Genomic DNA, 121,896 nt, shown 5'->3' with positions numbered 1-121,896 from the left:
ATGTTGCAATATTGCTTATTTCTTCACTCATTTGCAGAAAGTAGGGGCAGTACACTTAAAGGTACAACTTTCTCCCCCTAAAGGGTGCATATTAGTATCTTAGAGTAGTAATATGTACCCTTAAGGAACTACTATGAACCTTTTATGGGTAAATAAGGTCATTTTTTTCTGGCAGCGTTCTGTTCATCCTTGATTAGATGCATTGTAATACTTTAAGACATCATAAAAATGACAACAACTTCTAAAACTGACTAAGAGTCAGTGTACAAGCTGTTCTAAAATACTACCTAGGGTAATTTAGATTCATCAATGTATAATATTTTTTACGTTTTACTATTTTCAATAGTGTCACATTTATATTTTAGGAATATGTATATTTAAAACAACTCCAAAGCATATGTGAGAAGTTTTTTTTTTAATAAGAAGAGAACATAACAAACATTAAGAACATACCATGAAACGATCAACCAAATAAAGCAATATATATATATATATATATATATTAAGACACTTATCTTCTAAGCCCAATGGACAAAAAGCTGGGTTTAAATAAAACTAAACAGTACAAGAACATCAATTCTGACCTGCTTTCTTACAAGACTTGCAAGAAATTTGTTTATGAATGACATGATGGCTTGAGACAAAGTTTTTATTATTAAAACTGCTTTAAGACCTCTGAGGGAGATTTTAAAATGACAAGATCTTACAAAAATACATCATGGCAATTTCGTTAGGGTCTGTATAATTTTCTGATAAAAAGGTAGTTACAAAAGCATTTTTGTAACAAAACAATCCCACCCCTCCCCAACAGTGAAGAACAGAGAGGTCACTAGTGCAAAGTATTGTATGGAAATGGCCCTTAGTGCATTGTCTGCTGATCTAAGTAAGAGCCGAAGCTGAGCATTGGCACACTGGAATAACAGTGAAAGGTCTTTGACATCTTTTTCATGAATCTTACTCTAAAAAGGGAAGTCTGAAAAACAAATAAGCTGGATTTACCACAGTTTAATCCATCTTTGTCAAACTTTTATCTCTTTATATATATATATATATATACTTAACACAAAATTCTTCAGAATATACAAAACGACTTCATGGCCAAGTGTAAAAAAAAGTAATTCTTCAGCTTCTCTGAGGGACAAGCATAATGATACACACTCTCCTTACATGTGCACTGTATGTTAGTGCACTTCAAATGAACATGCGTTATGCCGTAACACAAAACAGGAGAGTTTCCCTGTAACACAGTAACACCTGCTCACAGCAGTAACCTGAACTCAATCATGCTCATGTCCTCTTATTGTCACATTGTTTACGTAACTTCACAACACAAAATCGCACAAGATATATTAAATTCTTCCCTTCATAAATAAATGCCTAACTCCTGCTTCCCCAAAACAGTATATACACATGGCATCATTTGTATACATCTTCTGTGTTACATCCAAAAACCAAAAACGTTTAGTTCCTGAATATATGTTAATTAAATTAGTTTCTGTAAAATAGCATTGGAACCCGTCCCTTGGTTCTGGTAAAAGCATTTTTCTCAGCATCACTCTTAAAAATAAAGGTTCTTATTGGCATCTAGGGTTCCAAAAAAGAACCTTCAACATCCATGGAACCCTTTCATTGCACAAAAGGTTCTTTAGTAGAAAAAGGGTTCTTTTAACATGTTCTTCACACTAAGAAAAAATGGTTCTTTTAAAAACTGTTCATTGAAAGGTTCTTTGGGGAACAAAAATGTTTCTTATATGCAGTGTTACTTTTAAAAGTAATGCATTACAATGTTGCGTTACTCCCTAAAAAAGTAACTAATTGCATTACTTAGTTACCTTTTATGGAAAGTAATGCGTTACATCACTAGTTACTTGAAAAAAGTAATCTGATTACGTACATAACTCAAGTTACTTGTAATGCGTTACTCCCAACACTGCTTATATGAAATCACCCCCTTTATTTTTAAGAGTGCAGGAAACATATTGATGGCAAAGCAAGCTCTGAGTTGAAGATGTCCTGCCATTAAGAGTCTGTAGAGTTCAAATGGCTGGTAAGCACATTAGGATGCATTGAGGACAGACCTGCTGTAGAGGGTCTGGTAATACGCACCAGAGTCAATGGCGGATGGACCAGCAGTGTCATAGATCTGTTTGGCGGCCATGGGAGAAGATGTGGTGTAGCTGTTGTAAGCCATCACCTGGTCCTGGTACGACTTGAGGTCCATCTTCTGCTCGTTGGACATGAGATTGGTGATGGAGAACGGATGGTTGAAATTGTAGTGTGGGTCCATGGACTTCAGAGGGTCGTTCTGCGGGTCCAGATGCTGCATTGGACTGGCCAACAGGTGAGGGCTGCCGCCCATGCCCTGAGAGTGCAGGTGCGAGCCAGACAGGGGCATGGAGGAGGACACCGAAGATGGGATCGGCACTGGCGAGCTGTGTGAAAGGTTGGGCGCTTGAGAGGGGCAGTCCAGCTGCACCAGGCTCCTCTGCTGCTCCTCCGAGGCTGATCCGGCATGGGAGCTGTCGGAATGGGCAGAGTCGGCACCTTCGGAGCCGGTGGCGGGACTGTGCTCCTCCTGCATGCCCTCACCGCTGTGGCCGCCTTTGGCGGCACCGCCACCCTCCTGGGACTTGGTCGAGCTCTTTTTACCGTTTTTTTCCTCGATCTTGAAGCGCTTCTGGCGACGCAGGTAGCAGCCGTTCTCGAACATGTTCCCAGAATTGGGATGCAATGCCCAGTAGGAGCCCTTGCCGGGCTTGTCGGGCGAACGTGCCACTTTGACGAAGCAGTCGTTGAAGGACAGAGAGTGGCGGATGGAGTTCTGCCAGCGCTGCTGGTTCTCGCGGTAGTATGGGAACAGATCCATGATCCACTGGTAGATTTCGTTGAGGGTTAGCATCTTGCTGTTGGACTGCTGGATCGCCATCGTGATGAGGGATATGTAGGAGTATGGTGGCTTGGCGTGGGTCAGAGAGCGACGGTAGGGCTTCGGCATCTCCTTAGTCCGGTTAAGAGAGGTAGGAGAGGGATAGCTGATCTGGGACATGGGCTGACCCATGCTTTGGTAATGCGAGAGGGGACCCAGCGAGGAGGCTGAAGAGCCCAGCTGGGTCAGAGAACTGGGGTTCAGAGAGGAGGGGGACAGGCTCATGTGGTTAGGGCCTCCACCCATGCCGCTCAATGGGCTGCTGTTGAGAGCTGTGCTGGGATAGCCCATATTCATGCTGGATGTGGAACAGGCTGAGTTCAGATTTATGTAGCTGTTCAAGCTGCTCACTGAGTTCATGGCGCTCGGAGAGGAATACATCTAAAAGAAAATAAAACAGGACATTAATGTTTCACCTTCAATATGTTATCAAGAGTTTAGTAACTATGAAACAAAATCTAACAGTTTATAAACACACACAACATTAGATTATAACAGCATTTCACCTAAGGCTTCTATATTATAAAGTTAATGCTAAACTACAATACAACCTAACTTTGTTATATTCTAAGTTTCTGTTATTACACGATTTGTATAGAATTAAGTGTAATTTAAGTGTTTTATAATGAACTCTTTTAATTTCGTTTTAAAATATAAAACGAAATTTCAGTTAAAATAGCACTATTGTGATGTTTTAACCGTCGGTGTTAAAATAGCAATCTTAGAATGAGTCTCAAAATTAGAAATAAACACAAAGAAATACTAAATAAACAAATAAATAATAATAATAATTAGGCTACAATTTTGGCGCAGTGTTTGCGGTCGCAATATTTTAGGCAGCAATAACACAAGTTTGAATGGAAATGCGCACATATAGAATGGAGAATGCTGCTTTATGAATAAACAATTCTCTATTTTATAAAATTCACAGATAACGTTTTCTGGCCTATTGGCATGTAAAACGAGTGCACGAGAATGTAACGTAAAATTAAAATCGAAATCTAACCGAAAACTAAATGTCGACTCTTAAAAATATAATTTATTCCATTAATAAAATAATAGTAACGTGCAAAAATGACATCTCTATAGATGATATTTTATTATCCTATTTAATGTTACATGTTATTTCGAATTCTATCTATCTATCTATCTATCTATCTATCTATCATCATATTCTTGTATTAAAAATATATATTTGATTAACTATCAATCGAATATTGAAGACTTTCCAAAACTTACCTCGCTTGCCTCACTGTAGAAAGCATTCCATTCCGGAATTTCATGTGATTCCATCTTCACGGAGCTCAACATCCCCAAATAAAGTTGTAACTCGTAAGAAAGTGACCGGAGACTAACCGTGTATTAAAATACCCTTGTGTTTTTTTTTTTTTTTCCTCAGCGGTTTTGTAAAAAAAAAAAAAAAAAAAAAAAAAAACCCCAACAACAACAAAACCGTCCCACAAGACGACACACTTTGTAATTCCACGTAATATTACAGCATGAACCGTAATAAAAAAGTTAGGCTCTTCTGTTGTCTTCAGTCCCGTGGATCAATCAGTTGGTTTCTCATGATTGGGTAACTTAGTTCTCTCAGTTCTTGTGTGTGGAAGGACCCGTAAACATTTTCAAGTAATCCCGAGAAGTCCAAAGTGAAGCTGTCGTGGAGACTGTGTCAGGTCTCTGTGGTGAGTACTGTAGAAAAAGCCTCACCTCAGGCTTTAAACACGCGCAGGTGAGGGACCGCCCAAAACAGGCCCCGGGATTCAGGAAGACGTCCCTAAAGGTCTCTCTTGCCCCCTGCTGTTCTGTATATTGGCCAGCCGACGCGTCCATCTCAATTGTCATCCCAGACAACTTCAGGCCTAGAATGAAAATGAATAGAAATGTAGAAGATTTGGGGCAACTTACAGAAGGTTGGGCTTATAGATAGATAGATAGATACTGGTGTTTTATGTTCTTTGGCTTTTTTCTTGAGTGAGGTTTTTGACATGCGAATAGACTTGCTTTTGATTTGTCAATCATTTGATTCCGTCATCAGTGATGTGTTCAGGGTGGTATAAGCTCATCAGGGCTTAAACTCATCACGGCGGGGCTCCACATCAGTAATCTGAGGTGCCAGTTTTAAAAGTTGTTAAATCCCCTCGGCTATCACTTTCACGACGGTCACAGTAAGAGAAGGACGGTGATTAATTCTCGAAATTTAAAAAAGATGATCTCATGCCGTCTTTTCTCAAACCTGAGGAGGACATATGCGATTGTTTATTGAAGAACTACAAGAGAATCAAAATACGTTGATTTGATGGTTAAAGGCGCAGTATGAGATTCGAAAATATGCAAATAGCTTATAGGTATGCGACAAAACCGCCTTTTCGTTTTAATTACAAATTTATCGTAGTTTTTTGTTCATTTTTCATCCTATAGCTAGCCTATTATTTTGTTTTTAATTAGCCTATATTTTATTAGGCCTATCATTACTTTATTTCAAGCAAATCGCTTTTATTTGCGAGTTTAGCCTTCATTTTCCTGGTCAAAAGCAGATTCGAATTTTGAAGTCTTTCCACAAATTTTCAGTGAGAACATCTGTGAACTTTTCCTGGCTTGAAATGACCCGTGAAGATGCGACTGTAGTAGCTATGTGAATACACATCTGTTGTTAGGCGCAGACAGGAACATCACAATGTCAATGCATTTCCTAATGGCTAATGAATGGAGATGTAATTGATCAATTGGCGGGGGGTCGACAGGATTAGGAGAGACCTGACCCCCAAAATGCAATTTATGAGATGTTCCCATGAAACAACAACCGTTGTATATCTACAAACATGTCAATCTAAAATAGATAGAGAATTATTCACTCTCCAGTTGCTCTTAATTTTATGATAGCTTGTATCAAATCAGATGGGATTTTTCCACTGAGAAATTTCAGCGAATGTTCCTATGTGTGTGTGCACATGATCAAGAATAAAAGACAAAAACTGTCTTAAGAATTGCAGACTTGTCTATGTAGTGTTCGGCACGCTTTTCTTCCTCTGTAATCCCCGCGCGCGGTGTCTTGAGATGGTGTATTGGCGAACACACATCTGAACATCCTCCTGCTGGCTCAGCGCTTCTCATGCCAATGCAGCGGCGCATCGTTCATTAACACCTCTATAATTGGATAACAATAGTCTTAATGGGTGACGCTAATGGAGGAAGCAGAATATTAGAAACGTGTCTTAAGGCTTTTGAGGAGTCGAACAGCAGTGAGTCATTAATGATAGTCTAACAGATTGAAAATACGAAGAATTCACATGGAAGACTTCAGATAATAAGCAGACTTCAGGCAGGAAGTTTTCACCCTAAAACTATTAAAATAAATACAAAGAGTTTGAAGAACAATAGCAATATCTGTATTTGTCGTAATATAGGCTATTACTGTAGTTATATGTAATATATTAAAAATGTACTTGAGTAGCCTACACTTAAGTGGCTTTTTATTTCATTAATGTTATACATTAGCCTATCTGCAAGCACACTTTATAGGCTACTTCTAAGATTTGACTGCACATTCAATACAATTAAGCGCAATTGGGGGTCTTTTATGTGACTAGAAGACTGATTTTAAGTCATTTTTTCCCCTTGAACATCAACGAATCACATGTTCCATAAGTCTATTTTTATGTACTTATCAGAAATATACTTAAAATTACAAGTACTTGACAGAAAAGTCTGTGTATTTGGCCTATACTTGTACTTAATCTTTTGATCGAGATATACTTAAAAGTATTCTAAGTATTATTGATTGAGTAGCCTATTAAATACTTTCTTTTACTGTCTGATGAGCTTACATTGTTTGAAAATATTGATTTATGAAGAGAACAGATATGCTCTGAATTCTGAGTATGTGAATTTTTGTGAAGTCACTGGTAGTAAACTATAATGATGTCAAGTTCACTTAAAGAAAACTTACATGTATACTTGCAGTATAAAACTACTAAACTAATAGTTTAATGAGAGTATACTTCATAAACTATAAAAGTATTTAATAGTAAACTATCGGTATACCTATAAGTTCACTTACAGTGCAAATAAAAAGTTGTGTACTTAAAGTTCACTGCTTAATGTATAGGCTATTAAAGTTATATGTAATTTATTGAAAGTGTACTTGAGTAGCCTACACTTAAGTGGCCTTTTTTTAGTATTAGTATTATTAATATTATATTAGCCTATCTGCAAGCACACTTTATAGGCTACTTCTAAGATTTGACTGCACATTCAATACAATTAAGCACAATTAAAGGGGGCTCTTTTATGTGACTAAATGTAAAAGACTGATTTTAAGTAAACATTAGGTTTTTTCCCCTGAAAATCAACGAATCACGTGTTCCATGTCTGACCACCCTCACAAAAAATAAGTTTATTCAAGTGTGCTATAGCTTTAAGTTTATTTGTATGTACATCTCATAAATATACTTAAAATTAAGTACACAATAAAAAATGTTGGGTTGAAAATAGACAAACCCAGCGGTTGGGTTAAATGTTTGGCCACTGGGCAGTTTTATTTAACTCAACTATTGTTAAAAAATGACTATATGGCTGGCTTAAAATGAACCCAAAATATGTTGGATATTAAAAATCAGACACATAATTACTGTCAGGCAACAATAAAAGGTGAACATTTGTTAATAAGCAATTTAATATATGTTTATTGTTAAATTATTATTTGTTAAACTGATTAATAAATGTTCATTTATTAAACATTAATAAATGTTAATTTTGGGTTCATTTTAAGCAAGTAATACAGTAATTTTTAAACAATATTAGAGTTAAGTGAAACTACCCAGCATGTTGGGCAAACATTTAACCCCACTGTTGGGTTAAAACAACCCAGTTGTTGGGTTTGTCCATTTTCAACTCAACTTAGGTTGTTTTTAACCCAGCATTTTTTAGAGTGTACAACTTGAGAGTATATTTAGCCTTTTGATCGAAATACTTAAAAGTATTCTAAGTATTACTCTTTTGATTAAGCCTATTAAATACTTTCTTTTACATACTGTCTTATGAACTTACATTGTTTATATTACAAATATATTTTATAAACAAATATTGATTTATAAAGAAAACAGATATGCTCCTAATTCTGAGTGTGAATTTTTGTCCACTAAACTATAACGATGTTAAGTTCACTTAAAGAAAACTTACATGTATACTTGCAGGATAAAACTACTAAACTAGTAGTTTAATAAGAGTATATGTCAAAGTGTACTTTCATAAACTATAAAAGTATTTAACTAGCAGTATACCTATAAGTTCACTTGTAGTAGTTACAGTGCAAACGAAAAACTGTACTCAAAAAAATGTGTAGCCTACTCAAAGTTTACTACTGTTACACTTTATGTAGGCTACTTAAAAGTATACTTTTATACACTAAAAAATGGGCCAATTTAGTCACAAGTAGTACTGAAATAGTATACTTACTACATAAAGTTTACTTTAAAATATACAGTACTTGAACTTTAAGCATATAGGCCTACTTAATAAAACGATATACTTATTTTTTTTATAAGGTCAATGGTTTGGCCAATCATTTTGCTGAGTCTGCATATTCTATTCTATTCTATTCTATTCTATAGAAAAGTATATATGTAAAATTACACAAAGTTCTTTTGAGGTTTTACACGCTGCAAAATGCATGAAAAAGTTAGAAAGGTTATTGTTTTAAAAGTAAATCCTTTGCCCCTATATTGTGTTGTTGGAATTTTTGGTTTATACAGACTTTACAAATACTGTCCAGTCCCATGAGGTGTAATGGCATTCATGTCACTAAATACTGTTTGTTTTACATTTCATTTCACTGCTTATCAACTAAATCAAGTGTTTACTAAACAACCCGATACAGTTCTCGTTCTGTTTCAATATGTTGTAGAATATTTCCATCTGCTGGACAAAGTTTAGCATTACAGCAAATGACAAAACCGATGAGAGGAACCCACCAGACTTTCACTGTTCATTTAAAATCATTGAGATACTATTATAGTTTTAATTTTTGCTTTATTTTATTGTTTTTATTTTTATTAGGCTTTTTTTTTTAAATGTCTATTTTTACTCTTTAATTTTAGTTAACGTTTATTTTATTTCAAGTGACAAAAATGTTTTAATGATTTTAGTTGTAGTAAACACTAACCCTGCCTTCAAGCAAATTGACAATTACCTAGATATTGCAGTGGGTCAGAGATCTGACAACATTCAAAGTGACCTGGATTAACTGCTAACTAACTGTAAAACATCATGTATGTTCGAAAATACTGTAAACAGATCTAAACGGTGACATTTGAAATCATGTCCTTTCCCACACACAAACAGCAGATAAGCAGAGACTACAAGAAAGCAAACATGTTCTAACCTTGAACGCTTTATATGAATCTCCAGTAGGTATAAAAACAAGCCAGCGAGGTTTACACATAATCACACTTTCATAATGACTAATTCAAAGTCCAGCGCAGTTCCACCTTTTATTGGGTCATACCGTTTCCACATCGGACTTGTGTAGTTTTCCAAGTTAACTAGGCTGTAAAAATGTTTAGCCAGATAACCTAAAACTAATTCAAGTGTTATTCAAGTCAAAAAAGAAATGATTTATTACTGGAAAACCTGACTACACTGTGGAAGTCATTTGAAGGGTTAAATAGGCACATCATTAAAAATGAACAAAGTCTCCGAGTTTGTGAAAAGTCAATCTTTTAATTTAAATACAATTTAAGCTGTAACATAAAAGCCGATTAAACAGAGGTCTTACAGAACAGTACTTTGTGCATTTATATATTTAGTCATATATTTTTCAATGTCATAAAACAAGACTGAAGACATGTCAAAACATTATGGAGAACCCAAGCTACAAGGGCCCAAATATGTTTGGGGCCACCGTTTATTGGACTACCTGTCTAATATAAGCTGGTTCTTTCAAATCTTTTATCATTACATTAAAACAATTATCATAAAGTATGACTTTAACATGTAAAAACGGAAAGAAAAAACATATACTTGTAAAAAAACAGAGTGGCTCTGTTGTCGTAATATTAAACTAGTCATCGCCTCCAAGGATTTTAAAAGCCAATGGGTTACAATAGAAAATATAGCGATCTGCTTACTCGTAATAAAAATCTATTGTGTGTCTACCCATAAGTTCCCAATGTAAAACATTCCCCATATCTGTCCTCGTTGTCTGATGAAAGCCACGAAACCATTTTACCACAAAAATATATGTTATAGCATCATATGATACGACAATATTCAGCTTGTCTATCTTTGGTTTTCTATTCATTCAAAGACTTAGTGGTACATAAAGCAACATAGTATCAAATCTAGAGATTGCACATCTATAACCATTGAAAGGGATAACAATCTACACGGAGTAAAAAACATAAAGATATCTATTATACATGCTGTATCAAGAAGCAATCTGAAGGAAGGGCTTTTAGCACTTAGTAATATTCCTGGACTAGTTTTATGCAGCATAGACAACAGCAAAAACAAAAGTGGGCCTGAAGTCGGTGCAGTTCTGTGATTGTGAAGGAAGCCGCCTTTGCGAACAAGCTTCCCGCTGTACAATCTGCATCTGTCTGGTGGTTTGTAGCACATTCTGGGAAATCACTGCTCACCCCACTGGGTCTTTGAAATGCGTTTCTTGTCATAGTAAATACCACATGGTATACGTGAACCTGGTTTCACTTTGCAGGACTGAAAGCTCTTAAGAATCGACAGGGGCCAACAAATTTATGAGTCTGAAATAAGTGCTGGAGGGTTTAATACATGGGCATCTCTGAAGAGAAAAATGGCTGTGTTCTCCTTCGTCTTGGCTGAAAGAGAGACGGTGAAGGGAAGGAAAATGAGGGGGGGAAAGACAGTGAAGGGCAAGAGGGGGCCTGGTTAGATGGAGGAAGAGGATCTGCCCACCAGCAGTCGTCTCTTCAGTGCCGTGGGTCACACGATCACAGCGGCCATCTTTAGGGCTCAGGATCGCAGCTCCCTCAGAGTGAGGTGTAGTTCTGTTAGGGAGGCATTAAAATACATGTTAACATATATTATAAATAATATACACACACTCAAAAGTTTGGGGTTGGTACAATGTAATGTTTTTGAAATCAAAGCTGCATTTATTTGATCAAAAATACAGTAAAAAAAACAGTAATATTGTGAATTTTTATTACAATTTAAAATAACTCTTTTCTGCTGGAAAATATTGTAAAATGCAATTTATTCCTGAATCATTACTCCAGTCTTTGGTGTCACATGATCCTTCAGAAATCATTCTAGTATGCTGATTTACTGCTCAAGAAAATGTTATTATCATCATCAATGTTGAAAACAGTTGTGCTGCTTAATACACTGCAAAAAATGCTTTTATTTAGCATTTTTGTCTCGTTTCCAGTCCAAATATCTAAAAATGATGATTAAGATATTTTTTCTTGTTTTCTGGAAAAAAAAAAAAATCAAAATGAAGCGAGTTTTTGCTTAAAACAAGCAAAATTATCTGCCAATGGGGTAAGAAAAATAATCTTGTTTCTGTTTGAATTCTTGTTTCTGTCCCAAACAGAAACAAGCTTATTTTTCTTACCCCACTGGCAGATAATTGTCCTTGTTTTCAGCAAAAACTCCCTTCATTTTGATTTTTTTCCCCCAGAAAACAAGAAAAAAAAAAAAAAATGTCATTTTACTTATCTAGTAAAGCATCTGGATTTAAGAATATTTAGATATTTGGACTGGAAACAAGACAAAAATACGAAGTAAGAAAAGCATTTTTTGCAGTGTATTTTTGTGAAAACCATTTTTCAGGATTCTCTGCTGAATAGAAAGTTCAAAAGAACGACATTTATTTGAAACAAATCTTTTGTAACATTATAAATGTTTTTACTGTCACATTTGATCAATTTAATGCATCCTTTCTGAATTATGCATGTTTTCTAACCTGCTGCTGGCCGTTAGGGGTCTCTTTCCTTCTTCACCTTCACATCACCTGCCAGGATTGTAGAGATCTCGCCTTGCATGAAGGCCCACGGCACGTTGGAGCCCACGAGGGGGCACTTCTCCCCGCTGGGGCAGTACACTTCACTTCCTGAGCCCTGTCTGCGGATGAAGTCTCGGGTGCAAGGGAAGCAGAACTTGTGCCCGGGCACAGATGGACACTGGACGAAGTGTGTGTCCTCTAGGCGCTCGTGACAGATGGTGCAGCAGAGAGGGGCGCCGCCGCCTGCGGCTCCTCCTGAGCCTTCGGCTCCCATAACGGCACCCTGGTCAGAGAGGGGCACGGTGACGGTCGTGGTCGGCCCTCCCGAGCTACTGCCAGCCGATGGTTCTCCGTTGCGTGACGCCAGCCGCCGCTGACCGCCGGGCGAAGGACTGGTGCTGTTCTGACGGCCTGCGTTCGCCGAGTGGCTTCCGCTGCCGCCGGGAGCATCTTTAGGGGTGGCAGTGCCGACGTTGTCAGCCACGCTCATGAGCGCAGTGATGGGCGAAGGGTCACTACTGTGGGCCTCCGGTGGCTGTCCTGCGCTGGCTAGCGAGGTGGCGGGCATATGGCCGGGAATGCCAGGGTACACACCGAGGGACCAGTGCTGGCGCATTTCCTCTGAGGTCATCCTCTCGGTGCCTTCCGGCTCGGGCGAGGCTTTGCGTCTGCGTACTCTGGGCTGCGTGGGACGGCCGATGTGGCAGAGCGCGGTGGGCAACATGGAGCAGCTGGCATCCAGGTACGGCTGTGGGAGGGCATCCGGGGCCGGTGCGTCTTTGAACGCCCGCACTGCATCGCTGAGAAGCTCTGACAGGAGACGCCAGTCGCCGGTGCCATGCCTCTTCTCATACTCCACGTATTTGTAGCCGGAGTTGATGACCTTGCCAGTGTCTTTCTGAGAGTCGTGGAACATCTGTTTGACTAGCGCTAACACGCTGGAGAACACGTTACCAGACCCGCACGGGTACTCGACGAACACCTTCAGCTCAAACTCAACCATCAGCTTGACGTCAAAGGCGAACACCCTCCCCACCAGGCCGTGGTCCTTCTTAAAGCGGACATTGAACGGGGTGCAGCCAGAAAGGGTGTGCAGGGCCTCGCGCATGTGTTTGGGCCGTCCCGCCCAATCATCCGCGCGGTTCCTTACACTTTCGGAGAGCTCGGTGAGTGCTTCAGCATTCCTCTGCTTCTCCTTGAGCTCCTTTTCAAACTCAGGGCTCATGAAAGAAGCCACACCCACATTCATCCCCATGCCCAGGGCCTGTCTTTTACTGATCTCGTTCAACATGGGAGCAGAAATGGTCAAGGGGGCACCTCCGGCTCGGGCATTCAGACCAGGCATGGCGGTCAGCAGACCATGAGGGGCTCCGACAAGCCCCTGCGCCATTAAATTGGGTGGCACAGCCCCCACCAAAGTCCTCCTGGCAGTAGGACTCTGCCTACTCACCTCAGGCGGACCTCCATCTTCCAGTCTAGGCAGCCCGTTGGGCAGCCTGCTGGACCCATACTCTCCCCTTCCCCGTTCATATCGCTCGGAGGGCGGTCTGCCGGCCTCCATAGGACCCTCCTTACCAGCGGGACCGTGTTTACCGCCAGGCTGCGGACCCGGAGATCTGCCGTCCTGCATCACGTGTGTTCGCTTGAGCTGCCGCGCCGTGTCGATGAGCAACTCTATTCTGTCCGCGCCCTCGTAGTTCACACAGCCTCTGCACACGGCCTCGCTGAAGTCCCAAATCATGGCCCAAGGCATCTTTGGCAGGTCGCAAAGGTAGCACCATTGCCGCCTGGAAGATGCCTGCGAGGAAGAGGACATATTTGATAGGCCCTCGCGATCTTGCGTTCTCAAATCCACCCTGAATCTCTTTCACAGTCAGCCTCCGAGCGTTTGCGATCGACTATTTCCTCGTTACGGACGACTATATACAACTCCGTCGGATTTTGTGTCATTCAGAATCGAGGTGTTTGATGTTTCTGCCAAGTCGTCTGGGCCGCAGAGTTTCTCCTGGAAGACGTTCCGAAAGTTACGCAACTCTGAGCCGTTGGATTGTGGGAAGTGTAGTTTTGTACAGCTGAACGCGCTCTTCACTCGTAGTGCTTTTGCCCAAAGAAAGTCCTTTATTTTTTATAAATAAAGTCCTCAGATATTAATGGAAGAGAGGCATCAGTCATCACATCATCTTTTTGTTGTAAGGCTCACAATATATATGTAAAATAACTTATTTAATTATATTTATTGCGGAAAATAATTTGTATGTATTTAATGTATCATTATTGTCTTGCCTTTTATTTATTTAGAATATATTTTATATAATTTATTTTATTAGATTTATCTCGAACTATAATGACATATATTGCATCGTTGTTGTTGTTTTTCTTTTGGTTATAAAAAGATTATTGTAATGACAATTGCTTAGTCAAATAAAACGTAACCACTCCAGCAATATTGATAAATGTGAATAACTGCTATATGTTCAGGCAAAAATGTTATTCGACTGCAATTCCCAGTTTACAAATAGTTAACGTCACGTCCGCTATTCCTAACGACGTGTTTCAAAAACTTCCGGTGTTATATTACAGAAATGACGTTCCATGTTACTGTAGTAAGCGCTCGTCTTTTGTTTACGGGTTTAACTGTTTGATTCTGTTTAAGATGATATACTCTTGATACTTATTTCTAAAGCATAATGTTACCATGTTTGAATTTTTTTTTTACTTGAAAATCGTCTAAGCAAGCTTATTTTATTAAAATGTTAGCATTTGGTTAATATTTGCTTAGAACAAATAGTAATCACTTCTTTTTAATTTATAAACAGGAAATGACAGGACAGAACAGTCTATGCAAATATACTGGTTGAATAAATACAGTAGTCAACATTTGAAGTGGATCAAAAACGTTCATCAAAGTTGTCCTAAGAACTAAGTTGTCCTAAAAAGAAGGTTTTAGGACAACTTTGATGAATGGTTTTGATCCACTTCAAATGTTGACTACTATAGTTATACATATTATACAATACACAACCACTTACAGTATAGTTTTAGTTTAGGCTAATAACAACATTAAAAAAGACAAAAAAGCAATGGGCTTGTGATTTTTTTCCCTTTTTTTTTTGTAAACTCATTGTGTTGAATGTTCCATCATATTTTATGATGGTGACTGTGGATGAAGATCCTGTTTTCCACTTCTGTCTGATTCGGATTGCTGCTCCAGAATGGCAGGAGGAGGCTGGTCTGTGTTTGTTTCTGCTGCAGACCTGCGGTAATGCTTACAAACTGTGTACAACCCTTGTGTGAGGAAGAGCACAGAGATGGTGCTGTAGTAACCTCCATATACAAGAAACTGTAAAAGAAGGGCCAAAATACAGGTTAATACAAACATTCATGGCTATTCTTTTACTCTCATGAAAATCTTTTTAACCCTATAAAGCTCACTGTTTTCATATTTTATACATTCATTTCTGAGCCACTCCACCGAATGGGTGCCATTTCTGTCCCCAGGACATTTTATGTATAAATATGCATGAAAAATTAACTCTAAAATACATTTTATTATTAAGCAAAGTGTCCTGAACATTAATCTAACTGCAAATTTAAAATATATAATTTAAAACATTAAAAACTACTGAGAATACTAAAAAAATAGTATTTGTTACATGTCCCCGTTATATAAACCTAAACTTTATCATGAAATATAATCATTAAAATCTTTCAGAAATCTTATTTTTGCATTGTTGTGTTACTCCATATACCATCTATGCTAAACAAAAAAATTTCATAAGAAATCCATAATATGTTATATAAAATATACATTTTAGTCGTGTCCCCAGGTTTTCACTCAGTCCTGTTACCCTCACACATTGCCCCCTCTAAAAAACTTGGAACATTCCACAAGACACATTTTCAACAGGAAGTTGCATCATCTGGATCTTATGCAGGCCATGAGAAGACCAAAAGTAAGTCCTCTCATTTTAATTTCTGTATATTTGATGAAATTATGAATGAGAGGGTCAATCTCAATGTACTGTCCTGTTACCTAAATTATTTCTTAGATGTTATTTGTTTATTTTAAAAATATTAACTTTAGGTAAGTCACTAGAAGTTGCTCAGTGTCCTCATGCTATTAGCATGTACGCCTTGTGGCCATATGTCATGTGTTTGATAATTTTTTGCTTAAAAACTCAATCCTGTTACTTTCAGTCCTGTTACTCATATGAAAAATAACAGGAGTGAGTAGAGTCCTCTGCTTTGTTGATTTAATAGTGTGAATATTTTGTTGATATAAATACTGTTCACCTGTATCATGAGTTTTACAGTTGAAATTACTTAAATTGTAGATTTTTAGGATTAGTTTTAGGATGTGAATACCATACTTGCAGGGAGCCAGTCCACCACGAAGTGACTTAATCTTTTTGTCTTTTTCTTTCTTATCTTTTGTAGAAGATGGAGAGAACCCATACTATGCAGTTGCCTGAAACACCCACCCATGGCATGATGCAAGGGAAGGAGTGAAACACACCCGCAACCCTCTCTTTTCCCCCCTTTTTTGTCTTTCCTTCCCTCCCTCTCCCCCTCTCTCTTACCCCTCTCTCTTCACCCCTCCCCCCTTTCTCTTCCACCCTTTCTCTTCCACCCTTTCTCTTCCACCCTTTCTCTTCCCCCCTCTCTCCTTTCTTTCTCTTTCCACCTCCTTCGCTGTGAAGTACTACTAGCACACAGCACATCCCTTCAACACAGAAATCTCACTCACACACATGCACACACATATGGACACTCATTCCTGTTATCCAATGTTTATTCCTGTTACTAAATTTATTTTTCTAAAAAAAAAAAAAAAAAAAGTTAAACCACTGTTTTTATCAGTTTTGTTTGATCCATCATTTACACAATTGTTAAATAAATTAAACTATTAAAAAAATTATAAACTTGTGGCTTCTGTCTTCTTTAATGAAGAAATGTTTTGCATTTTGTATTAAAATACACCTTGCCTTAATATAAAGTGATTTTTTTATTTTTGTCACAAATATCAATTATTTGAACAAATAAGCAGCCATTTCTTTAAAATAAACACTTTCTTTAGGTGAATACAAAGGAATTAACTGACATGATTTTTAAATGGCACATGAGTTTTGGTAACAGGACTGAGAAAACATGCATCCATCTTCTGCTTTGAAACCTTGTAAAAAATTAAATAAAGTTGCCTGAGATTGACCAATAAACATTTTGAGTAGTTAAATATGTGTAGTATTAGATTCAGTGTTGAAAAAAGATAAAAAATAAAGTTTAATTTTGAAGAGTTACAACATGCAAATGTCACCCATTCGGTGGAATGGCCCATCTACGGCCTCTAAATGATCAACATGATCAAAACTTTGCTGAAAAACCTGTTGTACACAATCTACTACATGCCTTCTGTCATCTGAATGATAGTTTATCCTTTTTAGCAATAAGAGGACTTTTAGTATAATTGTAAAACTGTCCACCTGTCTTTTTGCTCTGAAATCTTTACTGATTTTCATTTGTTCATCTCTCTGTCATCATTAAATTGCACTGCATTATATATTTTACTCCAACAATAAAAACTACAGAGCTTTGATCATAAAACTAAGCATTTAAAATATCTTCTTACTAAGACTGTGAGATATAGTGTGACAACTGATATTTACATGTGTTATGGTTAATTGACATCTTCTTGAGTAGACAAAGCTACATTCTCACTATCGGTCATAAAAGTCTGATGTATCAAATATGATACAAAACATAAAACATATGCTAACTTTTTGATTTTCTTTTATATTTTGTCTACATGTTCAATAAACTGTTCATTTTCCAAAAAAAGAAAAAAAATCTTGTCTATTATTTTGTATGTTAGGCTTTACAGGCTTTCACTCTGTTCCATGTAGTGAGCACTTACCTGTGTTGTAATTTTCAGTCCCAAGGCTGAATTGTCCACCACAACAGCAGTAAGTATAGTTTGAAGTGTAAGGGCAACAAAAGTGTTAATGCCAAAAGTTAGAGCATAACATTCCATAGAGAGGTTAACTGCGATCTGAAACCTTCCAGCAAAAGGAAAAAAAAGAAGGACAAACAAGTTAGTCAAGGAGAAAACTCACTGCTAAAAAAACAAACTTAAGTGTTGCTGCCTTAAATTTTTTAAGTACAATCATCTTGGCCGTATAAGTAATTTCGACTTATAACAAATTATATTAAACTGACTGTCACCATCCTACTGGCGGGACACTTAGTGCTCTTTTTTATTATTCCCCTCTCACATATTTTAGTAATCATCATAAATAAGGTATCATTTGAAAGCTTAAAGAAACACTCATTTTCCAGAAGAAAATGAGGCTCATTTTCCAACTCCCCTAGAGTTAAACAGCTGAGTTTTACCGTTTTCGAATCCATTCAGTCCGGGTCTGGCGGTACCACTTTTAGCATAGCTTAGCATAGTTCATTGAATCTGATTAGACCGTTAGCATCTCGCTCAAAAATGACCAAAGACTTTCGATATTTTTCCTATTTAAAACTTGACTCTTCTGTAGTTACATCGTGTACTAAGACCGACGGAAAACGAAAAGTTGCGATTTTCTAGGCCGATATGGCAAGGAACTATATTGTCATTCCGGCGTAATAATCAAGGAAATTTGCTGCCGTACCATGGGTGCAGCAGGTGCAATGATATTACGCAGCGCCTAGTCCCCAGCTAACTCTCCAACTACACAAACTTAGACTATTTTCAGTACTGCGTAATATCAATATCGAAACTCTTTGGTCATTTTTGAGCGAGATGCTAACGGTCTAATCAGATTCAATGATCTATGCTAAGCTATGCTAAAAGTGGTACCGCCAGACCCGGAGATCGGCTGAATGGATTCGAAAATGGTAAAACTCAACTGTTTAACTCTAGGGGAGTTGGAAAATGAGCCTATTTTCAAAAATAGTGCAGTGTTCCTTTAAAAACTCTATTTTATCCTATGAAAACCATTTTGAAATTGGATATTGTGTTACCATGGAAACTACTTTAAGTCCTTTTGGCGTGCTCCTCCCCCTAGTGGGCGTTTCATGTTTCATATTACAAAATGTATTTGAACTATTTTATAATCAAACATTTTTCTAATCTTGATAAAACACATCATTGGAAAGGTCTGAAACTGGTTCCATATTTGGTGACTGTTTTGTGATAGAAGTGATATTGTGACAGGAATGTATTAATTTGTTACATGAGAACACATAAAAAAAAAAGGAATGTGGGTGTCACCTGGTGGCAGTTTTTGATATTATGCCTAAACAAAATTTAATAGGAACTTCAATTTATGTGATATCAACTTCAAATTTGGAACACAACTTGGTTTGATATATGGCTTTGATTTTATATCAATTTTAACATAAAAATTATGTTGTAAAATATTTCACTTCAGCAATAATCTGCCAAGGTTCTTCTTTAAAAAGAGACTGTATTCCTGTATTCCCGAGGTCTGTATTCCAAAGAATTCATGAATTACAACCATTTAAATTTGGATAGTGCATTTTCATGTCTATGCTCAAAAAGGGAAGAGAGAGTTAAGGGGTTAAAAATGAGTTAAATCTTGTATAACTAATAAAAAATGTTGAAAATGGCTTAACTGGTTTGCTGAGTTAAAGTAATGTAAAAAACACATTGTGTGTGTGTGTGTGTGTGTATATATATATATATATATATATATATAAAATTAAAACTGTAATTACATTTATTATAGTATTATTATTATTATAGTATTATATTATAAATATTATACATAATATATTATATAATTATATAACTTATATATACATTCATAAATTAATCTTATGCTTTCTGCACATTGTATAATGGATAACTTACATTGTGATTGTGATGAGGAACATGTACGAAGCTTTGAAGATAGCGTAGCCTCCGTAACACAGCCAGATATTGTTAGTGAGGCCCATGAGAAAGACACACCCTGCACCTACGGCAGAGAAAACACCCAGAGAGAGCTCGCCCCACACCCCCCACTGGACTCTGATATAACTCACAGAGAACGCTGCAGCTGCACCTGAAAGCAACAATCACAACATCACTCACAATAAGAGAATCTGTGAACAAAGACGAGGCACAATGGAAGGCAACAAATAAATCGGAGAAACGCATTTAGACTCATCTTTATTCTGTGTGGTACTCAGTACTCATTTATGTTGCCTTTGTTGGAATGTTCTTGTCAAGACATCAAAACTGGGAGACAGTCTTTTCTGCTGCAATTAAAGTGACTACTAACCAAACCCCTACTGCTGTAATTGCTTAAATTATCTTCCCCACACATACTGGGCTGTTGAATTCCTATGCAGTCTGCATAACAATTAAGTGTAAGAAGACTTCTGCTCGACGCATATGATGATTTGATGTATAATTTACGGATAAAGCAGGATTGGTTCGGTTTGCCCATCGTTCTCCAGTTGGAGGTTTACACATATGCGGGAACTGCAGGAGGTTCGTGAGTTGATAAAAAGCTAATATTTAATCAAATGAAAAAATAAAATAAATAAATGTTGCTGCAGAATTAATTGAAATAAAGCTAAAATCACAATAGCTTAGTGCGATTATCGAATCAAAGGGTATTATTAAAAGGTAGGTTAGGTAGGTAACATATACAAAACATGTTTCAAAGCTAGCTTGCTATTGCTAGCCTCTCTGAAATTGCCTACCCTACCTTTAATTAAATAAGCAGTCTGTCGTGCTGAGTGTTTCAGAGTGAAGAGCAGCAATGTGTTTCACGTGTGCACTTTACAGTGTTTTTAGTGTTTACACTAGCCTCCTAGGTCATGAATCATCGTGTACATGAATTCGGGCACTGGTAAGGACAGTGAGGACCCTGGCTCATTACACATTAGGACAACAATGACGACTCTATTTCCAGTGACATGACAACGTCCTCATTGTACAACATCACTACTGGTATTTATGAACAACAGCTGATATCTTTCCGACATTATTTTTTAATGTTATTTGAAGTACATTATGATAAACACTTTGCTTTTTACGTATTTGTGCAACATTTCAGCCATAAATAAATTATAAATGTCAGCTAGATTATGTTCATTACCTGTCTAGCGATAAATGTTTATACTTAAATATAATGAAATAATGGTTTGTATTTTAAAAAACATCTATTGCGTGTCATTATGTGTAGTAAATTGGCTCAAATTTCTGTTAAGGTAACATAGTGAGCATCGATGCTCCCTGGTTTTCATGGTGCATTGTGGGACTACTTAGGGAGCGAATGTTTCAGAGCACTGGTAGGATTTTGCGATTGACACGGCCCTTAAAATGGCTGACTCTCTGATAGTACTACTGAACTAGGGAGCTGATTATGATGCACCCTTTATTTACACATTCGCACAATTTCCAAATTTTTGTAATTAGAAGTTTACGGCATTTCATCAGTATTCTGCCAAAACAAAAATTTGAAGAATCGAACGTTTAAAAGCAGAGAATTTAAAACATAAATATTAGTATTGTAATTTGCAGCGTATAAAGTAGAATAATTATTTGGTACTTAATTATCAAATATTCAGGAATGTAATTTACAACAGTAATTATCATTTTTATAATTAGAATTAAAACAATATAATAATAATAATCATCATCATCCATATAGGTGCAGCTCTATATAAATTAAATGTGTACTAAAAAAGGCAGCAAGATATTTGATCTATTTTACATCTTATATGATGATTAACCAACATCAGAGAACCATGACAATGCAAATTTTTCATAAATAATTGAAATATTAATCTTGGGGGGGTACTTCTTGTAAATAATTTACATCTAAATGTTTGGGAACCTCTGGGTTAGGCATAGTCTGATATCATTAAAGATAATGGCTTTATTACACTTTTGATAGTGTTCTGGTGAATAAAGTCTTTGAGTTTAATGTCTAATCAGATGCGCTCACTAAAATATTCCACAAAATGCCTCACCTACAAGTGTGCAGATGGCCTCCACTCCACCATTATACACAGAGGACGTACTGGAGGGCTCAATGTGGTCCCACATCAGCTGGACGTAGTTGAAGACCTGTCCATATCCAGCTGTAGCCAGAGCCCACCAGAGGGACCACTGCAGCAGAGTTTTGGAGGAGTAGGATTCTTTGAGACTCTTCCACATTTGTTTTCCGGAAGTTTTAATGTTTCCCCAAGCACAGCATATTCCTGTATCCTCCTTTGCTAGATCCATTCCTTCTCCGGATGAGTCTGCAACCTCGTTCAGTGTCTGCGTAGACACCTCCACCTTCTTTTTAAAAAACATTCCTTGTTGAGGCATTGGCAGGACCAAAGAAACACAGAAAGCCACTGCCATTAGACCCAGAGTAATAGTGTTTACATGGAAGTAGCTTGTGCCAGCTAATGATATTAACAGCTGCCCTAATGTGGCTCCAAATGTATAGCCAGTCAGCATGGCACTGCGAACGTACCCCGTGGCTCGCTGGTAGCGTTCAGGAGGTATGACGCTGTAGATATATGAAAAATAGGCCACTTCGGTGGAGGTGACCATTGCAAAGTTGAACTGTAGGTAGGTCAGAGCGGTCAAGCTGTTAGCAAAGCACAGAATTATATAATTTGTGACAAGAAAAAGGCCTTGAACTACAATTAAAGGTTTGTATCTAAGCAAATCTGTCAGGAGGAAGACTGGGCAGAGCACGGTCAGATATGAGTATGTCCAGATGGGAAACAGGTAGTTTGTTACCTGGATGAAAGGAAAGAAGATTGTTTTTTGGTCATTTGAATATGAGACTGTAGGAAATGTTAAAGGCACAATATAGAAGATTTTAGGATTAAAATATCCAAACACCACTAGAACAGTGTTATATATTTTGTTGACTTGTGTACTTACATTATCCTAAATGTTTCCAAGAATGTTTAAATCCAGAGAAATAAGCAATTGACCCTTCGCCGGGAGTTTGACTGACAAGCGATCTAACCAATCATAATGCCGAATCTGCCATTTTGTCCGACAAAGCAGTCAGGAGTTAGAAGATTAACCTCGGTGGACTTGAACTTGAAAAATGGTGTGTATTTACGTCTTTCCGAGTTTTAAACAACATTCCTTCTCATGTTCATTCATGTTTATTTGATGCTATAAATTAACTAATAGGAAGAGATGATCGGTTCACGAGCCGCTTGAGCTAAGGCACTACAGCAATCTGTCATGACACATTAAAGAGCCACAAAATGGTTTTTATTGTTCGAATTTCTTAAAAAAAATTACACAATTTGAAAGCTGTGACTTTGTTTAATATCATAAGTAACCTGCTCTGTCTTGTCTGTTGACGTGTTGTCAGTGTCCTCTTTGCTCTGCGATGTATTTTATACTGCGTGTGGCATGACAGCGCCATGACTTGTCGGACAAAACAACAGTAAGGGGGGCGGGTCTTTGCGAAGGGTCAATTTTAACCAGGACACGGACCATGTCCGTACGTTGCCTATCAATGACATACCCATGTTACACTCGATTTTCAGTTTTATTTTGTAGAAACCATGTTAACACCAAAGACGCTTTAATATTTTATGTTTATGTGTTAATATGATATACTGTATTAGACAACACCTCCCATGATTCCGCGAAATCAAGGCATCATCGAGCTACATCTTTGTTTTGAATAAGCGACCTCTAGTGGCGAAAATTACACAGTGTGCCTTTAAAGTAAATGATTTTAAATCAGTGCAGCTAATTAAAGAGGTAAATTGCGTAACAGACATTTTTAAGATAAGACTGACAAAGCATGTGTAGCATGGGTGCGACATCGTCATTAGTAATCAATGGAGATTGTTAATGCAGTTAGCCAATATTATAAACAGTTTAAGTTTAATTTTGAGCTGCTGATGTTTTAAAATAGATGATTATTGTGATTATTGTTACCTGTTACCTATTATTGTGATTATATGTTACCTGGTTTGGGTAAGGAAATCTGTTTTTAAGAGCTTCTATACATCAACCTAACAAAATCCAGTCAAGACAGCCATCTTTTATCATTTCTATTGTAATGGGAGTGTAAAAAATCCATATTGTCCTGGCAGAAAATTATTAGTACCTTTTCCGTTAAGTTCAGGGACATTTTCTTCAACCCTAAAACACAACACAATGCAATGCGTAATTCGAAACGTGGGTGAAACGCCTGTGAAAAATCAATGTAGAAACTTCCTTCATATTAATACAGTACATTGGGCCCTATTTTACGGACTATTGTTGTTATATGTCCTTCAATCTCTAAGCCAACATGCAAATGTAAAAAAGCAATCCTCACCACTTCCTCTGAGATGTTTTTGGGTCCCACTAAATAAGGTGTAAGGAAAGGCTCTGCAGGTCTGCAGTTGGCAAAGAAACCATAAAGAGAGAGTAAAACAGTGGGTAAGACCCAGTCTGACCTCTTCATTTTCTTCCAGAAATTCATTCTTATCTGCCTGTCTATGTTTTCCACTACCACAAGATTATGTCTCTCCTTTTAGGTCCAGGAACTGTTGGTTTGGTATATCTATTGGCGTTTTTGTTGTGCAGTGTAAAGTAAGCCAAGTCCAGTCCCTGATTCCCAGAAAAAGATCCTGTGCAAGGTTGGTAACAACATATTTATGATGGAGACTTTGATCTGTGTGCATGTACGCCCTAATTGTTGGTACATATGTGTATGTGTTGACAAAAGCTTTGATGACTTCGATTTAACCATAAAATGAATGATTAATCATTATCATTTAACTATAATATTCAGTTCAATTCAACACGTTTATTTGTATAGTTAATTAATAACTATTGATTCTTACAACGGAATGAATCAATACTGAATTTACTAAAGCTGGACAATGACAACATTTTCTTTAAGAGCTGCTGTGAAGCCAAAATTATTTACCAGTTATCATTGTAAAGCTGCTTTGACACAATCTGCATTGTAAAAAGCGCTATATAAATCAAGGTGACTTGACTTGTGCTTTTTACAATATAGGCCTACACTCCAAAAAATGCTGGGTTGTTTCAACGCATGCTTGGGCCAAATATGGACAAACCCAACCGTTTTAAAGCAGAAAATGCATGTTTCAAATAAATAATAATAAAATAAACAGCAGGTAGCTGTATGACCAGGGTTTAGTAGCTTGGGAAGATTCAGGAAAATTCACAGATTAGGCATTTGAGTAATCTTCAGCAGTGTGTCAATGATTATGTGGGCTAATATTTTCAGTATCATAAATGAGTTGGATTTTTTTCCCCCAACCCGATATCATGAGAAAACATAACAATTTTACGCGACATCGTATAAACCCGTACGATTTTTAGACCGTGCGCATGCGCAGCACATGTGTCTAGTCACCTTAGTAACGGTTTGTTGACACAGTATTCAGTGGCGCGATGAGACTGAAACGGCTACACATACGATACTACCCACCAGGTAATATACATGTTTAAAGTTTTATATTGCATAATATTCCCGTCATACAGTTTTATAGAGTACCTGCTTCAATTTGACGCTGGAAACGGTTTGATTGAAAACACGTTTGATTCGCATTTTAAAAAAATAAAGCTTGTTTTGTGCTGTGCAGGAATATTCCTGGACTATGAGAAAGGTGGGGAGCTAAGGACGAAATCTATAGATCTGTTAAACTTGACTCCAGAGTAAGTATGATTATATCAACTACATAAGTTAACATTCTAAGGCGAATAAAACAATAAAAGTTGTTGGCTTATCTGTTAATATTATTTAATTGACCTGAGCTAGCATGAAGTAACAATGAACAGTTGTATTTTTTATTATTGTTTACTAATGCTAACAAAGAACGAAGATGAATAAATACTGTAACAAATTAACATTAACTAGTGAGACCTTATTGTAAAGTGTTACCAGTATAACTGACAAACTATTTATCTGATAAACATCTGTTTTCCTCCTGTAGGACTGATGTGAATGAGTTGCTGTCAGACATTAGAGCAGCTGAACCTCTCATCACCTCATCCTGTGTTGAGCAGGTCAAAGTGTTAATCGGAAAACTACAGGAGAAAATCGGCCAAAAGGATGAACGCAAGTTCTACCTTTTCAGGGTACTAATAAATACTGACCAGACATGCACAAACATATATGGGCCATGCATATTTTATCTACTTTAGATATTATGATTCCAGGCCTGGCTCCAGCTCTGAGATGCAGTGTGGGCGAGTGATATTCCTGTTGGGCCGGAGGCGTTCAGTTAAAGGGTTAGTTCACCCAAAAATGAAATTTCTGTCATTCATTACTCACCCTCATGTCGTTCCACACCCGTAAGACCTTCGTTCATCTTCGGAACACAAATTAAGATATTTTTTGATTAAATCCAAGAGGTTTTTTTTATCCTCAATAGATAGCAACGAAATTACCACATTCAAGGTCCAGAAAAGTAGTAAAGACATCGTTAAAATAGTCAACATGACTACAGTGGTTCAAACTTAATGTTATGAAGCGACAAGAATTGCGACAAGCTCAGTATTGGTCGACGCCTGATCACGTGAGCAGCACGATGCACGCGTGTGATGCTGATGCAGGAGCCGGCCAATAATGAGCCAGCATTTGGACGTAAACACGGAAGTGCTGCAACGAAAACAGCGTAGGAGAATGACAGGGGAGAGATGAATTTGTTGAATAAATTCATTATTTTTGTTTTGTTTTTGCACACAAAAAGTATTCTCGTCGCTTCATGACATTAAGGTTGAACCATGCAGTCACATGGACTATTTTAACTATGTTTTTACTACTTTTCTGGACCTTAAATGTGGTAATTTTATTGCTTTCTATTGAGGATAAAAAATCTCCCGGATTTCATCAAAAATATCTTAATTTGTGTTCCGAAGATGAACAAAGTGTCTTGCGGGTTTGGAACGACATGAGGGAGAGTAATTAATGACAGAAATTTCATTTTTTGGGTGAACTAACCCTTTAACTAGATGCATTTTTGCTAAATTTTTAATACTATTTTATTTTTTCCTCATAACAGATTTTGTAACAATTTTGTCATTTTTGATTTTATAACAAATGGGACAGGTTTAGAAAGGGACTATTAGTACCATCGCTATTACTATTTTTAGAAGCACAAATTACTTGTTTTATTCCTACTCATTTTAGAAAATTTGGTGATTCATTTTTCTTTAATGCTTCAAAAGTAATCTCACATTTAAACTATTACCATTATAAATTTATGGAAAATTATGTTTTTTCATATTAGTTGGGGATTAAAATAGTTCAAAGAACAAATGAAAACTATTTTTTTCCCAGAATGTAATTAAAAATGGAACAAACTCAGTATTATAATTTTAGATCATTTTTTATTAAATTCATTCCAATAATTGAACCAGTTATTTAGCGTTATCCAGCTTGTTATCTGATAGTATGAAAAAATTATCAGAATGAAATTAACAGGTTGTTAACAGTTTTCCAGCTTGTTATTTGATTTTGTGAAAGGAATATCACACCAGTTTTATAATAGGTTGTTATTTGGTGTTGGGCCTTTGTTGATTTTGTCCCATACCACCTCATACCACCATACTTATATATACTAGTAAATAGCCAAATTAAATGCATTTGAATGATTTTCTGAAGACAGCTGCTCTGATTAAGACATCTTATATCGATATTACCCACAAGGTGGCAGCAGAGGGAAAACTGCTGTTTTTGTACATCAAAGGCATAGTAATTATGTATGGAAATTACACAGTCAAGCTTATATATCTGAAATGAATTAATGTGGTTAAGTGCTTCCCCCCCGAGCATTCGTCTTCTCTGTTTTCGTCTACAGGCACTTCAGGCTCACATCTTGCCCCTGACGAATGTAGCCTTCAATAAATCAGGATCGAGGTGAGTTTATCAGCTGAGCTCACATGCCTGCTCCCCCTCCCTCCCTCTAATTCTGCCTCCCTCCTTTACTTTCCGTCTGTTTGCAGTTTTATAACCGGAAGCTATGACAGGACTTGTAAAATATGGGACACCGCATCCGGAGAGGAGCTGCACACTTTGGAGGGTCACAGGAACGTTGTGTACGCCATCGCCTTCAACAACCCTTATGGGTAACAGCACCGTTCCTGCACATTTGATCACTTATCATTCAGGCTTACTCTTAATCTCTTTTTTTCCTGTGGAGTAGAGAAAAGCCCTCTCTGTCTCTCTCTGCAGGGTTAGGGCACTGCAGGGTAACTGGTGTTGTTTTTACAATGGGACCATTTGTCACTTTGAGTAATAACAGGAGCCCTTGTCCTTTTTTCTCTCTCCCTCTCTGCCCTCTTTCTCACTCGCTGTCTCTTGTTTTCTCTCTCAGAGACAAAGTTGCCACAGGCTCCTTTGACAAGACCTGCAAATTGTGGAGTGCTGAAACGGGAAAGTGTTTCTACACGTTTAGAGGGCACACAGCAGAAATCGTACGTCTGCATTCTCACTTCCCACTGCTTAAAACACTGTTTCCTCCCTGCATTCACACTAGTCTCAGCAGTTTGAAGAACAGTTCAGCCAAAAATTATAATTCTGTCATCATTTACTCACCCTCATGTTTTTCCAAATCTGTATGACTTTCTTTCTTCCAGAGATATTTCGCAGAATGTCCTGGCATGAGATACATGTGATGTCATTGACATCAAACCTGGCACGACGTGTCTTGATATATTTCAGTGTTTGTGAAATGAGATTTAAACCATTTAATTGTCAGTCTGTTCCTCCAACAAAGGCTTTGGAAGAATGGTGAATGTGATTTCACCAAGTACTTCTTTGTTGATCCTGGAACAACATCCAATCAACCAATCAGATTTGAGGGACAAGTTTTCAGTTTGTCAAGTTTAGGCTTAAAACCAGGGTTAGGTGCTTCTACATCTGTGTTATTCACCTATCATTTCCCTCTGATTTTAGGGATAAGTTATGGGTAGGGTTAGGTTTAGGGGTAGAGATAGGGTTAAGACAAAATTTTCTGACAGGAATGTTGTTCCAGCATCAACAAAATATGTTAATCCAGGAAGATGTTGCTTGGCAAAATCATGGTGACCTTGGAAGAATATAGGAATATTGCGTATGAGTCATATCGGCTATTTTTATGATGCTTTTGTTTGTTTTTTTGCTGAATGTTGGTAACCAAGCAGGTTCCCATTGACTTCCATTGTATTTTTTTGTTCATACAGTGGAAGCCAAAGGGAACAAAAACTGTTTGGTGACCAACATTCTTCAAAAAATTCCACAGAAGTAAGAAAGTCATAGAGGTTTGGAATGACATGAGAGTAAATGTCTGATCACAGAATTTTCATTTTTGTGTCTGGGATTGATTTTTTACAAGAAAAGCTGTCCCTTAGAAGCAATAATGCATGCTTGAACTAACATGTTTTTTTAAGAACAGACGAAATAAAAGTCATTGATGCATGTGACTGATTCGCTGTTTGTTTGGATGTTCATTGATTTTTGGCTGGTATTTATAATTTCTTTAAAGTATTTTTTAGACAGGACATCTAACAACAACTTTAGGGGGCCTGAACTGGGTTCCAAAAGACAACAGTGTAAATGGAAAGTTATGAGACTAAAGTGGACCAAAATGAGATCCAATCCACTTTCAAGGTCAAGGATGGTGTGAATGCAAAGAGCATGTTTATTATATGTATATATATATATATATTATTATTTTTAACTGAACAAATTGAAATGGCTGGTGAAATTGGGCAAGGCCATTCAACCCATTAGACAACATATCTGACCACCTAGGGTGGGCACCAATTTAAAGGGGTGGTTGATTATGATTTCACTTTTTTAACTTTAGTTAGTGTGTAATGTTGCTGTTTGAACATAAACAACATCTGCAAAGTTACGACGCTCAGAGTTCAATGCAAAGGGAGATTTTTTTTTTTTTTTTTTTTACAGAAATTGCTTTTTAAGGACTACAACAAACATTTTTTTCCCGAGTTGGTGACATCACACACCCCAAATTTACATAAACCCTGCCCCCGGGAACAGGCCAACAAAGGGGGTGAGGCCATGCTGGGCTGCTTTAGAGAAGAGGAAGAGCTGTTGTAGTAGAGTGTTGTTGCCATGATATCATTTTACACCGGACTGCTTCACAAACGAGGGTCAATTCAACGTTGGATTTGCACAAAAGATTAACATGACGGCACATGCTAGTCGATGAGTTGAATCAACTCCACAGCAACTACATAAATTTATCCACTAACCATTCAGAAATGTCCAGTTTCATTCTGAAAGTTGTAACTTCTTCCTGAGTCTCTCCATCAGTGTCTGACTCCGGTTTGAACAATGTAAGGCTGAACACCGTTACTGACAATCCTCATTTTGGCTGCGTGAGATTCTCCAGCTTTGTTGTTGTTGAGCTGTTAAAGCTCTGCCCTCTTCTGGAAAGCGGCTGGGAGCAGCAGATCATTTACATTTAAAGGGACACACGGCGTGTTTTTGCTCACACCCAAATAGGGGCAAATTTGACAAGCTATAATAAATGATCTGTGGGGTATTTTGAGCTGAAACTTCACAGACACATTCTGGGGACACCAGAGACTTATATTACATCTTGTAAAAGGGGCATTATAGGACCCCTTTAAGTATGTTGAACAAACTGTGTCACCTGGGATGCCAAACATGGCAGAACCCTGTTTATGTATATTGTGCTTTTGGAATTTATTAAACACCATTTGTTCGATAAAATGTCTCTAAATTTCTGCGTGTGTCTACTATTAGGTGTGCCTGGCCTTTAACCCTCAGAGTACCCTGGTTGCTACAGGGCAGCATGGACACCACGGCTAAATTATGGGATGTTGAGAGCGGGGAAGAAGTGTCCACATTGGCAGTACGTATTATCCTCTGGTTTTTCTGTTTTATTGTTCATCTTACAAGTTGCCGCCTATCCTCCTTCATCATTTCCCCCTCATCTGCTCTTCTCCTAAGGGATTTTTAATTATTTCTCTGTTAATTCGCAGTGATCTGCAGCGATCAGTGAAAACTCACCCATGCATATGTTTATTAATGAATTTGTCATCAAATCTTTCATTATGGGCATTTATGGGATAATTCAAGCATTCCACATTGTTTAGCTGAACGTGCACATGAATGCAAACAGATGCGTCAGGTGACGCGGTCTGAACCAAATATGTGTAGAAACGTGTGGACGGAGGGAGAGGGATGAGACGGAGCATTTGGAGGTCTTTTCCTCTCCGCAGCACATGGCAGAGCAGTGTGACTGAGTGCTGTGTGTGTGTGTGCTGCGTAATTACCCCTCTTAACTCTCCAATTATTTCTCTATGAATCTAAATTATGAATAGCTCCATGAGTTCTTACCGATGAATTGGGGAAATTAATATGATATTTCTTTGCTGAAGTGAAAAAGGCTGCCTTTCTATTCCTCTCTCCACTCACAGCATTTCTCTATTCAACACTTTCTCAGGGTCACTTCGCTGAGATCATCTCTCTCTCCTTCAACACAACGGGCGATCGGTTGGTCACGGGATCGTTTGACCACACTGCCATTCTGTGGGATGTTCCGTCTGGCAGGTCAGTGTGTACACCACAGTTAATGTTTAATGCTTTAACTTCCTTTCAGACAGCCTAATGGCATTTTTTATTTTGTCTGTCTCTCCCAGGAAAGTTCATGTTCTCACAGGTCACCGTGGAGAGATCAGCTGTGTTCAGTTCAACTGGGACTGTTCCCTCATCGCCACGGCCTCTCTGGATAAAACTTGCAAGGTTTCTGTTTCTCTTCACTCTGTTATTCTCATTCTGTCTCGTAAAAGAGCCTCTTAAATCATGTAGGTCCATTTTTCCCTTATCAACATGACGGTCAAAAAGCAGCTTGAAAGCAAGATGCTAAATCAAATGAATTTGGTTGTTATTAGCTGATATTTTTATAAAACACAACAATTCTGGAACAAGACAAATGGCCTTTTTGAGTTTTGAGTTCTGTTTACATGGTACACGACCATAACTTTTATTACAAAAGATAAAGGAAAATTCGATTTTTCATGATGTGACCCCTTTAATTTTTTTTTTCTTACATGTTGCATTCACTTTCATCTGTCTGAGTAACTTTCTCCCTCTGATTGTCTATTCCTAGAAGTGTGAGAGCTCTTAATTATTTAGCACAGTTGGATGTTTCTGAAAAACAAAGTCATCCTCATTTATACAATGTTTTACAGGTTTTTAAAAGTGTCAGTTTATTTGGTCTGTAGTTAAAGGGGCCCCTTTTCAAAGTCTTGATTTTGTTTTTGGGCTCTACTAGAATAGGTTTTCATGCTTGAATGTTCAAAAAACACATTATTTTTCACATATTTTAGATTACTGCAGCACCTCTCTTCCCAGTCTGTCAGTAACGCTCTGTTTCTGACTCTATGGCGAAATGTGTTCTGATTGGTCGGCTGGATTAATGTGTTGTGATTGGTCAACCGCTTTGAGCGTTTGGGAAATGTCCCACCCCTTTCCATAACTGCGAGTTTCAACACACTACTAGCACAACTCAACCAAGCCCCGCCCCTTTATTTGCATATGCCTTGGGTGGGAATTATTTAAACGAGGAATATTGTGACGTGTTCGTTCTTTAAAGAAAACTCAAGACTACAATTGAGGTGTTTCAGGGAATTCAGAAACATTGCGCACTGATATAGAGAATAACTCCCACTGGAGTGGACTTTTCCCTGCTTAAACAGCAACATTACACAATAAAAAACGTTGAAACTGTAACAAAGCATAATAGGACCCCTTATAAGAATGGGAAAATTCCATTGACAGGAACTATGGGTGGGACACACTGCACCCTTCACAGTACTCACACTTAATGAGTGAGCAGGGCAAAGCGATGCCCGCTCTCTAATGGAATTCACCCAAACGAATATACAGTGTGTTTGTGAGGCTATTTTGGTCATCATGTGGTTTGTGTGTGTTATATAACAGGTTCTGTGTGTGTTTGTGTGTGCAGGTGTGGGACGCAGACAACGGTCAGTGTTTGGCTACTCTCTTAGGTCATAATGATGAGGTGTTGGATGTGTGTTTTAACTACACTGGTCAATTGATCGCTACAGCCTCTGCTGATGGTGAGACACCTCCATCTCCACACTTCACAACCTGACTCAGTCTCACAAAACCTGTCTAGAATATGTGAAATATATCTATATCTATCTATATGTGTGTGTGTGTGTGACTCTAAAATGAAAATAAATGAAAAATTACAGTAATGAGAACTACTTTTTTCTGGGAATGTGTGTACAAAACATCTTAATGGGCCCTTAACAGGTCTTTATACAAAATATATGGGGATTATGGGGTAAGATGTGTCAGTGAGTAAACTGTGGCACCCTTAATCTAGCAGCATAATTTGTGATGTGATTTTATATATATACACACATACACACACACACTCACATATATATATATATATTATACATATGTACACAAAAGCTGTGTCAGTGGCTCAACTTATAAATAATATTACAAAAATATTGTTTCACTATATTCAAATGTTCTGAAAAATTAAACCTTTTTTTCTGGGGGTTTATGAAAAAAGTTAATATGTGCTGTAAAAAGACTTTTTCATTTTTGTTCTTAGGGTAATTTAAAATGTAAATCATTCACGTATTACCATATAATTCCACTTACCACTTACATGACACTGTTTTCTCATTTCAGGTGACAGCAGACATACTGAAATATAATTAGTATTCATTGAGTATTCATTTTACACTTCTCTTTACCTAGAGGATAACTTAAAGTTAAAACTGAAGTAGCGACAGATCTTTTCTTCCTTATTGGGATTATTGAAAAACATCCGCTTTTGTGACCTGGGCATGTTTTCATGACATTTACTCAAAACTGCTCTGGTGTTTGTGTGCAGGTACATCAAGAGTGTTCAGCGCAGAAACGTTCCAGTGTTTATGTCAATTAGAGGGCCATAAAGGAGAGATATCAAAGGTAAGAAATCACATGATCTCCATCCTCACCCTGTCACTCGAGCTTCGGACTCAATAATCCTCTCTGCTTCTCTCATATCTCTTTATTCAGTCTCTTTCTCCATCTGCTAAGGCACTCATTTCCTTCCATTTTTGTCATTTCCTGTTTAGGTCCCTTCCTGTTTATATCCACCTGTTCTGCCCTCTTGCTTTCATCCCAGCATCCTGCCTGTTGTTCGTCATCTTCACAACAATCAGCATATTCATACGGCCGCTTTCTTTCTTATTGCTCTCTTCATCTGCCTGCTCTTCTTTTCTTAGGCCTATCCTTAAACGATCTTGCCATAATATCCTCGCTCCATTCTTTTCCATCCCCCTCCCGATTGTCGTCGTCATCATCATCGCCAGAATATTTCCATTTCCTGTGTAAAGGTGATAACTCAAGTACGCACATACATACTCAGTTCTTCAGTGCTATAATAAAACGCCTGTCATATCAACACGGGTCAAATTGAGTTCAGCTGTCTTTCTCTCCGACTGACACGTTCTTCCTCCTGTTTTTCTCCTGCATGTTGAAATAGGATGTTCTCACATGCAAAACAAAAAGTAATTGTTTCATGATGAAATATGATTAAGAGCCGTCCTGAAGCATTATCATAACAAAAGGCAGAAATATAATTTGCTTCTTATTTTTTCCCTCGCTCTAGGTGTGTTTTAATCCGCAGGGGAGCCGTGTTTTGACGGCAAGCGTGGATAAGACGGCTCGTGTGTGGTGCGTGAACACGGGAGTGTGTTTGCAGGTGCTGGAGGGACATTCTGATGAGATCTTCTCCTGCGCTTTCAACTATGAGGGAGACACCGTCATTACAGGCAATTACACGCACCTGCGTAACACTCACTCACACACACAAAAGTAATCATACGTCAGTAATTTCAAGCCTTGTTGTCAATCTTTCTGCAGGCAGTAAAGACAACACCTGCAGGATCTGGCACTGAGAGAGCGGCTGAACTCTGGATGTTACAGTATTCCTACACCTCTCTGGATTAAGATATCGTGTGTCATCTTGTCACACTTCTGTAGTATTTCTATTCACAAAGAACATGTGGGATGTGTAGAGGATATTTTTGCTGACATTTTCCCCCTCTTAAAGAATATTCTGGGTTAAATACAAGTTAAACTTATTTGTGGTGTGTGTGTATATATATATATATATATATATGGCTCTAAAATAAAAGATAAAAGCTGTGTCAGTGGCTCAACTTGCAGGAATACTATTACAAATGCTGTTAATATTATAAATAATATTACAAAAATATTGTTTCACTATATTCAAATATTCTGACAAATTAAACCGTTTTTTGTCTGTGAAAAAAAGTTAATATGTGCTGTAAAAAGACTTTTTTTTTCATTTCTGTTGTTAGGTTAATTTAAAATGTAAATCATTCATGTATTACCATATAATTCCACTTACCACTTACATTTTCCCCCTCTTAAAGAATATTCTGGGTTAAATACAAGTTAAACTTATTTGTGGTGTATATATATATATATATATATATATATAGTGGCCACAAACAAACAACTCATTCCCTCGTTTTATTCATTTGTTCCCTCGTTTTAGTTAAATTGTGACCACGAATTAAGAATTTGTTCCCTCGTTTTACAAAATCGTGGCCATGTTGTAGTAATGCGTTCTCGTTTAATCAAAACGAAGGAAAAAATTAGTACAACATGGTTACAATTTACTAAAAGGAAGGAACAAATTCGTAATTCATGGGAGTGAATTCTTATTCGTGGCCATGATACATACACTGTAAAAAATTATTGTTGGTTTAACTTAACCCTTGTGTGTCAAAAAAAAAAAAGTTACACATGTCAATAGTGGACAAAAATGTCCATCTCAAAAAACTGTCATAAAAATTTGAAGCTTGGGAGCACAGACTTAAATTTGGTCTCATTTTAAAGAAGACCCTTGGTAGATTATTGTTGAAGTAAAAAAAAGTTTAAAAAGTGAACCAAAAAAAAAGTTATAGTGGTTCAAGTTTATGAAAATGATTTATGAACATTATTTTATATAAAATATATATTTTATGAAATATGTTTAACTCTAAAACTGCTGGAAAATCAAAGCCATAAATCTAAAGAAGTTGTGTTCCAAATTTGTGGTTGACATCTCAAAAAATTAGCATTCAGTAAGATTTTGTTTGGGCGCAGTACCAAATTTTCCCCATTAGATGCCAGCAAAGCTCTACTGGTGCACACAGTGGTTAAATTTGTGATATGCAGTAGAGTTTTTCTCTCTCAAATATTACATGCGCACACACAATTTTTTTTATTACACACACAAACCACACTCTGACATCCATACCAACACACCCACACCTATAGCTGCATAATTTATCCAATTAGCTCTAAAAAAGCAGAAAACAGGAATAAAGCGAGTATTTGCTTTATAGGCCAAACCTGAGTAAATGGCACCATCTGGTAAAAAAAAAGTAAAAATTTAATTTTGAAGCCTTGCAAACAAAATTAAACAGAACACCTTTTAACAAAGATTGCAACATTTTATAGTTAAATGGCCCTGGGATTAAAAATTGCCATTTTAATTTTGTGTACCTAGTGTAAAATAGATTTATTAAAGGAAATGGGGGTGAAATAGTAAAATTCCAATAAAATACACACCTGAGCCAAAAAAAAAAAAAAAAAAAAAAAAACTAAATTGAAAAAGACAAAGGTCTTTTAAGGTCCATAAGGTCACACAAGGGTTAAAAAAGTAAGTTACCTGGTTGCCTTAAAACTTTGAGTTCACTGAAATTAAAAATTTGAGTTAATACAATGAAGGAGATTGGTTTAATAAATAGAAACTCAAAATATTATATTATCTGAACCACATTAATTATCTAAGTTGATTTGACAAAAGAAAAATTTGTGATAACAAATCATGAAAATAATATTTTTACAGTGTAGGCCTATTTGTTTGTCCACATGTCCTGTGCAGGGCTCCATAGTATGCTGTCAAAAATAATTTGACTCATACCTGTTTGTTAAACAAACAAAAAAACATGCTCAGAGAAATGCACTTATAATGGAAGTCTGTGGAAACTCTTTTGCTCTATAGATTTTCAATGTAAGTGCATACTTGTCAACTTAATATTAAGTTAGTTATTCAATATTAAGACTTAGGCCCTACTATAGTAAATGTAAATTATTTTCTGGTGTATTTAACCTGGAATATCTTCTCTTTAGCATGCAAGTCTATTTTTGAGTTAACAACTTGCTGAAAGTGTATGTATAGACTTTATTCACATACGTGTGGCTGTTTTCAAATAAAGACTGTTGACGTCAAAGTCACTGTACGCAAATTTTATTTTGAAAAGATAAATACATTCAGGTATACCGTGACAGACTGGATACAGTTGTGTGCCTTCAACGCTGATATTAAAACACATTACTATTATGTTACTATGCGGAGAAAACCATAATGCCACCAGATTTCACATTTACACGTCAACTTTTACGTGACAAAACTGTACTTGTACTTTAAATATACTCTTTTATGTTCATACTTTTATATTCAAACGTTTACAGTAGTCTGCTGAGACTTTTGGTGCTGTAATCCTGTCTGTCCGCGTGTCTTTGCAATCGTAAAACCGAAAACTTATATTTCCATTTGCAGCCCAAAGGTACAATAGCTCACAATCTAGACTATTTACATCTAGCCAAAATAAAATCTCTTAAATAACACAAATACTAAACATAGAATTCAGTCTCAGAGGTACAATAAAATGACTGAACGTGTTCGCCAATGTAAACTTAAAACAACAAGTGTGGTTGGAATGGGATCTCACTATATTTCACTTTAAATACAACCATTAAAATATCTTTAAATCCCTACCCCAGAGCTCGCACGTCCATTATTCTTGATAAAAAGTCACGTTGTGCATTTGAAACGGTTTGTTGTACAGTAAAAATCCGCAAGCTACAAAACGTCAAGGCTGATCGGTTGGTTTAAACCATGTTCCTCTACGTTGGCCGGTAACTGGTGGATCTAAGTTTGCGTACGCGTAAAGACAGGAACATGCTTAATTTAAAGGGAAAATTCGTCAAATCACAATCTATGCGATATGCGAATGTGCATCTATAGCACATGTTTATGGACAAGGCATTTTTTCCTACAGTTTATCCCATAATTCCTGTTACCTAGCAAGGACATATACAAGTGTGACAGTGATGGAGGTATCGGAATAAAAGTTTGTAGTTTGTGTTGGTTGTAAGCTGTGAATCTTAATGAAGATATCAAATGTGGGATGTGCTGGTGATTAGAGATGGCACGTTCGGTACTAAGGAAGCCTCATGCTAAGGATTGTGGGATTGAGAGCCATGAATGCGTGTGGGCATCTTTGTAAACCTTGCTAACTTTTGATAAACAGAGTTTCACAGCTGAGCTCTAGAAAAACGTGCTGATGTACAGTCATGCCGGTGGTTGTGGATTGGTCTGTTGGATCTATGAGGCTTATGTTTACAGTTGAGAAAGTTGTGGTTGTGATGATGGGATGTTTGTTGGTGTTTTCACACTGGCTCCAGACTATATACGTGCTAGCACAGGACGGATATGTGGCGTCTCCAGCTCCGGGTCTGTAGATGGGTGGCGCTCTAGCGCTTGGTCTTCAGTATCCAGTCAAACAGGCTGGGCACTGGCCGTCCTCTCTGCTCCAGGTCCTGGTGGAGCTGACAGAACTGAGCCACAGCGCTGAACAAGTCACCAACACGCCAAGCCTTCTGACCTGCCAACTGCACCACTCTGTGGAACTGAGAAACAAACACACGCTGTTCAGTTCTTCATGCAGACGACTGCTGAGCCATGATCGTTCTTATCAACGGTCGGTGCAGTTAGGGGCCGTTCACATAGAACGCATTTTTGCATTCCACTGCACTGCTTTTCCGTTGGTTTTCTATGTAAACCCGCTAGATGGATGTGTTTGACTGTTGCGCTCATGATCTTTAAGAATGTGCATGAATCAGTATTCTAAAAATGTGGCAATCAAGTTAAAAGAAGTTCAACTTTTAAGAAATGCATCTCTACACTGGAATCTCGTTTCTGCCATGAAATAAAACATAAAAAAGGCAATTGTGACTTTTTATCTCACAATTCTGACTTTTTTCGTAGAATTGCAAGATATAAACTCACAATTGTGAGTTATAAAGTCAGAATTGCGTCATATAAAGTCTGAATTACGTGATAAACTTGCAATTGCATGTTATAATGTGCAATTATGAGTTTATAATCGTGCAATTCTGACTTTATAAGGCGCAATTGCGAGTTTAAATCTCACAATTCTGAGAAAAAAGCCAGAATTGTGACAAAGTCAGAATTGCATAATAAAAACTTGCAAAATATCTTGCAATTCTGACTTTACATCTCACAATTTTGACTTTATAACTCACAATTCTGACTTTATAACTCACAATTCTGACTTTATAACTCGCAATTCTCACTTTAAATCACACAATTCTGGCTTTTTTCTCAGAATTGTGAGATTTAAACTCATAATTGCACATTATAACATGCAATTGTGAGTTTATCACGCAATTCTGACTTTATAACTCACAATTCTGACTTTATATCTCACAATTTTGACTTTATATCTCACAATTCTGACTTTATAACTTGTAATTCTGACTTTATAACTCACAATTCTGACTTTATAAGTCGCAATTCTGACTATATCACGCAATTCTGACTTTACAACTCGCAATTCTGACTTTATATCACACAATTCTGACTTTATATCTCACAATTCTGACTTTATAAGTCGCAATTCTGACTTTATAACTCAATTCTGACTTTATATCACACAATTCTGACTTTATATCTCACAATTCTGACTTATAACTCAATTCTGACTTATACCTTCTGACTTTATAACTCAATTCTGACTTTATATCACACAATTCTGACTTTATATCACACAATTCTGACTTTATATCTCACAATTCTGACTTTATAAGTCGCAATTCTGACTTTATAACTCAATTCTGACTTTATATCACACAATTCTGACTTTATATCACACAATTCTGACTTTATAACTCACAATTCTGACTTTATATCTCACAATTCTGACTTTATAAGTCGCAATTCTGACTTTATAACTCAATTCTGACTTTATATCACACAATTCTGACTTTATAACTCACAATTCTGACTTTATGATGCAATTCTGACTTTATGACGCAATTCTGACTTTATACCTCAAAATTTTGACTTTATAATTCGCAATTGCAAGTTTAAATCTTGCAATTCTGAAAAAAAAAAAGTCTGAATTATGAGATAATTATTATCGCAATTATTGCCTTTTTTTAAAAGTTGCCTTTTTTATTTTTTATTTAGTGGCGGAAACAAGCTTTCATATTTTAACATTTACACATCACTATTCAACATACATCTAAACGTAACATACATTACACAATTGCCAAAGCTTAGCAGAACAAATGAAAAAAAAAGAAAGAAAAAAAAAAAAAAGGGGTTGGGAATGTAAATGTAAATATTTTATGTAGCTTCTGAAGGGAAGTGCTAAATGAAAACATGATCTTTAAAGAAAAAAGAAAAATCCAATCATCGTCCTGTTCAAAAGTTTACAAAGCATTCACCTAAGGCGTTTATGTAAAACAGCTTATTCAGGACATTACTAAAATAAAAAATAACATGCAATCTTTAGGATCCCTCTAATCATCCCTCTTAAAATGATTAACATCTTACACATTTGGCAAGGGATATACTGTATATATGTGTTTGACTGTTGCGCTCATGATCTTTAAGAATGTGCATGAATCAGTATTCTAAAAATGTGGCAATCAAGTTAAAAGAAGTTCAACTTTTAAGAGGGAAAAAATACTGTATAAACTTATGAGCAATATATATATATATATATATATATATATGTATATGTGTGTGTGTGTGTATGTATATATATATATATATATTATATATATGATATTGAAAAAAATCCAGTAATCACAAAAGTGGAGAAGTGTGAAGGCCTGTTTGCTAAGTGATTCATGAAATCTATGCAAAAACAAATGGTTTCAGCAATTATTTTATCCCATTTATCATTCCTAAAAATCTGTTAAAAACATTGGTTGCTACATAAGGATGACAATGGTTTATTTTATTCAATTCTTATATATATGGGCTAGTATGAATGATAAAAATAGCACCAACTCCACTGTCTTCTACCCTTTCAAAATACACATTTGAGGTATGACTGTGTAATTTTTGTTGTCGAACAAAATGTGAAAGTCTCCTCAGGTGATGTTAACCACGGACCTTATTTTACTCACAAATCGAAAACTGCTATTCTAAAAACCCATTAGAAATTCCTGAGGGAATCCATGCTAATTCTTTTTCAGGTTTGAGGACTAGAGTCTGAACAGCTCTATACCCCTGGAGCCTCGCTGAAGGGCACAATGATGATGGTTTGTGCCTCGTTCCTCTGCAGAGCTCAAATCAAATGTCAGTGCACTACACTGCCTCCATACACACTTCATCCTGTATTCCCTAAAAATAGTATATGAAACAGTATGTAATGTGCAGTGTTAAAATGCTTTGAAATTGTAATATGCAACACCGTAGTCACATAAACTGATTGGATTCAAGTTGTGTTTTCATTAGTACTATGAGAATAATAACTCGTCAGTATACTAGCTGGCAGGATCTGAGAAAGTTTTATTTATTTTTCTGTCTATACTGTGGTATAATGCAGATATGCAGAAATCTGTGAGTTCTGCAAGCGCAAATTCCATCCAATTTGGTAGTTATTCCAACAAACCGTTGCGCACGACCTCCGTTTGCCCTCACCTTTGCCCTCACCTTAGCGAGATTGTGCTCCGGGTTCTTTCTGAAGTAGAGAGCCGGCACGCCGAGCTCAGACGCAGCAATCCACTGGAGCGCTGCTCTTAGTTCTCCATCCACACACTCTGGTTCCAGGTCAAAGTTCAGCACCAGAAGCTCCCTTTGACAGCTGCTGCCGGCTGTGGACAAACCCGATGTGACTTCTGCCAGACAAAATGACACCAGTTACTTTGAGACACTTCTGTGCACGTTCTTCTGGATGAGACTTCTATAGATCTAATATGTTGCAAGCAGAATCTGAAGGACAGGTGTAGAACTGAGTAGCTCTAACAAACATACTTGTTTTAACTACAGGTGCATTTCTGAAGGAAGAAGCAGCAGTGCAATCCTCTCCGCTACAATGTTACCGTATTATGGGTCATTGCCAAGGCATTGCTATGCTGTTGCTAAGGTGTTCTGAGTGGTTGTTAGGTGGTATGATAAAAAGTCACATGGTCTGTTAAAGTCACAATGAAATCAAAATGGACAATTCTTATTACTTTAATCAGAATAACTTCCCCTCCCTCTTGCAGCGACATCTCTTCTCTTCTCTGATGACGTATTTACAGGCGCGAGGGCGGGGCAACCTGTCACTCACATGAGATCGACCAATAGCAAACCACAACCATCCAGTGATCCAATCAATTCCCCATGGACAAAATCAAGCCCCGCCCTACATTTTTTCTTGTTCCAGAAGTCGTTTCACTTGAACAGATGTCACAATAGGGAATAAAAGACCATCACAACTTCCGTTTCATGTCAACTTTAAAATGCAGGTTGCTAACAAGTTGCTACATAACTACAGTTGTATTTATTTTATTTTATTATTTTGTAGTATACATTGTCTAATATGAGTACTTAAAAACAGTACCAACTTTATTGGCCTCAAAAGTTTCAAAATTCATGTTTGGGTATGACTGTGTCATTTATGTTGTAAGTATATATATATATTTTTTTGCCTGTTTTGTACAGAGCCCCTAAAGGGACCTTTGCAAAAATAAAAAATATACAGTTTCGCGTGCGCACAAGAAACTTATGGCGTGCGTACGCGAAACTGTATATTTTTTATTTTTGCAAAGGTACAATTACAATTTCCGGTTTGTGTATACTAAAACCCATTTCATTTGTGCATCACTGCCTATGAAGAAAGCAAGAGTATGCATGCACATGAACTAATAAAGATCTATTTGCTCAAAATTTTGAAGAAAATGCGAGTATGGATGAATTAATAAAGATCTATGCTCAAAATTATGAAGAAAATGTGAGCATGGATGAATTAATAAAGATCTATTTGCTCAAAGTTATTAAGAAAATTTGAGTATGGATGGATTAATACAGATCTACTTGCTCAACATTATACAGAAAAAGAGAGTATGGGCGCGCATGAATTAATAAAGATCTATTTGCTCAAAATTATGCAGAAAATGCGAGCATGGATGTGTATGAATTAATAACGATCTATTTGCTGAAATGTGTCTTTCGTAGGGCAGTTTATATCACAGCCTTATGTCCGCTTTAAAGAATTCTCTGTGACGGCCGGGAAACCGTGACAAGAATGGGCTGATGGCTGTGTGCATTGTTCTTTTTGCCAAGTAATGGCAAAAAGTAATCCAAGAAATCGCGCTGGGAAATGGGCTCAGTGCATTGTCATAATGCCACGTTTAATGGTTCATGAAAAAACATTGGTACAGTAAAAATGATAAAACTTTGTATTTCGTTAGGGCAGTAGGCCATATGTATATTGTCCCATATAAAAATACTGAAAATGTAAAACGTAGGCCTACTAAAATTTCGTATTTCACAAGATCAAACGCCCCTTTATTAAACCCCTTTGTCGGTTTTAACGCATCCTTACAGGTGGCAGACAAATGCTTATTTTCTTCATTCAGTTCTAATAGCGCTTATTGCGAGCAGAGCCATTGACATAAAGGACTTTAGATATAAAGGAAGGCACATGTTTAAAAAAAATTAAAACGAATAATTAGGTGGATTCATCCTAGACGAACTAAGAAAGACAGTCTAAGAAAGACAGATTTTGAGCAAATACAGCTTTATTAGTTCATGTGCATCCATACTCTCATTTTCTTCATAATTTTCATGATCTTTATTAGTTCATGTGCATCCATACTCTCGCTTTCTTCATAGGCAGTGACGCACAAATGAAATAGGTTATAGTATACACAAAACAGAAATTGTAACGCGTGCGCACGCGATACGTTCGCACGTGAAACTCTGTCAATTTTTTATTTTTGCAAAGGTCCCTTTGGGGGCTCCGTTCTTTTGTCATCTATTATTAGTCTTTTTTATTTGTCTGTTCATTCACCAGGTAAAAAGGTCTTTTGAAAGACATGCATTGATAATCGTTCATCTTGTTCATGATATTATGCACTGCTGCAATTTATACAGAAACACTTTCCCCAGCAAGATTTGTCGTTAAAACTGAATTACATATTTTTATTTTATAATTTTTTTTCATTTGTTTCAAATATTTTCAAGAGTTTTAAAAGCTATGGCCAGTTCTAACATTAAAGCCCACCAATAATCAGCCTGACAACCTCGAGTGATAAAATCAGATGGTTTTAATGATAATCCAGAGTTATGATCCTCTCCGTGCAGATTAAACAGAGTGCTTTTTTTTCTTCTAACCCTGAAGAAAGTAATTGCAAGGGGTGTAAAGATACATCGATATGGATCAATGCATCAATCAAATGACTAATTATATGATGTGTCAATGCAACAAATCGGTTTTGATGGTTTTAAAAAGATGTCAAATTGTCACTGAGCTGTCATCAAATATTTGATAAGATTTAACTTTATTTTCTGAAATTTTTTTATAATTACTTTTCTGTGTAAATGTAACTACTGGAGTACCCTAATTGTGCTGTGTATTTCCTAACGGAGACACTATATTTGCACATTTCAGAGAGAACAGAAGACTGAAAGACTTTCTTGACTGTTGTTTCATTGCACGAGCCGGTGAGCTGTCGTCAGATGACTGATGATCTCGTGTGCGACTTCAGGATTCGCAATTTTCATAAAGTTTAATTAAATGCTCGTTACATTTTAGTTGCATTTGTGAGTTCTGGTTGTGTAAAATAGTCACATAATATCATAATACTGATATGTTTTGAGGTATCAGCAAACCAGATCATATCTTGAAACATCCAGTTTACACAATTGGCAGGTTTGGTTTGATTAAAACAAACTCTGGTGTGATTGCTCTGTTAGAGCGGTTCATTTGAGTAAGTGTGAACGCTGCCATCTGAACCCTGGTGCGCACCAAACAAGCGGACCGAGACCTACATTTTCAGGATGTCTCGGTCCGCTTCTCCGGTGCGTTTCAACTGAACGAATGAATGCAACACCAACCAAAGACATCTAAACTAACCAAAAAGGACAGAATGCTCAAGAATACCTGTTTCTTTTCATCATTATGTTGCCCATTACAGTTTAGTACAGGCGTCAGAAACGCCATCTCCTTGCAGCAGATCTTCATCTGCGTGCAAAGAAGGAAATCCTACCACTGTTTTGACTGCTTTACACATTTTTTAAGCTCTTCACAAGTTCTCAGCTGGTAACAACAAGCACATTTAGCACAGCATACAGCAGTGTTTTGAATGTTTGGTAAGTTCCGTCGCAAAATATACATGATAAAAGCTGTTTTTTGTTTTGTTTTGTTTTGTATCTTTAGGTTTGGTGTTAAAATGAAGTGTGAACGCTAAGCGAACCAGGACTAAATGTATCATTTTGATCCAGACCAAAAGAACCAAGTGTGAACACACCCTTAAATTCACATTATAAAGTCAAAAGCCAACATTTATGGGCGCACAACCCAATGTGAGTCGAGACCCTTACTTTAAGAGCGACTGTTCTACAGGAATGAGGATCAGTGTGAATGATAAAGAGCTCATGGGAAATAAAGAGAGAGGGCTTAAATATGCAGACAGCCTACCGCCTCACTGCTAAACCCTATTGTTCTACAGGAAAGATGGGCTAAACTCTTCTCCCTCCCACTATTTTAGTTATATTCAAAAGTAAAAATTTTTCCGTTTTTAGCTTATTTCTTAAAGAGCAATTCAAGCTGTTCTTTCTTTGCCTCAGTAATATTCATTTCATCATGACACCTCTATCCTCCTCCTCAGTGCTCCAAAAACGTAAAGATTTGTTCCAAAATTAATCTGTCCTCTGTTTTCTTGCTCTATCACACATCTTCCCATTTTAACACCCTCTCCTCATCGCTCCTTCCCTCTCCCAGCAGGATGATGCGTTGCCTGTCAGCTCTTGTGTCTGTGTGCCTGAACGTCTCTTTTGTTCTTCTGCATGTGAATGAGTCATTTGTGAGGTGTGAGTTTGTGTTGGCAATACAAAAGTCTTTTCAGCTTTCTCGCTCTCTCACTCACTCATTCAAGAGCGTCTGTCCATCTGCCAAAGACTAGAAGCACACTGAGCGATGAGGGGCAGAGGGCAAGAAATACTGCTGCAGAAAGACTGTATGCTAATTCAGGACATGTACTGTAGATGTTACTCAGATAGAAGAAGTCAAAGATTAAAGGCCAATGAAAAGAAAAGCAGAAAGAAAAATACATAAAGGTCATGAGTAGAATCGTAGCAACCACAATAGGGCTGTACAGTGCCAATTTTTTTTTTTTTATAGTTTTGAAATTATAATAAGTAGAGACTATTTTAAGGCATTTGTATTTGTGCCGTTTGATTTATGGAGCTTGGAAAATCTAACTAAGAACATGTACGATGAGTCTAATGCTTTGCTATAATCAAATCCTGAGCGTTTAAATATGGAGGAACAAACTTGCAAAAATAAAAATAAATAAATAAATAATAGAAAAATAAATGAAGGAATAAATGACTTGATAAAACAAATATAATTCATTTTTAATAAAAATTTTATCCTGAATTTATTTTTTACTTTTTCCCCCTTGATTTATAATTTTCTGTATTCATTTTTTAATTTATTTTTATTCTTTTTATCTATTATTTATTTATTCTATAATTTATTTTTAATTTAAATATTTAATTTAAATATGATATTTAATTATGAGTTAATTTATTTTTATATTTATTTATTCACACATGTATTTATTTATTTTTCCGTGTGCAACGTAAATTGGGGAGGCGGTCCTTGCGCAGCTCTAGTGCTTCATTGGTTGAGAGCTCAAATAGAAGTGTCAGATCTTACTAAGCGATAGAGATCTAAGTTTGCTACAGGATGTGATCAGCTAAAGAGTTGAAAGTTATTTTGGCTGATGGGAGAAACAAATCTTTTCAAAACTTCGAATCAATTGAACCAGTTGCTTCGCAAAATGATTCACTGTTTCAAAGAGTTCGAAACACCACATGCTGGTGACCCCTGCTGGCCAGAATCAATTGAATCAACTGCTGGCCAGAGCTGCGTTTCCCAAAATCATCGTAATAATCATTTATAATAGTCCTTTACAGACTGTACGAACATGATCCTCATGTCACACTGTGGGATCTCAGCTGTCATTTATGTCAGACTGTACGACAGTCAAGACACGTTAAAAACGGACGCGCGCATGAAAACTTGTCCGGAGTTTTGCATCATCAACCCACACGCGTTCGGTGACAGTGAGCTGCATTACACGTGGGACTGAAATGGTGGCGAACAAAGACATCTCTGTTAATTTTGATCACGGCTTGTCTTGAAAAACGAAGACAATTTGACGTTCGTCGTAGGAGAAGTCACACTGGAGGATTGTGCACCAAATCTTCTGACACTGAATTTGAAAAATTTGATAGCAACGGTCATTAACTGGCTATCTGTGAACATGTCACATTAGCAATCAAAGACGACAGATTTTAGGCTAGGATTATAGGAATCTTTTAGGATTTGCAAAATTTGTCTCAGATGACCAAATCGTGGCCAAAATCACACAGTGTGAACCAGCCTTAAGTTGATCGTAGAGACCATTGGTGGCAATTGTTCTACTATCAACTTATGATGCTTTGGGAAACACAGCCCAGAACAATGTAAATGCAACAAAAACTTGCATAAAACATGCATAAAAAATGCTTTTGCAAACCCATTGCAAATGTTTTATTTATAATCTATCAGCTGCAATTAACTACTCATCTAAAGCCCAAAGTATACTTCAGCCGTCCGTGTCCGTGCAACATCTCCATGATGTAATTTTCGTCATCAGGAAGGTCCGCAGACGTCCGCACACCCCGTCCGCATGCACCCCAATATTTGAGACCGCACGGAAGATCCGTGTACAACAGCGCATGTGCGAGTGACTTGAGCGCTTGAAAAAACAAAATCCACTGGATAGTGCACACTCGCCAAATGCGTCTTTCCGTGCTCACAGCCAAAGGAGCATACTTTGAAAGGCTCACGTGCTCAACTGTGTGCGAGATGGAGCGAAACACGGAAAATAAATGAAGTATACCTGGGTCTTAATTCCATTAAATATCAAGTATCTGTATATTGTTCTTTTTTCCAGGGCTTGTTTTGTTTGTTCTATGGATGGCTCAGCTAAACTGGCCAATAAGAAACTATTAACTACTAATATTTCCTTTTAATTTATACAAATGTCTCATTAAAATGTCTACAAATGTATAAAACTAATCCGAGATCAGACGAGTGTTTAATTGTTCGCCACTGGAATTTCGAAACATTTCAAAACAGTTATGACATAACGAAGCCTTGTTTAATGAAATCATGTGACTTTGGCAGTTTGATTCACAACGATGATTTGAAACAAAAGATTTATAAAGGTTTCAAAGCTTCACGAAGCAGTTTCGAAAGTGCCCATCACTACTCATTTGCATTATGTCAAATTATTTTGCAGTGACTACGGTTTTCCAGAAACACTCACACTGGCCCCTCAGAGATTTGAGCTAAAAATTATTTTAAAAAATCACATTCAATAACTTCCAAAATCAAGTTATAGAGACCATCCTGTCTTACATTTGCATGAAGAACAACTAAAGTTGAAAAAGTATCTCATCTAGTGCACCAAGTGAGCCTCTTGTGCCCCTCAAAAATGTCCAATTTCTTCATTCACAGAGAAATAACATGAAGTTCACTCTCGAGAAGAATATGTATGATTTATGTAAACGATCAGACTGCCAGACAACGGCTTAGTTCAGACTGAATACATTAGCGCAGAAGTGTGAAGAGCAGTGATAGCATGATTTCCTTTTAATTCCAAACAGAGCTGTGAAGTTTCAGTGATGTATCTTTAACTCTTTCCCCACCATTGATGGAATTTTCCAAGTGTGTCCTGACTGCGTCCTGCAGTACTACAAGCCACGCCCCTATCTCAAGTTACGCCCCCTACAATGAAACAGCCATTCCAGAGCCCCTCCCCTTCTGGAATCGCTGATGTCGTCACTAGTACTGCTCTTCTTCTACTTCACTTTCCTCGCTTTTTAAGCTTCACTATTGCCACCTAGTGATAAAGCATACAGATCGTATAACATAGATCACCAGACGCTGTAGTCATCCAGGGGTGAGTTTCCCGTACCACAGCGTAACTCGCTGCTTCACTACCATAGCACGATGCATCGTTGAGCAAATCAACTAGCTAGTTACGACTGTTTCCCGAAACCATATTGTCGTAAACCTGTTGTTCAACCACGTTGGTGGTCATTTAACTTCGTTAAATGAATCTGTTTGAGATCGAATTAATGCTAGATTTTTTGCTATAACTTACAGATATGGCATCTGAGGACTACTTCTCATTTTCTCAGTTATTTTGCTTTATTTCCAGATTCAATCATCGGCTCATTCTTACGTACTGGAGCACATCCGCACATGCGCACTCTTCAAAAATGGTGCTTAAAATTTCTTTACAAACTAAAAATATGTAAATGACATTTGTATGTATTTAAAATAAAAGATATACATTGTACTTAATGTCAGCTTGGCTATTTTGCTCAAGATAACGATTTATTAAGTCCACTTGTCATAAAAAAAAAGAAACTGTGCTTATAACCACAGCTCGAGAGGTTTTCCAACCACACAAGTTTGCGATGCAGTTTGTGAATGTTTTTGGTTTCGGGAAACACCAAATCGTTGAACTATGTTAGTAACGACAGAACTTGCGATGTTAGTTGGCTAACGATGCTTTTGGGAAACGCACCCCTGTTTGTTTTCATTCGTTTTTAAAGTACTTTAATTATGAAAATCTACAGTAAATTTTACTTTTATGGAAGGGGTAGGTTTAGGGTAAGGTTTCGGTGTGGGGTGTAGGTTTTTAGCTATAATTACTTTGAGTCTGTATTAATTTGATTCAAATTTTTTACTACTAGTTGTTATTTCATATTTAATAAGATTCGAAAGCAATATAAGCTTGTCTTACAAACATTTCATACATAAAACATAAAATAATTTACTTCAAAAGATTGTTTTAGTCAATGACATCCATGCTTGTTTCTTCGAGGGAGGCGTAACTTGTTGTAGTAGGCGTAATTTGAAGGGGAGTGGTTTGTAGTACTGCGGGACACAGACAGACCCTTCTCAAATTTTCCGGCAATATGTACTTTCACTGTTATATGGTAGGGGGCGCTATTACACATCTTCTGAAAGAATACAGCATCTCAGGCTCAAAACACAGGCAAAAAAGGAGCAGAAACAAGTGATAAAAGCATTGCTTATGCACGTTGTTGTCTTTGAAAAAACTGTGATTTTCTCAGCTTTTTATTCAAAATGCTGCTTTTTTTTATGAAACTTGTCCAAATTCAAGTGTTGATAAAAAAAAATAGTGTATGAAATAAGAATAAAATGTTATAAAACATCTTTGGTTTAAAAGCAGATAGTGTTGGGAAAAACGAAGCTTTTCAAAGCTTCGAATCAATTGAACCAATTGCTTGGCAAAATGATTCACTGTTTCGAAGCGTTCAAAACACCACTCACTGGTGACACCTGCTGGTCAAAACAGTGTAAATGCAACAAAACTCATGCCAAACATGTTTTAAAACAGCTTTTACAAACCCATTTCAAATGTTTTATTGAAAGTATATTTTTTGTTCTATGGGTGGGTCAGCTAAACAGAGACTATTAACTATTATTATTTCTTTTAATTAATCAAATACCTCATTAAAATGTCTACAAATGTATAAAACTCACAGATATCAGGTAATAGACACTTAATACTCAGGTAATAGACACAGGCTAGACACTCAGTGAATCCGCATGATTCATGGGTTCACAGAGATCAGCCCCAGTGGTGAACCATTGAAATTTTGAAACGTTTCGAAACAGTTATGACGTAATGAAGCCTCATTTACTGAAATCACGTGACTTTGGCAGTTTGAAACATGCTTCGAACCACTGATTCGAAACAAATGATTCATAAAGGTTTCGAAGCTTCATGAAGAAGTGTTTCGAAAGTGCCCATCACTAAAAGCAGAGGCTCTCTTCTTTCTTTTGATATATTGCATGTTCAGATATACAACAAAAATTTTCTGGCGGCCATAAAAGTTTTGGGAAAATGATCAAAAACGCTGGTGGTAGCTGGCAACTTAAAAAAAAAGAAGGGAAAGAGTTAATTCAAATATGTACGTGTGCTCGTAGAGGGTCGTAAGAGGACATATCACTCACCATCCGCCTGGTCCTGACAGTGCGAAGCCTTCCTCTCTCTCTCCTCACTGCAAAGAGAGACACTATCATTATCATGCTGTATAGAGTAATGCTGGCCTTGTTCCAGCCACCTCATGGAGCCCTTCAGGGGCCAGGACTATATTGCACTCATCTAATAAGAGCTCAAAATAGTAAATGACTGCAAGCTTTTGGCGACAAAGCCCATTAGAACTGCTGATGTTTGAGACTGTTCAGAGACACAACAAACAACAGCACTTAGTGAGCACATTTGCAAACTTGTAGAAGACACTATTGGCTCTAATATGACAGAATGTGATCCAAATTTGAGCCAAGTTTCTTGTCCTCTAACTGTGGCCGTATCCTCATGAGGGGAGCTGCAGAAATAAGGATTTGGCCAGCACTCTGGGTTATGGATGAGCGCTTAACATCCATTAGCTCCGGCGCTCTGAGCAAGTCTCTCTAAGTGTGGCGCAGTTAGCGTGTTGCCGTTGGATACCTGATTAGGTTGCTGGAGATGGAGAAGTCTAGAAAGCCCTCCAGGTCTGCCAATCCCAGACTAGAAGCGCTGCTGTTTCCGTTTCTGAAACACAGATATACACATGAAAAGATAAATGTGTACACAAACACTACAGGCCAAAAGTTTGGAATTACAATTTTTAATGTTTTGAAAGAAGTCTCTTATGCTCACTAATGCTGCATTTATTTAATCAAAAATACAGTAAAAACTGTAATACTGTGAAATATTATTATAATTTCAAAGAATTGTATTTATTATAATATATTTTAAAATGTAATTTATTCCTGTGATCAAAGCTGAATTTTCAGCATCATTACTCCAGTCTTCAGTGTCACATGATCCTTCAGAAATCATTCTAATATGCTGCTCAAGAAACATTATTTTTATTATTATTTATTTTTTGTGCTGCTTAATATTTTTGCGGAAACCATGATATATTTTTTTTCATCAAAATTCTTTGATGAATAGAAAATTCAAAAGAACAGCATTTATTTGTAATAGAATTTTCTTGTAACATTATAAATGGCTTTAATGTCAATTTTGATTTATTTAATGCTGAATTAAAATATTCATTTTTATTTATTTATTTATTTATTTTTTTAATCTTTCTTACCCCAAATCTTTGAATGGTACTGTATCACGGTGTCCACCAAAATATGAAGCAGCACAACAGTTTTCCACGGAGCCCCGCACATGACAGACAGGAAAAAAATGTAAATCGTGCGCACGATTTACTATTTAGTTCCCTCGATTTGCTGAATTGTGCGCACCATTTACTAATTTGTTCTCTCGATTTCCTGAATCGTGCGAACGATTTACTATTCCGTTCCCTTGATTTGCTGAACTGTGTCCACTATTTACTCCTTTCTCTTTCTCGATTTACTAAATTGATTTACGATTTACTGTTCCGTTACCTCGATTTGCTGAATCGTGCGCACTATTTACTAATTTGTTCTCTCGATTTGCTGAATCGTGCGCACTATTTACTAATTTGTTCTCTCGATTTGCTGAATCGTGCGAACGATTTACTATTTCGTTCCCTCGATTTGCTGAATCGTGCGCACTATTTACTAATTTGTTCTCTCGATTTGCTGAATCATGCGAACGATTTACTATTTCGTTCCCTCGATTTGCTGAATCGCGCGCACTATTTACTAATTTGTTCTCTCGATTTGCTGAATCGTGCGAACGATTTACTATTCCGTTCCCTTGATTTGCTGAACTGTGTCCACTATTTATTCCTTTCTCTTTCTCGATTTACTAAATTGTGCGAACGATTTACTGTTCCGTTCCCTCAATTTGCTGAATTGTACTATTTCGTTCCCTCGATTTGCTGAATCATGCGCACTATTTCCTAATTTGTTCTCTCGATTTGCTGAATCGTGTGAACGATTTACTATTCCGTTACCTCGATTTGCTGAATTGTACGCACTATTTACTCATATCTTTTTCACGATTTACTATATCGTGCGAACGGTTTACTATTCCGTTCCTCCGATTTGCTGAATCGTGCGCACTATTTACTAATTTGTTCTCTCGATTTGCTGAATCGTGCGAACGATTTACTATTTCGTTCCCTCGATTTGCTGAATCGTGCGCACTATTTACTAATTTGTTCTCTCGATTTGCTGAATCATGCGAACGATTTACTATTTCGTTCCCTCGATTTGCTGAATCGCGCGCACTATTTACTAATTTGTTCTCTCGATTTGCTGAATCGTGCGAACGATTTACTATTCCGTTCCCTTGATTTGCTGAACTGTGTCCACTATTTATTCCTTTCTCTTTCTCGATTTACTAAATTGTGCGAACGATTTACTGTTCCATTCCCTCAATTTGCTGAATTGTACTATTTCGTTCCCTCGATTTGCTGAATCATGCGCACTATTTCCTAATTTGTTCTCTCGATTTGCTGAATCGTGTGAACGATTTACTATTCCGTTACCTCGATTTGCTGAATTGTACGCACTATTTACTCATATCTTTTTCACGATTTACTATATCGTGCGAACGGTTTACTATTCCGTTCCTCCGATTTGCTGAATCATGCGCACTATTTACTTATTTCGTTCCCTCGATTTGCTGAATTGTGCGAACGATTTACTATTCCGTTCCCTCAATTTGCTGAATTGTACTATTTCGTTCCCTCGATTTGCTGAATTGTGCGCACTATTTACTAATTTGTTTCCTCGATTTTCTAGTCGTGCGAATGATTTACTATTTCGTTCCCTTGATTTGCTGAATCGTGTGCACGATTTACTAATTCATTCTCTCAATTTATAAATCGTGCGTATGATTTAGCCTACTATTTTTTTCCTGCATGTCATGTGCAGGGCTCCGTAGTTTTCAACATTGATAATAATCAGAAATGCTTCTGAGCAGCAAATCAGCATATTAGAAAGATTTCTGAAGGATCATGTGACACTGAAGACTGAGTAATGATGCTGAAAATTCAGCTTTGCATCACAGGAATAAAATATATTTTAAAATATATGCAAATAGAAAATGGTTATTTTAAATTGTAATAATATTTCACAATATTACTGTTTTTACTGTATTTGTTTTATAAAATAAATGCAGCCTTGGTGGGCATAAGTGATGTCTTTCCGCAACATTAAAAAAAATGTTAATTATTCCAAACTTTTGATCGGTAGTGTAAGTTAGGTGAACTTTTCAACACTTCCTCTTGTTGGATCTGTAAGAATGTGAACAATGCAGAAGCTACTAATTCTCTTAGCAATGATCACTAAGGCGTGGACAGCAGCGGGGCTTGGAGTAGAGGGAGAAGGCATGAACACTGGCATGAGATTCATTAGCATGGACATCTCCCCTGCCAGCTGATGACTATGAACGCTTGCCACCTGTGCCCGTACCTACAACAGCCGGGTGGAAAGCAGAGAGTAACCTTTCCCCCTGACAGGGCAGAAAGAAAACTGGGAATGAAGTGGGGGTTAAAGCCAGATGGAGGCGAATGGCCGGATACTCAGACTCGGGTAAGTGAGGATGGCGTTGAGTTGGCGCAGGTAAGGCGGCATCAGTGAGAGGGGCAGGCTGGGCATGATTCAATCAGCAAGGAGGACTTGCACACCCATTACATCCTTTTCATTCTAGAGTCAACAGGATGTGACATATGGCACCTGCCTGTCAGTGTGAGGCACATCCTGTCAGGGCTATGTGCGCTGGCTGCGGTGTCTCTGGGCGAAAGCTCTGCTCCAGACTCCAGTCATGCTGTCAGGGCCACTTACTCCGACAGCTGTGCTGGACTAGACTCGCAAATGGAAACTCTCTCACTTCAGAGAGTTACACTACCTCAGGCACTTGCTTAGAGTGTGTTTATACATGTGCATATGGAAGAAAATAGTCATATGTGGAAACAAATGGGTCATTCCTGTTATGAGTCATTTATACCTTAATATATAGCATAAGATATTAAACTTACAATTTGGAGATGGAAATCATATTAGTTTAAATCATATAATGAGATACTATTATAGTTTTTTACTAATATTTTGATTATAATTTTAGTTCAAGTTTAGTAATTTGTTGTTTTTGTCATTAATCATTTTTTTTAAATGTCCATATAGCTTTTATTCATTTTTATTTCGGTTATTTTAGAACAGCAAGTTAAACTAAATGAAAATGAGAAACTAGCTAAAATAATATTCATATAATATTTAAATAATATAATATTTCTTATATTTATTTCATTTTAGTTAACATTTATTTTATTTCCATGTAACAAAAAATGGCTTTTTATGCTTTTAGTTTCTGTTAATATTTTTTGTTATTTGAAATTAGTAATCGCAATTAATCGCATATAAAATAAAAGTTTGTAAATATATTTTTGAATTACGCTTTGCATTAGGTTGTGTTTTAAGGATTAATGGAAAATTCCGTTAAATTACTGGATAATGTCCTGGCAGAAAATTACCAGTACATTTTCCGTTTTTATTTTTTTGGGAAAACAACACATAACACATATTACAACGTAATAGCAAGGGATTTGATGTTTTGTGGTAAATATTCTGTTAAAATTACTAAATACAATCAGGATTTTGAAAGATGGTTAAGAAAAATATGCAAATTTACTTAACTGACACCCTCATATAAGCTAACTCTCAAATCTCTTAAAGAGCTAGCACTAACTGTGGCTCTTTATTTCCACCCTTCTTTTATGTAAGGAATCCTTAAATCATTTTCTTGCCATTGTGTAAATAATTCAGTTAAAATGAATAAAGTGCCTAAGCGTGGGTAGAGCATAGTACTGAAGGTCTGGTATAAACTATAAATTACATCACAGGCATATTTATTTTTTTTAAACGTACAGAGCTCAAAAAGTACTGCATAACAGGAATGACATGAATGTCTAGTAGGCAATTTTCTTATATTATAATACTCTTTGTGTGTGCATGTCTCTTCAAGACATTATGTCTCATTCTGCATCACTATGTCTGTGCATTTGCATTCTAGACGGTAAATTAATGGCAACGGCTACAGACTTTAAAGACAACACTGTTACGTGAGCGACAGTCTGAGGACTAATCACACAAGCCACATCACATTAATATCAATTAAGATATGTCAAAACTGTTATATTAGTCATATGCACAGTGAGGGCAAAGTAAGTGCTTTAACTCTTAATTCTCATCTGAGCTCTAATTTAACCAATTACTGCTGTAAAGATGAGGGAAGCAGGCTCACATATGGGTGCTACACTGGATGTGCTCAGCACTGTCAAGAATTGCATCTAGCACATGTAGCTTAATGAAAAGCCAAAATGGGGAAGCCACACAGTCCAGCAAGGCATGATGGTCTACTGCAAGACTGACCCCTCGCTTAGCTGGATAAAGCTACTGGTGGTCTCCTCCTGGGGGTCGTCTTCAGGGGCAATCTGGGCCCAGCTGCCTGAGCCACTTTCCTCACTGCTAGCGCTGAAAGAGCGTCGCTCCACCTCCACACCTGCAGAGGCCCTGTCTTTGTCACTGTTAAGGGGGGAAAGAGGATACACGGCAAAACTGCAGTGTCACAATGAGCCAGTAATTCTACCAGATGACTGATCCTCAAGCAGCAGCTGATGTCCTTTTCAATGTAAAATTGCTCTTTTTTAAATTAAAGGGATAGTTCACCCAAAAATGAAAATTATCCCATGATTTACTCACCCTCAAGCCATCCTAGGTGTATATGACTATCTTCTTTCAGACGAAAACAATCAGAGTTATATTAAAGGGGTGGTTCACCGTTTTTTTTCTAGGCTTGATTGTGTTTATGGGGCGCAGTTTAACATGTCCTAATGCTTCGTTTTTAATAAAACGGCCTACGCAAGTCAACTTGCGCCAAAAGAGTAACTTCTGACGCAATGTAATATGCAGGATGTAGGAGTAGCATAAGCTTAGACGCCTAACAAACAAATAGGGCTGGGCAACAAACTCAAGCTCCTCTTCTCTTATATTGAATTCCTCCAATATTTCTCTTTAAAAATTATTGTTTTAGACAGGTTTTAGACGGGTTTTGTTTTGCTCTATCCTCTGCGATTCCGCATTCGTCAGTGCGTCATGCGTCAGGTCAGGGATTATTCTTTTGGCATAAGTCGATTTGCGTAGACCGTCTGCCGGGAGCTAGTTATTTTAGTTTATAAAGTTTTAAATATGCATATTTTTCTTACAAAAACCCATCGCTTTGCTTCATAAGGCCTTTATTAACTCCCTGGAGTCGTGTGGATATCTTTTATGATGGATGGATGCACTTTTTTGGACTTTAAAATCAGGAGCGCCATTCACTACCATTATAAAGCTTGGAAGAGCCAGGATATTTTATAATATAACTCTGTGTTCTTCTGAAAGAAGATAGTCTCATACACCTAGAATGGCTTGAGGGTGAGTGAATCATGCGATAATTTTCATTTCTGGGTGAACTATCCCTTTGAGATTGCCAATTTTGCCCCACAATATCTTTCAGTGTACAGAGCCTGGGTCAAGAAAAGAATTAAGGGAACATAGGTATTAAGTCTATATTTCTTTATTTTTTTTAGAAGTGTAGAAAACTGTAGGTAAAAATGGGTTTTACAGAGGAGAACCGTTCTATCCCTTTATAGAGATGTGTTATTTGTTTTATAGACACCATGTGTTACAAATACATGAAGCAAACCTTGTGTCAATGTTTTGTGTTGTTTTCTGAAAACTTCTGACGTTTTAAAGGGGTCATAAACTGAGAAATCAAACTTGATCTTTTGACATATGAGTTGTACTATAAAAACACTAAGTTTTAAAACCCTTGTTTTTCCAAAAAAAAAAAAAAATGCAATTCATGACCTTTTTTACATTTGTGCAACTGTTCTTTACCTTTCCCGCTCGTTTTCTTTACTAACTTGCCTCTCACACTTGTGTCAGATTCATACGGCTGATTTGAGATGTTTTAACACGCATTGTACAGTGAGCAGTTACAAGAATTAAGGCTTGAGTTCTGATAGCAAGAATGTGTATGCTTTTATATAGACTGTACCTGCTTTTGGTTGCTGTCTCACTCTCTCTACCACTTTGCGGCTGGATCTGATAGGATGCTTCCTTGTGGTGGGGCCCAACCCTCCCCTTGTCTTCTGAGGCCTCTTCTCTTTGATCTGGTTCAATGTGAATCAAGGGTACCTCCCTCTGTCCACGCCATGCTTGCCTCACACAGGAGGAACTGTGGGAGCTACTGCTATTTTCCTGATGTTCCACACTTGGCCGGTTTCCACTATTTTCACGACGAGAATGTTTAAAGCCATATCTTCTTTCTCCAACTGTAGCTTGTGAAGCAGCCACAATGACGTCCTGTTGGCCTCCAAGCAAGGATTTGCCACTCTCTACAATGTCTGCCGCTAGACGATTAGCAAAGAGCTGTACATGTGGCTGTGAGTCGGCAGAATCCAGTTCCACACTGTCCTCTGAGGGCTCCGCAATTATCTTATTCTTGCGCATTAGAGACTCAATAGAGCTGGCCCAGGTTTCATGAATCAGCATGTCTGTGATTTGGTCTGTTTGGCCACGTTTATACAAGCAAGAATCAGACTTGCAGAGTCCCGTTGATGACACAGAGTTGGTTGGATAGATGTTGAGCGAGTCCCCATGTACATTTCGAGCAAAACCATCGAATGAATTAGCCTTGATGGGTGAGTTTACAGTTAGTCTGGAATCTGAGGATCGTCTGTCAGGAACAGAAGACTGACGGAAACAAAACGGAGTTCTTGGTGATGGGGGTAATAGGCTATTACTCCACTCTTTGGTCTTGGTCAGACTGTAATCCTTATTCTCCTTATCCATGTCTTTCAGCATGAAGCGATAAAATTCTTCCGTGATGCTCTCAGTGCTGGACTGCTTAGAGAGACAAGATGATGTCCGCACATTGAGGTGTCCGTTTTTTTTACTGGCAGCTTGTTGAACAGCTGCAGCAAGGATGCTGCTGGCATTTTTCCCAGCATAGTAGTCCAGCAGAAGGTCAAACCCTCGACCCTCTGTCTCCATCTGGTTCACCATGAACCGAGAGAACTCATCCGTAATGCTCTCACAGCTGGACTGCTTGGAGATAGAGCTACCTCTGCTCAAATTATGCCCAAGCCTGTTTCCTGGCCCCAAAGTGTTTAGCGTTCCGGAGGGATCTGAGTCCTCCTCTGGAATGCTCTCATAGCTTGATGCTTTCCCCCTGCTGCTCCATTTCTCACACTGTAGGCGACTGCGCGATGCCTGGCCAGATTTGGAAGTGTCCACCACATTTAATTCTGGGCAGTTCATTATCCTGGCTGTGACCTCTGACGCAAAGAGTGCAAATGGATCAGAAGTTGTGGGTTCATCTAGATTGACAGTTTCATCCACAACGCGGTTGACCAGACGTTCCATGAGTTCAGGCTGTTCTTCGGTCTTACGTTTGATTTCACTGAGACGTGGAGGTCTGTGTTTCTTGATGACTGCGGTGCCATTTTGTGTCTCCTTTCGGCGGAGTGCTGCAGCTGTGCGGCAGGGCAGAAGCAGCCCCTCTGGACCTTCTGAACCACCCTTTAAGGCGCAGAACCATGGCTGTTTTCCGCTCGAGTTCTCCAGGCATATCGCTGCCAGCTCTGTAGCCATAGATACCACTGTGGTCGCCAAGTCTTCTGCAAAGCATGTGACAGGGGTTTTGGACTCGCCCGAATCCATTTTAAGTGCCACAAGTGCTCCTGAAGAGGATGATACAGACTGCTGTCTGCTCTCGCTCTCCCCTCCTGCCCTCCCTCGTGCCATGTGAAGTGGTGAGCTTTCAGCTGAAGGGAATGGAGAGTCTGCGGTCTTGTCACTTTTGCTCAGCTGCCCTTGCAAGTCAGACTGTTCTTTGACCAATGTGGCAGTCACTCTGTTCAGAGTAAGTCTGTAGGGTTCTTTCAGTTTGGGCTCCTTTTCTCTCTCCTCCTGTATGTGCTTTTGCTCTCTCTCTCTTTTCCCTATGAGAGCAGACAACTTCTCCACACTTCTTCGCCTCTCGTCATGATTATAAGCCTGCATTGGCTCGATCAAACGCTGTAACTGGCTCAATGCTTCCCTGCCTGACTTGGTATCAGCCTCATACTCCCTAAAGCTGACACTGCCTTCTTGCCCGTCAAATGATCCCATATTACATTTTGACATTTCACTGATTTTCCTTGATGTTACACATAGGACATCAAAAAGCAAATTATTCACACAGTCCAAGAGGAAACCCTCAATGTTTGGGGCATCTTTTCCAGGACCCTCAAGCTCTTTTCTCTTCTCAGCCTTCTCAAGGGCATTCTGAAAGATACTGTCTGATATTTCCTGGGTAAAGTTATCCACATCCTGTTGTTCCTGATAGGGCCTTCTTGGATTTGTGATGCCATTCACTATCTTGTTATGTGTGGTCTCAAGGAAATTTGCAACGCTTGAATAACTTTGTCTGTGGGTGAGTACAGCTGAAGCTTCCCTGAGGAGAACTTCAGCCACATTGGCTCTGAAAGCCTCGACGCTGGTGCCCTCTGCAATGCTACAGTGGAGAGGTATTGCAGTTGAAGCTTGGGCAACTGACAGAAGTCCCATAGAGGCAGAATACATGTCTGTCAAGTCTTCATTATCCCCAGAGTCATCTGCTAGATCTACCGCGGCTACGGCTCCAGCGACCTGAGACATTCCACATACTGCAGAGGAAAATGAATAATCCCCTTGTTCGGTTTCACTCCCTTCGTCTTCTTCGTCATCCTCACACTCATCTTCTTCTCCTGACTCCAGTGTTAGTTTTTCTGCAACTTGAGGGGCGGTAATGGTACCGATGACACTTGCAGCACATGCCAAAGCTATTTCCACTGGCTTAGTGGAGTGTCCAATCGGCGAGTTGTGCTGGGGGTGATGACCATGCTTCGTTCTGGCCCTATTTGCACTGTCATGATCAGTTGTCCCATGTGACTGTGCTTCCGGCCACTCTGTTACCTCCTCACTGTTGTCAGGACTCTGGACGATCACGATTTTAGGAAGTTCAAAAGAGCAGGCTCGAGCCCTCGGTGGCTCTTCAGTGGAATGGCTTACATCACTTGAGTGCTGCGAGGTGTTGGACACACTCACAGCTGCCTCCGTTACAAAAGAAGGCTCATCTTGTGACAAACGAATAAAAGCATCTTGCAGGACTGATTCAGCCAGATTGGTGGCATAGTGACCAGCAGACTCCTTGGTGTGACGATTGACTTGTTTTCTGGGGGTGGCGTGTGGTCCTCTTGAAGGGCAGGAATATGTTCTTGAAAGCTTTTGGGAGTTGGAAGAGGTACAGAGGGTCTCAGAGTCCTCACTATCCTCTCTCTCTATTTCACTCCTTCTTTGAGCGTGGGCTGTTCTTAACACCTTAACCGACTCAGGCATGATAGAAATCTCAGGATCTGCAGAAAGAAAGACATGTGACAGGGTTGGTGAGGAATGGGTTGATGGGGGATGGGGCAGAGAGAGATAGACCTCCTAAAACTGTTTCATAATCCAAAACAAAAAGTCAAATTTAATGCACATGTAAATGAAGCACATTCACATTCCCAAGTAAGAAATTAGAGACAGAAAGACAGACCGAAGGAGATATGTGGAATTATGAGTAAAAATGAAAGACGAAACTGAGAAAAGGAGGTCAGATTTATCTCGTTGCCTGTTATGCCCAGTGGATATAGCGAGGGTCGGAGTCAGAGCTCTGAGCAAGCTATCCATAACACACAGTTATAATTGTATCAGTTTTCTCTTTTCCATAACCAAGCCCATACAAATGCAGATATCTATCTGGGCCATTTATGAATATTACATTGGTTTTGAGGAGAGCATAACCTTCACACAGTATTACTTCTAATTTCATACGAGAGATTAATTATAGATTAGCCCAGCAGAGCCCAGTGTGTCTTGTCTCTTTAATATTAGACTTGGGGTATGTAGATATTCAGGGGTCTGACTTACTGTTAGAGGCCAAATCAGAGGCACAGAGTAATGCAAGACAAACAAGCTTTCAGACATGCACAATGGAAATGCACAAGACGTTTCGGGGCCAGCACTTCTTGGTTAGGGAGTCTGCTGCAAATATAACCTTCATAAAATGTTTTGCTACTCCTGTTTGTGTATTTTTCTCTATCACACACATACTCATTAACATAGATTGAAGAGAATTAATTGTTTCTATGCTGTTGCTTGGTTACTTTGTATCTAAATAAACACAGCAGATTGCAGTTTTGATAAAGTCTATTATAACCAGTGACAAAAGTTAAGTTGAGATCCAAATTATTCCCAAAGGCAAAACTAAAGACTTTATTTATGTGCTTTTTATGGTTGCAAATTTATGTGACATGCCAAAATTGTTTTGAAAACCATAATCTCGTTTGTAGTGACTGGGGCTACATTATGTTACTAAACTAAGAAATAGCCTTGGGGTGGAAACACTCCCGAACAGTCCTCCAAACAGGGCCAACTCTTATCGAAGCAGGCTCACAGATAGCAAGAAAACGTAAATGGCTCTTTCAATGCTCTTTCAACCATAATTCAAGCAATTTTCTGTCTATTCAAAAGGTGGACAGGAGGAAGATGCAGCAAAAGTGCCAGAGCTGCACTAAAGTAGCATTTTCTCATTACATATACGGACATAAAAAGTACCATACAGAAGATAACATATGGACTGATCTTTTGGATGGATGGATGAATTGGATTTCTGGATGGATTGGTAGATAGATGGATGGACTGTTTACCATTTCTGAATGGGTCATCTTCACTGTCTTCCCCAAGCTGCTCAGAGGCAGTGAGAAAGTCTTCTTCTATGGATGAAACAGAGCGGTTGGTGTCATCTTCGGCAGCCCTCTGACCAGCCAATCGGCCATGTCTCTGCCTCTCTTGCCCAGACTGTAGTCCAATCAGGAATTTGTTGATCTCAAAAACGACATTGTTCGTTTGGGTAGGGCGGCGCCCACAGGAACAATGCACCAGACAGACATCCGCTGTTCTCTGGCTCTGAAATACACATACATAAACACACACAGTTAAACCATTCAGACTGTAAGCTGTAAAATTATGTCAGCTGTTCCGGTCTATATTCATATCTTACCTGTGGGTGGCTTGGGTCATGCTGGCAGGAGTCCGGTGACTCTAGGCTGCTGAGAAGCAGAATCTCATTTTCTTTGGGTTGCCGCACTCCGAGAGACTCAATTAACCGTGGCAGCTCTGGGCACACTGAGGCCAGTTTCTGTGGGAAAATTTATGCTAATATTCAAGTCACATAAATGTGGGTCTTTGCTTGCATTATCTTGGTAATTTGTATTGTTTCTAATTTCCCTTTTAATTAGATGAAACATTGTTTATGTTGTACGCTTAGGAAATGATGAAAGACATTCATATATTTTGTTATTAACTAGAATAATTGAATGAATTAGAAAAGAGAGGGTGGAGGGGAGCGAATATTTGTTTGGATATTAAAAAAAAAAACAGTCAACTGGGAATGATAAAACACTAGACTATTTATTAGTGATAGTTTAAAATGTACATTTATTCACTTGGTAGATGCTTTTATCCAAAGCAACCTATATATTTTTATACCAGTATATGCATTTCCTGGGATTCAAACCCATGACTTTGGCATTGCTAACATCTTAAAATAAAGGAAAGGGAATCTCCTCCCACCTTGATGTAGCTGTCATCATGTCGATCAGGGGTATGTCTGTCCAAGTTTACAAAGCAGATCTGAGAAGAGAGAGAGGCTGAGCTTAGAGAAATAGCACCTGAAAGGTAAAGTATCTGTACACATACATTTTAGTATACAAACACAGCACAATGTGAACACTTTCTCCATGTTGCATGCACCAGGATCTGCCTGCTTATATGTGAGCAAAAGTCTGCCGGATGACACAAAACACGTCATTTTACGTCATCCTCGACAGCTCCAGGGCTATTGTTAAAACAGACTGTACTTCTGCATTTTTGTATCCCTGTCCACTGACCGTCAGCGTAAATGTGATTTCACCAAGTAAAACATGTTCCTTGATCAACATCTTTGTTGATCATGGAACAACATTCCAAACAACCAATCAGATTTGAGGGACAAGTTTACAGTTTATGTATTTAAAAAAAAAAAAAGTTTACATTTTAATTCCTCACACAAAAGTGCCGTTGGGCTTCAGAAGACTTGGAATATAGTGCATGAGTTACACGGACCACTTTTATGGTAATTTTATGGTGTTTTTTTTTTTTTTTTTTTCTTGTTTTTTTTTGTCATGCTTGACAGCTGTGTCACTATGAACTGACAAAATAAAAGCATACAGGTTTGGAATAACAGAAGGTTGAGTAACTTTAAGCTAGTGCATATAAAAAAACCTTCATCTCTTTCTCCCTCATGTTTACAGGGCTTTAACAGCACTTATTTTCATTTATTTACCACTCTTAAGTACAAAACAAAAAGCTTTCTTACTCTCATCTGCGTTCATCTCACATCACTCTATTCACTTGACATCTTTTTGAATGGTTTTAATTGGTTCTTTAATGTGGGCACAAATTGACTCTTATACACACACACACACACATTGATTCTGATGACTCATCAGTATCTTAAAAGCATTGTGTTGCTAGTCGCATGCATATCTCAAATGTGTCCTTGTGGATGTGTGTGTGTTTGAGAGAGCTCTTCTTTCACTCTTCACTTAAGACACTTAAGATCACATTAGTGACAAATGTGTTTGGAATCTGTAGGTTTTTCTGAGTGCGGATGGATACATCTCAGGTATCACAGATGTAGCACTTAATCTCTCTTATTCCAGCTGGTACTTAATGCAACAGTAAATGATCTAGTACATCCATAAGCGTTAAGTGTGTGTGTGTGTATATATATATATGTACAGTATATACAGTATATAAATATATATTTATATACTGTATATACTGTACATATATACTGTATGCTAAGTGTATAAAGTGTGCTAATAGTTCTGGCCTGAGGACTGCATCTGCTATTGAAAGACAGAGAATGAGAGAAAGAGAGAGAGAGAGAGAGAGAGAGCACGAGTAACCTGCCATAATTGTCCTGAACTGTCATCTTGCGCTGGTGGTTTGGAGTGTCTCAGCTGTCAGGTGGCACTATTAATGTATTGTGGTGCTGGTAAGGTGACTCAGTCACTGCCTTTTTCTGAGCCACACACACACACACACACACACACACACGCACACACACACACACACACACACACACACACACACACACACACACACACACACACACACACAAACACATCTATTAAACAACTAAATATATAAACAAATGATGTGTATTCTTAAAATAAACAGTATGCCTAATTAGATTTTTTTTTTAAATGAAGAAAATATGCATCTTGCTTGCCTGTGCAAACGATGTTGCCATGATATTAAGATGCTGGTTTGCAACCATTCTAAATGGCTGCTAGTGTTCATTGCTAGGTGATTGCTAGGTGCCGTTTGCACAGATAAGGAAATTAGGTTGTATATGATGATACAATGTCCTGCGCTGTTTGTCACTAGGAAAAAGCAGCCAAATAATCCTTTTTATAAGGATTAACATTTTAGATAAATATTTCAGATAAATTCAGATAACATTTTAGAAAAAAAATAAGTTTCAATTTTGGGAAAAAGTATGCCTGTTTACTTTCGAAGTCCATTTAAAAGCAATAAGGTCATTTTGGACCCTGATTTGAGGTGTCATTCATGTCTAGGTTACAAACAGGTTACAAATCCATGTATGAGAAACAATAAAAACGACACTTGCTTTAGCACCGCTAATAATAAACTGGATTCTCTGCACCAGGGTTATTATAGTTAATTAAAAATAAAATTAAAACAATAATAATAAAAAAAAATAATTGCTTGAAATAAAATTAACTTTAACTGAAATAAAAACATCAAACAGTTCTCATTTTGTACTAGAATAGCTGAAACTAAAACTGAAATAAAAACATTAAAACTATGTCTACAATTAAAATAAAACTAATAAAAATGGCAAAAACTAAATTACTAAAACTTTAACTAAAATAAAAATGGTAAATATAAAAATAAAAACTAGTTGAAAATAATAATAAAAACTATAGTATCTCAAAGATACAAATAATACAGCTCTGAACATAGTGGGCCTATTCCCGGTAAAATTCCTAGTAAGGAAGGCTGAAAAATGTCATTCTGGAAATGGCTAAAAATACATACAAAACATCACGATGCTGAGAGAACAAAACTGATTCAATGTGACACAGCTACAGCATGACTAGTAGGAGAATTTGCTGAAGGTTTAAGGTTATGAGAAGTGATTCAGGATGTTATGGTGGTGACTTTACTCATTAAATGAGGATATTAAGTAAAACTGGAAAAGGAAACAGGGAGAAGGTGACACAAAGACGGAGTTAGCAGCTGAGCCTGAATTAGACTGTTCATGCAGAGTGGAAATTTGCATCTCACTCACACAATACACACATTCCTCTCGCTTGCTCATTTTGGTGCTCTTGCACATCTCAGCTCATCCGACTGCCCATCTGTCTGTCTGGATTTCTGTACCACACTAACATTCATTCATCTCAGTGTACTTAAGCACAACACACAGGATGCTCTCTCTCTTTCTCTTGTTCTCTCACACACACACATCACACATTGGGAACTTTCCACTGACGACTTCTGTTTTTATACTGAGCTAATGATATTTTCAACTTAGGCTCACTGGAAAATGTGCCTCTACCTACATTTTTTTTTTTTTTTTTGGAGTTTTGTAAGTACCTATACATACAATTCACTGCACTTTCCAGCTAAAATGACCACCAGTAGCAATGAAACGCCAACAAAATTTAATCCTTTTTACACAAATTATAATTACGAAACAGATGATTGATAAATAAAGAACTATTTTCCCACAGTTCCTTGCACAATACTATGCTATGACAGCAAAACACTTTTACCATACTGCATGATTTGTAAACTAATACATTTTCTGATGTAGTAAACTTCCTTGGTAAAGCGCACGGCGCAAGTGCGCTTAGGGTGTGTCCGAATCCACTTTTGCTAGTTTAAGGACGGGAAAAATGGTCTACAAGGGTTGTCCCTATTCTCTTAATGAGTAATGGGTGTGTTTTGGGCGTAACTTGCAATAAACCAATCAGAGTGTCATCTCCCATAACCTTTAAAATCCAGTTAGGCTCGTGCCATGGCGGATTCGCTATTTACATGGCAGAGTTTGCAAGCGGAAAAACTCTAGTGATGAAATGGATCTACGGGAAAAGCTAGCTTCCACCAAAGCATTTTTATCTTTATGCACACAATAATAATCTTTTACATTGTAATCCTTTTGTTTTTAATATTTGGCATGTTTGCTGCTGTGCGTCCCTGTGTGTGTAATAAGCAGAGTGTACGCGCGTTGTGCACCCGCCTATAGGCGCATATTACTAATGTGCCCTTTAATTAACAAAACAAATACTGCGTCATTGACTTTAGACCAGGATTCAGTTGGTCAGTGGTGCAGTCTATTTCAGTTGCCTCAAAATAGTAACGCACCAACAACATGCCTGAACACACCTCGTTTTCAGACCAGCACGCCCATGGGCGCACAAATGGGCACAAATGCATTTGCTATTTAAACAATGTGGTGCAGGACGTGAAAATGATAACTGCGTTGTGCTGAAACTAGCAAAAAACACTTGCGTCGCGCCTGGCATCGCATTGCGCTGGGTGTATGATAGGGCCCAACATCATTTTGCAGAAATATCACCACAGACACATATTTCCAATGAGCCTGGGATGGACATTTTCTATCCAAACATTTTGACCCTAACCCTCACAGAAACCATTTCTTACATTTTCATTAAGATGTTTAATACGTTTTTGTGCCATTTAAACATATTTAAAGAAATTATTTATGCCTTGTTTTCTGTTAAAAAATGTGTGTGTAAGACACTTAGACTTAATATATCTTCAATTAAGTTTTTTCATACCCCATTGCCAGCTTTAATTTAGCCTTAATTTAGGATATACTGCTGCAAATGGATGTGTTTAAATTGGACTGCAATATTAACATATTAGAACTTACAGTGTGATGCAATATTGCTACATTATAAGAGTCTAAGAGTCCTACTATATAGGATTAATGTGATTCTAATGCTTTCTCCAAACAAGATGGTTTCTTGCTGTTAGTGTTAAGTTTCATTAGATGAAATCTGCTGACTTTTATTGTGCATTTTCTGTGCTCATTTTGGGAGATAATGTGTGTATTTCTATGGAATGGATTTGTATATTGTTATATGTGTTCACTCACTTCTTTTCAGCTGAAAGGATAATCAAAGTGTCGAAAATATTTTAAAAATGAACACACAAAGGATAGGAATGCATATAACTTTGAGAATGGCGAGGATTTCAATTCTGTGGAAATCAGTAGAGCTTTCTGTGGGGTTCTATGTGTGCGATATGCTTATTACTTCCTAGTCATTTACTGTAACACAAAATTGCCATCACAGGGCGCCAGGCTGTGTAAATGGTCGCATTCTGAATTATCCGTTACAAACCACAAAAAGCTAGCTGAAACATTAAACAGCCAGCACATTCCAGACAGTATTGATGAGGAAGGCAAGAGAAAACAGACACCAACATGGATTAAAATGTGTTTCAAAACCACCCTTACAAAAATTTACCATGAATTTACTGTAGTTAAAGCACTACTGAAGTTGTAGCTTCTAACGCCATTCTCAAAGTTCTTCACATTTACATCCCTATTATATCTGTTTTACTATATCTAATTATAGTAATAAGGATCCAGGCATGGTTTAACCTGTGGTTACCATGGTCTTATTATAATACCATAGTTAAACTTTGGATACTGTGCAAAAACTAATTTTAGTAAGGGTAAGAACAAAGTAGAATCCTGAACTTTTAAGCCTCTTTCCTCTTGTGTAATATTCTAATGAACTGATGAAATCACTGGCTCTGTTTGCCTTCAGAAATTCTAAGCTTCAATAATTAAGATACTGATGAAGGAAAAACAATAATTTTTGAGGAGTCCCAACTCAGTTTACCTGCTGTGAGAATAATTTCTTTTTCAGCCCTATATAAATTGTGTTAATTAACATCTCAACTCAAAACCAATGCATATTAATGTGTCTACAGGATAAAATATGCATATATAATCGCAATTTGATGATTACTGTTGATTTCTGTCCTTAAAATTTTCATTTTAATGACCCGTTCCTCCAGTCAGTGCTTTCAAATCAGGTGCAAATGCTCTCAGTCTGTATCACTGCTATCATGTGACACGTCAACTTTTCATTTATTATTCAGAAAGGACAGACGGTCACGGAAGCGTGTAGGTCACCACGGTGTTTAATTAACTAAATATACAGGTTTACTTGCTTACTATTGGCCAACATGTATTCATCTATACATTACATTTTCCTTTACACAAGCCTAAAAATATCTGTACAAATGGCCTTCCTCACATATCAGCACTCATGATCATTATGCATCTCTGATTTCACCAATAATCACCATTATTGCCATCACTTTTCCTTTCCACTTTGTTTTCCATCAGCATGAGGGTAATTTACACATATATCAAAAAACATTCCAGGATTTTTCTCCATATATTGGACTTCACTAGAGTCTAGAGTCTTGCACTAGCTCTGCGATGCGCCACGCATTACGTAATCACGTTGGAAAGGTCACGCCGATCCAGTGTCTACAAAACGAACGTGCAAAGACAAAAGGCCTTTACAAAAAAAGGTAAAACAACGATGTCGGATGATTTTGAAGTTGGAGGAGAAAATGAGATGGAGTTTTTCACCCTACAGCGGTACTTCCGCCTATGTCACGCGTGACCTTTCCAACGTGGTGCATCGCAGAGCAGTGCAAGATGAGCATTTGTGATTAAAAAGTATATCTTTTTTTTTTTTTTCAAAAATGGCAGATCGTTTTGCTAGATAAGACCCTTATTCCTCGTCTGGGATCATGTAGAGCCTTTTGAAGCTACATTGAAACTGCAATTTGGACCTTCAACCCGTTGGTAACTGTTGAAGTCCACTATATGGAGAAAAATCCTGGAATTTTTTCCTGAAAAAAAAGACTGAAGAAAGAAAGACATAAACATCATGGATGACATGGGGGTGAGTAAATTATCAGGAAATTTTAATTCTGAAGTGAACTAATCCTTTAATTGATTTGTATCTTGGTTGTATTGTTGTTATTTGTTCTATTGCTTGTAAATCCTGTCTCTGTACTTAACTGCATCACTGATACCAACAACTGATATTTTGATATGACAACTTTATTTCAGATGATCTGTCACTGTCTCACATACACACGCTGCACGAGTCCTCAAAATTGCTGGGTTAGAGGGGTCAATTCACAACTTAGAGCATTTCACTCTTCACTGGAGAGGGAGACGGCAAGACAGATGGGAGAGAGAGAAATACAAGCTTGGGAAAGAGGAGGGAGGCCAAGAAAGAGAGGGGGAGGAATTTGTGGGAATGAAATATCGAGACATGGATGGAAGGACAGAGATGGCTGTGCATCGTCCTTGCCAAGGACAAACTCATTTCACCCATTATCATCAGAGGGGAGACGGCAGACACTCGCCATCATGGCTAAAAATTACCTCCGCTGGGACATGCCGCCACCTCACCGTTCGCAACACTACAGAGCGAGAGAGAGAAAGAGAGAGAAATGAAAATAATGGAAAGGGATGGAGAGGAACGGATAAACGAACAAAGCTGGGGATCATGGGAGTGGAAAGAGGTTGTTTTGAGATGTTGCCATATTGCACTACTGGAACAGAGCAGACGTGTTCTTTATCATTTCCGACTGAGTGGGTTCACACACACTGATCTGCGCTTTCACATCCTCTGAGCTTCTAAATGGGGCATGGGAGGAGTGAAAAAGCGGACACACGAACGCACGCTGCCATCGAATGGTTAATCTTTGATGTATCCTGTCATTTGACGTTATCGGTGTGCATGGATGTACACTTGACAGACCGTTACGTCACAGAGAGCTCAGGCTCTCGTGGTTTTGACACACACACGTGTGTGTGTTTGTGGGAGATTCGCCTGAGGCCTCGTCCTTGGTTCAGTAGGCGCTCAGTGAGGAAGCAAATTCACAAATTCACATCTGTGCCCGTGGTTATGACCACGTAATGCTGTCACATCCTGAAGGCAAGATCTGCCTGCAACCATTAACCAGTTAAAGCCCAGTCTTAAAATACATGGAAATCACGGGCCGTCACAATTTGTTGACATCCAGGGTGAGCAATCATTTGAGTGAAATTGCCTGTGCTTTTCTCACATCTCATTTCACTTTAAAGTTTGAAGTACAGGAATCTTTTCATTTTGTGAAAATTTTGATTGTTGCTTGAGGCAAAGAATAATGAGCACAAGAAGGGATGCTATTGCTGTCGCTTCTCTGCAAAGATGCACAGTGTTACCGCTGAAGCTTCTAAAACCAGCTGAACTAGGTTGTTTTTTGCTCACATTCTTAGGACATTTCAGAATGAGACCTACACCTATAAAACATTACAATTTAATAAGGAAAACAAGACGGTTTTGCCCAGTATCCACTACACTTACAGGTAAAATGTGTTGGTACAGTAAGAACTATGCACCAGGGGCGTTTCCTCCGAGGATGAGAAAACAATCCATATTACAAAAATAAAACAACGCAAATATTACAAAATGTAACATTTAAAGGATTAGTTCACGTCAGAATTAAAAATTCCTGATAATTTACTCACCTCCATGTCATCCAAGATGTTATGTCTTTCTTTCTTCAGTTGAAAAGAAATTATGGTTTTTGAGGAAAACATTCCAGGATTTTTCTCCATATAGTGGACTTCACTGGGGTTCAAGGTCCAAAATGTCAGTTTCAGTGCAGCTTCAAATGGCTCTACATGATCCCAGATGAGGAATAAGGGTCTTATCTAGCAAAACAATCAGTCATTTTCTAAAAAAAGAAAAATTTATATACTTTTTAGCCACAAATGTTCGCCTTGCACTGCTCTGCGATGCGCCACCTTGGAAAGGTTACGCGTGATGTAGGCGGAAGTACCGCGGTAAGGCGAGAAACTCCATCTCATTTTCTTCTCCAACTTCAATATTGTCTGACATCTTTGTTTTACCTTTTTTTTTTGTAAAGGCCATTTGTCTTTGCACGTTCGCTTTGTAGACACTTGCTCTGTAATTCCACCTACGTCACGCTTGACCTTTCCAACATGATTACGTAATGCGTAACGCATCGCAGAGCAGTGCAAGATGAGCATTTGTGGTTAAAAAGTATATAATTTTTTTTTTTAGAAAATGACTGTTTCTCTAGATAAGACCCTTATTTCTCGTCTGGGATCGTGTAGAGCCCTTTGAAGCTGCACTGAAACTGCAGTTTGGACCTTCAACCCGTTGGTAACTGTTGAAGTCCACTATATGGAGAAAAATCCTGGAATGTTTTCCTAAAAAACCTTAATTTCTTTTTGACTGATGAAAGAAAGACATTAACATCTTGGATGACATGGGGGTGAGTAAATTATCAGGAAATTTGAATTCTGAAGTGAACTAATCCTTGTATAAATAACTCGTTTTTCTAAAGTAACACTGTCCAACAGCAGGTAAAGTTACAAAGGGACACCATGTCGCTCGTGCCTCCTCTCAGCCCATAGAGTTTCAACAGACCCCCTAAAACATGCGATGGGTTTAGTAGGGGGTAACTGAGAATGAATGGGGGAAAATCATGTGAAAGGAGGCAATCGAGTTATGATTGGATATGACTGGTTATGATTGGATAGTGTTGTTTCACGCAATAAATCCCACCTCTTGTTTTCGTGTGCGTTTCACATACGCGAATCAGTCTGATTGAAAAAATGAAGTTTGGGAAGACTAAATAAAAATTAAGTAAACAGCTCACCCACTTAGATATCACTGCTTTATGTCATGTCAAAATCAAAGTTGAAATGACCTTAAAACATGCTGACTGGGGTTTATTAGTGAGCAATCAGCTTGATGAAATTAAAGATACATCTCTGTGTCCGTGACCAGTGTTTACCGACCGATGATCCAAAAATAAGTCGACTATTATATAGAACAGCTGAGCATCAGTTTACACATAAAGTATATTGTTTAAATTGTTTCTGCCTTTAGTTATTGTTTTGGAATAAATGTAAAATTGCTTAAAACACTAAGTTGATGAGATTTATACTTGGTTTTAATAAATAGGACATTAATTACACTGATAGTGTAAAAAAAAAAAAATACAAAATAGAATTGTATTGTTTTTTGATGTTAAGTCATGTTTATCTAACCAGGAAAATGTGACAAGATAAATTGTATCTGGTACATGAACATTTACATTTGATTTATTTATTTCAGAACACCACTGCATTCTATGTTTGGTGAAAATTCAATGTTTGGAGGAATATTTATCTACAAGGTGTTATATGATACATATTTCAGACAAAACAAAAAATGAGTGCTAATGAATTGACAAGTCCAGTTCTGATCGGTGTCTTAAAGGGTTAACGCAAGCATTAAACTACAAAAAACAGATCATAGCAAATAAATGAACACATTGCCATCTCAATACATTTCAGCACAGATTGTTCAGCACAAGAACTAGCTCACTCCCCAACCCTTCGCTAGTGATTAACCAGAAAACACAGCTAATTTTGAATGATCATCAATGGAGAAAGACGCTTTATTGGTCTAGATGGTGTCGTTACAGCATCTACTAGCAGAAATTAACAACCTGGTTAATTATAAATGGACAGAGAAGATGGATATGGTCATATAAAACTAATTTATGACTATTTTAGAAATAAAAATACCCTTGACTGACATTATAATTGGACCTCAAGAGAAAAATTGAAAAAAGAAAATTATTTGAGGCCTTTAATATGTGTAATGTATTGTGACTGTACCTCTAACACAGGAAGAGCTCAGGTTGTCTGTTCCTCTCTGTATCACAGTTTCCTGGGTCATCTTTGACTGACTTACGTAATAATAGGTGTCATTTCAACCCAACTTTAAGGGTCAGAGTTTGAAATGAGTCCTATCATATCGCTGATCTTAAGAAAGGGGTCAATATGGGGTTTATGGTTACCATGGTTGTGGTAAGATGGGGCGGCAGAGATGGGATAGAACTGACCAACAGTATTCCTTACAAAAATGCAAAAGTCTGAATAAAAGATGTTAAGTGTTTCGAGCGATCAGTGCATGTAATTTGACCAAACAGAGAGTCCAGGGTGGCCTATAGCTCTGGTGCAAATCACAAACACACATTGGGTTTTCATGTTTTATGGGGACTTTCCATAGACATAATGATTTTAATACTGTACAAACTGTATATTAATGAAGGGATAGGAGGCAAAATGAAATGAGACTAAATGAGAGGAAGGGGAGATAAGATGAGCCTTTTAAAAGAGTGAGAACTCACAAAAACAAATAGAGAAACACACACCTTCTCTACCTTCTTCGTTATTGTCCACAACTGCTCACTCACAAAAAAATGGATGTACATTTAATACATTAAGTATGAAACTGGTTCTTGTTAACCTAGTCCTGCTCTGTGTTCACAATGACACACACACTGAACACCAGGCTGCTCCAGCGGGACTGGCTATGCAATTAGTATTCTGTCCTTTTCCTGTCTGCTAAATGACAACTAATAATCTAAATTCGAATGAATACCAAATGAATTTCTCACACACTGTTTTAATGGAGGCAATATTCCTCCTCTGAGCTTGTCCAGCAGAGATCAATGCACAGGAGTTAATTGCTGTATATGCCAATGGAGCACAGTATGAAGATGAGAGAAAAACATTAGATTATAAAAGATGGTTTTCAGTCAGATTGGGAGGATGGAGAAAGGGGGAAAAGAGCGGGAATATGTCTTGAAAGGTACAAAGAGATATTGAGTGTGTTTACATTTATGATTTTATCGTTAATGAGCTGACAATGTGTAAGGTCATGTTAACACCTTAAACTGATTATTTATTAGGGAAAGGTCATGAGTGGTTTAAACAAAACCCACCAACACTAAATTTTGACCTTTTACCCTGATTTTGAAATCACTAATTTAATGTCTTTTTGCACATACACCTTTGTTCAAATGTTTAGGGTCGGTAAGATTTTTTTAATGTTTTTGAAAGAAGTCTCTTCTGCTCACCAAGGCTGCAATTATTTGATCAAAAATACAGTAAGAACAGTAATATTGTGAAATAAAAATTTTATTATTTAAAATAGCTGTTTTCTGTTAATATATTTTAGTGTATAATTTATTCCTGTGATCAAAGCTGAACTTTCAGCATCATTACTCCAGTCTTCAGTCACATGATCCTTCAGAAATCATTCTAATTTGCTGATTTGATGCTCAAGAAACATTAAATAGAAACATAAAATATTTGTGGAAACCATGATGCATTTTTCAGGATTCAAAAGAACAGCATTTATTTGAAATAGAATCTTTTGTAATATTATAAAAGTACTTTACTGTCCCTTTTGATCAATTTAATGCCTTTTTTTAAGATTTATGAATTTCAATTTTGTAAAATTCCATCAAATTGAATTGAATAATCCTTACATATTATTCATATTATGAATTAAGAATGAGTAAAATGGAACAAGGGAATGGACCATTTAATTTATGTGATTCGTATTTATAAATCTATTTTTTGAGTGTATAAACATGCTGTTTAAGTGTTTCACTGCAATGACAAAAACATTAGTACAATAAAGCTGAATCTGTATAGTGATTTGTTAAAAAAGGGACAGAGGAAATATCTAACTTTTACCATGTAGCGTGTAACTCACCAATGCGATTCTCATGAAATCCATGCCTCTGCATTTTCACCAACAAAATGGAGTCATTATAGCATGTCTGATGGGCTGCGGAGGATCTATGGCTGATTACTGATAATGGCAGTGAAAGCAGCTGTGTGGATATATGATACAGTGGGCCGTGGCTTTGATATACAGCAGAGCTCTTATGATTATACTGCTTTAGACTGGGTTTATAAGTTCCCAATATAATTTGAGTATCAAACTTATTTTAAAACCTCTTGAACAATTTAATTAATAACCATAATTAAGCCAAAGCATTAACAATAGGTTAGTTCAATTACTCACCCTCATATTGTTCCAAACCCATAAGACTTTCGTTCATCTTTGAAACACAAATGAAGATATTTTAATGAAACCTAAGAGATTTCTGTCCCTGTCCCTTGAAAGTCCAGGCATCCACTTTGATGCTTCATGAAGACATTGTACAAAAAAAAAAAAAAATCATATGAAGCTATATTGAGCCATTTAATCTTCTGAAGATACACGATTGCATTACATGATGAATAGATTTAATTTCGGCTGTTATTCACATATAAACATTGATCAACGCACATACATAGAGCACATCAAATATGGTAAACAGAAGCTCAAACGTACTTGCGCGACACATGAGAACCAATGAGGTTTCACAAGTACATCTGAGTTTTATTGGAACGACATGAGGCTGAGTGAAGACAGAATTCTCATTCTCTAACCCCTTAATAGTAAACAACTTTCAGAGATCTGATTTTTCAGTAAATACTGTGTAGAAGAAGTGTTCACTTTCATTTGCTGATGATAAAATGTATGCTATAACAGCATCAGTATCAGTCAAACACAAAAAAAATTGTTTTTTACAGCATACTTTGAAATAAAGGATTTAAAGTTTGATATCAGAACTTCTGTCCGCATTCAATTCGCACGGACTGACTGTTACACACGAAGTACGCACATTTTTATGCAGGCTACAAATGCACACTTCAAAAGATCTCACAGCTGGATTCAACTAAGTCTGCAAGGTTTGTGAAATGAAATGTTTATGAGATATTTAAAGATTTGCAAATGCTATAATACTTTTTGTATATTGTTTACTTTTTTTGTTTAACAGTTCAATTAATAAGTTATTAGACAGAACTGTTAAACAGAGAAGGCAAACTAATGAAGATGGAGAATGGGAGCGCTGTGTGCCCAGGTGCTGGCGTTCTCAGCACCGTCAAAATAAAAGTCCCACTTCTGACACAGAAAATCTTATAGGCCGATGCCGATATTTAAAAAATGCCACTGGCCAATTTTTAAATTAAAGACAATTTCATTAAGTTACTACAATAAAAAAAAAAAAAAAAAATCAATTAACGCAGACATTTTAGTTTAAATTACACACAATATTAATTTAACTTAATGATCAACATTATTATATCAACAGAACTCATCAAAATAATATTTGCATTTTAAAAGGTTTAATTAAATTAGATTTTTTCTAACTGGAACCATGCATTTAAGTTGGGGTAATAGGTCCCCTCAATTACTTTTAAGAGTGTGTCTTTCTCACTTTCTCTCTACTTCAACGTAGCGTTGGCACTCGGCACTGGCAATAGAATCTCGGCGCCAGCTGGTGTGTGTGGGTTTTGATTCCCTGTGTGGAGATTTTGTGTTAAAGGAACATCATGTGTGACATCAGTGCAGTAAAAGCACAGCCCTGATGAAACCTGTTCTGACTGCACCTGAGCCTGGGGGTGGAGAAGTCACAGTCTGACCAGCCCAGCGCACTGATACGGAACATGTTATACGATTTTCTGCCATCACTGATTAGGGGCTGTTATTTTCTGGCTACTGAACCAGCGGTCATCAGACCCACTTTGCACAATTAAAAACAGTGTTGTATTGGTTTTTATTTCAAGGTGCTCCAATAGTTTTCCTGTTTGTTTCACTATTTGTGATAGTGAAACAAACAGGATAGTTTGTATACATTTTTTTTAGTAGGAGTTATCAGATTATTAATTTGTGTGCACTGAATAAGAATACTCTAATCATGTTGCTAACAAAAGTTGGCCTTACTTAGATACTCAAGTATGTTCAAAACCTGTTCAAATGTTGTCCCAACTTTCCATATTGAGTCATCTGAACCATGTAATTTTATGTTGAACAATGTTTTCCATGTTCCCAGCATGCATTGGATATTAAAATAATTATGTTGTGATTATTATTAAAACTTACATTTTACTGGCTTAATTTATGCTGCTGCTGCTGCTGTCACTGTTAGTTAGAGTTCATATTTTTACTGAATTAACATTTGTTGAGATTTGTGCATCTCATTGAATCTTTGGGATTTAATATTCTTACCTAGCAGGGTGATATGTTTAGTTTTAAGACTAGTAATAAATAAAGCCTATGTCAGGAAGTTGGCTTTAAAAATCAAACATGATGAAAGAATGAGATTTGTGGCTCCTTGCATTGCTTAATACTAAACCTTCTTAAAGGGGATATATCATGAAAATCTGACTTTTCCCGTGTTTAAATGCTATAATCGGATCCCCGGTGCATCTACCAACCCAGAAAATGTGAAAAAGGACAATCTAGTAACTTTGTTTTGGCAAGCCTTTCTCTGCAAGCATGTGAAAAACGAGCCGCTCAGATTTCGCTACCCTTGTGACGTAGGAAGGGGATCTTATTATAATATTACCACCCCTTAATCTGCACGTTTCCACCCACGGCGCCGCCATTTTGCATACAGGCGAGCACAGAACACTATTTAGAGTCTCGTTAGCTTGGATAGCCTTGCAAGTTGACCCTGACAAGCTCAATTGCTAAAAAAAAGCTTTTTTGTCCAAGCGATATTTTGGAAAATATATTAGACCGTTCACAGCATTTGATAGCAATCATAAACATTAGCCTGGTGTGTCTCTGTTGGGCAAACAGGTACACTATGTACTGTACAGTGGGCGGCCATACGGGTTTTGCACAAAAGATTAACATGACGGCACATGCTAGTCGATGAATCAACTCCACAGCAACTGCATAAATTTATCCACTAACCGTTCAGAAACGTCCAGTTTCATTCTAAAAGTTGTAACTTCTTCCTGAGTCTCTCCATCAGTGTCCGACTCCGGTTTGAACAATGTAAGGCTGAACACCGTTACTGACAATCCTCATTTTGGCTGCGTGAGATTCTCCAGCTTTGTTGTTGTTGAGCTACCGAAGCGTAAGCTGTTAAAGCTGTTAAAGCTCCGAAAGGGCGGAGCTCATTTGCATTTAAAGGGACACACAAAAACTGTGCGTTTTGCTCACACCACCACCAAATAGGAGCAAATTTGACAAGCTATAATAAATGATCTGTGGGGTATTTTGAGCTGAAACTTCACAGACACATTCTGGGGACACCAGAGACTTATATTACATTTTGTGAAGAGGGGCATAATAGGTCCCCTATAGGACAAGAATTTACAAAAGATTTTAAGTTTTCAGTTGTTAGTTGAGTTAACTTACCAAGTTGACTGTAATAGGTTGCATTATTTTTCTTAAGTTAGGTCAACTTTTTTATAATGTTTCTAAAGTACCGATACGAGAGTGATCTTGGACTTCATATTGATGCCTATCAGCAAGGAGGCAATGCGTTTTTGTTTAGTAGCTTTGTCAAAATGAGTGTTGAAATAACACACATTCTAACCAATCAAAATTGAGTATTCACTTCCCAAACTATAATTTTTAATTGTTGAATTCTAGTAAAATGCTTCAGAGTTCACAAAAATTAAGCAGAGACCTACATCACTGAACAATCCTGGCATACATTTTCCATAAAATTAGCATTACGCAGATAATCAGACAGGTAGTGTTTCATCACCAAGGAGCCGAAATGCTAGCGTGATCATGGCATAATTTTATGCATAGTAAGATGGTTGCAAAGCCGTCATTTACATGAGACAAGAAACTTGTCATTAAAGTAAAGCGAGGTATGAAATCTGTCATTAGACTCTAATTATCCTGTCCAGCAGTTAGTGCAGCTGTCATCCGTGTGCAGCTAAATGTATTCTCTCAGTTCAGAGAATTACTGCATATATTATTCAGCCACAGCCAACATCATACCACATTATCACCCCAATCAAGACCACATTTATCAGTGTGAGGCTGAACACAATATAAATGCCACCGCACTTCCACGCGGTCACATGTGCGCACACACACAAGCAACGTTAAACGCATATATGGAAATATGTGTGTCGATGATTTCAGCTCTTCTGAAAGTGTGTGATATGTGAGAGAGACTCACTGTCGGGCAGCCGCCATCATGCTGGTCCTCCAGGAATCCAATTCTGCAGAGCGCCTTATCGTTCTTCAGCCAGTACTCCGACGAATCCAGAACACTGTTACTGCACAAAACCTGACAAAAACACATACTTTTATCAGACTGAGGCACAGCATTTAAAAAATTTTAAACTTACAGGGTTTACAAATATTTTTACCTCCACATCTTTAAAAATACCATGCATAAATTTTGTGAAGTTCACAATGTGTGATTGGATTTCATCAAGAAAGATCACTGATTTCATGATTACACACATCACTTCATGCCAGTGTATCATGGTTTGTTGATTTCAGACATCCTGGAAATGTTCGGCGTTGTGCATATATATGTTTAGGTTTTCACATTTTTGGATTGGATGGGTGTTTAAAGTGCCATTTAAAATGAAAATGTCAGTCATGTCATAAATGAAGTCATAAAATGTGTCAAACCGACAAATAAACATTTAAAACAGTTTATTTAATTTGTTTAACCCTTGTGTATCAATTAAAAAAGTTACTCTGAGGTCCTTAGAGGACAAAAATATTCATGTCAAAAACTGTCATAAAAATTTGAAGTTTGGGATTACAGACATAAGTTTGTTCTCATTTTATAGAAGACTCTTGGTAGATTATTGTTGAAGTCAAAATATCAAAAAAGTCAAAAAAGTCCAAAAAAAAAAAAAAAAGGAAACTAAAAAGTTATAGAGGTTTTAGTTTATGGAAATGATTTATGAGCATATTTTTATATAAAATATATATTTTATAAAACATGTTGAAAAAACTGGTAAAAAATCAAAGCCATGAATCTAAACAAGTTGTGTTCCAAATTTAAGGTTGATATTTAAAAAAATGAGCTTTCAGTAAGATTTTGTTTGGGTGCAGTACCACATTTTCCCCCATTAAGATGCCAGCAAAACTCCACTGGTACAGTGGTTGAATTTGTGATTTGCAGTAGAGTTTTTCTCTCTCAAATATTACATGCACACACACACACAATTTTTTTTATTACACACACAAACCACACTCTGACATCCATACCAACACACCCACACAATTATATGCATAATTTATCCAATTGGCTCTAATATGCAGAAGCAGCAGCACTGTACAGTTCACACACAAGAAATAAACTGAATTTAAAGACATGCCTTCTTGATCTATGATGGGCACCATTTTAAAAACATATTTTAATAAATATTTATTATTATATTATAATAAATAAGTGCATTTGTCAATTTGTTTACTTATTTAGATTTTCATTAAAGATGACTGAATTATTGATTTGTTCATTTTATTTTTAAGTGGCACTCCTAGTCCCCCATTTAAACCCTTTGGCACAATGATAATGTGTTCGTTTGAGTAAGCAGCCTTTTGTAGTCCTCTGGGACGCTTCAGAACACATTAGTGTTTACACCTCTGAATGTGCTTTGAGTTTCTGAAAGTCATTTATTGCATCCGCTTGTCAGAGAAAGTGTTAACAGCAGTATGAACTGATGGATATATATATATATATATATATATATATATATATATATATATATATATATATATATATATATATCGCCTATTAAAAACAAAGGCATAGCTTGATGCTGGTGGAAAAGAATTTGGACGGGACTCGGGCAAAAATCATGTTCATGGATGAGATTATTGACATTACTAGTAAGAAGCAGAGCGGGGCCGAGTGATGTGCGAGCTGAATGAGGCCGCTGGAGCGATTGCTAATGAGAGACGAGCGCGACACACGACTCAAGAGCAGTGGAGCTTTTATTATGACACAGTCGCCGCTTCCGATTCTTCCGGTCAAGTGAATGTGGGGTAAAGCAGTGCTGTTTATCATATTAGATACATTTGAGTGTGTTGAAAATGATGTTATAACGTTACTGTTACTGTAAGCTAGATCGATATTAGAATATCATATTAATAAATGCTGAATGGCTTGTGTTGCTAAATGGCATGCAATTAATTTTAAAACATACTGTATGATGGAGAAAATGCTGTATTACTGTTACTAAAAATAAAGCGGCATCTGATTATGCTATGTTAGCTACTTAACAAAATAGTGCTGTCTCTGAGGCATGGTAAAAACATGGTACTCGCGGAAAATCAAGAAAACGAGATTCAAACAATAAAACTAAGTGTTGAGCAATATAACAATGATTTGTTTTCTGTCTATAAATATATACAAACACTTGTCTAATAAAACACATAATATATTAAAGCGTCTTTGGTGTTTCCATGGATTCTACAAAATAAAACCGGAAATCAAGGGTAACTGATGTCATTGATAGGCGACGCACGGACACTGTTTTAGTGGTTTTTGGATATTTTAATCCAAAAATCTTACATATTGTGCCTTTAATTTGAATATCTGAATGTTAGTGATTAGATAAAAAATAAAAAACTTTTAGATATCAGTCTGCATATGCAATGGACATCGGTTTTGCTCATCTTTGCTCGCTCCTTCAAAGCCATCTTGAGTAAAACAGCTATAAAAAAGTCCTGAACCAGAAGCGATGCGACCTGATTTACAGAATACGGAAGTGTGTTGTGCATAATCTGCATACAGTGCATACTACTTTAATACAGTATGAGCTGAATTGTTGCAATACACATAATTCATTTCTTTTCAGTCTCTCACTCTTAAATGATTTTTCCTCAATCAAATATTCAGCACACAAGCATCTCATTCTATCCGGTCCATGGCAAGCAAGCACCCTTTGACCTCACCATGTCTGTGGTGATTGGTAATTTACTTAGTATAATTTACATATGAATATTTATTATGGCCTTATACTTCTGGCAATCATGTTGTCACTGGTGTGTAATATACAATCTTTACAGTCTATAATGGACTTTTATGGATTATTTATGAAGAGTGGAGTGTATGGCCCTTCAGTGAACCATGTTGAACATGAACGTATATGTGCAGGTCATGTGTTCAACATATGCTTATTTCATTCAGGCACAAACAGTAGTAAGTTTTGATGCAAAATGTAAATGAAAACTAAAAATGTTTGCTATTACATAAATAAACATAGACCTCTAATTGAATTACCACTACTACTGGTACGATAGACATCCCTAAAACAAACATAAACCCTCTCTGTTAGTGTGTAACCTTCAGTTTGAGTCATTATCTGTGTGGCTAAGCAAGCATTGATTATCTCAGTGTGTATTTAAGGAGTAAACACATATCCCTATGTGTGTGTGTGTGTGTGTGTGTGTGTGTGACAGTGCATGTGTTTACTTTGTTTAATTTGAGTTTGTGGGTGTTTGTATCTGTGTTTTTTTGTGTGAGCACATGTGTGTATTTTCTCTGCCCTTGCTGCGTGTGCCATCTGTACCGACTGTTTTCCTGGCAGAGACGACCATATGACAGGGTCGCTGGGACAGTTGCGTCACGGTTCAACGTGGTTAAACTACTGACAGAGCTAATATGCCATTACAGGAAATGATAACCTTCGGCAGATGGGTAATCATTAGCACGTAATGGATAAGCGCGCGAGAGAGATTATTGTGTATTTATTTTATTTAGAAATGTTGAAGTTAATCACATCTGCTGGCTAAATTAAATGACCTCTTACAGTAATCCATCCTCACAGTTACGCAGCCGGTTTTGTAAAGAAATGTATGGAAAGCCAAACACTCACAAAAGTGTGTGTTTTTTGTTTTTTTTTCAGTATTGGGTCTAGCAATAAGTGTCAGCGTTGATTCAAGTAACAAGCGCAATCAAGGCATGGCCCCCAAAAAAATCTTTAAAAAAATTGTGACCAAACAGATTGCAAAACAACTTTGCATAAATATAATGTCATTAAAAACATGAATAATAATAATAATAATAATAATAATAGCAATAATATATTGTTAATACTACTACTAATTATTATTATTATTATTATTATTATTATTATGCTTATGTACTAATAACAATAATAATATAATAATACTCATTATTATATAATGTGATACTACTATACTATTAATAATAATAATTAGTATAATACAAAAATAAAACACAAATATGCATTATTTAATAATAATAAATATTTAATAATAAAACCACAATATACATTATTTACTAATAATAATCAATTATGTTATAATTATATATAACAATATATAAATAATAATCAATAAGTAATATCATTATTTTTATTAAATAATAATGCATATCATTGTTTTATTATTTTTATCTCTTTTATATTATTTTAAAATGTTAAAAGTAATAATAAAATAACATTAATAACTCATTTTAAATGCAACTTAAAATTTATTAAATAATTTATTTATTTAATAATAATAATAATAATAATAATATAATATACTGTAAATGATATACTGTTAATACTACTAATTATTATCATTGTTATTATTGTTATTATTGATGTTATTTTTGTGTATTTACTAATAACAATAATAGAATAATAATAATAATAATAATAATAAAATAATTATTAATAATGAATACTTAGTACACTACAATAATAAAATCAAAATATGCATTGAATAATAATAATAATAATAATGTTAATACTACTACTACTACTAATTATTATTATTATTATTATGCACATGTACTAATAACAATAATAATACTCATTACTATATAATGTGATACTACTACTATACTATTATTAATAATAATTAGTACAATACAAAAATAAAACAAAAATCTGCATTATTTAATAAAAATAATAATAATAATAATAAAATATTTAATAACAAAACAAAAATATTCATTATTTAATAATAATAATAATAATTGTTATAATTATATATAACAATATATAAATAATCAATAATAATCTATCTATCTATCTATCTATCTATCTATGTCAAACACAAAAATAAAACAAAACAAACTATTACAGTCAATACTACATAGCGGATATTGGACACTTAAAAGTAAAAATAAGCTGTATCAGTATCAGTCATAAAGAATAACAATGTTCTATATCTAGTTCAATATCAGTGATTAACAGGAAAATTCTTTTAAAAAATACCACCACATGTCACATGCCGACCCCTGAGCTCATCAATAATGACCAATCCCCTTAATCTCATGACAGCTCCCATGAGAGCTACAAAAATGATTAGTACAGTGTCACGCTATTGTAACTTCCTCTTCCCATGATCCTTCATCTGCTCCCACAGGGGCCACTTTCCTTTAGCACCAACCCACTAATAAAGCGCTCGGCTGAATGAGACAAAGTTAAAAGAGCTAGAAGACAAGGGAGACATTGGGCTAATCATGCTGCTTGTTCTATCACACGCCCCGTTCCTCTCTCAGTCTCGCTCCTTCTGTTCTTTCTCTCTCACACTGACAGAGCATCAGCTAATGTAACCTGACTTGTAGTGCAGCTGCCTACAGAGTAAAAAGTGCTGATGGCAAAAAGCCAAAGTCTCTGTTCCCTGGACAGGTGGGAGCAGCCAGCCAATCAGTAAGGCTTCATGTTAATCACACTGTGATTGGAGCATGAGATTCTTGCTAGTGTTCAACCGCAAGAGCTCACCTGGTGAGCGTGGTGCCTTGGGCCAAAATGTACTGCACGCCAACTAAATAGCTTTCATGTTGATGGAAGTGTTTGCGCTCATGTACTTGCATTAGTGTATGTTTCAGGCTTTGGCACACACACCTTCTTACAGGCGGAGACAGAGGACCCAAGGGTGCTGTCAGATTTGACTTCCTGTGTGTCCGCGGACTCCGACCCCTCAAACATGGCAGATGACTGGAAATTACTGTGGAAAAAGAGAGAGAGAAAGACAACAACTGAATCCACCATCAATTCAATGGAGTACAACAGTGCTCATCCACTTTCTCAGTGTTGTTGGTTCTGCGTTTTCCCATAGGGACTTAATAATATACATTTTTTAAAGCGTTAAAAGCCGTGAACCAAATCAACCAGCTATGAGGCGAATCACAACGTTATAAACTCTGATTTGAAGCAAAAAGTATTTGAAACAAACCCAAAAAAGACAAATATAGAAGTTTCTGCTACTGAATAAAAAATAAAAAAGGTAATTGCGACTTTTTATCTCACAATTCTAACTTTTTTTCTTAGGATTGAGTTTATATCTCGCAATTCTGATATTATATCTTGCAATTCTGACTTTATAACTCGCAATTCTGACTATTTCTCACAATTGCAAGTTTATATCGCAAATGTGAGAAAAAAGTCAGAATTGTGAGATGAAAAGTCGCAATTGCATGTTATAAAATCAGAATTGTAATTTTAAACAATTATAAACTCACAATTTCGACTTTTTCTTAGGATTGCGAGTTTATATCACAATTCTGACATTATAACTCACAATTCTGACTTTATTTCTCACGATTGTGTTTATATCTCACAATTCTGACATTATAACTCACAATTCTGACTTTATTTCTTACAATTATGAGTTTATTTCTCGCAATTCTGACATTATAACACCCAATTGCAAGTTTAGATCTCGCAATTGTGAGAAAAACAATTAACAACCTGATAACTCACAGTATGTCTGTCTTTAAAGGTTTAAAAGTTATTGTTAAAAATCAATTTCTGTATGGAGAAAACGAAACAAGTTTTCACCTCTCAAACCTTACAATTGCACTCTTATTTGCTTCTTACTGTAAAACATTAAGTCTGAAATAGTGCTAGAATGGGTTAGGATCTTTTAGAAACTGGAAGTTTAGATGTCGAAATAAACTGAAGCAATTTCTCCCTCTCTCATGACAACTGTAGATAATGGCACAGTGAAAAGAGACAGTGAGAGTGGGAATGGAAAAGAAAATGAAAATAACACGGACTATTTAATTAAATTTGTTCAGATTAATTGACTACTGGGGGCACATTAAGTAAAGATGAAACACAGTCAATCCTCTGAGGTGACAGAAGTACAACATTACCCAGATCATAGAGAGAATTTCTCTCTGAGCTCCTCCATATTCTCCCTGAACACAGCCAAATTAACCTCTTTTGTTTATATTATAAATGAACCAAAATTTTATTCATACATTTTCCCTGCAGAATGTATGTGCTCAGAACAAAAAGCACCATAAAAGGATCATTAAATGATTACATTAAAGAATCAACTCACATGATCAAAGCACATTTGAACACAAATGACTTTTGGGAGCCACAAAATTTAAGACCTGGAATACAGTTTTACTACATAAAGGTATCTAAGGGTACTTTTACTGTGATTTTCTGTCCAGTATAAATCACTTTTTTGGAAACATTCTTCCAAAGATTGCTTTTTGTGTTTCCCAGTTGAAATAAAGTAACAGGAGGTCAAAATGGCATGACATTAAATGATGAACTATTGTCAATATGAACTAAATGTGAAATGTGAACTAAATGCGAGTCAAAAATGTGAGCTATTCTTTATTTTGTATGATAAAATATTTAAACAGTCCATCTAGTGCCTTCTGAAATGGACTGTAAAACATATAAGCGATGTTCAAAAGGACTTTTTACAAAATCAATTAGTCGATGCTACCTGAATGACCGGCCTTAAGGAAGCCCTGTATAAGTAAGCTGGTTTCAGGGAGCATTCAGATGTGTACTAACATTCAAAAACAGCTAGACAGAGTGCAACAGAATGGAAGACAGCACAGACGACACATGTTTTTCAATGTCTGGACTACATTTAACTTAACATGGTGTGATTTTTAAACGCAACACTCGTGGCAGGATGTTCAAAAGAACAGCTTGAGATGTGACGCATGACGTCTGTCTGAAGGTGCTATAACATTTCAGAGAGGGTTATATACCATGCAAACTGTCTAACAGCTAAACACAACATGCTGTGAGCACACTAAAAATGAGAAAATAAGAAAATAAATATAAAACAGTTACTAGGTTACCATTGTGACTTAGCACTTGTGTATATGTGTTTTTGATCCTTGTTATTTCATGGCCTTGTCTTTTCACCCATGAGAAAAGACTGGTTCGACCGGGCTTTCCTCAAGGTCATAAAGGTTAGTTAACAAATGACATAAGCTTTCCATTTAGGAAGGCAAACACTTGAGCATCAGAAGGCTTAACTGCTTCGTTCTGAGCTTCTGTCTTGGGATGTCAGCCTATATTCACACAATATGTCTATGAATATCTTTTGGCCTCAATCGAGGATTACCTGCGAGCCTGGAGGGACTCTTTTAGCATTAAACACTCAAAAAAAAAAAAACTCAAAATAGCTGCAACTATACAAGCAATTGTCTTGAATGTGTGGTTCAGTTGATGGATTTGAAAATGTGAGAAACAGACTTCAAATCCCTTCCATTAACACTTCAGCTGCCAAGGCTGCCATGTTAATGAGAAAACAGAGTTCTTTTTTAGTTATGTTGAATTCATTTTGAGATTATCTCGTGACTATGGTCAATAATTGTTTGCTTCTGGCCATGTGACTCTAACAATGTGTGCGACAAGCAATTTGTCTGTCCACACCCGATGTGACACAGATAAAAGACACAACAAAATCAATCACAAATCAAGGCCAATCAGAAGAGCATGTGGGCGGAGTCTCTCTGCAAATGTACTGCTGTCTCGCACTCATAATGAAATGGATAAGTATGTACAAGTTTGTCATTGTTTGTTCACATAGAGTTCACAGTTTGAACGTTCATGTTTCTCCCCAAGTTATTTTCCAGGTCTGAAGTAAATTATCCATTGTCGCATTCATTATGGTGTCACCCAAAATTATATTCAAACTCATTAATTAAACAATTTTAATATTCTACAAAACATACAAGTACCAGAGATAATCATTGAGCTGTCAGTCAAGATGTATCCGAAATAGAAACCACTGCAAAAATAAAATCCCCTGTCACTTCTTGCGTATCACAGATGGTTGGGACAAAAACTCTGATTAGCATGGAAGAAATACCTTGCATCACATTTTGTTAGGACACTGTGTAAAGCATAGGTGTCATCTACACTTTTTGTCATTGCTTATTTTATCTCCATCACTTTATGAAATATCTTGCAGCAGGAATATATCTACCACAAATGAAGCGTAGCAGATGAAGTACATGTGAAGTACTGCATCAAGGGTCGGCTTGAGTTCTGTAGCCAGTTGGTCACAGTTCATTTAGCCTAATGGTAAGTCTTCATTTTCTCATTTAGGGGCTGTTGTTATTTTTATGTAAACACATGCTAGATGGACGTCTTTGACTTTTGCATTCACGTCTTTTGCAGAATCTAAAACATGCTGCTCAAGTTAAAGGGGTGGTTGATTATGATTTCACTTTTTTAACTTTAGTTAGTGTGTAATGTTGCTGTTTGAGCATAAACAACATCTGCAAAGTTACGACGCTCAGAGTTCAATGCAAAGGGAGATATTTTATTTTAAAGAATTCTCTGTTTAAGGACTACAACATGGGTGAGGCCATGTTGGGCTGCTTTAGAGAAGAGGAAGAGTTGTTGTAGTAGAGTGTTGTTGTCATGCCGTCATTTTACACCGGACTGCTTCACAAACGAGGATCAATTCAACGTTGGATTTGCACAAAAGATTAACATGACGGCACATGCTAGTGGATGAGTTGAATCAACTCCACAGCAGCTACATAAATTTATCCACTAACCGTTCAGAAACGTCCAGTTTCATTCTAAAAGCTGTAACTTTTTCCTGAGTCTCTCCATCAGTGTCCGACTCCGGTTTGAACAATGTAAGGCTGAACACCGTTACTGACAATCCTCATTTTGACTGTTAAAGCTCCGCCCTCTTCTGGAAAGTGGGACTCGAGCAGCAGCTCATTTGCATTTAAAGGGACACACACAAAAACTGTGTGTTTTTGCTCACACCCAAATAGGGGCAAATTTGACAAACTATAATAAATGATCTGTGGGGTATTTTGAGCTGAAACTTCACAGACACATTCTGGGACACCAGAGACTTATATTACATCTTGTAAAAGGGGAATTATAGGTCCCCTTTAAAATAAGTTGAGCATTTAAAAAAAGTGTCTTGAGACACATTCCCATTCCACTGCCATGTGTCTTGTGTTTTTCAACACACAAAAAAACACTTTCTGTGTGAACCGTCCCTTAGTTTGTTAAGTTTGCCTCACTATTGATGTGTTGAATTAAACAACAGGGTCTTTGCACACTTTATTTGTTTGGGTGCACATACACATTTGAAATATGACCCAGTAAATCAGCTAAATATGAAGAAATGGTCCTCTCGAGTGACATCCTGTCACATAGCTCAACCAGAAGTCATGATTTTAACTAAATTTACTGTAAAACTATATCTGTTCTTGCAACATTTGCAAGACAGCAGACATTCATTTGTGTAGCTTATGTCAGATTGAACTCTCTTTCTCCTTCTAATGCAATGGGTTATGACATGAAACCATAAATGCCATTTGACAGCTATCAAATGCACTACTCTTGTGATCGCTTTGCAGCTGAATGAAAACAGATGTTAAAAATCCTCAAATTATCCCCGGAGGACATGAGCGCAGCTGCCTGATGTGTTTGGATGTGTCATTGGCCTAAGAACACTGAATCTCCAGTCTTTATGGAAATGTGTCAATGTTATGTAAAGGGTCGTTATTGTTTATCAACAAAAAAATGGAAACATTTTCTAGCCGGAGGACAGTAATGGTGCGGAAACTGACACACGATTAAACACGCACACGCACAAAATACACACTCGCATGTGCGCTTTGCTCATGATGACCTGTCAAAAGCGCATTCAATTTTCTCAGTCTGTCAATCAGAGATTCAGCAAATGCTGTTTTAAGCTCTGTTTACACCACCAGCGAACTGAACTGAATTTTCAATGAGAGTTACCCAGCTAACAGGGAACATTCTGGAAAGGTTTTCTCAAAGTTATGAACAAACATTCTACCAGTAATGTTAAAGGAATGTTTGTTCAAAGGTATCTTTTACTTGCTTCAAAATGTTCAGAGAACATTCAGAATTAACATTCTCATAATGTCTGCAAAATGATCTAATGAAATGTTCCCTTAACATTCATATAACCAAGACATTTTTTTTAAACATGTAACAAACTGAACATTTTGAACAATCAGAAATAATGTTTTCATTACTTCAAGGATTAGTTCACATCAGAGTTAAAATTTCCTGATAATTTACTCACCCCCATGTCATCCAAGATGTTTATGTCTTTCTTTCTTCAGCCGAAAAGAAATTAAGGTATTTTGAGGAAAACATTCCAGGATTTTTCTCTGTATAGTGGACTTCAACAGTTACCATTGGGTTGAATTGAAGGTCCAAATGTCAGTTTCAATGCAGCTTCAAAGGGCTCTACACGGTCCCCGAGGAGGAATAAGGGTCTTATCTAGCGAAACAATTGGTCATTTTCTAAAAAAAAATAAAAATTGGCACTGGCACTGCTCTGCGATGTGCCTCGCATTACGTAATCATGTTGGAAAGGTCCATCTCATTTTCCCCTCTAACTTCAAAATCGCCCGACATCGTTGTTTTACCTTTTTTTTGTAAAGACTTAGTTTTTGGACGTTGGCTTTGTAAACACTTGCTCGGTACTTCCGCCTCACGTGTGACCTTTCCAACGTGATTACATAATGTGTGGAGCATCGCAGAGCAGTGCAAAATGAGCATTTGTTGTTAAAAAGTATATAATTTTTTTTTTTTTTTTTGAAAATGACCGATCGTTTCACTAAATAAGACCCTTATTCCTCCTCGTCTGGGATTGTGTAGAGCCCTTTGAAGCTGCATTGAAACTGACATTTGGACCTTTAACCCGTTGGTAACTGTTGAAGTCCACTATATGTATAAAAATCCTGGAATGTTTTCCTCAAAAACTTTAATGCCTTTTTGACTGAAGAAAGGAAGACATAAACATCTTGGATGACATGGGGGTGAGTAAATTATCAGGAAATTTTAATTCTGAAGTGAACTAATCCTTTAATGAGGATGTTAATAAACGAACATTAGTTCTCTATTAGTTAGGAGAACATTAATAGAACATACTTTTGTTCGCTCGGTAGTGACTTCCAGTGGCATGGCAAACAGCAACCTTTGGCAACAGGATGTGGGCACATGACAAGGCTTTATGCAAATGCAGATTGACTTGATACAACCTTACACTTCCAGATCTCATGTGATAAAGGGAGTTTGCATAGGCGGTTTGCATTTTTCACCAAATCGATCAAAACTAGGAAAAACATGTTTAGGCTAAATAAAATATAAGTGAAAGTAATGTCGCTCATGTGCTAACTTCGGGCTATAGACACTAAGATCTTGATTTTGAGAAGCATCTGCAAAATGAACAATTATTGAATTTCACATTTCTGTGCGCACTAGGTCCAAACTCAAAAGATATGTCATGGAACATGAACATCCAAAATGATTGACAGGCAGTAAACCTTTCTGATTGGCTAATATACAAGGTCAGGCTGCTCACCTGACTCTTTTTTTTTCTGTTTACATCACATTTGGACCATTTTACTACTGTAACAGTTTAAATCTAAATAAAAATAATCGACGATACGTACTTTTCCAGAAAAGCCACATATTACAGGCAAGTTGTTAATTAACATTTCCGAGATTTGTTTCGTGCATTTGCCGCTCTCCGCGCGTGACAGAACGTGCAGCGTGACTGTATAGTTTATTTTTTCTCTGGCAGACTGGAACCTGTTCCCTCAAAACGGGGAACGTTTCAACTTTAATTCGATGTGGTTAATAAACTTTAAGATTGTAATGACACTTCGTTTTAAATAAATCATTTCGCTGTTATGGTTGTTAGTTTTAAAATGACCCTGTTGACCGTTTAGGTCAGAGATTGAGGTGAAAGGAGAACCGCTTTACACGCTTCTCACTCATCACAATGGTTTAAGATTGACAACCGAGACCAGATATCTGTCACAGTAGTCTCAGGTGGTAATCCTTGTAGTTCAGCAAATTATTTAGGAAAGCGGTGGGTCATTCTGCTAGCTAGAGGGGGGAAAAAAAGATAAAAAAGGACCGAGTTTCCCCACATCCAGCGCGCGAACAGATGCGCAATAAATACGCGTGCACTGTGCGACGTCAGGAGCCACCTGAGATAAATAGGTTGTTTTACAAAGACACCTTATCTTGAGCTATTTTCTGTGCACAGTCATTCAGAGACACGAGCATTGATTCTAGCCTACTACAATGCCTTTAACATGTATTCTGGAGGAGTGAGCAAACGATAAACAGAATGGCGCTCAATATATTTGAATCTAAATAAACACGAGTCATTCTAAGTAAACATTCGAATGTGTGCAAAACAAAATCAAATACATATTCACACCACATCATAGAGCTTGTACACTTTTTTCACGTATTGTAGGCTACATGCCCCATGGAGAGCAGTCACACGACTGCACAATTATTGTTTACTAATTGAAGTCTTTTCCGTGTCATTTAAGTACAAGTGAATCTGATTTAACACCCCAAAATGTCAGACAATGTTGCTAAAAAGCATATTAAAGGAGAAAATCGGACATATGATTTATCTCATATTAAAAACAGTGTGTCGTGCTACAAGATTTAAGATGAAAAGGTTCAAATGCGCACACTTACCCCAATGTTTTCAGAAGGCACTGAGTTTCTGCCACTCATCCAACAAAAAAAAACGAGCACTAAGTAGCCTTATGTTCCTATATCCTGCGTGCAGAAGCCAAGGCGCTGTGGCGCGTGCCGGTCCCCCTGTCCCGAGCGCGAGCACATCACAGTCTGTCAGTGCAGCGGAGGAATTTCCAGCGCTCGCGCAGCGCTCTGCTGTTAGTTAATATACTCGCGCGCCGGAGCTGCGCACAGATAGTACGGCGGTGAATGCCAGATACGACTATGGACCGGTCAGGCATAATCAAAACAGCGGGGGAACTCTACGTCACTGCGGTTTCATTAGATAAACACAAAGCTGTAAAGCGTCTCACAACGCGTCGGTGCTCATAAAAAGACCAACTGTAAAAGGAAAATGAAGACAGATAGGCATAATTTTAAACCATAGCTCACGAAATGCAGTTACACGGTATATGGAACATCATGAAGATAGGTATTTAGATAGATAGATAGATAGATAGATAGATAGATTTGGGCAATTTGGGACACATACACTATATTGCCAAAAGTTTTGGGACGCCTGTCTTTATGTGCACATGAAATTTAATGACATCCCATTTTTAATCCGTAGGGTTTAATATGGAGTTGGCCCACCTTTTGTAGCTATAACAGCCTCAGCTCTTCTGGGAAGGCTTTCCACAAGGTTTAGGAGTGTTTATGGGAATTTTTGACCATTCTTCTAGAAGCGCATTTGTGAGGTCAGGCACTGATGTTGGACGATTCATCCCAAAGGTGTTCTATCGGGTTGAGGTCAGGACTCTGTGCAGGTCAGTCAAGTTCCTCCACACCAAACTCACTCATCCATGTCTTTATGGACTTTGCTTTGTGCACTGGTGCGCAGTCATGTTGGAACAGGAAGGGGCCATCCCCAAACTGTTCCCACAAAGTTGGGAGCATGAAATTGTCCAAAATGTCTTGGTATGCTGAAGCATTAAGAGTTCCTTTCACTGGAACTAAGGGGCCAAGCCCAACCCCTGAAAAACAACCCCACACCATAATCCCCCCTCCACCAAACTTTACACTTGGCACAATGCAGTCAGGCAAGTACCGTTCTCCTGGCAACCGCCAAACCCAGACTCGTCCATCGGATTGCCAGACAGAGAAGCATACACCACTGCATCCGACGCTTTGCATTGCACTTGGTGATGTAAGGCTTGGATGCAGCTGCTCGGCCATAGAAACCCATTCAATGAAGCTCTCTACGCACTGTTCTTGAGCTAATCTGAAGGCCACACGAAGTTTGGAGGTCTGTAGCTATTGACTCTGCAGAAAGTTGGCGAATTCTGCGCACTGTACACCTCAGCATGCGCTGACCCCGCTGTGTGATTTTACGTGGCCTACCACTTCGTGGCTGAGTTGCTGTTGTTCCCAATTGCTTCCACTTTGTTATGATACCACTAACAGTTGACCGTGGAATATTTAGTAGTGAGGAAATTTCACGAATGGACTTATTGCACAGGTGGTAACCTATCACGGTACCAAGCTTGAATTCACTGAGCTCCTGAGAGCGACCCATTCTTTCACAAATGTTTGTAGAAGCAGTCTGCATGCCTAGGTGCCTGATTTTATACACCTGTGGCCATGGAAGTGATTGGAAAACCTGAATTCAATGATTTGGAGGGGTGTCCCAATACTTTTGGCTATATAGTGTATGTAGATGCCCAAATGTATATCTCACATTGTAACTGGTCAAAATTTCTTTTGTTTTTCACGATTTTTATAACATTTCCCCTTCACTAATTTACATAGTGTGAAAAATGAATTTGTAAAAAGTACAAATATAATATGTAGTTACTAAATTAATGAGGTCCTAAAAGCTGCAATATCTGAAGTAATGTTTCAAATCATTTTACATGAATTGTAATGTCACACCGCAGGACACTTATGTCACTGCTTAAAATTGTATGTCTTCAGACTTCATTTCATTTCAGACTGCAATTCCACAGTTATTAACATTTTAAATCTAGCAAAGTTTTTATATATTTCATTTCTCTCTCTATCCTGATCACCGTAATCAAGCTCTCAATATTTTTCCCTCTTTTGGAAAGTCATACAAATGCTATCATGGATTATATATTTTGCTACTGGATCAAAAGGGACACAAAAATGATATTTGATGTAGTTTACGTCACCACTATAGAGTTTTACCCAAACTATGATGACTTCCCCTTCTGAGAACCCCACAAATGTGAAAAGGGTCGATAGAAGTGCTCCTCATCTCTACATAAAGAAGTGTTGTTTTTTCACACCCTATAATATTTCATTGATTTATCAGGGAGAAAGTGAGAGAAAAGAGAAACTGCTGTCTGCATCTTTTAGTGCATTAGATGACAAGACAAAACCCAGCAGTGATTCTTTCAGTTTCCTCACAGATTCAGCATCTTTCATAAGTACAGATTCAACCCTCAGCACCCACAAGTTTCTATAGCACATTTTGACACTCTACAATGCAGAATATACTCTTTCAACCTTCAGTTGATGGTCAGACACTCTGTATTAAAAGTTGCATGAAAATGTGTCTCTTTAGGGACGTGCTATTATGACATTACTAGTTACAGTTTTATTGTGTAATATAAATTATGCAGAATGCAGCACAAGCAGCAGATGTTTAATCACAGCCTCTACTGACATTATTCTGAACACACATCTGGTTTAATTTACTGCTTTTTTAATGACTGATAAGAGTGTTATTGTCCAAACACTGATATGCGGCGCAGACGTCTCTCTCTCATCGGTCTCTCTGGACAAAGGTCGGCTGTTTAATGTGCGTTATTCAGATCTGCCCCTGCTGGGCTTGTGATGATGACTGACAGCTGTCACTGTGACTTTGATGACAGCAGAGAGAGCCAGCATGAGGGTTACAACATGGATATACAATCTTGCTCATCCTGTTTATATTTTTTTTATCAATTTCTCTTTCTCATTATGTAGAGATTTCAGTCATAAGGGAGTAGGGATGTGCTGATCCGATACTTGTTTTTTGGGTACCGGTCAGACGGGACCGATCCAAATCCGACACTCTGTGTTATGGTTTTTACTGTTAAGCTCAAAAAGGACAAAAAAGTATTATAAAAGCACCATAAATGTTTTTGTGCACTATATTCCAGATCTTAGACATTCAATAGCTTGTTAAAATTCACAGAAATGCTTCTCTCCACTGCAGCAGGCATCAGTTTGTGTTTAGTCTAAATATAAATATATATATATACACACTATATAATATATATATACACATTTATAATCATTTTTATGCATACAGTCAGACGATGAGTACAATCAGTCACAGGTGATCCACACTCCAATCCAGAAGGGGGCGCGTGGTAATGCAATGCTGTTTGCTAGGAAAAAGCGCAGAAGAATGGACAGTCTATGCATAGATATGTTTATGTGTAATCTCTCAACCAGTGTTTCAACTGTGGAAAGACATCAATAAAACAGCTTGAGAATAGTATCTCAAGTAGCATTACATATACCTCAGGCAAGTCATTCAGTGTCCACAGCATGTTAGTTCACTAGAGAAATTAAGCATTTCACTAAATATATGCACTATATTAGCTTATATATTTATTATATTTACTTTACCTGTTAGTAATGTCTTAATTATTTAATATATGTTTAAATAAGTTTGTCATGAAAGCAAGTTATGACAGTAACTGTGTAAATGATTATATTTCGAAAATGAATTGGAGTAGAAAAATAATTGAAAAATAATTTTATAATTACATTTTACCATTTTGCAATTTATGCTTTTTTTAAAATTATTTGAGTGTTGATTATTATATCTAAAAATAAATAGCTACTGAATTTAATACTTCGGGCTCTGTTGTTAATTGTAACCTTTAAAGGGGTCCTTGATTATGATTTCACTTTTTTAACTTTAGTTAGTGTGTAATGTTTCTGTTTGAGCATAAACAACATCTGCAAAGTTACGACGCTCTAAGTTCAATGCAAAGGGATATATATTCTTTTACAGAAATCGTTTTTTAAGGACTACAACAAATGGCTGGTAGGGACTACAACGAGCTTCTTCCCGGGTTGGTGACATCACAAACCTCATTATTTACACAAACCCCGCCCCCGAGAACACACAACAAAGGGGGTGAGGCCCTGTTGGGCTGCTTTAGAGAAGAGGAAGAGTTGTTGTAGTAGAGTGTTGTTTTCATGCCGTCATTTTACGCCGGACTGCTTTACAAATGAGGATCAATTCAACCCTGGATTTGTACAAAAGATTAACATGACGGCACATGCTAGTCGATGAATTGAATCAACTCAAAGTCCACTAACCATTCAGAAACGTCCAGTTTCATTCTAAAAGTTGTAACTTCTTCCTGAGTCTCTCCATCAGTGTCCGACTCCGGTTTGAACAATGTAAGGCTGAACACCGTTATTGACAATCCTCATTTTGGCTGTGAGAGATTCTCCAGCTTTATTGTTGTTAAGCAACCAAAGTGTGAGCTGTTAAAGCTCCGCCCTCTTCTAGAAAGCAGGTTGAGATCAGCAGCTCATTTGCATTTAAAGAGACACACATAAAAACTGCATATTTTTGCTCACACCCAAATAGGTGCAAATTTGACAAGCTATAATAAATGATCTGTAACAATGTTTGGGAAGGTGGCACGTGTCAAATTTATGAATGGCCAAACTCAAGGTTTCCCAGCAGAACATTGCCCAGAGCATCACACTCCCTTCACCGGCTTGTCATTGTCCCACAGTGCATCCTGGTGCCTTCACTTGATATAACAGAAAACGGGACTCATCGGACCAGGTGACCTCCTTCCACTGCTCCAAGGTCCAGTTCTGACAATCACAAGCCCATTGTAGACGCTTTCAATGGTGGACAGGGGTCATCATAGGCCCCCCGTATGCAGCAGAGTGAGATGCACAGTAAAATATTCCTCCTATAACCATAATTAAAATTTTGTGTGACTTCTACCAAAGTAGATCTTCTGTTGGCTTGGACCAGACGGGATAGCCTTCGTTGCCCTCATGGATGCCCAACACCCTGTCACCGGTTTGTGTTTGTCCTTCCTCGGACCACTGTTGGTAAATTCCCACCACAGCTGACCAGGAGCAACCCATTTGTCTTATTTTATATAATGAAATATTGTGTAGTTATCAAGTTAATGAAGTATTGATATTTAAAAAAAAAACAGTAATGTTGTCGGATTGGCATTAGTATTGGCAGATACTCAAGGTTGCAGTATCAATCTCTATATCGGGCATGAAAAAGTGGTATAGAGGCATCCCTATGAAGGAGGAAGACTAAAGATTTGCTGTGATGATGGAGTGATGAGCTAAATAACACAGACGGAAAAAGAATACAAAACAACTTCGGCTCGAAAACCTCAGAAATTCAGTCAAGTCAGAGATGAGGAGCACTTGAGCTCTTTCCCAGTATGAGAGACTCGACGCCCAGGAGGGAGCCTGCTTTGATAAAATAAGAGAAGTGAAAATGAGAGACTCGGAACAGAGAAAGAGCACTATGGAAATCAGCCGAGAGTATCCACTGTACACACAGACAGATGAAAGAAACGCAAGTACAGCAGAGGGCGTGTAGGGGAAGCGATGAAGGAGGCGGACATGAGGAAGAGGAGATGTGACACCAACAGAGATATTTATGGGATACAGGCGGCATGACCCGCAGGCCCAGGGGCTCTTGGGAAAGGGCAGGCCGCATGACGAGACACAGATGTGTTTCCGAGCACTCTTTCATGACGAGTGCGTACGCCAGGGGCCGCATTAGAGTTATGCAAATCAAATGCAAATTTCATGTGTCACTTTAATGATATGCTAATTCCTGGTGTTATCTAAATGCCGTAAAGACAGGAGTCTGTCATCTAATTAGGAGGGACGCATCAGAGTCAGGGCAAGGTGTGTTTACAAATGCAAGAGATGCTATCGTAATGGACTGATTGGTCTATGTGTGTGTGTGTGTGTGTGGATTACGATACAGCTGTGCTGGAGAACGAAATTAAATTGACAATCATTTCCACCTAATCCCACAGTCAGATAAACAGGCCTTTTATCACATCATCAAAGACACAGAGTGCCCTTTGTCAAGAGTACACACTCCAATCGGGTAAACTCTCCTCTGCAGAGTGATTGGAGGAGGCACACAGGGTTTGACCCACGTGGGTGTAATTAGCGTTAATGGGATAGTTGATCAGTATAATTACTGAGTATCTGGCTGCTGTTATTCTAATCGTGGGGATTTATAAGTGTGTCTGTGTCCTCTGCACATCAGCTACCTCTCATAATTTAGATGGTTACGACCTGCATTGCTGATTATGATAATCGCACGCCGCAACCAGGGCGCACCGCAAGTGCATTTGTGGGTGCTGTTCTCGTGAGATTGCACTGTAAAAATGATTTTTCAAAGTTGTAAATAAAACAGATTTTTAAAGTATGCCTCACAAGAAAATACTATACTGTAAAAAAAGATTTCAAAGTTGTAAATAAAACACATTATTGCGATACGTTTTACTATCACTATGTCAGTCTTTCTACTTCAAAATTTCATGTTTAATTCATTGTGTTACTTATTATTTTGTAATTATTTGTGAATTATATTAGCCATTACATAGATAACCGTGTGTATGCGTTAATGAGTTTCCGGTGGTGGAAAGATTGGTGACAGATTGTGTTTCCAGACCACTGGTGAGAGAGCATCACCATTCAGACCAGTTATACAGTCTACTGTGCCAAGATCTTCTCTCTCTGAGCATCAGTTGCCCATCATGTCTGTCTGGCATGGTGAGTCTTTACATCTGTCATCTGACTGATCTTTATTCACTGTCCATTTTGATTATGCTCTCTTCTAGTCTCCACTTATTCCTATCACTCATTATCACTTGACATTTCTCTCAGAAGTCCAACATCTTTCACTGTCTGTCACTATCTCTATGTCTCTCAGTTCTGATAAAGGCCCATTTTCTTTAAGGAACAGATCACACGACATTTTAGGGCGTTTTCACAGCTATGGATCATTTGTTTTGTTCCGAAACAGGGACTAAATTTGTTACAATGTTGCATTTTCTTCTTGGTTCGGTACGCTTTCACAAGGCAAAATTTCAAAGCGTACCAAAATGGGTTTACGCAAGTCACATGCGAGTACAACTGTCCTCTTATTGGTCAGAGTTTTTTCAGCATCATCCATCAAAATGATTGACAAGTTAGCTCCATGAGCTCATTGTGGCTTTATTTGTAACTGTCAAGATAAGCAAACACTATACAAATGTAGAATTATATGCTACATTCGTATTAATACTGCAGCAAATTCAAACGCGCTCTCTGGATCTCCCAGTGCTCTCTAGTAGGCTAACGGTGTCGAGACCATATGTGAATTGTTTTGGAAATTGATATTGATATTTACCTGTTTCAATGTTGTTATTTGCTTACTTTTAAGTTAAGGCCATATATGCTTGAATGCATGAATGATTATGAAATTAAGTAACTGCAGTACTTTCTTTGTTTGTTATAAGATAAGATGACTAAGCAACAGCTGTGAAAGTTAAGTTTTTTAGTTTGATGTTTGTAACCAACCACAAAGGTTAACAATAAGGATGAAGAGAGCATGTTGCAACCTCAAGCAGAGATGAGCCAGATGAAGACTTCAGTGAAGAAAAGGAAGAGTGCTAGAAGAAGACAAGAGCGTAAGCAAAGAGGAAGGCCATCCGGCTTAGTAAGCAAGAGATACAGAGACTGATACGCCTACAACAGGAAGATGGGATCATAGGCATTGATCAATTGATGAATACAGTAATATGAAGTTGGAATTTCCCAAAAAGTAGTATAAAAGTCTAAGGAGTAAAAGGCCTCCTCAGATGCTGCCTGCATTAAGCATAGAAGGACACCTGATAACCTAACAAGGGGCACTTAACAGCATCTCCAGTATTGCTGGATAAAGCTAGGTTATAGAGCTTTTTAGCTTAAGCTGATTTAAGTTTTATTTTGTTGTATTGTAACCAATAAAAGAGGTATTTTTATTGTTACGATTGCCTTCCATAAGACTTTACTTATAACTACAAACTGAGCCTCAATAAAGAACAACCACAAGGTAGTCTTCTACGTCATTCCTGAAGGACTTCAACCTGCGGACGGGTGAGTACTTGGTTTAGGCTAGATTTGACTAACCTAACCCTATCTCAGGGGTGTCCAATCCTGCTCCTGGAGGGCCACTGTCCTGCATATTTAGCTCTAACCCTAATTAAACACACCTGAACCAGCTAATCAAGCTCTAACTAGGCATACTAGAAACTTACAGGCACGTGTTTTGGAGCTGGTTGGAGCGAAACTTTGCAGGACAGTGGCCCTCCAGGACCGGGTCTGGACACCCCTGCCTTACACAGAAGCTATCATACATAAATATTTACATTTAAATATGACATGCCAAGAGATGCTGTGCCAGGTTTGATGTTTGATGTTACTGAATGTCAAATGTGACATGTCGATGGGTTAATAGCGACATAAGGGTGAGAATGCAATGACGAATTTTTTTTGGTGAACTGTTCCTTTAAATCTGCACAGGCTGGAAATGAACACTTTAAATTATTTCTCTTACAACATTTTCCTTTTCAGACAATTGCATTCATGATATAGAACCTGATTATTGTTAAGAAACAAACACCTTTTGTGTCCTTTATATATTTGTATTATTTATATCTCTCAGTTCCTCCATGTTTGCGTACACATTTGTTTGTTAGCATGTGTGTTGTGTGTGTGTGTGTAGTCATCCAAACCAGAGGGATTACTCAGATTTGTAATTAGTCCAACGGATGCTTCAGACAACTTAATTATGCTCCTTAATTAACATGCAGACCAAATGGAATACCAGGTGTTTGGTCTCCTCAATTCAATTAACGCTCCTTAATGCCAGTCGACCTGCATGGCAGGGCAATACATGCAACAATTATGGATCAGGATTAGAACTGAGACATAGCTGAGTGACACATCAGAGGACATTATCATATACAAAAGAGGCATAATTTAATGCTAATAACGGCACACAGAAGGCCACAATCATTCCTGGAATATGGAAGCTGTTCTAATGATCTGTGGAAATGGGACTGAAATGCACATCATTAGATCGGGACTAAAAACAAAGCCATGAGGCTGACACAACAGCGGGAACGATGTGACATATGTCTTATGTTTTCAAATGAAATCATAACATTATCCTTTATTATACACATCTTGTGTTAAACAGGATAAATTTCTCATTAATTTTGTTCATTTTATATTCTAACAAATCTGGTTCTTACTTCTAGTGCATCCAGCATCATATTCATATTCATAACATTATGTAAAATTTTGAGGCCAACGATTGTCTATCCATTTTTGCTTTAATCATTTTTCACGTCTGTACTAATATAGTGAAATATACTGTACTTCCTCATCTAAATGTTTTACTAGCTGGCATGAAAATGGTGATGAGACGCCAGGCCCTGTGGTCCTGCTGGCCAGCGTGAGAATGCACGAGATTACACTGGCACAGACTGCACACCCACACCTATATCAGTGTTGCACAGAAAGAGACTGCATAAGACCAAGGAGAAAATATTGAAGTGGTGCTATCATGTTTTTTTTATATGTTATCTTTCATGTGTGTAATATAGCTGTTTATGAATGTAAAAGGTCTGAAAGTTTCAAAGACCAAAGTGCACGATGAAGGGAGTTATTGTCACTCAAATGAAAGAACTGATTATGGTGTTTTCTGTGCTGGGTAATGAATCCGACGGAGTCATGAAACAAGTTCAGAGACTTTCAGCAGTAATATTTTTTGTGCCGCAGACAGTTGCCGTTTTGAGCCTTTGTTTTGCAGGCTTAAGTCTTAACCAGACAGTTGACGGTAGCCATGGACTTCCATAGTAGGAAAAAAATACTATGGAAGTCAATGGCTTTAACTGTCTGGTTATTAACATTCTTCAGAACATCTTCTTTTGTGTTCAACAGAGATAGAGTTTTGGAACAACATGAGGGTGAGCAAATGATGACAGAATTTTTATTTTTGAATGAACTATCCCTTTAACACCAGCATCTACCTGACAACAGAGAGTCTTACTTCCTGTACAAACCTATGTAGGTTTGTAACAAATTTGCATAATGCTAGCCTATGGTCTTCATTGGCTGCCTGTGAACAATGTCTATTTTGACCCACCCTCAAACACTATAGTTGTAGCTGAGACGGGAAGAGATTGGCATAAAAATAAAAATTATATACTTTTTAACCACAAATGCTCGTCTTGCACTAGCTCTGTGATGTGCCACGCATTACGTAATCACGTTGGAAAGGTAACAAGGTACAAATAAAGGTAAAACAACGATGTTGGACGATTTTGAAGTTGGAGGAGAAAATGAGATTGAGTTTTTTCGCCCTACCGCGGTACTTCGGCCTACGTCATGCGTGACCTTTCCAACATTATTACGCAATGCGTGGAGCATCGCAGAGCAGTGCGAGATAAGCATTTGTGGTTAAAAAGTATATAATCTTTTATTTTTTTTAGAAAATGATCGATTGTTTCTCTAGATAAGACCCTTATTCCTCGTCTGGGATCATGTAGAGCCCTTTGAAGCTGCACTGAAACTGTAATTTGGACCTTCAACCCGTTGGTAACTGTTGAAGTCAACTATATAGAGAAAAATCCTGGAATGTTTTCCTCAAAATCCTTAATTTCTTTTTGACTGAAGAAAGAAAGACATAAACATCTTGGATGACATGGGGGTGAGTAAATTACCAGGAAATTTTAATTCTGAAGTGAACTAATCCTTTAAGGGGTAAATAAGGTACTAAGGTGTACTGTATCTTTTGAAAGGGTACTGACCCAGTGACAGTTTTTGTACCTTTTATCTGAGGGTGTACACCAACACAAGGGTGTTGCACTGCCCCATGCTTCAATAATAGTCTCTCTCTGACGTAAGGTAATAAGGGAAATCAATGGAGTGTCCTTTACGGACATCGCAGTGCTGAAGCAACTACATATGTCCTTTAATGTGCTGCATTTAGTGTACTAATGACTCTTGCAGAGGCAGTAACGGCTCTCATAAGAGCCATTCCAATGCAAAGCCTGCGTTATATTGTGACAAGTTCACAAAACAATCTGCACAGAAATGTGCTGCACAAACTGTTAAGGTCAGGCCGAAATGATTGGGGACCTTGTTAAAAATAAACTTCAGGCACTCTTCCCTAATGTTGGGATGCTCTGGAAAGATATGCAGTGTAGCTTGTGCAAAACACAATCAGGAACAGCATGCTTTGGCATTTCAGTTGTTTCAGTGATTAGGAATAACAGTATCTTCTGCCTTATTCCTTCTTCTGCTGCAGTACAGTATGTTTTTATAGTAGATCAACATTCAATTCTTGCTTTGAAAGGTACAGGAAAATATGATTTCTTATGACCTCTCTTAAAGTGTTGTTATGATTTTCCTTTTTTAACTTTAGTTAGTGTGTAATGTTGCTGTTTGAGCATAAACAACATCTGCAAAGTTACGATGCTCAAAGTTCAATGCAAAGGGAAATATTTTCTTTTAAATAATTCGCTGTTTAAGGACTACAACAAACAGCTGGTAGGGACTACAATGAGCTTCTTCCCGGGTTAGTGACATCACTAACTCTAAAATTTACATAAACCCTGCCCCCAAGAATACGCAACAAAGGGGGTGAGGCCATGTTGGGCTGCTTTAGAGAAGAGGAAGAGTTGTTGTAGTAGAGTGTTGTTACCATGCCGTAGTGGAGAGGAGAACTCCACAGCAATTACATAAATTTATCCACTAACCATTCAAAAACGTCCAGTTTCATTCTAAAAGTTGTAACTTCTTCCTCAGTCTCTCCATCAGTGTTGACTCCGGGCTGAACAATGTAAGGCTGAACACCGTTACTGACAATCCTTATTTTGTCTGCGTGAGATTCTCCAGCTTTGTTGTTGTTGAGCAACCGAAGCACGAGCTGTTAAAGCTCCACCCCCTTCTGGAAAGGGGGCCGGGAGCAGCAGCTCATTTGCATTTAAAGGGACAAACACAAAAACGACATGTTTTTGCTCACACCCAAATAGGGGCAAATATGACAAGCTATAATAAATGATCTGTGGGGTATTTTGAGCTGAAACTTCATAGACACATTCTGGGGACACCAGAGACTAATATTACATCTTGTAAAGGGGCATTATAGGTCCCCTTTAAGGATCAATTCAGCAAGATCATGTCAACTCATTGCAAAATAATCTACCTGCTCTATAACATTTACCTAAATAATGTGCAACTAGGCAGATAAATAAAATCAATCATATGCACGTACACTCACAATTACACATAACTGAACAATTACTGCTGCCATTCCAAGCATGAATGAAAATCACCATTATTGACTATTTCAAGCATGCAAAACATTAAATATCTGAAAGCTAAGCCATACTTTACTGTGCACTTGTCACAGGTGTAAATTTATAAATGCATTTACAAGTGTGTATGTAAATGTTGGTTTTCCATGTTTTATGGGTACTTTTTTTATATACTGTATAAACTGTATATTCTATCCCCTAACCCTATCCATCAGAGAAAACTTTCTACATTTTTACATTTTCAAAAAACATCACTTAGTATGATTTATAAGCTGTTTTCCTTCTGGGGACCAAAAAATGTCCCCACAAGGACAAGGATTTCAGATATTGTCATATTTGTGGGGACATTTTATCTCCATAACATAGTGAATACCAGGACCACACACACACACAGACTCAGTTTAAGGTTTAAAAAAAAAAAAAAAGTCGAAATGAGATCATGTTTGACCACAGTAATGCTTACATGAGTAAATACATTGTGCCCGATAAAGACCTGTTGGTCAAAACGTTGCATTATTTAATAAATTATTTATTGGAGCAGTTATTTTCAGTGTGCGGACTTCACATTTCTTTTTTCATTAGTTTTTTTTTTTTTGTTGTTGTCCTGCACCTGAGCCCAGTTTGGGTTTTTTTGGGATGTGCACATCTACTTGAATATTTTGACCACAGTAATGCAACACTCTGTTGTGCCGAAGTTGCCATCACTCAGACTTGTCTGTGGGTGTCTGTATCAAAGTTAATCAATCCTTATCAATAATAAAACAGGGTCCAGACCTGGGCCGATATTCATTGGGAGTGTCAATTAACTCTATGCCTGTAGAAAACTAATACTCAACTGGATCTGTCAATGTCTTTTAGGCCTCATTAGCAAACAGAAATGAATTATGTATGATCGCCTTTTAAATCAATTATAAATTAAACCCTGCAATGGAAACAGCAGGTAACAGGAATCAAAGGAGCAGAAGGAGAGAGGAGAAAGTGTGAGATTCAGCTTCTGTCATGGCACAAATGGCCTCCATAGGAATTGCAATAAAAAAAAATGAAACTCTGTCGCCTTCACACTACTATGGTGTTTTAATTGGTTGCTTTTTAGCTACTGATATAACTGGAGTCTTGGAAGTCAACATAATATTACTTTCTTTTGTGTAAAATGTTTCTTAATGAGTAAAAAATGACTGCACCTTTAAATGTCTCAGCTTATGGCTCATCTCATAAACTGAGAGCACCGATGTTAACAGACAGAGATCTGCAGATGCCACACAGGGCCAAGCAGGAGTGAGTCTAAAAATAGGCATGCATTACTGTTTCCTTTACTTCCTCGCTGCCCTCCCTCCGCGAGCCACGCGCATGTCCCTTGTTGGCCCGCTCATGGGCTTTAGGGGCCACTATCATTTATTAAAATCGGCTGCAGGTTGCTGTGCCAGTAGGGGAAACTCTTTACCTGGTGCTCTGGCAGCATGAAATTACCCAGACCGCAACTCAACATGACACCGAAAAATCACACAGGCCAATAAACCAATGAGAAAGAAGCAAGAGAAGTAAAAAGCAAGAGATTTAATCTTTGGGAAACCTCTTTATAAGCTATTTTCTGTCTGTTATTTGTGTCAGAGTTTACCATTGTATGTTTTTATGGGCATGATGTGTGATACTGCTAATATAATGCCTATTGTGTTCATTTTGCATGGTTGACAGTTAGAGGCCCAGTTCTGTGTCTCTCTCTTTCTTTACTTGCCAGAGCCCGCCTGCCATGAGAAGAAAAACATGTGAGCATTACTGTTGCGGATTAAAATTCAAATTGTGTTTCATGAGTTTATCTCTCCGACCAGAGAGAGAACAAGAAACAGAGAGCGAGAGAAAGTGAGGGAGGAGAGGAGGAAGAACCGGCACTGTGCTCAGGAACAACAAACATGGACTAGATTTGAGACAAAAACACAGAGGATGCCTTCAGGTTTAATGTGTGTCTGTGTCAGAAGTTGCAAAGGTAACTCCACTTAGAGACACTTTGCCCTCTGTTCCGGGTGACTTTCAAGTGTGAAATGAAATCGGTTCTGCTGTTCGGACTGACACCTCTCACTGTCTTGCTTTTTCTCTCTTGAAGTCATATGAAACCCCATATTTCGCGGTATAAGCATAAATGTGTTCCTTACTGTAGCTCAAACAGGAGAGCAAACACTTGCAACGGCAAAGTATGGGTTCAATTCCCAGACAATGCAATACATTGTTCAAGTTAAGCATTGTCAGATCTTGGTCGATCAATCTATCTATCTATCTATCTATCTATCTTGTTTGATTTGTAAGAACTCAAAATAAAAAGTTAATTAACTAAATCTTTTATGTTAATTGCTATCAAAATGGATGAGTTAGCTAACTCAGTTCTTCAAGTTAGGAGCAACATGCATGAGTACTACAAACTCAAAACCTGACTATCTATCTATCTGACATTGCCTGACATTTCTGCAAAATTACATTGCTTCTTTCACGTTTTCTGGCACTTCCAAAGTGAAACTTCAGGTGAGTGGCGCTAAAAGGTTAATGCTCTACTGTGTTTGAAAATAATGTACCACCAACCCTAAACCTGACCACAAACGCAAAAATGAGATAAGAATGCATTTGCCGTGCTCTTTTAGCTCATTTCTACAGTACATGTGTTTGAGTTTTTATATTGAGTGTTGCGACATGAGTGTTCTGCATCACAAGTGCAACGCTGTACCAGGTGAGATACAGAGCAAGTTTACTACATCAGAAAAGCCATACATATGATGCTGATTATGTAATGCAAACATCAAAATGTATTAGTTTACAAATAATGCATATGGTAAAGAGTTGGATGGGATTGAGGTCAGAGTTTTGAGGTAATCACACAATATTGTGCAAGGAAACATGTGAAAATAAGTCTTTATTAATCAATAACCTGCCCTTGTATTCATAATTTGTGTAAAAATGAGTAACATTTTTGGTGTTTTACTGCCACTAGTGTTTATTTCAGCTGGAAACTGCAGTGAATTGCATGTTTCGGTATATTTTGCAAAATTGTAGGTAGAGGAATTTTTTTTTTTTCCCAGTGAGTCTATGTTGAGATTATGGTATTAGCTATTAGCAAGTATTTTAGAAATGGTGCATTACTTTTTGGAAACTGATTAACATTATACTTGGAAAAGGAAAGTTGGCGGAGTAAGTGATTACATTTTGATGAAAGATTACAAAAACCAACACTGATCTCTCAGAACATCTTTATCCCAGACTCTCTAGACTCTATCTGTTGATCGCAAACACAGGAAGCAGGCCAGCAGACCACTCAAAGTATAATTGACAGTCAGCGTAGACCAACAGAACCGACCTCTGCAAGACCTGACAGACATCAGACCGCTTCGTGCCAAAGCTCTTGTAGGGGCATCGTGAGCAGGAGTCAATGTTTCTTTGTGTTTGCTTGTGTACGTGTGTTTGTATGTGTGGAGGTGTTCGTAAACCTAAACCCTAGGTAATATCATTACCAGTCATGCTGCTCCAATATAACCCCACTATGGAGACATAAAAGATCTAAATCAATTCAGGTCTAGACACTACTGGCCAATCAATAAACACATAACATCACAAATAAAATGGAAAGCACAAAGAATAGCTACAGGTCTACATGGTGAAGGCAAAAAACAAAGAAGGGAGAGAAGAGGAAAAGCGAGAGGGGGATTTGGCAAGTCCTGTGGGTTGCATTTGTTTGTTGTATTCAGGTACGGTGATCTCAGATATGCACCCGATGGAGTCTCAAACATGGCTGGATAGACAAACTAACTAACAGCTTTCCATAATCAAACATGCACTGATGCTGTGTATGAACAGCAGTGGCAACCTGCAGGATTTATGGCATAATCCATGGTACGCAGAAACAAATCATAAGCAAATGTCGCTGGGTCACAGCAACTATATGTTTACATTTATCCATCCTCATTGCAACGGCGAGATCATTGCATTTGTGCACTCAATAGACATGACTGATCGGCTACAATGCTCAGCGCTGCAACCTTTGACGTGAAAAGATCTAAATATAATGCTAAAATAAACTGGGGAGGAGGCCATTTCTAATTATTATTACTAATACTTGCCCCCCTTAATGTCTTTAGTGGTTATGGCCCAGCTACACTCTAAAAAGTGCTGGGTTAAAAACAACCCAAGTTGGGTTGAAAATGGACAAACCCAACAGTTAGGTTAAATGTTTGTCCAACATGCTGGGCAGTTTTATTTAATCCAACTATTGTTTAAAAATGACTGTATTGCTTGCTTAAAATGAACCCAAAAATCAGACACATAATTACTAGAGGCAACAATAATAATAATCAAAAGGTGAACATTTATTAATAAGCAATTTAATAAATGTTTATTGTTTAATTATTAGTCATTAAACTTATTAATAAATGTTCATTTATTAAACGTATTATTAAAAGTTAATTTCCAACATACTTTAGGTTCATTTTAAGCAAGAAATACAATTTTTAAACAATAATTGAGTTAAATAAAACTACCCAGCAGGCTGGGCAAACATTTAACCCAACCGCTGGGTTAAAACAACCCAATCGCAGGGTTTTTCCATTTTCAACCCAACTTGGGTTGTTTTTAACCCAGCATTTTTTTTTAGAGTGTATCTATATACAATATATATATAGGCCAGGAAGCAATTTCGGACAGTTTTCAACTTTAATAAATACACACCTGTGGACTCTCTACACAGACTCAAACTGACACTCAAGTACAACAGAGTGTAGCCCAATTATCTGTTCACTCAGTGGGGCTTTATTTTCCACATTATGCGGATTCACTTCCTGACCCCCTCCACACATGAACATGTAATGCACCAGACAGAAGGCTGATTACACACATGCACAAAGTCCTCCAAACACTCATATCCACGAACACACTAATGAGAGCATCTCTTCATTACCTTTCTGACCTCAATCAGGATGAAGATTGCCCCCCACCCTTATTAATTATCTATACTCACACACTCACACACACTCCTCTATGTGTCCTTCCCGTCCCATTCACAAACTATTGCAACCACCAGGACCACTTCACTATGTTAAAGAAATAGTGGAGGCTTTATATACATTCATCATCTACGACATTTATAACTCTCATGTTAGCGGGGTCACTGAGTGCTGAGATGCGTAAAAGTCATCAACGCTCTGCTGATTCCATAGCTTAAGAATTCCACGCTTCAACTGGCATTAATATCGGCTTAAAAACTGTGTGGCGGGAGCTTCATGGAATGGGTTTCCATGGCCGAGCAGCTGCATCCAAGCCTCACATCACCAAGTACAATGCTAAGTGTTGGATGGAGTGGTGTAAAACACTGCACCACTGGAGTCTGGAGCAGTGGAAACCGGTTCTGTGGAGTGATGAATAATACTTCTCTGTTTGGCAGATACCAGGAGAACGTTACCTGCCTGACTGCATTGTGCCATAATGGTAAGGGGCTGTTTTTCAGGGGTTGGGCTAGGCCACTTAATTTCAGTGAAGGGAAATCTTAATGCTTCAGCATACCAAGAGATTTTGGACAATGCTATGCTCTCATCTTTGTGGAAACAGTTTAGGGAAGGTCCATTTCTATTCCAGCATGACTGTGCCCCAGTGCACAAAGCAAGGTTGGATGCGTTTGGTGTAGAAGAACTTGACTGGCCCACACAAAGCCCTGACCTCAACCCCATCCAACACCTTTGAGACTGCGAGCCAAGCCTTCTCGTCCAACATCAGTGCCTGACCTTACAAATGCTCTACTGGATGAATAGGCAAAAATTCCCACTGAAACACTCCAGAATCTTGTGAAAAGCCTTCCCAGAGGAGAGGAAACTATTACAGAAACTATGATGTTTTTCCTCTATGGAATGCAAAAAATACATTTGAAAGACTGTATGGAAAAGAGCTGTGTGAATATACATTTATATAGAAGATTAATGTGAGGATCATTATAACAAATCATTATAAAAAAACCAAATAATTAAGCTAATCAGATGGCTTCATATAATCATCATTCGCCAACATACTGCGGCAGAATAACAGAAATTACTTTGTGATATGGCATTTAGAGAAAGAACCCATGACCTTTTACTGTTGCTTGATTACAGGAACAATTTTTACTTACGAAACATCCTGCCACCCACCCTACACAGAGACACAACAACATATAGACACATAATCTATTTAATCACAGCCATCTCTCAAAGTTAAGGCTGCAGATACGTCCACACATACACAGACGCATCGGCGTGTATGATGAAAAACAGCTTGTACTCTAACACCTGCACACTCAGCACCCAGTCGGCCACTACAGATTTTATGACCCCCTCACCCCACTCAATGGAGTATCTCTGTGGCACACAGAAGTGCTGGCCTTTCCATTCTCATATCTCTCTCTCTGCACCCACTCAGCAATTATGCCTCTACCATGACGGGTGGCAGCAGTATTGTTTATGTATTTATGTCTATGGGGAAAAACAGCTTGTGCTGCCCCCTACAGGTGTGGAGTGGAACAAAATAGCATATATATATACAGAAAGGCACATTCAACTTGTGCATGCAACTAGCGGACTTGTTTTCAAGCGGTTATTCGCACATGCGCTGTTCTTCTTCTGCTCTTTTTCCTGTTGTGGCAGTTAGCAAACAGTGTTGCATTACTGTGCGCGCCCCCTTCTGGATCGGAGTGTGGATCGCCTGTAACTGACTGTATTCGTCGTCTGACTGTATGAACCGAACCATGACGTCCGTCCCGTACGGTTCAGGGTGAATACATGTACACAAAACCCAACTGGCAAATATAACTGAAGATTAAATCCTCTGTGATATCACAAAGAAATATGACTGATATGCAATAATAATAACACTTTCAATGTGAGGTTAATCTGACCCCAGCAAAAACATACAATTGAAACATACAACAGAAAATTGTCAGTCTACTACAGTAATCAGAAAATCATGTGAAAATTCATTGCATTTAATCATGTTTAATATCTGGGGTCTCTGAAATTCCAGACAGAAGTAGTGCAACTTTTCAATGTTTCATGGATGTAATTAAGTTTTTTTTTATTTATATAATACATTTTTTTAAGATTTTGAAAAGTCATCAACCTGACACTTCGAGTTATTAAATGTGTACTGGGGTCTTCAGTGGTTTTTAAAGCAGGCATGAAGCAGACAGATCCGATGAGGATTTTATGTGATTAAATTTTCCAATTTAAATCAGTATGAGCGCACTCAAACATTCAAAAGCCGGATAAAGTAATAAACAGCACAGAACCCAGAAACAGATAGCCAAGATTAATCTAGTGCAAAAATGGCTATTTACAGCCAAAGCCATTTTGCAGGCATTAAATTGCACTAATATCTTTATTTGGTGGATGAGAGCATGTTGTAGAGAATACTAGGGAGGGGGAGCACTTAAGAAGAAGATTATTCACTCGATTATAACAGTGACACAAAGAGACTAATCCTCTGTAGATTTCCCGCCTGGCTGCCACCTTCATTTCCTAATGGCACAAAGAGGAATATAATCCACCTTTCTTGCAAGTTTTTAAAGAGCAGGCGTCTTATTGTGGCCTAATAAACATTTACAGAGGGAAAAATGGAGAGATGTTACACAGAAAGAAATAAGCATGTTTATAAGGATCATTCCGGTATGAGAATGCACCTCCAGTACCATTTTATGTATCATAACATAATAATTTTGGAAAAAAATTACATTTATCATGAACATACCTCTCTGTGAAGTTTCGGAGGACCGTGAGCAGGTTAGCCAGCATATTTGCTTTGTTTCTTGCCTTTTCCGGTGCTTAGGGTGTGGGTTGATCTGCCTGGAAAAGAATGAATAAAATGAAGATAATACACAATAAATAGAATGAATGTAATAATCAATTGTTCACTGTAAGAGTTTTATTAGCATGCGTACTGTAACTTCATATCCAAAAGGACCAATTATGAAACTGAAAACACTGATATTTTGTGCAGGATTTACTTTTTCACTCAGAAAATTCTAGTAAATTTCAGAAATAGTTAAGAAGAAAAGGCAAGTAACACACTGAATGGAATGAAATTTTGAAGTAGAAAGACTGAAATTGCAATTTCTTGTAAAATCTACTCCAATGATCTTTGTTTACAACTTCTAAAAATTTTCTTACAGTTTAAGTAAGAGGTCTAAAGACATTAAAGGATTAGTTCAATTTAGAATTAAAATTTCCTGATAATTTAAGCTGCGTTTCTACCAAAATTACCCGGAACAATTTGTCCCAGGCACTACACAGAAGTCCACTATATGGAGAAAAATCCTGGAATATTTTCCTCAAAAACCTTAATTTCTTTTCAACTGAAGAAAGAAAGACAAACATCTTGGATGACATGGGGGTGAGTAAATTATCAGAGAATTTTAATTCTGAAGTGAACTAATCCTTTAACATGTTCTTCTCTTTATGAAATGTTTTGCTTGAAAAGTGAGCTTACACATTATTTCTTTAAAATAAATGGCACTTGTTTTGATATTTTGTTATGTAATCTATTTATTTTGACATTCAAGCGTACAAATACTTTTTACGGGCCACTGCAGGTAAAAAGGAAAGAGTGGAAGAAGGAAAGCAGATCCATTTTTTCAAGGAGATTCTACTAATCCATGATTATATGCTTAAACTTCTCAAAATTGTCCAGTATAATAGAGTGCTGCAGCTGTGACGTTAAAACCAGGAAGACTACTTCTTCACTGGTTCCCTTGTGATTTTCCTATGGGTTTTTATAATGGGGATTTTCAATTTATGAGTAAAATAAGGTGTGTGGTAAACATACAGTAAGTTGATGATACTTGTAAGTTTTGTTCTACAACATAAATTACACACACCCATATTGAAAATGCAAATTTTGAAGCTGTTATGTTTGTTTTTTAAAAAACTTACGCTTCTAATTAGTAATAAGAATGTTTGGGGTGTGAGTATATGCTGTTTATGCTGTAGAACAAAACTTAAGTATAATCAAGTTATGTTTACAACAGACCTTTTTTATTTTACTCATAAATTAAAAAACCCATAGGAAAATCTTGAGGAAACCAGTGGAGAATTGGTTTTTAGGGTTTTGACGTCATGACTGCAGCACTATATGGGGTCATCTCTCATGAAGAGAAGTCTCTGGTATGCGTTCTGTATGTGTGATTTGGTGGGTTTGGATGTGAGAGTGTGTTTGTGCGTGTGAAACAGATGGCACCCTGTCTCTTCAGCTCCTGCTAAGCGCTGTGCTTTCCCTGGGCGTCATGCGACAGGTGCTGGGCTGCTGCTTTACAGCACAGTGAGAATGGATTCATCTCAAATTCAGCACAAAACACATACCTTCACAAACGCCCCCAAGTTGTGTGTGTGCTAAAATTTATGTGTATTTTACTGCCACATAAAACAAGCAATTACATTCTCTCTCTCTCTCTCAACCTAAAAGCACATCACTGGTCCTGTATCACACTTTAACGTGCCTGTAAACAAGTTCGATAAACAGGATGATTTAATAATAGTGCTTTCTGTTGTCATAGTTGACTCAGTACTCTTGGGCTGTGTCTCAATCCTGTTTCCCTACTTCAGCAATCAGTATATTGTGAACACAGATTCAGGAACTAGCAATGGCCTTGATCCACTAAACATTGGGACACTGATGACTCACTTTCCTGACACAATTATGAGGACATATATCATCAGGTCATAAAACGTATCTGGTATAAACAAAATTGCTTTATAGCATTAAATATATGTTGGCATTGTGAAATATGTGTCCTATTTTTTTATTACTTATTAAATCAGTTTATGTACATACAGTAAATAACGGCATTCACACATTCATTTGAATTAAAATGAAAATAAAATAAAAATACATAAATCTACAAATAAATATGAAAATGGGAGTATTTTTAATCGGCATCTGACAACTAAAAATGACTGTATTTCAACGATCAGGCATAACATTATGACCACCTTCCTAATATTGTGTTGGTCCCCCTTTTGCTGCCAAAACACTCCTGACCCGTCGAGGCATGGACTCCACTAGACCCCTGAAGGTGTGCTGTGGTGTCTGGCACCAAGATGTTAGCAGCAGATCCTTTAAGTCCTGTAAGTTGCGAGGTGGAGCCTCCATGGATCGGACTTGTTTGTTCAGCACATCCCACAAATGCTCGATTGGGTTGAGATCTGGGGAATTTAGAGGCCAAGTCAACACCTCAAACTCGTTGTTGTGCTCCTCAAACCACTCCTGAACCATTTTTGCTTTGTGGCAGGGTTCATTATCCTGCTGAAAGAGGCCACAGCCACCAGGGAATACCGTTTCCATGAAAGGGTGTACATGGTCTGCAACAATGCTTAGGTAGCTGGTACGTGTCAAAGTAACATCCACATGGATGGCAGGACCCAAGGTTTCCCAGCAGAACATTGCACAAATCATCACACTGCCTCCGCCAGCTTGCCTTCTTCCCATAGTGCATCCTGGTGCCATGTGTTCCCCAGGTAAGCGACGCACACGCACCTGGCCATCCACGTGATGTTAAAGAAAACATGATTCATCAGACCAGGACACCTTCTTCCATTGCTCCGTGGTCCAGTTCTGATGCTCACATGCCCACTGTTGGCTCTTTTGGCGGTGGACAGGGGTCAGCATGGGCACCCTGACTGGTCTGCAGCTATGCAGCCCCATACGCAACAAACTGTGATGCACTTCTGACACCTTTCTGTCAGCACCAGCATTAACTTCTTGAGCAATTTGAGCTACAGTAGCTCATCTGTTGGATCAGACCCCACGGGCCAGCCTTCAGTCCTCACGTGCATCAATGACCGCCCATGACCCTGTCTCCGGTTCACCACTGTTCCTTCCTTGGACCACTTTTGATAGATACTGACCACTGCAGACCGGGAACACCTCACAAGAGCTGCAGTTTTGGAGATGTTCTGACCCAGTCGTCTAGCCATCACAATTTGGCCCTTGTCAAACTCACTCAAATCCTTACGCTTTCCCATTTTTCCTGCTTCTAACACATCAACTTTGAGGACAAAATGTTCACTTGCTGCCTAATATATCCCACCCACTAACAGGTGCCGTGATGAAGAGATCATCAGTGTTGTTCACTTCACCTGTCAGTGGTCATAATGTTATGCCTAATTGGTGCATACTTGCAAAGGTTTTTTTTTTTGGGATAAAATAAGTATAAATGTATTAAATATAATAATTATTATATTATTAATTTTTTTTTTTTTTGTGTTTTTGCCTTTATTATGATAGGACAGCAAGCAGAGAGAGAGGGTGACGGGATCGGGAAAGGTCCGTGAGCCGGGACTCGAACTCAGGTCCGAAGTGCAATGATGCTATATATGTCAGCACTGCCCACTAGGCTATCGGCTATTTCTTTTAAATACAGATAATAAGGCTTCATTATTTATTTACATTTACACTCACCCCCTTATTATACTTGCAGGATTCGATTATAATGCAAGTATAATTGCATTAAATGTAACAATTACTGTAATTATTGTTAATTATTCAAAATATAATATTTAAAAACATACACATTTTTTAAAGACATAAAATAAGGCTTAGTCATTTACACTTCTTCTAATGAGTTAGCAAGATATTATATTATTTTCAATTTCAATTTATTTATCAAGCACAATTAAAAACAACTACCGTTGACCAATGTGCTGTACAGAAATAAATAACAAAGTTTAAATAAAATTCAGACAAAGAGTAAACAACAAAGCACAGAATAAGACCGATTTAAATCATAGGTTATAAAGCAGATCAAATAAATAAATATAAATGTGATGTTGATTTTGGGGAAAAAGAAAAAGTATAGTGAGCAGCTGACACTCTCTGATTATGGTGCATGCTGGGAATTTAGTGAATCTCTCAGTGCATAGTGATGATTTGGCAATTGAGACAGGTCTAAAATGGCTGACTCACCAGTTCGCGAACTACTACTGAACTAGTGCTGATTGAAACAACCTTATCTTCAAACTGTATCATCCTGCACAGCACTCTGGGTAATCACGAAATGGTTCAGACAGATCTAGCACAGTTTTGATTTAATGTGTTGCTCTCCTTTGAACACCTGAGTCAACAGCAACAGTGTTTAACTGAAAGAAAGTCAAACAGAAAGTATGATGGACAGAAATGGAGAGCGATATTATCCATCATTCATTAAAGTCCAGTTATAGAGGCACAGTGTGTAATCCATTAGCCAGCTACACTTGAAACGCTGGCTTCTCGGAAACACTGGCTTCTCTGTGTGTGTGCGCGAATATGTGTGCACTTGAAGCCCAAAGTGCCTCTATCCATCTTAAGCTGACGGAAAGACGAGTGAAATATTGATTTTACTGTTCACACTCTAGTGAAGTGCAGATAACCAGCCAAATCTGCCGAATGTGGCGTAAAGCGTACCACAACTTACAGGTGCACAATGTCACACAACGAAAGACGTACAACATGCTCAGCTCTCACAAGAGCATCTTTTCACTCTGTCCAGAGTTTCTTCAGCGTTAATTCAATTCAGTGCAGTCATATTCTCCACAGGGGCTGTTGCAATATACGTGCTAAAACAATTTGCAATGAAATGGTAATGATAATATTTTTTCCACATTCTCTTCCTGACTGCCCAAGGCATTGAGCTGAATGGCATCACGCAGCATTACCAACACAATTTATCTCACCTCCCCAGGTCTTGCACTCATCACACAGACACACACACACACACACACACACACACACACACACACACACACACACACACACATGTTGGGTTTTCATGTTTTATGGGGACATTCCATAGACTTAATGATTTTTATACTGTACAAATTGTATATTCTATGCCATAACCTACCCATCACTGAAAAGTTTATGCATTTTTACATTTTTCAAAAGCATCACAGCCGTTTTCCTCATGGGGACCATAAATGTTCCCACAAGGACAAGGTGGTTTAACCCAGTGGTTGGGTTAAATGTTTGCCCAGGGCAGTTTTATTTAACCCAACTATTGTTTAAAAATTACTTTATGGCTGGTTTAAAATGAACCCAAAATAGGTTGGAAATTAAAAATCAGACACATAATTACTAGAGGCATTTATTAATAAGCAATTCAATATATGTTTATTGTTTAATTATTATTCATTGAACTTATTCATAAATGTTCATTTATTAAACATATTAATAAATGTTAATTTCCAACATACTTTGGGTTCATTTTAAACAAGTAATACAGTAATTTATAAACAATAGTTGAGTTAAATAAAACTACCCAGCAGGTTGGGCAAACATTTAACCCAATCGCTGGGTTAAAACAACCCAATTGCTGGGTTTGTCCATTTTCAACCCAACTTGGGTTGTTTTTAAGCCAGCATTTTTTAGACTTTACACTTGCACACACAGCGAGACACACACTCACGTGCACAGAAACTTGCTGTTGGTGCTGCCCGTGACTTATCACAGGTGTTACGCATCAGGGTGTTGCTATGGAGTTTCTAAAAAATGCTTATAATGTTGTGGGTCATTGCAAGGGGCGTTGCTATGTAGTTTTTAAGGTTGCTAGGATAATGTGGGGGGTTGCTAGTGCATTGCTATGGAGTTGCTAAGGATGTTATGATTTTATGCGTGGCTCCCAGGTCATTGTTATGCAGCTGTCAAGGATGCTAATATGTTGTGGGTCGTTGTCAGGGTGTTACTATGCAAGGACTTCAGAGTATTTTATAATGCATTGTTAAGCAGATGCTAGGGCATTCTGAATGGCTGCCCACCTGCAAGTTTCTGATCTTCAAAATTATGGTATTTTTTCCACCCGTTTTATCATCTGTCAAGTTAAATATCTTAAATCAGATCACTAATACCATTCGTCTCCTCAACAAGCTCAGTACTTAGGGTTAGAGGTTTAGAAAAGAGCCTTGCCAAGCACCTCTAATTATAACCGACGCATGCACAACAGCATCAGGAGTACAGATAGAAAGAGAGGAGATTTCAGGAAAGAGACAGTCATGAACATAGATAAGAAGAATCTGCTGGGAGAAGAGCTGCAGCTCTCAGCTGATGTGTGTGAGTGTGTGTGTGTGTTTCATTCAAATAGCAGGCTTGTTTTGTTAGATCATTCACCACAGCAAAAAGACAATGCGCTCTGCAGAAGTGACCCCATGTAATGAACTCATTAATGATTACAATTACTCTCAGTCTGAATAACAGTGATACAACAGGGATTATTAGACCTGACAGCATAGCAACGCGCAAAGAGCAATTACACACTTACACATGCATACTTATGTTCACAGATATATTACATGATGGAACATGTTCAAAGAGTGAAATACAGCACACACACACATTGAATGTTGTTCTTTCATCCCATTGATTGCTCATTTTTTTGTTTTTCAAAGAAACACTTTAGCACAGCAGCGTCTTAAGATACATAGGCTTTTTTTCTATTGCCACTTTTCTGAAATCTAAGGTGAACTAAAATCTCGACATGAGAAACGCTTCTTCCTGCAAAAATCAATCGGACACTTTAACAGCTGAGACACGATACCTCCATCCTCAAACCTAAGAAAAAAAACATGAGGCTGGGGATACGTTTTGAAAGAGAGAAGCTATCAAGGAAAAATAGCAGCATTTCTCTGGCGAGTGTGGATATCGGTTTCGTTATCCTCTGAAAATCCACAGCCACATATTAAATAATTTATGTTGTGTATGCAAGTGTGTGCACTTTGTTTACTTGGATCTGACACATAAAAAGAATATGCGTATCTACTGTCTGCTTGATTGCAGAGTCCAATGTGTGTGTGTTGAATTCAGCTCTAAAGTGATCCACTATGCTTCTGTGTGTGTATTGTTTGTCGGTTTCAGAGATGTGAAAGATTTGAAGATTGAATTATTGATTTCAACTCTTCAGAGATGGTCAGATTGGCTGTTCTAGAAAATTTAAGCTGCTGTGTTTATATCTCCTTATAGGGGATATATTAAGCCCCTTTTCAAAGTCTTGATTTTGTTTTCGGGCTCTACTTGTAACGTTGGTCTGCAGCACGCGTGACAATAGAGTCGCTAAACAAAGTCTTTATTCAGAAAAACAAATACTCAGAAGATATCATAGAGGATTAAGGAAAATGCAAACCAAAAAAAATGAAACGAGAACTGACAAGGGACCGAACGAAACGGAGTATAAATACAAGACGAACATAATGACAGACAGGTGATAATTATATGTAACTATAGAAACAAACAAGGAGATAATCAGAAACCAATGAAACCGGAACTAAACAGAGTAGGCAAAACAGGAACTAAAAGAACAGAATAACAAAACAGAAGTCCACAACCGTGACAGTACACCCCCCCTTGAAAAGGCGTATCCTCACACTGTGCAGTGTCCAACAGAGGAGGGAGGAGGCTTTGGAGGTGGGTGTGTAGCAGATGACAGACATGGACCAGGAGGAGTCGGAGGACACAAATACCATGGTGGAGCTGATGGATGGAGGAGGACTAGACTGAAGGGCTAGACGGAACATGGGGACGGGTCGACGGGGGCAGAACCAGGGTGCATGTGGTATCCGGTGGTGGAGAGAGGCCGACGGACCATGGCGACATCTCCGGCCTGGAAGCCCAAGG

General features: G+C 37.7%; 6 protein-coding genes across 11 annotated transcripts in view; 2 read left to right on the top strand and 4 right to left on the bottom strand.

Moving 5' to 3' along the window:
- Positions 1–400: 400 nt before the first annotated feature.
- foxa3 (forkhead box A3) lies at positions 401–4,636 on the bottom strand. The gene is made up of 2 exons (XM_051871118.1): positions 4,166–4,636; positions 401–3,307 (listed from the first exon to the last, which is right to left on the bottom strand). Exons 1-2 carry the CDS (start codon positions 4,235–4,237, stop codon positions 2,057–2,059), a joined length of 1,323 nt encoding a protein of 440 aa, XP_051727078.1. The 5' UTR covers positions 4,238–4,636; the 3' UTR covers positions 401–2,056.
- Positions 4,637–9,626: 4,990 nt separating this feature from the next.
- irf2bp1 (interferon regulatory factor 2 binding protein 1) lies at positions 9,627–14,503 on the bottom strand. The gene is made up of 2 exons (XM_051870421.1): positions 11,871–14,503; positions 9,627–10,950 (listed from the first exon to the last, which is right to left on the bottom strand). The coding sequence occupies exon 1, from the start codon at positions 13,723–13,725 to the stop codon at positions 11,884–11,886; it is 1,842 nt and encodes a 613-aa protein (XP_051726381.1). The 5' UTR covers positions 13,726–14,503; the 3' UTR covers positions 9,627–10,950; positions 11,871–11,883.
- Positions 14,504–14,694: 191 nt separating this feature from the next.
- slc19a3b (solute carrier family 19 member 3b) lies at positions 14,695–24,515 on the bottom strand. 3 transcript variants are annotated; one of them, XM_051870423.1, is made up of 6 exons: positions 24,206–24,330; positions 23,993–24,027; positions 21,882–22,647; positions 19,768–19,960; positions 17,821–17,962; positions 14,695–15,249 (listed from the first exon to the last, which is right to left on the bottom strand). In XM_051870423.1, exons 2-6 carry the CDS (start codon positions 24,014–24,016, stop codon positions 15,055–15,057), a joined length of 1,320 nt encoding a protein of 439 aa, XP_051726383.1. In that variant the 5' UTR covers positions 24,017–24,027; positions 24,206–24,330; the 3' UTR covers positions 14,695–15,054. The 3 variants fall into 3 exon arrangements, with proteins under 3 accessions (XP_051726383.1, XP_051726382.1, XP_051726384.1); XM_051870422.1 differs by lacking the exon at positions 23,993–24,027 and having other exon boundaries at positions 24,206–24,515; XM_051870424.1 differs by lacking the exons at positions 23,993–24,027; positions 24,206–24,330 and adding an exon at positions 22,795–23,148.
- A 738-nt stretch (positions 24,516–25,253) lies between these two features.
- On the top strand, positions 25,254–36,847 carry daw1 (dynein assembly factor with WDR repeat domains 1). Its single transcript, XM_051870732.1, is given in 14 exon segments — positions 25,254–25,336; positions 25,488–25,560; positions 25,839–25,983; positions 27,708–27,766; positions 27,853–27,975; positions 28,224–28,323; positions 30,623–30,664; positions 30,666–30,731; positions 31,326–31,432; positions 31,522–31,624; positions 32,850–32,964; positions 33,762–33,838; positions 34,524–34,686; positions 34,778–36,847. Coding segments are annotated over 14 exon segments (1,248 nt in total). The 5' UTR covers positions 25,254–25,296; the 3' UTR covers positions 34,813–36,847.
- Positions 36,848–37,165: 318 nt separating this feature from the next.
- sphkap (SPHK1 interactor, AKAP domain containing) lies at positions 37,166–94,172 on the bottom strand. 4 transcript variants are annotated; one of them, XM_051870728.1, is made up of 12 exons: positions 93,899–94,171; positions 86,018–86,120; positions 80,365–80,475; positions 63,946–64,005; positions 63,374–63,511; positions 63,021–63,279; positions 58,307–61,688; positions 56,638–56,790; positions 51,788–51,871; positions 51,292–51,338; positions 41,676–41,872; positions 37,166–38,626 (listed from the first exon to the last, which is right to left on the bottom strand). In XM_051870728.1, the coding sequence occupies exons 2-12, from the start codon at positions 86,099–86,101 to the stop codon at positions 38,471–38,473; spliced, it is 4,671 nt and encodes a 1,556-aa protein (XP_051726688.1). In that variant the 5' UTR covers positions 86,102–86,120; positions 93,899–94,171; the 3' UTR covers positions 37,166–38,470. The 4 variants fall into 4 exon arrangements, with proteins under 4 accessions (XP_051726688.1, XP_051726689.1, XP_051726691.1 ...); XM_051870729.1 differs by having other exon boundaries at positions 41,688–41,872; positions 93,899–94,170; XM_051870731.1 differs by lacking the exon at positions 41,676–41,872 and having other exon boundaries at positions 93,899–94,172.
- A 27,693-nt stretch (positions 94,173–121,865) lies between these two features.
- Positions 121,866–121,896, top strand: part of LOC127499522 (dynein heavy chain) — an 18,807-nt gene continuing 18,776 nt past the window's right edge. Inside the window, 1 exon segment of the mRNA XM_051869887.1 lies at positions 121,866–121,896. This exon segment is cut by the window's right edge and continues 43 nt beyond it. Coding sequence (XP_051725847.1) covers positions 121,866–121,896 — 31 coding nt within the window.

The sequence above is a fragment of the Ctenopharyngodon idella genome, chromosome 18 (genome assembly GCF_019924925.1).
Source record: "Ctenopharyngodon idella isolate HZGC_01 chromosome 18, HZGC01, whole genome shotgun sequence".
NCBI lineage: Eukaryota > Metazoa > Chordata > Actinopteri > Cypriniformes > Xenocyprididae > Ctenopharyngodon > Ctenopharyngodon idella.
Note: the sequence above shows the minus strand (reverse complement) of the source record. Positions and strands in the feature narration are given on the sequence as shown.

Bases quoted from the DNA above. Each gene is read 5' to 3' on its own strand.
- foxa3 (XM_051871118.1), bottom strand. From the start codon at position 4,237: ATGTTGAGCTCCGTGAAGATGGAATCACATGAAATTCCGGAATGGAAT. The intron at 3,308-4,165 runs GTAAGTTTTGGA...ATTTTCTTTTAG, and splicing joins TCTACAGTGAGGCAAGCGAG to ATGTATTCCTCTCCGAGCGC.
- slc19a3b (XM_051870422.1), bottom strand. From the start codon at position 24,352: ATGAATTTCTGGAAGAAAATGAAGAGGTCAGACTGGGTCTTACCCACT. The intron at 19,961-21,881 runs GTGAGGCATTTT...TGTTGCTTTCAG, and splicing joins GGCCATCTGCACACTTGTAG to GTGCAGCTGCAGCGTTCTCT. The intron at 15,250-17,820 runs GTAAGTGCTCAC...CTTCTTTTACAG, and splicing joins GACTGAAAATTACAACACAG to TTTCTTGTATATGGAGGTTA.
- irf2bp1 (XM_051870421.1), bottom strand. From the start codon at position 13,725: ATGTCCTCTTCCTCGCAGGCATCTTCCAGGCGGCAATGGTGCTACCTT.
- sphkap (XM_051870728.1), bottom strand. From the start codon at position 86,101: ATGTTTGAGGGGTCGGAGTCCGCGGACACACAGGAAGTCAAATCTGAC. The intron at 64,006-80,364 runs GTGAGTCTCTCT...CTCTCTTCTCAG, and splicing joins ATGATGGCGGCTGCCCGACA to ATCTGCTTTGTAAACTTGGA. The intron at 56,791-58,306 runs GTACAGTCTATA...CCCCCTTAACAG, and splicing joins GAGACAGCAACCAAAAGCAG to TGACAAAGACAGGGCCTCTG.